The sequence below is a fragment of the Macrotis lagotis genome, chromosome 8 (genome assembly GCF_037893015.1).
Source record: "Macrotis lagotis isolate mMagLag1 chromosome 8, bilby.v1.9.chrom.fasta, whole genome shotgun sequence".
In the NCBI taxonomy this organism is placed as follows: Eukaryota; Metazoa; Chordata; class Mammalia; order Peramelemorphia; family Peramelidae; genus Macrotis; species Macrotis lagotis.
The window spans coordinates 3,592,222-3,710,212 of record NC_133665.1 but is presented as its reverse complement, the minus strand read 5'-3'; the positions used below and the strand labels follow the sequence as shown (position 1 = coordinate 3,710,212).

At 40.3% G+C, this 117,991-nt stretch overlaps 2 protein-coding genes across 3 annotated transcripts; one reads left to right on the top strand and one right to left on the bottom strand.

Annotated features, from left to right (window-relative positions):
- Positions 1 to 7,579: 7,579 nt before the first annotated feature.
- UBALD1 (UBA like domain containing 1) lies at positions 7,580 to 24,844 on the top strand. Its single transcript, XM_074196280.1, has 3 exons — positions 7,580 to 7,978; positions 20,243 to 20,305; positions 24,068 to 24,844. The coding sequence occupies exons 1-3, from the start codon at positions 7,859 to 7,861 to the stop codon at positions 24,407 to 24,409; spliced, it is 525 nt and encodes a 174-aa protein (XP_074052381.1). The 5' UTR covers positions 7,580 to 7,858; the 3' UTR covers positions 24,410 to 24,844.
- A 16,577-nt stretch (positions 24,845 to 41,421) lies between these two features.
- On the bottom strand, positions 41,422 to 112,934 carry C8H16orf96 (chromosome 8 C16orf96 homolog). 2 transcript variants are annotated; one of them, XM_074196278.1, is made up of 16 exons: positions 112,106 to 112,934; positions 96,161 to 96,265; positions 93,999 to 94,079; positions 93,645 to 93,731; positions 91,460 to 91,655; positions 91,274 to 91,347; positions 90,387 to 90,485; positions 69,808 to 69,882; positions 61,956 to 62,120; positions 57,850 to 57,968; positions 56,567 to 56,629; positions 55,093 to 55,185; positions 51,591 to 51,777; positions 51,174 to 51,273; positions 48,810 to 48,890; positions 41,423 to 46,601 (listed from the first exon to the last, which is right to left on the bottom strand). In XM_074196278.1, exons 1-16 carry the CDS (start codon positions 112,538 to 112,540, stop codon positions 46,360 to 46,362), a joined length of 2,202 nt encoding a protein of 733 aa, XP_074052379.1. In that variant the 5' UTR covers positions 112,541 to 112,934; the 3' UTR covers positions 41,423 to 46,359. The 2 variants fall into 2 exon arrangements, with proteins under 2 accessions (XP_074052380.1, XP_074052379.1); XM_074196279.1 differs by lacking the exon at positions 93,645 to 93,731 and having other exon boundaries at positions 41,422 to 46,601.
- Positions 112,935 to 117,991: the final 5,057 nt, after the last annotated feature.

Below are 117,991 nucleotides of genomic sequence, written 5' to 3'. Positions count from 1 at the left end.
TTAGGAAGGAAGATACTGACATTAAAGAGGAGCTGGGGAGGCTTCCAGGAGAAGGTGACATTTTAGTGGAGACTTCCAAGAAAGCCAGGGCTGAGGAGGGAGAGCCTTCCAAGCTTGCAAAGAATGGCCACAGTCAAAAGATGGAATGTCTTATTGGTGGGGATTCAGTCTTGCTGAATGGAAGACTACATGGTGGGGATCTTGGTGGGGAGTAAGACTGGAAGGCAGGAGAGGGCTAGGTATTGAAAGGGTTTTGAATGCCAAGCAGAGTAGCTTGCTCCTGGCGACAATAGGAAGCTGTTGGAGTGTGTTTATAGATAAGTTGTCATGCATAGGATATATTTCAAAATAGCCAGACCCAATTGTAATAAAAAAAAAAAATAGCTAGCACTTAACACAGCACTTAAAAGTTTGCAAAGCCCTTACTTCGTAATTCATTAGTAGCAGCTTGCCTCAAGGGATAAAGATAACCAGTGATTAGAGTATAATAACAGACAGAAGCAGAATGTTGGAACTGAAAGAAATGTCAAGCATCTATCTAGTCATTTTACAAAGGAGGAGATATAGATGCCCCAGAAATTAATTTGCCAAACTCATGCAACTAAATAATGGACAAGAAAAAACCACCATTCATCAAAATTTACTTTTTTTATTTTAAAAATTTATTTAAGGCAATGGGGTTGAGTGACTTGCTCAAGGTCACACAGCTAGGCAATCATTAAGTGTCTGAGGTAGGTCACATTTAAACTCAGATCCTCCTGACTCCAAGGTCATTGCTCTATTCATTGCACCACCTAGCTGTCCCAAAAATTTACTTTTAAAGAGTCTTTATTACAATTAAAAGACTTCCAATAGCTGTATACAGATTAGCATTCTAACTTCAAGAATTTTATAGTCTAATTATGGAGGAAATAACTTGTATAAAATAATAATAATAATGTAATGTGAAAAAGGAAAGAATGTTATGGAATATGGTTAAGCTAAGAGCATCACAGAAGAAGTGGTTGGCACACAAGTAGGCACTTAAATGCTGACTAAGAGAAGGTAAGATCTTGCACTAAGTCTTGAAAGAAATGCAGGATTTTGGTAAAGAAAATCTTAGAAGAGAGAGGCAACTAGATGGCACAGTGGAGAGAGCACTGGCCCTGGAATCAGGAAGACCAGAGTTCAAATATGACCTCAGACACTTAATGATTGCCTAAAAAAATTTTTTTACGTTTTTGCAAGGCAAACGGGGTTAAGTGGCTTGCCCAAGGCCACACAGCTAGGTACGTTGCCTTAAATTTAAAAAAAGGGAAAATCTTAGAAGGCAGAGAAGAGAACTGAGCTACATAGAAATGGGGGGGAAAACCCCCATCATTCCCAATGAAAGTTAGATTTCCTAGGAAAAGGCTAAAAAAGATTAGCTAGATTATTTAGTATCCACTGAATCAGCAAGGTTAGCAGGGTATCCTACCAGTATCAAAGACACAATTTTAGCTATTTCAGATCTTCAGAGAGGTAGGAAAAATCAGAGTCACATAAGATACATACCAAAATAAGAGACAGTTTCCCTTGTTTTTATGTGACCTTTAGAAAACCTCTGGCTTCTTTGTGTCCCAACCCATTGTTTTATAGGATTATAAGGGGTGAGGACAAAGTTGAACAATATACACAACCAAAATGTATAGAGTACATTGAATGAATAAAAATTCTGGTCTCTAGGAAAATAAAAAGGTGTGTTACTGTTGTTGGTTTAGTATTATTCATAATAATATAAATAACATAAACCAATGCCTGAATTTCCTTGAGCAGTCTGGGCTTGTAACAGGGCAGGTGGTAGGATGGAAGAGAGAGAGAAGGGAGCTGTCGGCGCCTAGAAACAACTGATGGCCCCCACAATCTACTACCATCATGAACAAAAATCAGCCACAGAGAAGAGCAGACTCAGTCACTGAAAACTGGGGCCCCCTCTGTCAGGCCCCAGCCTAGCTGACTGAGGAATCCAAAGTCCAGTCTCCAGGGCAAATCATTACTTGCTGAAAACAATTTTGTTTTCCTTTCCTGTCATATCCCCTCCCTTAGGGCCCCCATGTTTTGCTGTCAAGTAGGTCCAGTGGGAAAACAAGCCAGCTCAGAGCTCTAGAGTAGGACCCGGGCTTGTGAACTTTGTTTCAATAAATACCACCCAGAATGAGTATTGACTCACAGCCTGGGAGAGTTTCCTCTTTTCATTGCTGGCACCCACTTGCCTGGCACCTTGTGTTGCCCCTTCAAGAAAGAAAAACAAATTATGAAGGAGGGTTCTGCCTCCTTTGAAAAGAAAAGTGTCTTGTTGGCCTGCTTGCCTCTCTGGCCCTCATTCCCACCCTGTGGTAGCCTGGTGATCGCCTTTCTCCCACCCTTTCCCCACCAGCTTTGCCAGGAGGATTGGCTGCCCTTCAATTCCTTACACCAGATCCTTGCCTGGCAAAGGCTTCTCTCTAGCTCGCCAGGGCTCACTGAATTCATTCTTTGTTCTCACAGACTCTGCTAAGGCTTCGTTTCCAGGTCTCCTGCATATAAAGCTATGGTCCAGTATCTTAGGGAAATCTGGTCCGAATCCCAGTGCCATCACCATACCACAAAGAAGCTAAGCATTCCTTGGTGGTGCAATCCCAAGAAATGATGAGAGATACAATAAAGAACCAAGTTCAAAATCGTGTATAGACAGGATTATTCTCGTTCTACCTGGCAGTTCCATAAGATGGATAGCTTCTGCTCTTTTGAAGTCTAAGGCCTTTGCTCCCTGTCCCTGCTTTTGGAGCTTCTAGAATCAAGCATTCATATCAGCTTGTCATCTGTTGCTGCTTAGCAACAAGATTATATGCCTCTTACTCCATTCCAGTCAGCCCACAGTGACTGGCAGATTTCTCCCAGAATCCAGAATGCAGAAGGTGTGCCAAAACAATGTCTCCCATTGTCCCCAGAGGCTTTTCAAAGTCTAGCCAACCTGCCTCTTCCATGTCTCCTGTCTGGCCAATCAGTTACCTGTCAGGAATAAGCTTGTGGGAGCTGTGACGTGAGAGTTCCCAGGTGAGGTTGCCTTTGTAGCACCTGAAAAAATAATAATAATCAAAATAATTCTAATCTAATTTAACAAACTAACATGTTACAAATTTTTACATCACTATTTCCCTTCAAAGCCAACTCTCCCCAACCAAAGAGTAAAGAAAAAGAACTAAAAAATCTTGAGATTGCATATTAAAATATAATATTCCATATCCATAGTTCTTCTACCTCTTAGCTGAGAAGAGGGAGATGCTCAGCAAGCATGTATTAAGTGCCTAATTATAGGCACTCTAGGAGCTTATACTGCTACATATAAAGTGATCAATCAACAAACGTTTTATCATTTGTCAGCAGTAGGCTAAACACTGATGATTAGAAGACAGGAACAAAACAGGAGCTGCCCTCAAGGAGCTAATGTTCTAGTCAAGAGCATAAATGATAAATAACATCTACATTTTAGGTGGAAATAGGACCCGTTATCAACCAAGGGGATCAGGAAAGGTTTTTTTTTTGAAAGAGGTTTCACCATAAACTTAGCCTTGATGAACTTAGAGATTCTAAAAAGTAGAAAGGAGCTCAAAGTACATTCTAAGCATGGGGGTAGGAGGATGGCTCATGCACAGCCACAGAGACAGACGATGCAATCTCAAGTTTGGGGAATAGCAGGTAAACCAGTTTGGCTAGAATTTGGAGCATATGAGTATTGTTTCTACAGCCAGACGATCTAGGTTCAAATCCTTGTTTTGATGCTTATTCTTCTGCATGAACTTGAGCAAGGCAGCCTGGTTTTTTTCCTCTATAACCAGAGGGCATCAGAAGCAATAGCCACTAAGGTTTCTTCAGGTCTAGAGTGATTTTCCCAGCTATGATTCAATAATGAATAATGTGAAATAAATAGGCTGGAGTCAGTTTTTTTATGCCAAGTTGAGAAAGTTCTGTTTATCTTAGAAGTAAATAAGGTTCATGAGTCAAAAAATCATAAACAATCACTAATCCTTATATAAGGATCCCTGTAAATGGCATATTGCCTTGGTTTTAAAATATAACCTGATCATGTTTTATTGTATCTTTATGTTGTAAATTATTTCCCAATAATATTTTAATCTGGTGGCAGCCTGTTTGACATCTCTGTCACATAGTACATAGTGCTTTAAATCACAAAACCATTTCATAAGTCTGTTATATAATTTTTTTCTCTCAACAGTTGGATTTTACAGATAAAGAAGTTGAGGCTCAGAAAGGAAAAGTGAAAAAAGTGATAGATGCATTTGGGAATCTGATGCCTGAGATCAACCTCCAATGTCTAGTGTTTGACATGAGTAGTGTTTTCTGGCAGTTTTGAAGCCTTTTGAGCAGCCCTTCATGGATGCACATTTGTTTACCTCTAAATTTCAGGGATCCAAGTCTCTATTGCTGTGAGCACACTGACTCTTTCTAGCGACACTAATCACAATTCTTTTCTTTACAGTTTAGAGCCTGGGTTCCTATGAGTAAAAAATACATTATCTTTCTTCCCCACAATCATTTCCACTTAGCAATGCTGGCCCAGGTCTCAAAACCTTTCTACCTGTGGGTGACCTGCCATAGTGAAGCTTGTACATCACTGGCATAGTTTTTGAGAAACCAAGATCACCTCGTTGCATCAGGGTAAGACTAGTGTAGCACTCACCACAGATACAAAGTCTCTGTGTGATCCTGGACAAGTCACTTCACCATTGTTTGCCTTAGTTTTCTCATCTATAAAATAACCTGGAGAAGGAAATGGCAAACCACTCCAGAATCTTTGCCAAGAAAACCCTGAATAGAGTTACCCCCAAATGGGGTCCTAAGAGTTGGGCACAATTGAAACACCTGAACAGTAACAACCACCACTATTACCATCACACACACACACAGATATATATATATATATATATATATATATATATATATATATACACATACACAAACATGTAACATTTACACACACACACACACACACACACACACACATACACACTTAGCTTTTAGTGGACTCACCTTAAAGGAGCATAAATCTGATGCTGAAGGAGACCTCACAAGATATCTAAGTCCATTTCCCTCATTTTATACTTAAGGAAACTGGAGCCCATGTAGAGTTAAGTGATTTTCCCCCAAGGTCATAGGATAGATTTGAACCTAGAGCCAAAGCTCTTATCATAGCATTTATTGTTGAAACACATAGGCTTAGAATGTAAGAACCACCCTCCCCTCACTTCTCTTGGGTTAATCATCTAATTCAGGAGTCTATGAAGTCTGTACCATGAGGCAGGTTTATTTATAGGAGAGCATAATTGTCCTTTGATGGCAAGATTACCTATGGATGTGTCCCAAACATCTAATTTCTCTAAAGAAATCACTAATGATTATTTTATCTAAAGATTTCTCTATTTATCTTTATCCAATATGATGAACACTTGGGATAACCAAGAATTAATCATGTCCTGAAGGGTTATCTTGTAAAATGGTCTTCTAGGTATGAAATTTAAACTCTGCCCCCTGGATTCCTTCAAGGGGTAATTCAAATGTCACTTCTTAATACAGACCTTTTCTGGTTTCTCTCCCCAAGCTGTAAGCATTCCAGAAATCTCTCCCCCTCTTGAAATTAGTTCGAATTGTTTGGTACCTATATTGTTTTGACTTGCTTAAACCCATTTTATATTCCCTCCCTCTCTCCCCTTCTCCTTCTAGAATGCAGTTCCCTAAGGCAATAACTGTCTCATTTTGGTCTCCATATTCTCAGACCTTAGAATCTGGCATACCTAGTAGGTGCTTAGTAAATGATTATTGAAATGAATTGGATTTCCTGCCTCTTCACCTTTGCCCTCTTTGCTTTTCTCAGACTGAAAGACCTTCCTGCCCCACCGCACCCCCTTTTCAGAATTTTTCATACAGAAATTCTGGATTATTCCATTCTGTGGTAATTATAGCAGCTATATTGCCTTATTACCATTTCACTTGTGTCTCCCTAACTAAATTGTACCTTATATTGTCCTACTTTCCATCCCAGAGGACAGAGTAAAGTGATCAATATATAGATCAGAGAGCTGGATGGGAAACTCTAATACCTATGCTCTGACCCTTTAAATTTGCTGACACGTGCTGTGAATGGCTTCTACAATGGGGATGGGGGATGGTCGGTTAGAGGTGATATACCTATCTATAGAAATGCACACACACAATTACACAGATACACACATTTACATACATGCATGCATACATTACATTGTATAGCATGTTACAGTTTAGAAAACATTTTAACCTACATTCTCCTGAAATAGATATAAGGATTATATCTATTTCAGAGATGAGGAAATAGGGAAAAAAAAAGTTTTCTTTAGGGACTGGCCCAAGGTCAAAGAGTAAGAAGCAACCTAAATCTTCTGACCTTTGAGACTAATAATATTCTTTGTACGATATAATCTTTTTTTCTATCGCTCCACTTTTCAGTTCAGTCCAAATCACATAAGAACACTGCTCCTGTTGGTTCCAAGACCCTGGGTTTCTGGGTTTGTGACTCCCCCACCCACCTTAAATTGTCACCTCTGGAAAGGGAAACGTTTGGGTGCTTCCTGCCTTAGCTGGGAGAACCAGGGGTAGGTAGGCAGATCTAATTTTCCTGGCAACCTCTGGATGCAGGGAATCATTCCTCACTGCACTGCCCCAGTTTCAAATGAGGACAAAGCAGGGTTTGCTTAGTGGCCGGGTAATGGGGCTGGAGCATCCGCTACATCTGTCGCCTGGCTCCAGCTCTCCCACCTCTTCTCTTTGTTATTGTGCTGGAGCAACGCTGCCCCTGGAATCTCTCCCTTCTACATAAACAGGAAATCGCATGTGCTCGATTGTAAACACTGTGCGCTTTTCTCAGCGTTTCTGCCATGCTGGCTGGAGTCCCAGAACCAGGGCCACGTGACTACAACCCCCACGGCCCCCAGCCCAGTTCCCACCTCTGCCATAAATTCATTGGGGGCACCAGATTTGTTTACCTTATATGGTAAGGTACTAACACCCCGTTGCTTTTCATTGGAGGAGTCCGTGTTCACTCATTTGACATCATTTTTAACAGAACTATGCAAATAAACAAAGGGTTTCTGGGACCTGTAGTCAAGGAAAATTGCTCCTGAAATTGTTACCCATGGGGCTTGCAGCCGGGCTTTAGTCCCTGCAATGGTGGGGGGGGGGGAGAAAGGGAAGTGGACTTTGGAGTCCCTGAGACCATGACACCCCCACACACATAAAAGATTTTGCTTCAGAAAACGGGGGCCATGGAAAGGGAGAAGAACCTGGGGGTGGGGGGCCCGAAGACAAATAATGAAGGATTTAGAAATTGGTGGGTTTTTCTGGGGCCCGTGTTCATCATGCAAATTCTCGCGGGCAATTCTGTCACCCAAGCCCAACCCCCCCCCCCCATCTCATCATTCCAGAGGAGGCGAGGAAGAAGAAGAGTCCTTGGGCCCAAAGCCCCGGTCCAGCCACGTCGGAGGCGCAGCGCTCCTTTGTCTAGCGAGGTGTCGGAGCCAGAGCGTAGCCAGGGGGGCGCCCCAACAGCCGAGGAGCCCTGTGCTCACTCGGGCGGGTGGGGGTCCGACCCAGAAGACTACAGTTCCCAGCATTCCTGCTCAGGCCCCTCCCCGTTTCTGTCCATCAGAGAGGCAAGGCTCGGTGAGTCAGTGCCCTACAGTAAATATTTGTATTAGCCAGAGCCGGCTCTGTAATGGTGGATCTGTAGAGGGGAGCCGGAGAGCCCAGCCTGCGCCCAGAGACCCCTCCCGTCGTCTGGCCGGGGAGCGAGCCGAGCCCTCTCGGCACCATGTCGGTGAACATGGACGAGCTGAAGCACCAGGTCATGATCAATCAGTTTGTGCTGACTGCGGGCTGCGCCGCCGACCAGGCGAAGCAGCTCCTTCAGGCGGCACATTGGCAATTCGAGGTGAGTCCTCGCGGGCGCGCGCGCGCGGGGGCGCGAGTGTGTGTGTGTGTGTGTGTGTGTGTGTGTGTGTGTGTGTGTGTGTGTGTGTGTCTGCGTGTCTGCGCCCTTCTGGGGAGCGTGTGCTTGCACAAGCCGAGACCGGCTCGAGTGTGTAGACTGTGTGTGTGTGTGTGTGTGTGTGTGTGTGTGTGTGTGTGTGTGTGTGCGCGCGCGCGCGCTGCCATGTTTTGCGCCCCGCAAACTCAGCCACGTTTCCCCGGGCTGCTGCACACTCGCCTCCAAACGCCGCACGCGTTCTGCAGCGATCGGGTGGCGCGGCGCACGAGTGCGGCGGGAGTGCGGGGCCCGGCGGCGTTGCCGCGGGGAGCGCCGGCCGCGGCGTCTGCGCGCCTCTTGTCTGGGACTCGCCCCCGCCCCCTCCCCGGGTGCCCCGGCTCCTCGCACCTCCTGCCGGTGGCCCAGGGCCGAGGGGGAGGCGGCGGCCCGAGGAGCCCTCCCCGACGGCGCCCGCCGGGCCCGGCTGCGGGGGAGGGCCGCAGCTCGGGCCTCCGTTTCCTTCCCTGTAAGAGGCTGGAGGGGGCGGGGAGGACCCCGAGCGACCCCGCGGCGGTGAGACCCGGGAGAGCCTCGGGGCCCCGAGGAGGAGGGAGGACTTGGGACCGGGAACCTCTTCCTCCCCGCCCCCTCCCCCGCCCTTCCTTGACTTCCTCGGGGAAATGGTGTCTAGGCCGGCCCGCGCGGCCCCGGGCTCCGCCATGTCCGGCGGGGAGGGGAGGGGAGGCCGCTGGCTTCTCCCTTTCCCGGGTGAGTCAGGGCGGCCCTGCCCCGGGGCCCCGCGGCGCGCACGGGGCGAGCCCGGGCCGGCTGCGCGGCGGGGGCAGGCGGGCTCTGCGGCGCGGGGGCGCGGGGGGCGCGGGGGGCCAGGTCGCCGCCGCCCCCCGCCTTCCCACCAGTCCCGCTCCTTTTGTTCACCTAAAGCTAACGGGCCCCTGCCCCGCCGGCGCAGCTGTCAGGCCCGCCCGGGGGACCGGCCGGCGGAAACCCGGCTCTGCCGCCGAGGGCGCCGGCCCGGGGCCGGGTGCGGAAGCGGAGCCGCCGGGGAGGGAGGAAGGAGGCGGAGCGAGCCGCGGCCGGGGCCGGGCCGGGGGCCCCCCGGGCCCGGGAGCGCAGGAGAAGGGGAGGAGCTGGGGCGGGGGAGGGAGCCCCCGGACCGGATCGAGATTCCCCGGCTTTCTTCTGCTTCCAAAGCCGCGGGGGTGGGGAGGGGAGGGGAGGGGAGGGCGGCCGCATCCCCCGGCCCGGGACCCCCTGCCCCCGGGGGGCAGCTGGACCAGGAGGGGCGCAGGCCGGCCGCGGAGCCCCGGGGCGCGGGAGCCTCCTCGGAGTCTCAGGCAGCGGCTCCGCAGGACTGCCCCCTGCTGTCTGCGGCACCTCCGTGCGGACCGGAGGCGGCCAGCTGCGGGGAGCCACGCCGACTGCCTCCCCAGACACACGCGTGGACCCGGGGGTGGGGTGTGTAGACAGACACGGACCCGGGGGTGGGGTGTGTAGACAGACACAAGGACCCGGGGGTGGGGTATGTAGACAGGGACCCGGGGGGCGGGGTGTGTAGACAGGGACCCGGGGGGACGGGGTGTGTAGATAGACACAGGGACCCGGGGGGGCGGGGTGTGTAGATAGACACAGGGACCCGGGGGACGGGGTGTGTAGACAAGACACAGGGACCCGGGGGTGGGGTGTGTAGACGGGGTGTGTAGACAAGACACAGGGACCCGGGGGACGGGGTGTGTAGACAGACACAGGGACCCGGGGGTTGGGGTGTGTAGACAGACACAGGGACCCGGGGGACGGGGTGTGTAGACAAGACACAGGGACCCGGGGGACGGGGTGTGTAGACAGACACAGGGACCCGGGGGTTGGGGTGTGTAGACAGACACAGGGACCCGGGGGGACGGGGTGTGTAGACAAGACACAGGGACTCGGGGGGACGGGGTGTGTAGACAAGACACAGGGACCCGGGGGGTGGGGTGTGTAGACAGACACAGGGACCCGGGGGGTGGGGTGTGTAGACAGACACGGACCCGGGGGTGGGGTGTGTAGACAGACACAGGGACCCGGGGGACGGGGTGTGTAGACAGGGACTCGGGGGGACGGGGTGTGTAGACAGACACAGGGACCCGGGGGACGGGGTGTGTAGACAAAACACAGGGACCCCGGGGGGACGGGGTGTGTAGACAAGACACAGGGACCCGGGGGGACGGGGTGTGTAGACAGACACAGGGACTCAGGGGCTAGTGTGTTGTGTTTCCATATGCAGCACAGTTCCAGGAGGCACCAGGATTAGTGTGTGCTGTGTGACTGTGTACACCTCTAGTTGAATTCAGTATATATGCCACCCTGGTCTACTTGGAGTACATCTCCTGGACCATTTTGCCCTATCTGTGGTCCTAACTAACCTCTTCAAAACCTGAGCCCCAGAGCTAACAGTCTTGATGGGTCTCTGGTTAATGCTACCTTTGTCTTTCTGGCCAAAGAGAAACCTGGCCCTTTCCCAAGTGGTACTTCCCAAGCCAATTGTTATTGGCTCTCCTAGCAAGACTGGGCTCTGGATCTGTTAAGGGGATTATTATTTAATGTAGGCTGATGGGGACTGGGTTAGACTTTACCTGACTTTTGGGTTGGGCTTGGGCCTTTGACTCATCAACTCCAAGACCCTGTTGGCTTGAGGACTCAAGATGACCGCCGAAGATTTTTATTTAAAATGAATCTTGGGGGACACCTAGGTGTTGAAGTGGATAGAGCACCAGCTCTGGAATCAGGAGGACCTGAGTTCTAATGCGACTTCAGACACTTAATTACCTGGCCTCGGGCAAGCTACTTAACCCCATTGCCTTACAAAAGCTAAAATCAAAAAAAATTAATCTTGACCCCAATATTTGGCTTAGAAACATTCCACGGGAGCACAGTACTCCACACATACACATAGTGGATGGATGCTTTCTATAAATTGTATATTTTCCCTGCTCTCTACAATCTACAGATCACATTCTGAAAGCGAGGTGGAGAAAGAAAGCTAGATTGCTAGATTCCTGAACCATCTCCAAAATTAGCTAGGAGCCTTTGTAGAGCCTCTTGTCTCTGTAAAATGGGGATAAAGATATTTAAAAAAAAATGTATGAGGCATAAATAAATGGCAGTATTAATCTCCATACTTTGAAGCTTCAGTGCTGCTCTACCTGAAGCCCTTTAGCTTTAGGGCCCCTAGAACTAAAACCTGGGCTTCCCGCTGTGGCCTAGAAAACCTGGGAAACTTTGATCTCCTTCAGTGTACCTGAATGGGCCGGTGGCGTGCTGGATGCAGCCTCCGTTGGCAGACAACATGAGAACAGAGGTAACACTTACAACGTCTTCGGGAGCTGCCTGTCAGAGGGGTAAAATACTAGCTAACCTTTTAATCCTGAGTGGCAGGAGAACTGGCCAATCACAAATAAAGGAACCACCCCCAGCCCCAACCTCGCCCAATGTATTTCCATGTGCAAATGCCATACTTTTCTCCCAGGAGCTCTGTTTGGGGCTGAATACAGAAGGCTCATTAATCCTTTCAGCCCAGAGAGACTGAGTTTCTCAACCTCGTTCACCCTAGTTAAGGGACATGCTGCAGAGATGGATAAGGGAAGGAAGAAAGATCTCAGCCTTCTCGGCTAACCATCTGTTTCAACCCTACCCTCCACCCACTTATATACATGTACAGTGAATTGAATTTCCTGAGTCACTGAGGAGAGTGACCCCAAAATCCTTTCTGTTCCAACCCCTATTGTTAAGAATCTGACTCGCCTAAGTCTCCTTTCCTGTCTTAATGAGCAAAATCTGGTGGCCAGAATAGACTATTTGTTTGCTAAAGGGAGTGTTCTCCAGACCCTGCTTCAGATTGTTCTGAGCTTGGAGATGTGGAGGTAAGGAAAGTGCAGGAACAGCTATAGATAGCATAGTGAATTTGAATGAGATCTTAGATTCAGTTGTCTATCTTGCTACTTCATAAATATGTGACTTGTGATAAGTTGTTTAATTAACCTCCTCTGTGCCTTAGTTTCCTTATCTGAAAATTGGAGCTAATGACACCTGTGCTACTTACCTCACAGGCCTGTTATGCAGATTGAATGAGATAATAAATGTGCAAAGTATTCTACAAGCCATAAAGTGCTATTAAAAATGTCAGTTTTGATTATTGAGATTGGACTGAATGTAGCCTTGCCCACACCTCTCATAAGCAACCCTGGGCATTTGTTTTTTGAACTATATTCTTGATCTTGGCTTTTGCCCAGCCATACCAAACTTCAGTTAATTAAAAGTCTTGCTAATTGCATTCAGATGCATCAGAATTTTTCTGTTACTACATGGAGTGAAGTGGAAGGAAAGCATTGCTCTTGGACTTTGAAATTCCAACATTGTGTGGGAATTATCTTAGTACCTGTATAACTATGGGCATTCATCTGATCTGTCTGAGCCTTAGTTTCTTCATTTGAAAAATGGGGATGATAACACTTGTGCTGCCTAACTCTCAAAGGTAGTTGTGAGGACCAGAAAAACCATGTGAAAGTGTTTTGTAATCTGTAAAGTATTCAACAAAGTATAAGTGATTTTATTTCATAAAAACAGAAAGAGATAATAGAAGACTGGAATCCTGATGTCTTTCTTCCATGATCCTCAACATACCCCTCATTTACCAAAGCAATCTGGTCTCCACAAAATAACACAATGGTCAATGGTATTGGTTCTAGGAGTTTGTCCATTCCCTCTTTACTAGGTATGTGTCTGTCCCCCTCACTCTCTCACTCCTTTATTTAATAAACTCCAGTAGGTTTCTATTATATCCAGGAGCAAATATAAAATGCTTTGTTTGATATTCAAAGCTCTTTATTAACCTGATCCCCTTTTACCTTACTCTCCAATACACTCTTTAATTCAGAGATACTGGCCTCCTAGATGTTCCATGAACATCACTCCATCTCTCCACTCCAAGCATTTTCTCTGTCTCTCTTGCCTAGAATGTTCTTTCTGCTTCACTTTTCTGACTCCCTTAAAGATCCAGTTAAAACCTCACCTTCTACAAGAAGCCTTCTCTAACCCCTCTTTAATTCCAGTGCCTTTGCCCTTGTAGTCATTTTTCCTGTACATAGCTTGGTTTGTATATATTTATTTGTGTGTTGTCTCCCCCCCCCCCCCATTAGAATGTAAGCTCCATAAGGGCAGAGACTGTTTTTTGCCTCTTTTTATATTGGCACAGTATCTGGCACATAGTAGATGCTTAATAAATATTTATTAATTGATTGAAGGAAGAATAGCCCCAAATGGATTCTGTGAAGATTTACAGCTTCACTATTGACTGACTTTCTTGCCATCATATTCATAGACCATTAGACCTAAGGGAAAGCAGTTTACAGAGGAGAAAGCAGAGGCCCATAGAGGGAGTGGTGATTTCCTGGGCCACACAGCTAGTTCTAGGGGCACATCTGGGATTAGAACCCAGGCCTCCTGGTAGTCTGCTCCTATTCTCTTTCCACTATATCAGCTAGCTTGTCTTGCTGGATCTTTCCAAAGTCCTGCTCCACAGGGTTCATCGAGCAAAGTTCCAAGGAGAGGCAGGGCTCAGTCTTTGGGTCACACTCAGCATTCCCTATCCACCTGCTTGGGAAATGTCACTCACAGCCAATGAAGTCAGTGAGCCTGGGAGAATTCTTCTGGTTGCTCCACCGAGATGGGGCAATTCCTGTCTAAGGAGTCAGGAAGGGCAGGTGTTGAATTGAAATGACCTGGAAAGAAGACTAGATTTGTAGTCTGAGAACCTGGGTTCAGATCTTAGTGCTGCCATTCTGTGTTTGGGCTCTATTTATGATGTTGGCTTTGTTGAACCAAATCAAACTAGAACTTTAATAACAAAAGTATTTTTGCTAAACAGGCTCGTAGCATTTTACCATCTACATCTTTGGTGATGTGGAAAGAAAACACTGATCTTCAGTCTTTGAAACTTCATCACTTTCTAGACCTGTTTCCTCAATTTTAAAATGTCACCTTTGAACTAGATTATTTCTAAGATTTCTTCTGGTTCTAATCACTTATCCTAAGATCCCAAGACTAGGTCTTTCAGTAGTAGCAGTAATAATAATAATAATAAGAATAAATAGTTTATTTAGTACTTATTGGGAGATAGACGGTATTTTTATCCTCATTTTTATAGATGAAGAAACTGAGGCTGAATAGAGGTTAAGCAACTTGCCCACAGCTACTAAGTGTCTGAGGCTAGATTTGAGGTTAGGTCTTCCTGACTACAGGCCCAATGCCCTGTTCACTATGGCACCAACTCTCGGACTAAGTTCATCAGTGCTAGTGCAGATCACCTCTTTCCTGCCACCTCATTGATGTGGTATGAGAAAGAACTTTGCAAAAATTATTATGTAGATGCAGCTATTAACTGCCTGTGTGACCATAGACAACAACTTCTTTTGCTTCTTTGGGACTTAGTTTCCACATCTTTAAAATGAGGGAAGCAGCTGGGTAGTGCAGTGGATAGAGTCCACTGGGCCTAGAGACCTGGCCTCAGACACTCACAAGCTGTGTGATCCTGGGCACCTCAGTTTTGTCAAATGTAAAATGATCTGGGGTAGGAAATGGCAAACCACTGTAGTATCTTTGCTAAGAAAACCCCAAATAGGGTCACAAATAGATGGGCACAACTAAAAAAACTACTAAATGACAACAAAATGAGGGAGTTAGATGATCCTTAAGGTTCTTCTCAGCCACCAACACACATTTTAAGCATACGCTTATGCTTTTCACGTTGCAATTTCCCTTGAGGTTTTAGCTAATCTGACACATTTATCCCAGGGGCTCATGTGCTAATGGAACAGGTGTAAAGAGCTATAAATCACAGGTTTTACATTAATGTTATTTATTTACTGTTTGTTTTGGAAAAGAATTTTATGGATGAATTTCCTTTTTACATATTATTCATTTCTTGTTACCCCTAGATACACACACACACACACACACACACACACACACATTTTCTCTCTCTCATTCTCTCTTCCCTTGTAACAAAGCAAAATCAGTTAAGCAAAACCAGGTGACCCAGTGACCACATTTGAGAATATTTGCAATATTCTATGACCATAGGTACTTCTCTACTGAAAGGAAGAGATATTTCATTATCTGTTTTCTGAGACCTAGATAAGTTAGTCATTACAATTACCCAGGATGGGTCATTACAGCTTCCTTCTTTTCATTTACTTTATTGTCATCATGATTCTTCTGGTTTTGCTTACTTTGCATATCAATTTATATATCTTTCCATGTTTCTCTGAATCCCTTTTATTGTTACATTACAATAATACCCCCATTACATCAACATATCACAGTTTATTTGGCCATTCTGCAAAAAATGGAGATACCTGTCTTTTCTGGTTTTAGTGCATCCCTAAGACAGCAAAACATGTATTTTATTTTTTCCCCCTTAAATTTAAAGATGGTTTTCAGCATTCATTTTCATATTTTTCGCTCTCCTCTTTCCTCCTCCCTACTCATGACAGCAAGTAATCTGATACAGTTTATTCATAACACATGTATTTTTTATCTGGGGCCTTTTGAAGATAGTGACTGCCTTTGTCATCTAACTCATTAGTAACTCAAAGGGCAGGAATTTCAAGCAAGGTGTAGAAGCTAAGGGTAGGTCTATAGAGAGAATTCTGTTGAGGGCAGTTCTATTGGCACCCCTTCTTTCACTCCTACTCTGCCTTATAAAGAGAGTCAGCCCTGGGTGGGACAGTGGATCAGCAAGGGAGGCTTAGGGTGTGATGGTGTGATCCTGGGAGTTTCCTCCCAGGGATTCCCACGGATGTCAGGAGGCAGGACTGCATTGTCCTGCTATGCTGCATCCAGTTCTGCTCTCAGATTTCCCATTTAGAGCTGGGAAGTGAAACCTGAGAATTAGAATTGAGCACTTTTGCAGGTGCAACCCTCAGTGGGTCACAGATCAGATATGTGTTTTGGGGATGGGGGAGGATGGGCCTGAAGAGGATGTATTCTTATGATGTTTATTGACAGTGCACAGGTTTGGGTGAGGTTCCAAGTCTGAAGAATGAGGGTTTTGAATCTCACCACTGTTCTCATTCTCTAAAGACCCTATTTCAAGAACCCCACACACCCTGAACCCAGTCCTCTCCCCAAATGCAGAGTGAGGAGACTCAGTGGGAGAAAAGAAGCTGTTTGGGTGAGGTTTTAGGGCAAAGAAGGAATAGAAGGGAGAACTTAGAAAGTCCTGGAGACCAGTGATTTCCCCTACTGTAGTTCAGGGACACTGCAGGGCATCTCCAATTATCTCTGGGAAGCATTGTGAAATCTTCAGAATAATTAATTTTAATTCACTTTAATTAAAAAAGACGTACCATTTAGCATTATGTTGTGGAGGTGGCATGTGGGGGAGGGCGGAGCATGGCAAAAAGACTTTGGGTATTGCCACTCCCTTGTACAAGGAAGCATTACCCAAAAGAAACCGAGGAGATGGAAGGAACCCCCAGGGGGTGATTGGAAGGAGGAGCTGGGACCTGTTGGCTCCTGTTCTTAGGGGTTTTGCTGAGCTTGGGGATTTGGTGAAGCCAGGAGCCAGACCCTTCACACAGTTTCCCACTCCATATTGCAATCCTTTCGCAATAGCCGACAGACTTTCCTTATTTTCATCAGTTTCTTGGGTCTATAATCTGGCCCTAGCAACCTTCTGCAAAAGCCCAAGAAAATGGTTCAAAGCCAGAAAATAACAAATGTCAAAGAAACCCCAGGAGACCCTCTTTCTTAGTTCTGGCCTTTAGCCATTCCAGCTGGCTCCTTAATTACTCTCCCACCCCCATCCCTGCCCCTTCCTTTAGATCTTAGCTTTCAGAGGAGAGAGAGAGAGAGAGAGATTTTTAAGCATTCCCTGAAATTTTCCAAGGGTCTCCAAACAGAATACTGGGAGTCAGACAGGCTAATTGAAGAGAATTGAAGAGAAGTATGACTTCCGATCCAGAAGCAGGAAGAAGGGGGGTGAGCCTCTTCACCTTCATTCATCTCTCCCCAGCAGAATCTTTTAAATCACAATGGACTGTCTAGCCTAGAAGTGCCCTCTTGGCTCCTCTCACCTCTGGGACTCTGTCCCACTCACCTGGCAGCTCAATGACACAGCCTGGGTCTCTGAGAACAAATTTCAGAATCCCTTCACTTTGAGGTGAACAGGTTCTGATATTCCTCCCCCTCTCCCCCTCCCTTCCTCTCAGACTCATCAGTGCAAGCCCCCTTTGGATGTCTCCTATGAAGACAGTGCAGTTTCAGATGGTGTCCAGAGAAAATTATAAATTAGGCAGCTAAGTATAGTGGATAGGGCAGTGGACTTGGAATCAGAGAGATCTTATCCAAGTTTTATTAACTCTGTGATCTGTTCAGCCTCAGTTTTCTGATCTGTAAAATGGGGTTAATGACAGAACCTCCCTCACAGGGTACTTAAGAGGGTTGACTATTATAATAAATGTAAACAGCCTTAAAATGCTAGCTATTCCCTGACAAAAATGATAAGGTAAAGTTTACTACTTATTCAGTAAGTTTCACTCTTTGGGTATCTTTGTGATCCCATTTGGGGTTTTCTTGGCAAAGATACTGGACTGGTTTGCTATTTCCTTCTCCGGCTCATTTGACAAATGAAGCCCAGAGTCACATAGCTCATAAGTGTCTGAGGCAAGATTTGAACTCAGGGCTGATTCCAGACTGGGCCACGTTCTTTTTCAGGTCCTTTCTATGAAGTTTCCCTTAACCACAGGCAAGGAGAGATTGCCTGCTAGGTCAAATCTGAGACCAGCTAGGGAAATTCTCTTCTTCCCTGTCCCCACCTACTTCCTTTTGTCTTGAACATATCTTCTTCACCATCCTGAATCACACAATCTGATTTTCCACCATGAAAATTTCATTCCTTCAAGTGAAAGCCTCTTGGTGAGTTTTATTTGTTGGGAGTCAGGAGACTGAGGCTGTTCAGCCAAATGCTGAAATGAGGTCATATTCATATGGATCATTAGAACTGAAAGGACATTAGTGATCACATTTAGACTCATTTAACCTAACTTATCCACTCATCTCCACCCTGGGGGTTGGAAGATAGTTCTTATGTATATTCACTAAAGAAGATTTCCCTGATGACTCCCACCCACACTGATTGCCAACTTGTTTTACCACTGATGGACCACACAAAAATTCAGCCTTTATATTTTCTCAAGAGTGCTTTTTTTGGGGGGGCGGCTAGGTGGCTTAGTGGATAAAGCACTGGCCCTGGAGTCAGGAGTACCTGGATTCAAATCCAGCCTCAGACACTTAATAATTACCTAGCTGTGTGGCCTTGGGCAAGCCACTTAACCCCGTTTGCCTTGCAAAAACCTTAAAAAAAAAGTGCTTTTTTTCCCTTCTTCCATATAACATACTCAACTCCAGTTTATAAAAACAAGGGCTTGATCTCCTTAGAAGCTTAAAGTTTAGAGCACCTTGGATTGGGGCCATCAGCCCAAAGAGATGAGTAGATATTTCTGCCACACACTCTTTAAGGTAACTTTATAGTAAGCTTTTTTTTGCTGAGATTTAGTTTCTGAGAAATTGTGCCAGTCATTGTACATTGGAGGTCTTAATAAATGCTTATTAGCATTATCCCAGATCTATCCCCTATTACTTCCATCCTAGGTCTGCCTTCTTATATCACATAAAAGGTTAACACTGTAACAAATACTTAACAGTTTCTCAGAAATCTTTCTTATCAGTAGTGCTTAGTACAAAGAAAGGCAAAATATATATTGCATATGAGATAAACTGTAGATAACCAATGGGGGTGGGTGAGCACTGGCATTAACAGGAACTGAAAAAGACAGAGATGAGTGAAAAAATTCCAGGCAGGTGATGTTTGTCCTTCCTTCTCAAAGAAGGCCATTATTACATCAGGGAGGATCGGAGTGAGGGGATGCTGTGCTGTCACCAGACTCACTTTCTTCTCCAGAATCATTTGTATCTGGTGGCTAGATATGGAGATGCTCTGAATGAGAGACAATCTGGGTTAAGTGACTTGCCCAAGGTCACATAGCTAGTAAGTGTCAGTTGTCTGGGGCTAGATTCGAACTCCCATCTTCCTGACTCCAAGGCCAGGGCTCTATCCATTTCATCACCTAGTTTCTCTATTCCAGGATGGTGGATAGTGGATGAATTGTCTTATGTTCAATATGCTAAAAAATATTTTACTAGAGCTAGCTAACAATGAAATAAACTGTCTCATGAGTTTTTTACTGGATGGATTCTAACTCAGACTGAGGATTGTTTTGGGTTAGACATGTTGAAAAGAAAGTACAACAAGCTAAGAGCAGTAGGAATAGGAGTATGAGTAGGAGTAGCATTTCTATACACTTTTAAGATTTGCAGACTTCACAGATATTTCATTTGAGCCTCACAATATCCCTTGAGGTAGATGCTATTACAGATGAGGAAACTGAGGCATGATGAAGGTAAATGACTTACCCAGGATCATATTGATAGCAAATGTCTGAGACCATATTTGAATTCAAGTTTTCTTGATTGGTGCTTTATCCACAGAACTACTCAGCTGCCTCATAATAATGTTAGAAGTTAGATGCTATTGCAAATCCCATTTTACTGAAGCAGACAATGGTTGTGACTTGCCCAGGCTAACATAGCTAGTTGATGTCTGAGGCTGAATTTGAACTTGGGTCTTTCTGACTTCAAGTCCAGCACTGAAAGTGATGTGAAGAATTTCCTGAATGAAAAAAAACAATACTGCCTTGTTTTCAATACTTCTCAGTAGTGTAGTAGATAAGAGTACTAGATCTGAGTCAGAAAGATCTGAGTTCATATACAACCTTAGACACTTATTAGCTATGCAACCCTGGACAAATCTCTTAATCCCTATTTGCCTCAATTCTTCACCTGTAAAATGGGACCACATTGGAGAAGGAAACACTACACTACTTCAGGATCTTTGCCCAGCACATTAATTGGTCCTTTCCTAAACATTTGAGGGTAGGCGCCACCTTACACCTTGAGCACTTAGCCCAAAGTTGGCTTATCAATGGTATGGCATAAAAGTTTTGTTGACTGCAGGCTGGAGAGGGGAGATGAGCTGAATGAGTGGCGGCTAGGTGGAGAAAGAGATTGTGTTCCTTGGACATCGGAGTTTAATGTTTCTCTTCCTTTCCACAGATAGCCCTCAGTGCTTTTTTCCAAGAGACCAATATCCCTTACAGTCACCACCATCATCAGATGGTAAGTCTTTTTCCATTTTTTTTACACCTTCATCAAGTTCTTCGGGAGGGATGAGCCTCTCAAATGTTCTTCTGTTTCCAAAGTTGTTTTTCTTCTTTTATAAGTCAAATTCCAGTTAGTGATGATAGTGCTAGTGACAGAGTGAGAGAGTTGGGGAGAAATCCATTTGCTTCTGAGCCCAAGAGGAGTGAGGGTTGATCCTTGTTAATGGAGCATCTTTAATAGACCAAAGCTTTAGAACTTAAAGAGATCTTAGAGGTCATCTGATCCAGCCCCCTTATTTTAAAGAGCAGAAAACTAAGACTCAGAAATTAAATCACTTGCCTAAAGATACATAGTAAATTCAGAATTCAAATCCTTGACTCCAATTCCAGAATCTGTTCCTCAATATTTTCCCAAAAGCACACTCTCCTAGAATATCTATCTCTTATGATTATTACTTGTGTGACCTTCAGCATGGAATTGAACTAGATGGTCTCTAGGATAACTTCAAGTCCTTGATCTATAATCCTAAAATAGGGGTTCTCAGTAGCACCTGTAGGAAAGGCTGTGCATGCAGGAAAAGATGATTTCAGGGGTGCCAAAAGGCTACCTCTGAAATAGCTCCTCTCTAGGCCTACTCCTACTCCCATGCCTGGCAACCCCACCATTAGTCGATTGACTGGAGAAGTGAAGTCATCCATAGACTGTTAGAACTGGGAGGACCTTAGATGTCTGTCATATGTGTAGGTCAATCTCATTATTTTGGTTGAGGATAATGTGTGTAAGTGACTTGTCCAAGCTCAAATAGCTAGTTACAGGCAGGATTAGATTGTCTCTTAAATTCGAATCCCATATTCTTTCTTTGTCATGGTAGCCCTGGGTCAGGGTCTAGAGGGTCAAGAGATGTAGCTGAAGACCAGCTCTGCCAACTTCTTTGCCGCAGCTATCTCTGAGCTCCCAATCTCATTCTGGCAAAACTAAGCAGCCTGGAGGGTCCTGGAGAGAACCTAGGAGAGTCTGTAGTTTTGAGCCTTCTAGCAGATATGCTCTAGAACAGGTAGGTGCTTACTCCTGAGTCCAATCCATGAACTTGGATGGGAAAAAAAATTATATCCTTATTTTTACCAACAATTTTTCACTGAAGTCTCCCATTTTCTTCTATTTATCCTTATGCATTGAAAGACATTATTCCGAAGGGTTCTATAGGTTTCACCAGACTGCCAAAGGGAAGTACATGACACAAAAAGTTAAGAAACTTGATATAAGGGCTGATGGGGAAAGAACTTGCAGGCTTCTGGCCACAGACAGGGGCTGAAGTTTGACCAGAGACTTTAATCCCAGTAAGTATTCTCACAGTGACCTAGGGAGAGGGACTATGATTCAGTGTTGCCAGAGTATAGAGATAAACAAATTTTCTTTCTGCCTAGAGCAAAGATGGTTTATAAATATATATATATATATATATATATATTTATTTTATTAAATATTTTCCAATCACATCTTTAATCATTTTTAATAAACTTTAAAAAATTTTGAATTTCAAATTCTTTCCCTCTTTCCCACCCTGACCCTTCCTTGAAATTTGTTATCAATTAAAAATGTGAAGTCAGACAGAGTGTATTTCCATATTAGTCATATTGCAAGAGAAAACAGACAAAAAAAACCAAGAAAAATATTTTTTAAAAAAAGTATGCTTCTCTCTACATTCAGAGTTCATCAGTTTAGTGCAAAAGTTTTTAACCTGGAGTCTAGGGATCATAGATAGAATTCAAGGGCTCTCTGAACTTAGGAAAAAAAATACATCTTTATTTTTATTAACCTCTAATGAAATTAAAAACCCCTGGACTTGTGGCAGTTAGGTAGTTCAGTGGATAGAGCACTGGCCCTGGAGTTAGGAGGACCAGAGTTCAAATCCAGCCTGGGGTATTTCTTTCTCTTTTTGGGGGAGGGGTATGTGTAAGGCAGTTGGGGTTAAGTGACTTGCCCACAGTCACTCAGGTAATGAGTGTCAAGTATCTGAGACTGGATTTGATTTCAGGTCCTCTTGATTTGAGGGCTGGTGCTCTGTCCACTGAACCACTTGGTTGCCCTTCTCAGACACTGTACTAGCAGGTGGTCAAACAGCTGGGCCCCAAGGAGCTGCAGAGTTGAGAATGGGTGGTCAGGGTGCTACTGATGGAAGGGAACCATTCATGATCATGGATTCCAGAGAGATGCTCCAGTCTAGCTCTTCATTTAGATCAGGCAGCAAACTCACAGAGCAGGTAACTGAGGTCAGATGGAGTGAGATTATTTCTCCAGAGAGTCTTAGTTGAGTTATTGTCAGAGCCAAGTCTAGAACTCCAACCCTAGGTTTTTCTTCCCAGAAAGGAATACCGAGAGTAAGGGATGAGGTGGAAAGGCTTTGTTTCCAGACAGGGCTAGGCCCAGGGAATCCCTGACCTCCTGCTTCCTTCTTGACCATCATGATCTGACCATCAGAGCAGGTAGTAGCTAAGAGCAGGCAGTAGCTAAGAGCAGAGCAAGCCTGATTAGTTGGATGAGAGGCATGGGGGAATATCCAGGGTCTTGCACCTGGAGAGGGGGAGGGGATGAGTCATAGGATGGAGCCACATGCTCTTGGAGAGGTCTGCATTCTTTACATGGTCCAGCTTCCCAGTGTAACATGGTGAGAAAAATCTCCAGGGCCTTCACCCTACAAAGTGGCCTTGCTCCTCCTTCTGTAGTCTTCTAGATCTCACTTCCCAATTCCATTTCTTCTCCTCTGCTCATTCATTATCCAGGCTTCTCCTTCCCCCAGACCACATCTTTGTTAAAGCCTTCCTCTATTTTTACAATGTCCAGGCTCAGCTGCTATGTCTCCTGACCAGAGTACAACATCTGGAGAAGGAAAGGACCAAGGGGGAAGAAAGAAGCTCTTTTGATTCTTTCCCACAACCTATTGATGTTCAATGGACTTGACTTCCTTGTGCTTGTTTGGCTTCTTAATCCCCTAGGCTGATAGTCTCCAGACCTGCATCCCAGTGACTTACAAGGGTGCATAGGGTAGAGGTGGGGAAGTACTGGACACTGGTTTGGTGAGAGTGGAGTAAGTCACACTGAAGCTGTTAGGTGAGAGCCGAGATTTGAGAATTAGAGCCTGTGACTGACGTACATCAGTAGAGGGGAATTGGTCAGGCCTTTGACGTCTGAAATAATAAGCATTCTAGGTCTGAAAAAGTAGGAAGGTAGGAGATGGCCTGTTGGGTTCAGGTAACAGTCAGTCCAGTCTGGCTGGAATGTAAAGAGTGTGAAGAGGAATGATGTGAGATAAGGATAAGGAGGTGGGTAGAAAACTGGTCCTGAAAGGCTTTAACTGCCACACCTCAGTATCAGGAAGGAGCTTAAAGATCCAGTCACATATACATATATATGTATGTATGTATCAAATAGCACACAGGAAGCTGACTGGCCCTGTGACTTTAGGTCAGTCACGTCCATCTCTGGGCTTGTCTCCTATTTTATTAAGTGACAGGGTTGGGCTAGAGGATTTTCTAAGGTCTCTTCCAGTTTGATGGTCCTCCAATTCTATTCTAAGACTCTGCAAATTCTTCTTCTAGTAGGTGAGCAGAGACTGACCCCTGGTATCGGCCCCCCTGAGGCTTAGTGGAGGAAGCAAGGTGTATCTTGGCCCCTTGGACCTCTAGAGTGGAGGTCATTTTGCCATAAGCCTCAGACTTACTTCTGGGGCTAGGGGTGGACTTGACCTAACCTCACCCTCTTTCTCTTTTCTCTCCACAGATGTGCACTCCCGCCAACACCCCTGCCACGCCCCCCAACTTCCCTGACGCCCTCACCATGCTCTCCCGCCTCAAGGCCTCCGAGAGCTTCCACAGCAGCAGCCCCATGGCTTCCTCGGCCACCTCGCCCCCACCCCTTCCGCATCCCCCCCACTTTGGGAGCTTCCCCACCCCCAGCTGGCCCACTGCCTCACCTCCGGGCCCACAACCGCAGCCCCAGCAGCCGCAGCAATATTCATGGACTCCTGCCCCTTCTTCCCAGCCCTCGGACTGGCCTCCCCCGGCCTCTCAACAGGCCACCTCAGAACAGAAGGCCAACTCGACCATGGAGGCGGAAAGATAAGGGAGGCCTCCCCCCTCCCCTCCCCAAGGCCTAGATCACCCCGGGCTGGGGCTGGGGAGAGGACATCTCCTATGGGCCCCCTCATCCTTCTCCTTTGCACCCCATGTTGATTTCTTTCACCCTTCCCCTGGAGACCTGGAGGGGGAGAGACAGGACTTGGTAGCCAGGCAGGGACTGTGTCTTTCACACACACACACACACACACACACACACACACACACACACACACCCTAGAATACACATAATTTACACAGATTTGGGCCCCCTTTAGAGACCAAGGGACTGCCCAAAAACTAAACAGCTATCTCGGACCTGCCCGCCCTTCCTTCCCCTCCTAAGAGATAGATACTCTAGAGAATCACTAGAAAGTCAGCTTCTGATTTCAGGTACACATACCTTTATATACTTACACACACACACACACACACACACACATACACACATGCACACATGCTGGCATCCATACACAGGAACACAGAGGGCCCTGTCTTTGTGTATATGTGTGTATGTGTGTGTGTGTGTATGTATAAAAATGTATTTATATGTATGTCTACTCAAAACTCAATGTAGGTTTTCAAGGCAGCTGGATTTTGCATGTGAATAACTGATTCCCAAAGGCTCCCCTCCCCTTGCCTTCCATCCCACTTCCCTGCCCCATCTTCTCTTCTCCTGTCCAGCACTGCCTCACCTGCAGAGAAGAGGACTGTGGGAAACTCCAGGACTCTCATCTTCCACACCCAGGCCCCTGTCCATCCCTCCTCTTCCCTGGGATCACCTGCATGCCTCCCCAGAGCCCAGGGGGATGGGGTTCCCATCTCTTTTCCCCCATTTTAACAAACAAGAAGAAATTCCAAACCCACCTGTCTCTGTGGTTTTGCATTGTTTTCTGATAACCCTGGCATGTCACTATGTGTGAGCGGGTCAGAAAGAAGGGAGGAAAGCCAGGAGACTGGCAGAGGGAAAGGGCCCGAATTGGGATTCAGAGGGCCGGGCCTGGGTTCAGATCATGTCTCTGGAGAACCTCATTTGTTCAGGGAAGGGATAGTACTAAATAAACTCTGAGGTCCATTCCAGCTCTCGGCTACAATTTGAGTATCCAAACAGATGAAATGTGAAGCCTTCAGAGGTCTGTTAGGCTAGTCCAAAGCATCTGGAGTATGTCTTTGTATGTTTTTTAAACTACAATTTTCCCTTCATCCTAGAATCAATGAAAAGATGCCCTCCCCTTGGCCTTCACTCTCCAACAATATTGATTTTCAGTTTGATGCATTGAAATTGTGATTGGAGGTAACTCCTTGTTCCTTGAGACGCCCTCTCCCTGGGCAAGGAATGAGGCCAGAAAATGGTCAACTCTACCTCAGTTTACTTCTCCCCACTGACTTCTAGCCTCAATCTAAATGCAAAAGTTTGGGTTATTAATCCCTGGGGCCAGGGCCTGATTTTTTTTTTAATGCTGTTTTAACCTAAAGATAAAGACTAGCTGACTGAGCTTTGATGTTTAAGAGTAAGAGGAGCCAGAACCGAAACAGTAGCCCACTATACTGAAGTAGTCTTATCCTTGTGGAAGCTAACACATTGACAAGGGGACCTGGGGAAAGGAGCTGGTGAAGTGCAGGTCATAGGGTGGGAGGAGTATGGCTCTAAGCGTTATCCTAGGAGAAGGAAGCCAGACATTCTGCAGATTAATAACAGCAGCTAGCATTTATATTTGCAAAGTGCTTTATATTAAGCATTCCATTTTTACATGTAGATCTTGGGTCTTGAGAGAAAAGTATATGGGAACAAAACTGCTTAGGGTCATATTCCCCAACCTGGACAGGGTGGACAGGATCTCTTTGAGGACCAACCCCACCAGATCATCACCTGAAGCAACCAGTTATGTAATGCCTGGGGATGAAGGCAGCAAAGCTCTGGAAGACTTGTCTTAAGAAGCATTAAGTCAGGGTCTAAATTGGTTAAAGAAATGTCCTCACAGGCCCTCAACACCTAGCCATGCTAAACTTGCCAAAGGTTTGGCATTCCAAGACCCTCCATATTTCAGAATCTGGATGACATGGGAATATAATATTACCTGATCCAACAAGTCCAGTTGACCCAGAGAAAAAGAAGATCTGGCCATCTGATTCCTTGTCAACTCCCTCAGAGGTTGAGCACTAGATCCTATAATATTAGAAAGTCAAGTGTGTCTGATAACTAGCCTTGCTCTTCCATTCAAATGTTCAAAGGGCTAGGTCTGATTGGATCAGAACTTGGTCTCCTTTTTTTTCTAGAATGTACTTCCAGCTCTTGTTCCTGGATTCATTCAGCCTAATCCTAAATCATTAGATTTTTTTCGTTTTTTAAATGTATTTTTTCCCCATCAACTGAAATTTTTTTTTTAATTTATAATTTTGAGTTCCAAATTCCATTAGGTTTTTAAACTGAGGTATTTGGAGTTTACCAGAGCTATGGAGTTTTCAATCTCTTAAGAATCCAATTCCCGGGGTGGCTAGGTGGCGCAGTGGATAAAGCACGGGCCCTGGAGTCAGGAGTACCTGGGTGTTCAAATCCGGTCTCAGACACTTGATAATTACCTAGCTGTGTGGCCTTGGGCAAGCCACTAAACCTTATTTGCCTTGCAAAAAACCTTTAAAAAAATCCTTTTCCTCTTTTCTGAGTGTGGGATATATAAATGGAAAAGACAGCCACCACAAAATAATTGGCAATACATGTTTCGCAATTATGAAAAACAAGATTGAACCCATAGCAGAGAGCGGAGAAAATTTCATTCTTGCAGAGGTGAAAGGTGCACAGATGTGAAACATTGTATGTAATGTATTGATTGGTTTTGATGAATTTTTCTTCTCTTTAAAGAAAATTGTTATAAAGAATGACCTTCTGGGAGAGGAAAGAGGGGAGATAACTGGTGAAATCTAAGAGGTATAAAAACCAAAGATATCAAAATTCTACTTCTAAAAAATAAATATAAATCTACATGTTACTTTCAACATTTTTTCTGTTTATAGCTTTTGTTTTTACACTACCTTTTGCCTTTACATACACCTTCCCCTCCCCAGAGAGGCATCCATTGTAATGGAATTAAAAAAAGGGGGGGGGGGACAGTTCAGCAAAGCTAATCAACTTATCAACAATGTCATTCTATCCAATGTTGAATTGCAGTCAACGGTTCTTTTCTGGCTTCCCCAAATTTACTGTTCTGGGCTCCACAACACCTAGTATGTATGGTCTTGGTAGTTATTTTGGGCTTCTGAAGTCCAGTACTCACACAAAAATAATTTTCTCCCTTTTACTCGAATGGATTCTGTAGGAATCTCAGTCTGTCTTTACCTAACAAGTTAGTGTGTTCCTGCTGGAGTTGTCTATGGTCCTGATACCAGGAATTCCTAACTTGACCTTGCCCCATTTCTTTCTGTCCCTAGGATTATTTGAAGTAGATCACTAGTTATTACCCATTGTTAAGGTGTCAGTAGAGTTTATTAGCAAGAACCACGGACTTTCTTTTTAAGGCAAATGGGGTTAAGTAGCTTGCCCAAGGCCACACAGCTTGGTAATTATTAAGTGTCTGAGACCGGATTTGAACCCAGGTACTCCTGACTCCAAGGCTGGTGCTTTATCCACTATACCACCTAGCTGCCCCAAAACCATGGACTTTCAAGTCAGGAGATCTTGGGTACTTGGCCCAACACTATCATTTATTATAAAAATTATAATAGCTGTCATTTAGGATAAGACTTTAAGGATTGCAAAGTGCTTTACAAGTATTATCTTTACAATAACCCTGGGAGGTAGGTGCTATTAGTATCACCATTTTATAGATTATAGATTAAGAGCCCAGATCAATCAGAGATCATGATTATCCAGTCACAGAATGTCTGAGGCCATATTTAAACTCAAGTAAGGAATCTTCCTGATTCTGGTCCAACTGCTCTCCATGGTCCACCTGAGTAAGTCGCTTGAGCAGTCTAAACTTAATCGCTCCTCTACAAAATGGTCATCCATTTTGCCAATTGCTATGATGATTAGATGAAGCCACATTTATATGAAAGTGCTTTTTAAATGTAAAGCATTCTATGGAGAGAAAAGATTTCTATAAATGTGGCCTTGAATGATACTTAGCTTCTATACCTCCTACCCTAGGCTATTAGACTTCCTCCCTACCCCTCAAGTTCCCACCTGGCATCCCACCTAGTACCCTGATTTCCCCATCCAAATAATTTCATCAGGTCTAGAGACCATTGGGCTGGCTGGTGTAGGGTCTCAGATGCCATCATAGTCAACAACCTTTCCCATTCATCTCACTGCAAAGGTCCCCAGGGAAAGAATCCCCAGTTATGGACCTTCCACTAAATTCCTTTTTATGGAAGACTTCTAAAAAGTTAGCAGAAATGAGATGGCACAGGGATACTATGTTACAGGAAGAGCAGGATTGAGGTAACTGGCTCCATTCACTTACCTGCCTCTCTCATGGTTGACATACAGATCCTTTGCCTAAGGAGCAATTGCTAACAGTCAATTCCCTTTCTGAGAAAGAATAAATTCAAAGTACCCAGTTCTTCTTACCATGCTGTGGTTTTTAACCTCCATTCTACTCCCAGCATTAAAAAATTTTTTTTAATTAAGGCATTGGAGTTAAATGACTTGTCCAAGGTCACATAGCTAGGCAATTAGTGTAAGGTCACATTTGAATTAAGGTCCTCCTGACTCCAGGGCTGTTGCTGTATCCACTACACCACCTAGTTGCCCCCCCCCCCCACATCTTTCTTTAATCACTTGCTCTTTTGATTCCCATGACAACCAAACCCTAATTCAAGGTAAATTACCTGTGTCAAAGATCATGTCCGCTTGTCCTGAGCCAGACTGAAGAGAAGGCTTTGGAAATCCCAGCACTTCAATCACCCTCACTTGACTGGAAAGGTTAGGATACAGTTCTATTCATTTATTTATTTGCTTGCTTGCTTGCTTATTTATTTATTTATGTTTTTGTAAGGCAAATGGGGTTAAGTGGCTTGCCCAAGGCCACACAGCTAGGTAATTATTAAGTGTCTGAGACCGGATTTGAACCCGGGTCCTCCTGACTCCCCACAGTTCTACTTAATCTGGGACTTTGTCTAACTCTTGGCAGGGGTAAATTGTATGTAATAGGGAGAAGATGAACAGAGGTTAGGATGAGAAAAATGAACATTTTCCCAATGACAGCTGAGTCTTCTCTATACAGTGTTCTTGTCCCATTTGAAGTGAGTCCTAGGAACTCTGAAGTATCTGCTGTTCCATTTATCAAATCACCATTTATTCACTAATTCTTTCATTCCACAACTATTAAGCTCCTACTAGATGCAAAATGCTATTATAGATGCCTGAAGGAAATAATTGAGATAATTAAGATTTTTGATCTAACCAGTAAGGCTACAGCTACATATATATATATGTTCAGTTGATAAGTCATCCATGGGGGATTTTTTGACAAAGCTGTTGAAGTGATTTGTCATTTTCTTCTCCAGTGGATTAAGTCAATCAGAAGTTAAATGACTAGCCAAGGAGCACACAGTGTCTGAGACTGGATTTGAACCTAGGTCTTTCTGATTCCAAGCTCAGTGATCTATCTACTGAACCATCTAGCTACCTTCTATATGAAAATATTCAAGACTATAATAAATATAGTACAAAATTCCTAAAGAATTGACAAGGTGTGGGAAATGGGGAAACTGAGACATTATTTTCCCATGATGATAAGGTCTATGTGTATGAGGATTCAAGTGTCTAGCCCTCCACAACTCCAAGACTGGCTTTATCCACTGTAGTAGGCTACCTCTCATTAGCTTTCTAAGTCAATAAATTGCTTCACAGGTGCTTCTTTGCATTGATCCAAGGAGTTTTTTCTTAGTATAACTATGGAAACACAGACCAGTTCAATTCTTTACCCCCTTCTCAAAATGCCAGGTACTACACTAGGTAATAGCAACAGACATTTTAAAATTACTATCTTTGGGTCGGCTAGGTGGCGTAGTGGATAAAGCACCAGCCCTGGAGTCAGGAGTACCCGGGTTCAAATCCGGTCTCAGACACTTAATAATTACCTAGCTGCGTGGCCTTGGGCAAGCCACTTAACCCCACTGCCTTGCAAAAACCTAAAAAAAATAAATAAATAAAATAAATAAAATTACTATCTTTCCCTCAAGGAACTTCCATTCTATGCATTCTACTGGGGAGATACAACCTCTTTCACAGATAAGAAAATGTAAGAGTATGTGTGTGTGTGTGTGTGTGTGTGTGTGTGTGTGTGTGTGTGTGTGTTAATATGTGTAATAAAAATAGTATCTTGGTCAAAACTGGAGAAATAGGAAGTGCCTCCTGAAAGAGCCATGACCCTAGGACTCAGTTTTTTTTTTAGGTTTTTGTAAGGCAGATGGGGTTAAGTGGCTTGCCCAAGGCCACGCAGCTAGGTAATTATTAAGTGTCTGAGACCGGATTTGAACCCGGGTACTCCTGACTCCAGGGCTTGTGCTTTATCCACTATGCCACCTAGCCACCCTAGGACTCAGTCTTAAAGGGATGTGGGGATTCTGTGAGGTGGAGGTGAGTAGAGAGAACCTTCAATGGATGGAAATCTCAAAAGACTGGAGATGGTTTGGGAGAGAAGAAAGGCATTCCTGACACCTGGAATATCATGAGCATGGACACAAAGACAGGAAAATAAAAGTTATAAACAAGGGTTGTGGCGAATGGTCCAGTATGGCCCATGGAGAAAGGAATATTTGCTAAAAGTGGAAAATTAGGTCATGGAGGACCTTGAATGTCAGATTAAGGGGTATGAATTTTTATTTGATCAGTAATAGAATTAAGAGACAGCTAGGAGGAACAATAGATAGAGTGTTGGTCCTGGAGTCAGGAACACTCCTATTCCTTTGTTCAGATCTGACCTCAGACACTTAATAACTCTATTATCCCGAGCAAGTCACAAAATATCAGTTTTCTCATCTGTAAAAAATGAAATGAAGAAGGAAACAACAACCATTGCAATATCTTTTTTCTTTTCCATTATCTTTTTTTAAAAAATTCGTTTAAAATAGTATTTCCCCAATTATATATAAAGACAATTTTTAGCATTCATTTTTCCAGCATTTTGAGTTACATATTGTTCTCCTTCCCTCCCCACCTTCCTTCTTCCTAAAATAGTAATTTGATTTAGGTTATATATGTGCAGTCACATAAAATGTTTCCATATTAATTACAGTTGTGAAAGAAGAAACAACCAAAATAACATGACCATGAAGCAAATAATGAAAAGTGAAAACTATGCTTTGATCTGCATTCAGACCCCATCAATTCTTTCTCTGAAGGTAGACAGCATTTTCCATCATGCCTCTTGTAATTGTCTTGAATCAATGTATTGCTGAGAAGATCAAAGTCATTCATAGTTGATCATCACATAATGTGGCTTTTATTACCACTCCAATATCTTTGTCAAGAAAACCCTAAAGGTTATGGAGAGTTAGACACAACTGAAATGACTGAACAAGAGCCACCAGCAATAGATAACCATTGAAGAGTTTGGAGTAGAGAAGTGACACCTTTAATCTCTCTTTGGTGGTGAGAACAGTGGGATTTTAGGGAGGGGACCCCCTTCGGGGATCACATTAAGCAGTTGACGTCATCAAAATGAGGGTCTGCAATCTGCCAGGGCTCTTGTTTGGCTGCTCTAACTTGAGAGCTCAGTCCCTTACCAGTCATGAGGCATCAGAAGAGGCTTTTAGTAAGGGGAATTTCAACAACACAATAAATATGGTTTCTGGAGAACAAAGACATTCCAGCATGAGTTTCTTCATCACTCAATGGTAAGCACGTTAAGGACAGTTTATTCTCATGAAATATAACCTCCTCTGCTTGTGACTCAAACAAAATCAGCATTGCTAATTCTATCAAGTCAAAAAGTATGGTGGTGATTTTTTTGTTGTTTATTTTAAGTATCTGAATGAGAATGGTAGCTGTGGGAGCAAAGAAGACACAGAAGTAGCTGACCTAGGATCAAAATTGGATAAGGAGGCAAAAGAAGAGGAGTGAGCCTTGGAGAAGGAACCTAGGGGACTGGAAGACCCCCAGGAGCAAAAAAGCAAGTTTAGTAGGAAGAGTGTGGGAGGGGTAGAAGGATATCTTCTATCATAGGTTGTGTTTAAATAGTAGAATTTCAGAATTCAAGATTTTAAAGAGATTCACTTCCCTCTAAAGGATATAGCCATAGGATGTCCTAGAGGCTGGTGCTGTCATGGGAAGACCAGTGAATTTTGATGTCAGAAGCCCTGGGGTTCAAATTCTGTCTCAGATACTTACTAGCTGTGTAATCCGGAGAGGACACATGGGAGGTGATTGGGTTTGGAGTCAGAAAGACCTGGATTTAAATCAGATACTGATAGTTATATGACCGGGAAAAGTTACTCAATTTCTTTGAGCCTCAGTTTCCTCATATGAAAAATGGGGAAAATGATATTTCACAGGTTGCGTAAGGATTAAATAAAATAATACTTACAAAGTGCTCTGCACACCTGAAAGAACTTTATTATTTCCAGGAATGGTGTTGTCTCAAGTGGACCAGACTTAGGTGTGTTTGAAGTAGAGTGGGAATAGAAGCAGGAAGAATTCCTAGAGGTTTAGAAATCATGAGGTCAAGATGTTAGGAGAATTTCCTAAGGGCAAACTTCAAAATGGAAGATGCTGTCAAATGGGGTAGAGAAAGTCAGAGATTTAGCTGAAAGGCAAGGAAGAGTTCCAATCCAACCTTATTTTATAAATGAGGAAACTGAGTCTCAAACAGATTAAGGAATTTACCCAAAAGTCACACAAGTGGCAAAGCCAGGATTTGGACCCAGATCACTAAAATCCACTGCTCTTTCCAAGGTATCAATGGATACTAAAATGACACATCAATAGGGTAAGAGAGTAACTTGAAATGTGGTAGCCAACAATAACAAAGCAAAGGAAAAAATACCTCTTGTTTGGAAAGATCACTGAATTTGAAGACAGGGAACTTGGGTTTCAGTCCACTATTTAATAGCTCTGGGACTCAGCAGGTCACTTATAGCTTCTAGGAGCCTCAGAATTCTCTATAACGGGGGACAAAAATCCCCACTCTTCCTGCCTTATAGGGCTGTGTTGAGGTTCAAATTAAATGATGTAGATGAAAGCACTTTGTGAAACCTGTGATATCATGATTTGCTATTTGGATCATCGTTCATGGTGTGCTTATTCCATCTCTGAGGTCAGACTCTGTAATTCTCTACTTTTTTTCTTTTTAAGATTTTATTTTGAGTTTTACAATTTTCTCCCAATCTTTCTCCCCGCCCCCCAGAAGGCAGTCTGTTAGTCTTTACATTGTTTCCATGGTATACATTGATCTAAGTTGAATGTGATGAGAGAAATCATATCCTTAAAGAAGAAAAATAAAGTATAAGAGATAGCAGACTGTGATTCTCTACTTTTAAGAATTTTTCTCTCTCTTCCTCTCCCCCTTCTCTTTTTGTTTCTCTCTCTCCCTCTCTTTTTTCCCCTTTCTGTTGTCTTCTTTCTCTTTCTACAAACACAAAACATACTCATATATTTTGTAAATATAGTTGCATAGACATAATACACATACATGTGATTCTCTGTACACACAGATATAAATATGTTTATATATACACTTATATGTATACACATGTCCCAGTACATATTCTCTTCAGAATTTTTCGATCTGGTTGCCTGTTATGAACCATGCCACAAAACATAACTTATGAAGTGCCAGTTGGGTTGCCATACACTTGTCTTTGTAGCAAAGGATTCCTCTTGCCTTGGAGGTCAGGCATTGGAATGACCTGCAAAGCATCTTAAGCCTTCTCAGTTTGCTGTTGCAAAGTCTGGAATGAGTCTTGCCCTTTAAGTTCATTGTAATTCTTGGGCTCTAAGGTGCAGTGGTTTTGGGTGGGGAAGAAATAAGGAACAAACTTTTGTAAATTCCTGTTATGTGCTAGAGTATACTGTTGTTCAGTCATGTGCAACTCTTCATAACCCCATTTTGGGTTTTCTTGGCAAAGAGACTGGTGTGGTTTGCCATGTCCTTTTCCATTTTTCAGATAAGGAACCTGAGACAAACAGTGTTAAGTGACTGGTCCAGGGTCACACAGCTAGTAAGTGTTTGAGGTCAAATTTGAACTCAGGTCTTTCTGACTCCAGTCAGGGCACTCTATCCATAGTCTCACCTAGCTGTCTCTGAACTTACCCTCAGAAGAAGTTAAAGAGGGACAAGAACCTGAGATACAGAGACATATGCTAGGTTCTTTATTATCTCATTTTAATTTCACAACAATCCTGGGAGATAGGTGTGATAATTATCTCCATTTTAAGTTGAAGAAACAAAGGCAGAGAGATTGAGTGACTTATTTAGGGTAACATAGCATATGTCTGAAGCTAGATTTGAACTCATCTCCCCGACTCTAAGCCCAGTACTCCATCCATTGATCTACCTCGTTCTCAATGAACCTGCCCTCAGAAGAAGTTAAAGTATAAAGAGACCTTAGAAATCTTCTAGGCTAACCTTTTCACTTTACAGTCAAAGAAACTGAGACCTAGAGACATTAAGTAATTTGCCCAAGGTAGTTAATGGCAAAGTCAGGATTAGAACTTGTTCAACCAGTTCAGTAATTTTTTCAGTACTTCATAAGGGTCTTCTGGACCCCATCTTCATCCTCCCCATTCCTTGATGTTGCAGAAGGATAATAATTACAGCTAGCATTTTACAGTATTTTAAGGTTTGAAAAATGTTTTCCATATATTGTCATGATCTTGTAATAATCCTAGGGTATAGATGTTATTATCAACCCTCTTTTGCAGGTGAGAAAACTTTGACAAAAAAAGTTTTAGCAACTTGTCCAGAGTCACACAGCTAATAAGAAGTATTTGAGCCAGAATTTGCACTCTAGCCTTCCTGACCTCACTATTCCACCAAGTATTTATTTTATACTTCCTCTGCATCCTGGTTCATCAAAGCACTGTTATAAGGGAGTTGGGAAAGCCTATGGGCAAGCCCTGTCTCTGACTCACACTAACCATATGCTTCAGGGGCATTTCTTAACTTTTCAAAATCCTCTGGAAGCTCTCTTGGACAATAGGTTACAGATGAGTTTCCACACTGTGTTACTTAAACAAACAAAATTTGATCTGAACTTTTTAAAAAATGTGTTTGTAGTATGCTGGGCACTATGCTTCATGCAGTCAATATGAATTTATCAAATAATCAGCCTATTATACAGGTACTGGTGCTAAGGACTGAGGTTATATAAAGAAGCAAAAGACAATCTTTGCCCTCACAAGCATCAGAGGCTCTGAGAAAAACTGGGAGAATTGGTGAACCTATTTAAACTAGATCAAACAAAACCAAAGTAGAACTCAATGATGGGGACTGGAAGGTCCCTCCAGCTGTGCTCCAGAACCTAAACAGGCAATTAAAACCTTTGTATTTTATAAATCCTCTTCGTGTTTGGGAAAGAAGAGCTAGGAAGGGCAGAATCAAATAAACAGAATTATCTGAGAGGAACCTTAAAATATTCAAGAATTTCATGTAACGGTAATTAAGACTGACTTTTTAATAAATATCAGAAATACACATGTCCAAATAAAAATAGCTAACATTTTTATGGCTCTGTGTTAAGTACTTTATAATCTCATTGGATCCTCACAACAACCCTAGGAGGTGGGTAGTTGATTACTATTCCGACTTTAAAAACCGGGAAGGCAAACACAGGTTAAGTGACTTGCCCTAGATCAGAACAGCTAGAACAGCTAACTTTGAACATGTCTTCCTGATCCCAGAGCTGATGCATTATCCATGAGCTATCCACCTGCCAAATTAATATTGTCCATTGGAGTAGTCACCTTAGAATTTCTGTATTTCTTCCAAGGATACTGTCATTGCTCAAAAAAAATTTTTAGGGGGAAACTTGTGGCAACAGAGAAAATGAATCTTTTATAGTAGTTTTTTCATTTTGATCCCAGAGTGTTTTTTTTTCCATCTTGATCACTCACCTTATTCACCAGACTTGACTCCAAATGAACTTTGACTAGTTTCTCAAGTCAAATTCACTCCTATAAGATGAAGAATTGCCACCACTGAGGGTACTCAAAATAATAAACCAGAGTCTATAAAGACAATTCCCAAAGACAAAGTTTAGAAATGAGTTGAACAGTAACGCTTCCTAACATCAAAGAAAAATATTAATATATTGTACTCTGTATTTTAGACACAAGTCTGCCAGTAACTATTTTTATTAATTTATTATTATTTTAGATCCAAGCATCTCTAGCTCAAAGAGAGAGGTTTAGATTAGCAAATTCCCCTCGTATACTTGGACATGTCTCTAACACAAGAGATTTGGAAGTAACATAAGAATCATGAGCAAGGATAATGTCATAATATGATTAAAAATGTAGGTTAAGGATAACATACTTCTTTAGCTCATAGAATAAGCATAATTTAATCTTTGAGGAATTCCCCAGACATTCTCCTAAAATCAATACATTCCCTCCACTCTACTCCTTTAAAAGCTCTCCCATTCTAGTCACAGGTGACCTATAGAAATCAAAAAGACCTCCCTCTGATCAATACCCTAATCCTTTTAGGAAAGAGGGAAAGAAGTGATCGCTTTTGGGTAGACTATAACTTTCATCTTTTTAGGGGTGGAGGGAAGACTACAGACTAAACCAGGATTAAATAATGTGACCTCAGGTCATAGAGGTGGTAGTTTAAACTCAGGAAGGGTTTAAACTCAGGTTTTCTTATTCCAGAGTCAATAATGTTCTTCCCACAGCACCAAATCACATCCCCAGGGTATGCTGAGGTCAATCCCCCCCTCACTCCCCTCCTCTCCTTCCATGTCTCTCCTCCTTTCTTTCTTTCCTCTCTTCTCTCCTCTGCTCTATATTCCTTTTTTTTTGCAAGGCAAATAGGGTTAAGTGGCTGCCCAAGGCCACAATCTAGGTAATTATTAAGTGTCTGAGATCAGATTTGAACCCAGGTACTCCTGACTCCAGGACCGGTGCATCATCCACTGAGCCACCTCGCCGCCCCTGCTCTATATTCCTCCTCCTCCTCCTCCTCCTCCTTCTTTCTCTCTCTGGCTCTCCCAAACACACACACACACACACACACACACACACACACAGAGAGAGAGAGAGAGAGAGAGAGAGAGAGAGAGAGAGAGAGAGAGAGAGAGAGAGAGAGACAGAACCATCCTAGTTGTCCTCCTTTTGGAACCAGGCCTTTCCCACCTATGCAGTCCCAAAAGTATCTCCATGCCTTTCTATGTCCTTTTTATGTGGTACCTTCCCTCTTTAGTGTTTAAGCTTCTTGAAGGCAAGTATTGTCTCACCTCCTTTTATTTGAATGCCCAGAACTTGAACATAGTAATGATGATGTTGATGATGGTGATGATAATTAGCATTAACAATGTGCTTTAAGGTTTGCAAAGTGTTTTATAAATATTGTCTAATTTTATTCTCATAACCACCCTAGGAGGTAGGTGCCATTATTATATCCCCATTTTACAATTGAAGAAACTAAGGTAGCTAGAGTTTAAATGACTTGCCCAGAGGCACACAGCTAGAAAGTATCAGAGACCAGATTTGAAAACAGAGCTTCCTGTCTTCATGTCTTAATGATATTCACTGAAACTCCTAGTTCCTATTTTATGTTATTGTTGTTCAGTTGTAATTCTTCATGACCCAAAGTGGTTTCTTGGCAGAGATACTGGAATGGTTTGCCATTTCCTTCCCCAGTTCATTTTACAGATGAGAAATTGAGACAGACAGTGTTAAGGTGATTTACCCAGGGTCATACAGCTAGTAAGTGTCTGAAGTCAAATTTGAACCAGGTATTTCTGATTTCAGGCCCAGGTGCACCATCCATTGTGCCACCTGGCTTCCCCTCCTTCTTTATAGTACTTTACAAATATTGGGTTTCATTTTTTGTAAGCACTTAATATTTATGTAATATCTCATTTTATTTTTAAGTGGATTTAATAAATGCTTATTCATTAATTCATTCAAGTCCCAATCAAAATCTCATCTAATATAGGAAGTTATTCCCAATCCTTCTTAAAGTGTCTTCTCTCTTTTATTTCCTTTTTATCTTGCATATAGCTTGTTTGTACTTACTGGTTTGTCTTCCTCATTTGATTGTGAGTTCTTTGAGGTCAGAGATTGTCTTTTGCCAATTTTTGTATCCTCAGTGGATAAGGTACTAGGTCCAGAATCAGGAAGTTCTGAATTCATATCCAGCCTAAGGTATTTTGGGGGATTTTTTGCAAGGCAATGGGGTTAAGTGACTTACCCAAGGTCACACAGCTAGGTAATTATTAAGTGTCTGGGGTCATATTTGAATTCAAGACCTCCTGACTCCAGGGCTTGTACTCTATCCACTGCACTATCTAGCTGCCCCAGTCTAAAGATATTTAACTAGTTGTAGTACCCTTCTTAACTTCTTTTAAGTTTATTCAAATATCTATAATAATAATAGCACTTCTCAGAGCTGTTGTGAAGATCAAATAATACACTTGTAAGGGATTTAACACAAATGTCCCTTTTTATTTGAGTAGATAATAAAAAAATTATTCCTTCATTCATATTCCCTACAATGGGATATCCAGAACTAAGCATAACAATCCTGATTTGGCCTGAACAGGGAAGCATGGCTATTACTTCTCTTGACCTAGACATTATACTTTTTTTTTTTTAGTTTTTTGCAAGGCAAATGGGGTTAAGTGGCTTGCCCAAGGTCACACAGCTAGGTAATTATTAAGTGTCTGAGACCAGATTTGATCCCAGGTACTCCTGACTCCAGGGCCGGTGCTTTATCCACTATGCCACCTAGCTTCCCTCATTATACTTTTCTTAATGCAGTCCAAGATGGTATTGGTGGTCTTGACTGTCATGTGATTCTGTTGACATGTATTGAGTTTGGAACAGCTATTTAGTCTCTATTTATTAAAAAGATTCAGCTGTTCAATTCCATGGAAGAACAAAGAAAAATAGATTGACACAATGGGATGTGGGGAGCCGGTACAAGAGAGATTTAACTGGATATGAGGAATAATTTCCCAAATGTGAGGGGCACTAGACATTAGAATAGTCCTAGTAGGAGGTTATGCTTTCTCTTCTTTTGGAGGTCATTAAAAATAGACTAGCAGTTAGGTGGCGCAGTGGATAAAGCACTGACCCTGGAGTCTGGAGGTCCTGAGTTCAGATGTGACCCCAGACACATTACCTAGCTGTGTGACCTTTTAACAATTCACTTAAGCCCATTGCCTTAAAAAAAAAACCCAGTAACAAAAACAATTTCCCCATTGCCTTAAGGACACTTTTTTTTTAAGGTTTTGTGGGGTTTTTTTGCAAGGCAATGGGGTTAAGCGGCTTGCCCAAGGCCACACAGCTAGGTAATTATAAAGTGTCTGAGGCCTGATTCCAACTCAGGTACTCCCGACTCCAGGGGCTGGTGCTCTATCCATTGTGCCACCTAGCTGCCTCTTCCCATTGCCTTAAAATAATAGACTAAGAGAATCTAGGTCTTCTTGCTTGGATGCAGGAGAACAGACTCAAAGGACCAATGGTTCTCTGAGTGTGGTCTTTGTGACTCTTGCCAAAATGTGTGTGTTCCTTTGGAACCCTAAATGACTTTTCAACTACAGGAAATGCCACTATCTTGGTAGTTAGCTGTGGGGGGACTACACCTAAAAATTCAAGTTGTTCAGGGCTGCTACAATCCTAAAAATACTTGAATCTGTCTGGAGGGAAAATGTACTTTAGGGAGTAATCCTGATTTATCCAGAGTCAAAACTGTAGGATATTTATTGGATTTATTTAATTATCTTTCTACTTCCTGGTGGCAAGGAGGTAGAGAAATTGTATTCAGGCTGATGAAAAAGTATGTGGGTCAGTCAATTTGGGAACCTTATTTTCCCTAGCTGTTTTTAATTACACTAGTTGAAATTGTTTGATTATTTTCAGTTCTTTTATTATTGTGTAATTTTTTTTGGGAGGGGGAAACCTTAGGACATCCTAAGTCAAAATGATTTTGTGCTAGTGGGTGGGGTGTGCAATTGTTACCAATTCAGTTAGCACAATTTTCCCATCTATTGTTAAGGAAAGGACTTGTAAACGTTTGAGGGAATGAGCTCTGTGGGCTTCTGTAGGCTCTCCCTCTGAGCAATAAAGCTTTATATCAGATTGTGCCTTTCTCCCTTCCTGCATGTGAGTCCCAAAGAGAAGTGACCTTGTGGTTTTCAGGGAGTCTCCAGGCTCATTCCAAGAAGAAGCCCTCTACTAGATCTACAACTACCAGCACGGCCCCTGCTCCCTGAAGCTGGGTTCCTTCACCCACAGAGCGGCATGGTGAGGAACATAGGGGAGAATGCCCTTAACTCTCTCCAAGAGATGTTTCTCCTAATTTCTTCAACACACTATGACCCATTAAGCCAGTTCTAGGAGAAAGTCAAGACAATGCTGAGCTAATTGCAATCAGCTTGTCTGTGTGTTAAATCATCATTAGATTATAAGCTCCTTAAAAGGTCTATCTTTTGCCTCTTTGTAGCCCTGGTGCTTAGCATAGTGCCTGCCACATTATTTGTTGTCCAGTCCTTTTTTCCAGTCGTGTTCCTTTTGGAGTTTTCTTGGCAAAGATGCTAAAATGATTTGCCATATCCTCCTCCAGCTCATTTTTTACAGCTGAGGAAACTGAGGCAAACAGGGCTAAGTGATTTGGCCAGGGTCACTTAGAAGCCAGATTTCAGTTCATGAGGAGTCATCTTCCTGAGTCTAGGTCCAACTGCACAACCTAGTTGCTTGCCTTTTGATTAGAAAACAGCCCTGGGGCGGCTAGGTGGCGCAGTGGATAGAGCACCAGCCCTGGAGTCAGGAGTACCTGAGTTCACATCCGGCCTCAGACACTTAATAATTACCTAGCTGTGTGGCCTTGGGCAAGCCACTTAAACCCCATTGCCTTGCAAAAATCTAAAAAAAAAAAACACAAAAAAAAACAGCCCAAGTTTACTCAAAAAGCTGCACATGCAGCAGGGAGGCCCACTTGGACTAAGGACTTGGGCTCTTCAGTGTCACCTTTGGGGCTCTGGAATCCATTGCCTCTTCTCCTAGCTCTGCTGAAGCAGTTTTCTCAGGGCCTGGACTCAAGGGCCATGGAGTTTCCAGTGGAATGATAGAGGAAGAGAGATGGTGAATTATGATATGCAGGTCTCATTCAAGTGCCCAACCCTGACACATTGGGAAATTATTTTCTATTTCTTTGAAGATATTTTCAGTATAAGTTTCTGGAGAAAGGGAAGGGTTTTATTTTTTTTAGGGTTTTGTTTTTTTTTTTTTTAGTTTTTACAAGGTAATGGGGTTAAGTGACTTGCCCATGGTCATACAGTTAGGTAATTATTAAGTGTCTGAGGAAGAATTTGAACTCAGATCCTACTGACTCCAGGACTGGTGTTCTATCCACTGTACCACCTAGCTGCCCCAACTGTTTTACTTTTGCCTTTGGGTCCCCATACACTGTCTGGCATATCACAGGGACTCAAAGCTTACAGAATTATATTGTGTTCATGCTGTATTTCCTACTAGTAGAATGTAGGGTTTTTGAGGGCAAGGACTGTTTTTTCATTTTTCATATCCTTAGGGCCTAAAACAGTGCCCAGTACATATCAAGTACTTAATAAATGTTCTCTGGGGACAACTAGGTGGTGCAGTAGATGGACCACTGGCTCTGGAGTCAGGAGGACCTGAGTTCAAAGCCAGCCTGAAACACTTGACTCTTAATAGCTGTGTGACTGGGCAAGTCACTTGACCTGATTACTTTGCTAAAAAACAAAAACAAAATGCTAACTGAAATATTGACCTATATACATGCTGCATTCCCCATATTGTATAAGGTCTTTGGGGACATGGACTATTCTGTGTTTATTTCTCCAGTATCTATCATATAGCCATGCACATAAGTTCTTACTATTTGATTTGAGTTAAACTTTCAGACTCCATAAATGGGGTGATGTTGCCAGTGCTCTTTCTGAGCTAATTGCAATCAGCTTGTCTGTGTGTAAGATTATCATTAAATTATAAGCTTTGTTTTTTCCCCAGTAGGCAATGGGAGTTCAGGAGAGGTACTGTTTTATGTAGATAGTGCTGATTTTTTTTTTTTTTTTAGGTTTTTGCAAGGCAGATGGGGTTAAGTGGCTTGCCCAAGGCCACACAGCTAGGTAATTATTAAGTGTCTGAGACTGAATTTGAACCCAGGTACTCCCAACTCCAGGGCTGGTGCTTTATCCACTACACCACCTAGCCACCCCCAAATTATAAGCTTTTTAAGGAAAAAATCTATCTTTTGTCTCTTTGTAGCCCTGGTGCTTAGCATAGTGCTTGCCACATTATTTATTGTCTGGTCCTTTTTTCCAATTCATGTTCCTTGGGGAGTTTTCTTGACAAAGATGCTTCTGGCACCAAACCATTGCCAACCAACCCAATAGGTAACATTGATATTTCTGTCCTGGCTATGCCACTCCCCTCCTGCCATTGTGAAGTTCCTCTCTGGGTTTCCATTTTGGCCAACCTTTTGTTCCTTTCCCAATTGTGCTTCTGACTTTCTGGACTTCAATACCAAGCCTCAGGTGTGGTGTCACCCTAGCACCTTCCTAGTGCCCTCTCTCCTTGGAACTTCAGACTCCCTCGTTTTTTCACCCTGGACTATCCCTCCTCTATGCTGGTCTCCTTCTTGCACTGGTGAATTACTTCCAGGGCCTCCATTTTGGGAAGGACCCAGATCAGTCAAAGTAATGCCATTCCTGGTTCTAGTCCAGATCATATAGGCATTTTAAGGCCTACTTTCAGCTAGGAGACTCAGTCCTATAAGGCTTGTATTCTGAGATGGTAAATAATTCCAATTGTTGTCTTTCAAAGACCATGATACCAAGTAAATGAGGATATGACACGTACATTATAGCTTCATCTAAATGATTTCCTTGAGATCAAGGATGGATCTTTAATTCCTCAGTGCTTAGTGCAGTACCTAGGAAATGTGTTTGATGTTGATTGACTGGAGCCAGAAGAGCTGATGACTTAATGGTACATGAACTTTTCTGGCCTTGAGCTGAGTCAGGTTGGATCTGAGCTGCTTTCCAAGAGTGGGTAGCAAGGGAGCAGCTTGTCCAGATCCCAACCTTGGCATCCATGTGGATGTGAACACCTGGTATCTAAGCTCATGTCTTGCTCAGGAAACCTGAGGCTGGTTTGGACAGCTGTTTTTATGTTTACCTTTTCCTGATTGTAACAAAATTGGTATTTAAAATGAATGTATCTGGGTGCAAATGAAACCTTATGAACAGATTTGGAAGTCCTGTTCTTATCACATCAGAGCTGAAGGGCAGTAGGAGAGGAGTCCCCAGGAACTTCATTTTTGAATGGTCCCCAACAAGGGGCTTGGCCCAGGTCTGGCCATTTTACCAGTAGATATGTAATAGGAAAATTTTGAATAGTGCAGAGATAAGGTGAAATACAAAATAGTTAGCAGTCCTGCAACTTGTCTTATGTTTGATGAGGTTTAAATATCAACTTCCTAACAGATCATAATCATAGTTATTAAATCTTGCTTTATTTTTTCAAATATGTGCATACTATTATCCTGTGCCTAAAATTCTGTTTGTATGTAGAAATAAATTACATATACTATTCCTGATTCATATTGTACATTGGGCATCATTTTACTTCTTTTGGGGAAACCCTAGATGTGAACTATAATCTAGAGTTGTACATAAATTTGTCCTTGAGCACCAGGGCTGAGGTTTAATAAAATGAAGTATGTGAGAACTAGGAGTCTTGCCACTCCTCTCACTAGAGACCAGGTACCCAAGATTGAACCATGTGTTTAGGCAGGAAAAAGGAGTGAAGAATCCTAACCTCTGTGAAATCCAACCATGGTTCCTCTATGTGAGTCTCAATGGGGACAATCCTCTTACAAGATGACCATAAATTTTAATCTGAAAGGACTGAAGTAGTCATCTAGAACTTCATCATTTCCATGGAGAGATGAAGTGACCTGTTCAAAGTTAATTCCAGTAGTATTTGGCAGGGTTGGTTCTGTATCTCCACAGTCAGATATTCTACTGTACCCTACTATATCCCATTCTTTTTCTTCAAGATGACTTGCCCTCTGTCTTTTCCACTGGCTTAGGGTCATGGAGGGACTTGAGAGAGAGCAGTACTTCCTTAAGGTAGACTGGAAGAAAGCATTCCATTTGATACTGTACCCTCTAACCAGTGTCCTAACTTGACCCACCAATGCCCATAATGAGACTGCCTTTTCTTCTGCCCAGGGTGATGGGGGGGTGTTGGGAGGGGATTGACCTCAAGTCATGATGACAGAGGAATTTTGATACTGGCCAGTCCAGGCAAGCAGTAATGCAAAAATAAGCACAGTGACAGTGGCAGACTCTAAAGGGAGGGTAGAAGCCAACCTCAGCTAGGCTCCCTTTTTTTCCTCCTCTGGCTCTCTGGGGAAGAAGGGGGAAATTCTTCCTTACATGAGAGTGGAAGGCAAAGCTCCACCCTCAGTGTGTGGTCCCAAGATACTTTCTCTTCATCCAGAGTGAAAAAAAAAATAGATGCATTTTATTCTGAGTCTAAGTTTCCAAAAATATTCATCTGTGGTAGGAGCAAGGGGAGGAGGGACCAGGAATCCAGGAGTCATTGGCTTCCAAGTCAATTTAGACAGGAAACTAAACTTGGTAAGAAGGAATAGGTTCTTGGCTAGAAGAAAGGAAAGGCTGTTCAGGGCAGGGTCAGTTTGAGCCCTAATCCCCTAAGGGCACTAAGAGAACCGAGCCTTGGAAGGTGGTTGGCAGCAGCTTGTTGGTTGGTAGGCCACAAAGAGATTAAATCAAAAGAGAAAATATGTATAAAATGCTTTGAAACCCTAAAGAGCTAGAACAGGGTAAAAAAGGACTAGATTAGGAAGCAGAGGACCTGAGCTTAAATTCTACCCCTGATGATTACTACCTATGTAACTTTGGGTAAGTCAATGAAACGTCCTGGCTTCAGTTTCCTCATCTATAAAATAAGGGACTTGGACTAGAAGACCTTTTGTGTTCCCTTCTAGCTCTGCATCCAAGAGCCTATGGTTATTATTGTTTGCCAACTCTTACCATAAAATTAGGGCTACAATGGGACTAGCTCTTTGGAGGGTCATTCACCACTCCTTTCTCCACCCTGGAGAGAAAAGTATGGGGGTGGGGGAGTAGAAGGGTCAGTATATGAGACATTTCTCTACCTATGGAAAGGTGACCAATGGGGAAGTGCAAGGTTGATTTTCCACAACAGCAATCTGAGAATTTCAGATGGACCCATTCTTCATACCCCTTACATAATCCACTATTTTTTTTTAGGTTTTTGCAAGGTAATGGGGTTAAGTGACTTGCCCAAGGTCACACAGATAGGTAATCATTAAGTGTCTTAGGCCAGATTTGTACTCAGGTACTCCTGATTCCAGGGCCTGTGCTCTATCCACTGCACCACCTAACCACCCCCATCATCCACTTTATTTTAAAGCAACTGATATTTCTCAGTATTTTGCTAGAATACTGACAGACAGAAGGGCAAGAGATGTTGGCCCCAGAGGGATCATTTTTTAATAAGCTGGAGGGATCTTAATAGCTATCCAATCCATCCTCCATACTTTACAGATGAGTAAATTAAGGCCCAAAGAGTGATATGCCTAAGGTCACAGGGTATTAAGTAGCCTGGTTGAGATTTGAACCCAAGTTCTCTGATTTTGAATCCATCCAGCTCTGTTGGGCCACAAAGTCAATTATCATTGAGTTATCTTAGGGGATGGTCTTTGACTGTCATTCTACTGAATGGGAGAGGAAGGGCGACATAGTGGAAGGGGCTCACATGTTGTTTCTTTTTTCTGATGCAATGGGACTGAAGTTGTTGCCAGACAGAGAAGCCGAGCCTGGCTTGATGATAAATGGGTCAACACCGGTAGCCTCTCTGGTAGTCCTGTCAATGGCGCTGGATATATTTGCAGTTGAAGAAGTTGGTAAGTGCTGGAGAGTACTTGAAGTTGGGATAGGCTGCAAGGGGAACCGCTGCAGGTCTTGGGCTGTCATGCTGGTTCTGGGGCGCAAGGCTGTAACAGAAGAGATTTCCCCACCCCTGGAATTTTGCCTTTCTCTAAAGCATTTCCAGATACATTTGCTTGACTGATCATCACAACATCCCTGTGAGACCAGTGGAACATGCAATTATCTCCTTCCAATCAAGGAAGAACTGAAGAGTCAGAGAGAAAGGTTGGCTTGTCCAAGGGAACTTGATTAGCTGGGGTTGGAAAGATGGTGGGACACCACAGACTAGATCCCTAAAACCTTCAGTGATTTTCTCCATCTCCTGATCTTTGGGGTTGAAGTTCTTTCTGCTATCCCAAGCACCTTCTCCTGGGTCTCTGGGAAGTAATGTTTAGGCTCACACAGTCAAGACTGGGAAAGTAAGGATCACCTTGTAACTTGTGCAACAGTAAAATTAGCCCTGTTTTTTGAGGCAATCAGGGTTAACTGGCTTTGCCCAGGGTCACATAGCCAGTAAAGTGTCTGAGGATCAATTTGAACTCGATCCTCCAGATTCCAGGGCCAGAGCTCTAAACCACTGCTCCACCTAGCTGCCCCAATGTTTGTCCTTCATTCACAAAGAGTATCACCACGGAAGATGATACCACGAAAAGCACATGAATTGGATTTTAAGTGAGGGCGTGCTGTGAAGGGGGTGCTTTCTCCTCCAGAATCACTTAAGTCCTGGGGCCAGATATGAATCTGGACAAATGGAGATGGTCCTGGATGACACAGGTGACCTTGCCCAAGACCACACAGCTAGTAAGTGGCAAGCGTAAACCAGTAATCCAGGCTGGATTCAAACTCCCATCCTCCTGACTCCAAGGCCAATGCTCTATCCACTGCCCCACCTAGCTGCCCTAGGTTTTCAAGGAGGACCTTGTCCAAACTGACATCACAGGTGAATGGTATCAAGGACAGGAGAGTGATTGATTCTGGACTTTTTGCTCTTAAATGAACTATATATTATTATTATTCCCAATTTTCTTATAGTTCATTTAAACCAGGACTTCTGAATTCCATATGATAGGGAATCAGGGAGAGGACCTGTGTAGGGAGTATACAATGCAGGTCAGAATCTTCTCTGGCAACACGGTCTTAGGGAGTTGTCTAGAACAGAGGCATTCTTCCAGACGAGATCAAGTGGCCAATCCAGATTAAAATGTAATTGAGAAATATTTAACAAAATAAATAAAAATACAGTAGAATGGAGATGTTAATATGTGGTTTTCTAAGTCAATAGGTCTTGTGCAAGAATCCTTATGTGTAGTGCTGTGGCTTCAGTTTCTATTTGAGTTTGACACCATTGACCTAGATTATTGAAAGATTAAGCAGTTTGCTCAGGGCTACAAAGTCAGTTTGTATGTCCCAGGTGAGACATGAAACTCACTCTTCTTGACTTTTAGGTCAACTCTCAACTGTATATACACTGCCTCTTGGTGGTGGTGGTGTTCAATGTTTCAATTGTGTCTGTTTCAGACCCCGTTGGAGTTTTCTTGACACAGATCCTGGGGGTAGTTTGCCATTTCCTTTTCTAGTTCATTTTACAGATGTGGGAACTGAGGCAAACAGGGCTAAGTGATTTGCCCAGGGTCACATAGCTATTAAGTATCTGAGGTCAGAGTAGAACTCAGGAAGATGAGTCTTCCTGATTCCAGATTGGACACTCTTATTTACTAGTGTAGTAAATAAACTGCCCTGCCACCTCTCATTACACATAAAAAAAAAATTTAGTATCACTTTCCACTGTGGAATATGCTTTTCAAGCACTTTAGCCCCTGACCCTAAGCTGCTTGTGCTCCTCTTCCAGACTCCTCTCTTAGGAGAAGATGAAGAGGAGAATCATAGCAGCTCTGGGTTTCTAATGAGACAGGTGAGATTGTTTAGAATGTCTGGAATGAGAATGGAAAGAGCTCTTTTTTAAGGGGAGGGTGAGGCAGGGTACCAGGGAGGTCTACTTATCACTTTCTTCAGCACCCCAAGACTGTCCTAGAATCATGCCCCAAGAAGAAGACCAACTCAAGGAGATATTCTCTGCTTCTTCGAGCGTGTGATAGAAGTTAATTCCTCCCCCTCCTTTTTTAGTAGGAAGAGAATAGAAGGAGCTAGAAACTCAAAGGAAGCTCTCTGGACTAGAGGTGTAGTGAGGTATTGATTTGGAACTAGGAATAACTAATGAATACAGAGACTCAGGGATTGGGACTTCAGCAGAGAAGGATTAGATGAAGACTCACCAGGGTAGAGGGCATTAGAGATTTTGGGACACATTCGATCATATCCACTGTGAAATCTGGGGGGCCTTGTGGTCTTTAATCCTAAGGAGAAAGAATGAAGGAATGAGTGAAACAAAGAGATTTTTCTCAAATTTCTTCCTGTCCCTGGAGCCCCCCAGATCCCCTCTCCCACCTTGGAGCCCTCAGATCCTCTCCACCACCCAATATTTGTCAAAGCCTGTATTGCCCTAGACTTTAGTCTGTTTGCTCTCCTATCAGAGCTCTGAGATAGTGAGGTACAACTGCACCTCCTATTCCTCTCGACATGTGCTTGTCTCAAAGGGGTCTCCTTCACAAATCATGTTTCTTCCCTCTCTCCATCTTTGCTCACTCCATTTTACCCTTATGCATTATCCTCCCCACTTCTCTCAGCTTATCTAAATTCAATCATTTTCTTCCTCTTCTGCCTCAGTCTATGGGGTGTGTCCTCTTTTCCAGAGTTCTTTGGCACTTATTGTATCTATCACTGATTTGAATGACTACAGAAACATGTGTTTAAAGAGAAGGGGTTGGAGAGGTTATCTAGTCTCTCATTTTCCAGAGGGGTAACTTGATACTATCAGGTTAAATAACTTTTCCAAGACCACATGGGTATATCTATTTCCTTCCTCTGTCTCCAAATCCTGTGCACTACCATGATGCTTCCCTCATATATTGCTTCCTCACTCTGCCACTAAACTGTTCTATGCATGTTTGCCTTTTCTCCCCAACTAAACCATAAGCTTCTGGAGGACAAGAGTCATAGTTTATACTTCTTTTTTAGCCTCCATTTTACCTAATACCATCTGAGAACAAACTGGGGGCTTCAATGACTGAAAGAATTAATTAATGATTTGCAGTTCTGGTTTGAATTGGGGATGTTGGTGATCACCTATTCCTCAACTGAGAGGGAGTTAGCTATAAGTAACCCCTAAATAGGGCAAATCTCAGCTGCCACTATAAGTTATATAATTTGAAAATCTAAACTCCAAGGAAGTTCCTCCAACAATATATACAGAGCATCCCCCAAATTATTAGTGTAGTTTTATGCTTTAATAGCTTAAAAACTTATGAAAATTTTAGTAGTTTAAAATGCATTAAGATTTTTGGGATGTCCTGTACCCTAGAAGGAATATTCAAATGTCCTCAACTCTACACTCATAGGATCATAGATTTTAATGTTGGAAAGGATCATAGAGGACATCTAGTCCATCACCCTCATTTTAGATAAGGAATTTTTGGAAATGAGTGATGAGAAGTTAAATGGCATGCTCAAATGGAAGCATAGGACTCCAGCTTCAAATCCTACAATCCTAAGTAGCCAAGGCTGCATTTCGAGCTTGGGGTCTCCAAATCCAAACCCAATACTCTATTTAGTTTTAGTTTTTTTTTTTTGCAAGGCAAATGGTGTTAAGTGGCTTGCCCAAGGCCACACAGCTAGGTAATTATTAAGTGTCTGAGACCAGATTTGAACCCAGGTACTCCTGACTCCAAGGCCGGTGCTTTATCCCCTGTGCCACCTAGCCACGCCTCACCCAATACTCTATTGACCGAATCATCCAGACTACCAGTCAACCTTGTTGAGCTCTTCTTGTGGCTTGGGTCCTTGTCTGGTCAAGAGAAGATGTCTAATTCTGAAAAGTGTTGGCACCCCAGTACTATACTCAAGGTGGTTTTATCCCCCAACAAATGATATCTGATATTTACATAATAGGGTAAGGTCTTCAAAGCACTTTACGTCTTATTTGACTATCACAGTCACTCCATTTTACAAGTGAGAAAATAACAACTGAGAGAAATTAAGAAATTTGCTTACAGTCATACAGATATGGGACTTTGAACCTAAATCTCTCTTGACATTGAGCCCAGGGCTCTCTCTACTATGGCATGCCATGTCTTTATTTTAAATATTTTTATTATTATATTCTGTATTTATATCTTTATTTCTTTTTTGTTTTTGTTTTTTTTTAATTTTCATTTACTATATGCCTTCCTTGTCTCCTGCCCAGCCAGTCATCTCTTCTAACAAATAATAAAAAGAAAAAAAATCAATTCAGCACAATGAATCCATACTTTGAATCTGATAGTCTATGCAATGTTTATTCTCACAGTCCTCCATCTTTACTCTGTGGGGCCTAATTTGGTCATTCAATGTTGCTTCCTTGATAATGCTACTGATCAGGGAGCTCTAGATGGAGGGGTCTATTCCAGGTTACTTCTTTATTCCAGATACCAGAGCTAAACAAGCTGTTTATGACTGGGAGTCCTGGAAATACATGAGTGAAGTTCTCAGGGGGTAATATGTCTGAACCATAAGTCCCCATTCAAACCCGTCACAAGTCATACCTGCCTGGTCCTTCTCAGTAGTGACAGGAGGTAGAGAACCATGAGGGGTCATTCTGCCTTTGTACATGACCCCATCCACTCCCAGAATGTTCACTTCAGCCTGGGGAGACAGAGACAGCCCAACCCCAGTCCCCGGGTTATAACAATCCCTTTAGGGAAAGAAAGGATGGCGATGATTTTCTTTTGCTTTCAAAGGCTGCTCAGCTTTCCCTTTCCCAGAGATTTAAGACTCCCAATTCCAAGTCCTCCCCTACTGCCCAAGGTCTCAGTTCCTTCATAAGCTCTGGAGGGAAGTTTTTTTACCTCCCTAAGGGCTGGGAAGAGCCTCAGCACAGGAGGAGTCCCCTCACCCCCAACCCAAGCTCCCATATAGAAACCCCTCCTCTGGAGCTTGAACCAGAAGCAGGCTGCACTCACATTCTCCCCTGGAAACACAGCCGGATTCCCATATGGGTAAACTGTGGTCAGGTTGGGTAACTTCACCACCCGCCTCAGGTTTGAACAGTTATCACCAAAGAGATGACCATGCGGGGGCATGTCGGCTTGCTCAGGGAGTTGAGTCATTTCCTGCACTGGTTGCAACTGCTGCATTCGTCGCTGCTTGCTGGGAAAAGATGGCTGACATAAAGAGGGGCCACCTTCCTTCCCAAGTCAGACGGAGCCTCAGAAGGCCACACTGGGTCCTAGTACATCGGCCCACCTGGCACGGGAGGGCTGGTAGAACCTTGGAGATCAGACTGATGGTTCAGAATATGAAAGAAAACTAGTGGGCTGGGCTTTCGAAAGTCATTAGAAGAGAAGGGATCTGACTAAAGCTGGGGAAGGTTTGCTCTTCTTTCCACTGTAGCCTTTTGGTGGTGATAGTGATGGAGAGTGAGGGCAGTGTTGGAGTCCTTTCATCCTTCTGATTTGAGCTCTATGTGCTTTTTCTTCTCCACCATGGTTTATTAGAAAAAGCACTGCACTTGTGAATTAGAAAGGTCTAGTTCTGACTCTTATTAGCAGTGTGACTATAGCCAAGACACTGGACCCAGAGCAGAGATGAAGATTAATTTTTTTGGAGATAAACAATTTGAGAATTTATTTTGCTTAACTATATGTTTTGGAACAAGGGTTTTTTTCTTTCTTTCTCAATGGTGGAGGGAGGCAGAAGGGAAAAAATGTAGATTATCATTGACTGAAAGAAATAATATTTAATTTTAAAAAAAGAGTTGGGAGAAAGAGCACTTTACAAGAAATGAGGTTGTCAGAGATGACTTCCCAGAGAGAGAAGATAGATTTTCAATGACTGAAAGAAATAAAATTTAATTTAAAAAAATAGAAGGGTAGGAGCACTACACAGAAATGAGGACATCAGGGACGTCTTCCCAAAGACAACAGCCAATTGTGTTATGCTCTCAAGGTTGGGCTGGAATTCAACAAGCAGATATTCTAAGCCTCTGGAACAGAATAAACAAAAGCAGAGAGGAGGAAAAGCATTGAATATATGTATATATACATATATATAAATGTAAATATATATATATATATATAACATATCATTGTTGCTGTTCTTTTATTTGTTTTATAAGGAGACAATCAGGATTAAGGGGCTTGCTCAGGGTCACACTGCTATTAAGTGACTGCATTGGAATTTGAATTCAGGTCTTCCTGATTCTAGTACCAATGTTCCATCCACCTAGCTGCCCACAGTACAAAACATATTTATGAAATAAGTCAGGAGGTCTCCATTTTCCCAGGACAGAGTGTATGAGGAGCAGTAAAATGAAATGAGTCTGGAAAGGTAAATGCTGTCAGATTGTGGAGAGCCCAGAATATTAGACAAAGGAGATTAAAATTTGCTCTGTAGGCAGTAGGAAGCCAGTGAAATTTTTTGAGCAGAGAAGGAAAATGAAAGAGTACTAGGGAGGAAGGAGTAGTAGGATTTGGAATTAGAGATACTTGGCAAATAACTTAACATCTCTAAGGCCTCATTTCCTCATCTGTTAAATGAAAGTTTTGGACTAGGTAGCTTCCAAGTTCCTGATCACAATTCCTTTTTTTTTTTTTTATGCAAGGCAAATGGGGCTAAGTGGCTTGCCCAAGGCCACACAGCTAGGTAATTATTAAGTGTAAGTCTACAATTCTAATGAGAGTTTGAGCAAGGATGGAGGCAGTAGAAATAAAGAGAAGGGGACATTTATAAGTGATGGGATGGAGGTGGCAACAACAGAATTTGTAAAGGACTGAACATGAGAAATGCCGGATAAGGAAGCATCAGAGAGAATTCCAAAGCTCAGGAACATGAGACTGATGAATGGTGGTACAACTAGAAGAAATAGTGAAGTCATAAAGGGGAGAAAGTTTAGGTGGAAAAATAATCATAAACTTGGTTTGGATCATGTGGAATCCAAAAGGAACTGTGGAGGCAATTGGTATAGTATGGAACTCAGAAAAGGACTGCTAATAGAGGTTTTGAACACTGTGTAAATAAATGAGATTCCCAAGGAGAAACTGTTGAAAGGGAAGAAAGTCAAGGACAGAATCTTGGGAAATGCTCACCTTAAAGGTCAGGTTAAGAGAATGAGGAACCAGCAAATGACAGGGCAAAACACATTGGAACCAAAGCACAGGAACCTGGATTTAAATCATAACTTTGCCATTTATAAACTGTGTATACTTAGGCAAGTCAGTGAACTTCTTAGGGCCTCAGTTTTCTCATTTGCAAAATGAAGTTTTTAAAGAAGATGATCCTAATGTCTTTTCTAGTTCTCAACTTATGATTCTGAGGAGACAGAAGTGTGTTTAGAAGGGTCAGAGGAGCTCAGCAATGAGGTAATACAGAACAAGACACGTTTTCAGACTTAGTCAATGTGTAAATTTGTTTTGCTTAGCTATATATATTTTTGTTACCAAGGAGGATTTCTATTTGGGGGGGAAATGATAAGAGGAAAATTTTGAGGAGAACAGTGATTGTAATACAAAAAAGGAAGGAAGAGTGTTAATCATTTCTTTTAGAAATACACAGAAAAGAGCAGGATAGCAAGTAGGATAACATTGATATTACAGTATTAAATGTAATACTTTAAAAAGCCACACTGAACATTATATTCATGGTTGCATATATCTCTCATTTTTATTGTTCTTCATATATGGAAATGTTAATGCTTGTTAAAGTTATAACAATTAAAAAGAAGGTAGGAGGAAGAAAAGGAAAGAGTGTTTCTGAATCTAAGGACGAGATATTATCCTGTAGGAGGGAGGTGATTGACAATGTTGAATGCTGTAAAGAGGTCAAGGAAGATGAAGATTGTAAACAGAAATTTTGTGATTGGGTGACTAATGTTGACTTTCTAGAGGGTAGCTTCATTAGAGTAGTAGAGGTGGAAACCAGATTGCGTGGGGTTTGGCATGTTCAAACATGTCGAATTGTGTTTCCTTCTGAGACTGAAAGCAAAATGTTATTGTTATCAAACTATGTCCCAACAGGGTCAGATTGTCTCCACCCAACTGGTGAAAAATTCCAATAATGTCAGGCCACTAGATGGACTTTGAGTCCTTAGTGATTTGGACCTCTTGCAATATTGCTGGGTGGAGATGGAGATGAATTTGGAGGCTGAAGTCAGTGCTAAGTCCCTACTGTTCATTCATTCACTCACACCAGTTCCCCACAATAGAAAAGCATAGTTTTTGCATAATTTGTGGACCACAATCCTTCTAGGGATAAGTCAATCGTGAATCCCAGTGTGGTTGACCAGGACTGCATAGGAAAGATGTTTCTCATAAATTCTGTAGAATGGAATTAGTTATACAGGATTCTTCCAGGGGTGACCCATCAGAAGGGAAGACTAAGGACTGAGAGACCCAAAAAACTCCTTTTCATATCCCAGAAGTTCAGGGAAATTTGGGGTATGGGTTCCCAGACCCCACTACCACTCACCTTAATTTCAACTGTTGTAGATATTCAAAGTTATTTGGGCTTGTTGGCCAGGCATGGGAGTATATGTCTTCTTTCTGGATACTAATCATCTGTCTGTTAAAGAGGAGTACAGAGAAATAAATAGGAAGAAAATACCATTACCTATAATATTATGAGAGAGAAACGGGGAGGGGGAGAAAAGCAATTGGGAGCTCAGCTTCTTAACAAAGATTTCATAGCTTAGAAAGGAGGAGATAATAAACTCAATTAAATTTGATTAAAGTTTTACACTTCTTTCCAACTTGGCATGTCCATATGAAAAGTACCTCAAAATAACTGAAAAAGTCCTATCAATAGCTTTCTCAAAGTAATATTCAATCTGTGCTATAAGTGGGGGCAGTTAGATGGTACAGTGGATAGAACACTGGACTTGCAGTCAGAAAGAGTCATCTTCTTGAGTTCAAATCTGGCTTTGGACATTTGCTAGCTGTGTGATCCTGGACAAGTCACTCAATCCTATTTGCCTCAGTTTCCTCCTCTGTAAAATAAGCTGGAGAAGGAAATGGCAAATTACTCCAGAATCTCAGCCAAGAAAATCCTAAATGGGGGCATGACTTGATGACAACAAAAATGCTATGAGGAGGGGCAGCTAGGTGGAGCAGTGGATAGAGCACTGGCCGGGAGTCAGGAGACTTGAGTTCAAATTTGACCTCAGACACTTAATAATTACCTAGCTGTCTGACCTTGGGCAAGTCACTTAAATAAAAAAATTTTTTAAAACACATTAAAAAATGCTATGAAGAAAGGGAGCCTCTGTTTTTTCTATCTTTTATACTAACCCCATAGCACCTAAAAATCATTCAGTGGACATGACTTTGAATGGTCCTAGAAGGAACAAGACCAGAGTTGAAAGGTCTAGGTCTGATCATGACTGGGTGACCTTGAGGTCAGGCACTTGACTTCCTCAGTTCCTTAGCTGATTATCTCTGTTGGTCCTAACTCAGGGCAAAGGAATGAGAATCAGGTTCTTTGGAAATAAAAAGCAAGGTGATATTATTAATATGCCTTGACAGAAAAGATGTCAGAGCAGAGGCAAAAAAATATGTGAAATGGTGCCCTCTGGTGGAAAGGGAATTTCGTGAAAGAGTCGTGATTCCCAAGCTAACTGGGCCAAAGAACATATTTGAGTTTGAAATCTATTGACAAAACAAATAAATAGTGTTTCTGGAGGTTTGAAGGGTAGGAAATAACCCCGGGATTAAGGGGGAGACGGGATGGTCAATATTGGTACAAAATAGAGGTTTATTTTCATAGGTCAAAAAAGGTGACATTTTATGCATATTTAATTTTCTATTTGATATTTTTGGATTGGAAAATATTGCTAGTAAAGGCTCTTTCTCACAGAACCTCTATTCATATGATATGAAACAGCAGGGCTTTATGGAACACAGTTGGAAATACTGAGTTGTAGCAAACCTTGGACAGAGGTACTTACGGGCTTGTCATAATTTGCACAGGTCGGTCACAAGAGATGCATTTCATTCGCTCAAAGAGTTGCCTGAAATAGACCCCCCCCCCCAAGGCCAACAAATTATTACCAACAAGAAAGGTGCCCCAGAGAGTATGATTGGAAGGAGGGGTTGGTGGTATTCTACTGGGTCCCCTAAGAGATAGACATTGTAGGTGTGGGAGGAACATCCAGACCCAAAGAACCAGCAAGGAGTCTCTGATTTGGATCTGAAGACCAATAGATATGTATGGGATGCCCTTCATATTACCTTTTGGCTCCTGAGTTGTAAGGGAGTGGAGCAAGTACTGAAACCTAACCTTCCCTTTCTCAAAACTTAAAACTCCTTACTTCACTACACTTGAGTATATGAACTAGTTAATCTGACAAAATATGTAGGTAGTCAAAGTTAACTTATGTGAGTAGGGTAAGTATGTTCATTTCTACCTAAACCTTTCCACCCCATAAGCAAGGCATTGTATCACATGCTGAAGATAGAATGAAAGACAAAAAGAGATAGTTCCTGTCTCCAGAAGCTCACAATCTAATGAGATAAACAATACACAAATAATATCTAAGCAAGCTACATACCAGATACATTGGAAAAGAGGGAAGGCAATGGGATTGAGGATGGAAAAATACTTGTTGAAGGTGAATTTTAGTTGGAATTTAAAGGAAAAGGAAGAGATGAAGAGGTATGTCCAGGTATGGGGGACAGACACTGAACAATTTCAAAGCAGCAAGAAGGAATGTCTTCTTTGAGGAACATCAAGGATATAGCATAAGTGGATTTTAACAAAGATCTTCTGGAGACAAGGTGTCATAATCCTAAGGAAGACACTAATGGCTGGCTGGAGACAGAGGTAAAATATGAAGTCAAAGGGACTATGTTTTTGGCTAAGTATAATCTTCCTACTCTGCTTCCCTCTCTTCAGTGATCCAAACTTTGCTTTGTTCTTCATCAGTTCTTCTCTTATTTACCTCTGGCCCTCTCTAAATCTTCAAACCTACTCTGGGGAAGAATTCAAGGTCAGGAGGTTGTGGGACTCTTTCTCAAAGTAACCTAAGACATAACCACTCCTTGGTGAAAGGACAGTTTGGGGAAGGGAAGATTTCATTCATGGTTGAAGAGTACTAGAGTACTAGTAGAATAGAGTACTAGAGTACTAGAGTGCTAGAGTACTCTGGAAGTTCACCTTTTTTCAAATATTCTCTCTTTTTATTTTCTTTAGCATTTTATTTTTCCCCTGTTATTTGTAATGGAAACTCACTTCTTAAGGCCAGCAGCTCTATCTACATCAAAGTGAGGGCCATCACTCAGATGCTTTTTAACAATTTTCCAGATATTCTCCATGTCTATCTTCACAGGATCTAGATCCATGTGACCTAGCTGTGAGAAGATAAAGGAAGGAAAAGAGATTTAGCTTTGGATGTTTATACTTGATGGCAGTTATTTTAATGATAATTTTTAATTTAATAATTCATTAATTTATTAATTATTTTAATCACATCTACTAGACTGTAACTTCTTTGAGGATAGGAACTCCTTTACAGAAAATCTTTCGTCACATACTTCATTCATTTTGCATTCATTTATTCACTCAACAAACATCTACTATATACAAGAGGACCTGAAGATGAATATTAATAGTGGATTGTATAATAAAGATTTACAATTTCTACTGTGTATATGAAAATGCCATTTTATTAGGAGTTTGTTAGGTTTAGATTAAAAAAATGAATAATAGTTGGCATTTATATAGGACTTTAATACCATACATTATTTCATTTGATCCTCATAGTACCTACTCTAAAGGGGCTTGTAGTAGGGGGCATTCAATCTTTATACAAAAAGGAACATAATACAAGAGGTACCAAGTACTTTAAGAATGCCTAGCATCACAAGATTTAGGGCAGGAAGATACTTGAGAGATCCATCCTCTTCATTTTGCACATAAACAAAGACTCAGAGAAATGAAATGTTTGACCCATGGTCCTCACAACTAGGAAGTACCTGAGATCAAGAGTGAACTCAAGTCATCCTGACTCAGGGGAAGTCATAAAGGATAAAATGGATTTTGGTTGAGGAATAATAAGGAGGATTTTTAAAAAGATGGCAGAGCTTGGAAGGGCATTCCAGGAATAGGGAAAGCCAGAGCAAAGACAAAAAGTCAGGAAAGTGGAGGCAGTGAATAATTTAATTGAGTTGGACAGGAAGTGGAACAAGATAAAGGAGTGAGGGTAGTTTGGTGCTAGAGTGGGGAGAGCCTTCGATGCCCAAGACAGGAGTGTGTTTCCCCTTCACTTGGTGCCATGCTCAGCCCATAACAATGCTCTAAAACATTAGAATTAATTTGAATTCTATCCTTGTTTACGATTCTTGGATCTGGACTTATTTCTTAACTGCAGTCTGGTGTAGTTAGAGCTAAAAAGCTTCCCACTAAATTCTCCAGCCTCCCCCCACCCCCTTCATTTGAGTAACTAAGTAACAGCAGCCTTGTGCCCTTGCCAGACATAACAGATGGGGCTTGCCTCAGACATGCCACATCTAAGCAGGTACAGAAGGCAGAAAAACAAGGACATTGCTAAACAAATACTTGCAAACTTAAGAAGAATACTTCCCCTCTACTCCTCCATTCCAGCCCAGTAAAGTAAACCCTTTTATTAGTTGTCTTATTGAATGATAAAATTGCCTTGGAGGGACACCAAGCAGCTTTGGGAGCAAGGGGGGCCCTCAGGTGTCCCCAACCAACCCTCTGCCAAGTTTCCTCTTATAAAGCTTTTCAGGGATTTCTTCTCCAGTCAGAACTGTGATATCCTATTTTTGTATGTGGCCTGAATTCATGATTCAATCCATCAAATTAAGCATCTCCTGTGGGTTAGGAACAGGGGACACAAAGGCAAAAGTGAAAGTCTTTCTTCAATGTATTTTGCCATTTTGAGGATTAAATCACTCACATACACAGAGTAAAGTGGATAGAACCTGGAATCTGAAAGACCTGAGTTAAAAATCCAGCCTCAAAACACTTATTAGTTGTCTTGATGTTGTTATTTAGTAGTTTCAGTCTTTGACTCTGTGTCAACCCATTTGGGGTTTTTTTGCAAAGATGCTGGAGTGCTTCACTATTTCCTTCTCCAGCTCATTCTACATATAAGGAAACTGAGTAAAACAGGGTGAAGTGACTTGCCCAGGGTCACATAGCTAAAAAGTGTCTGAGGCTGGATTTGAGATCAGGAAGATGAGTTTTCCAACTCCTGGCTAGGTCACTCTATCTACTTCTTCACTTAGTTATTCTTCATTCGTTGTGATTCTGAGCAAGTCACTTAACCTATTTTTTGTCTCAATTTCCTCATTTCTAGAATGAGGATAATAATCAGCACCCATCACCCAAAGTGGTTGTGAGGATCAAATGAGTTAATAATTGTCAAGGGCTTAGCATAATGTCTGGCATATAATAAAATGATATAAATGTCAACTATTACTATTACCCACATATAATAACAATTCTTATTTTTAATTTCATATTACATTTTGGTCTGATTTTCATTTATTCTTCCTCTACTCCCCACATTCTATAAAGGAGAAAAAGTCATAAACCAAATCATGTTAAGATATTAGGTACTAACTCTAGTGCCCTTCCTCAGAATTATCCATCTCCATTTTAAAAAAGACTGAGAATAAAAAAGCAAAGTTAAATTCAAAAGGATTGTTGGTAGTCATATATCATGCAGTTGGGCAAGGTACTCATTTGGTGTATGTCCAGAGGAAGTCATTTTAATTCAACAAACAGTTATCAAATGCCCTTTATTTGCAAGGAATTTAACACTCCTACTGGGGTAGCAAAAGAAAGTCCATTCAAAGCTACCTGAAGAGGAAAAGTATTTGCTGTGCAAGTTGCAAAAGAAAGAATATTCTCAAAATGAAAATCTGAATCAGGGAAGTCTTCCCAAAAGAGATGGAACGATAGCCAAGCATTGAAAAAAGGTCAGGAGCCTGAGCAGTGATGGTGCAGTATTGAGAGGACACTGCAGATATGGTGGACAGCCTGAAGCTGTGAGAAGAGTAAATGGTGCCATTTGGTAGGAACCTAGAATAAAGGGGCCTAAATAATATGAAACAAGAATGGAAAGGTTAAAGGAGAGCTAGGCTAGGGTTAGGGTTAGGCACCAGGATGAGAGATTTGTTTTTTTCTCTTCAGGATAATAAGTAGTCATTGGAGATTTTTGAGAAGGGGAGGAGGAAAAACTTCTCCAGCATTCTCTACTCAGTTCTGCTCATTTGCTGCCATCTTCTGCTCCATGACCACAATACATCATTAGCTGAACTACTGGAAGCTTCATTTTTCTGGGCATCATTTTGCTCATCTGTTGGAAGATCAGGTCATACTGGATGTCTTCTAAGGCCTTCTCCAGCTATAAAATCCTATGAGGTATTGGGGCAGGGGTAAGGGGATTGGGTGGGTAGGTGGGTGAGCTGGGTGGGGGGGAGTTTTACCTAACAGAACTTTAGAAACAGAAGGAGCCTCAGTTTACAGAAAAGTAGCAAAGATGACATTCCTTGCCCAAGGGTCACATAGGTAGTAAGTGTCTGAGGGGAATCCCCTTCTAATGCTCCTGATCAGTCAATAAGCATTGATTAAACTCTTACCATGTGCCAGGCACTGAGCTAAGTGCTGGGGATACAAAAAAACAGCCCCTGTTCTCCAGGAGCTCATCCTCTCCTAAGGAAGACAACATGAAAACCACTCTGTACAAATAAGATACATGCAGAATAAATCGGAGATAATTTCAACACTAGTGGGACTGATGTTCTTTTCACCGTGACTACTGTTAGGACCGGGTCTCTGATCTGGGTTCTTCCACTTTTATGCTGTGATGACTCTCATCCTAATCAGAGGTGTGTTGGTAAATATTTAACAACCAGCTAGGTGCTAAGGGCTAGGGAGGGTGTTTCATATAACACACTTTTAAATTTCATCTAAATTATTCATATTTTCCCTATTACTTTAAGTCTAAAAATCAATAAAATAAGTAAAACTGTGATTTAACAATTTCCAAGTGTAAAAATGCACACCTATAAAAATTGAACAAGCAGCCATTCCAGCCTTTTGGGCTAACTCCAACATATCCTCAAACCCTAATCTAATTTCTCCTGTGGCCTCTGACTCTTCTATTAGCTTCCTGTAATTCCCGATCTAAGGGTGTGATGAGTGGAGAGAATGTAGTTTTCCTGGTATCCAGAAGTTCAGCTGCCTGGGAAAGGGACAATATTAACTTCTCCTGGGGCTGAGCCTAGGGGTCCTGGAAGACTTATACAGGGTTTATTTGTCACTGCCTTCCACTCCCCTCCTCCCTGCCCCTCAACGAGGTCTCTCACCTTGGAATCCACATCAGAGAAAAGCTTCTCCAGCATCTTCTGCCAGTTCTGTTCATGGATAGTCATCTTATGCATTATGTCATGTATCATGTCATTTAACTTCACTGTTGAAACCTCCAGGTCAGTCTGGTTTGCTTTGAAGATCAGGGCACTCTTGTCTGCTTTCTGGTGAGACAGAAATGTCAGAGCTTGTGCAGGAGGTGCAGAGAGGAGAGACAGAAGAGAGGGAAAGACAATGGTCAGCTTTGCCCCATCTAAGGCTAAAGGGATTGAACCAATTAACTATCTTTTTTTGGGAGGGATGTCTGTTTGGTGTTTTTTTTTAAGAAAGCTTTTATTTATTTTTGAGTTTTACAATTTTTCCCTCATTCTTGCTTCCCTCTCCCCACCCCCCACAGACGGGATTCTGTTAGTCTTTACATTGGTTCCATGTTATACATTGATCTCAGCTGAATGTGATGACAGAGAAATCATATCCTTAAGGAAGAAAATTAAAATACGAGATAGTAAAATTACTTAATAGTGTAACTATTTTTTCTAATTTGATGGTAATAGTCTTTGGTCTTTGTTCAAGGGCAAGTCCATCAAGGTTGATAATCACCCCCATGTTGCTGTTAGGGTATACAATGTTTTTCTGGTTCTGCTCAACTTGATCAGCATCAGTTCATGCAAATCCTTTCAGGCTTCCCTGAATTCCCATCCCTCCTGGTTTCTAATAGAATAATAGCGTTCCATGACATACATATTCCACAGTTTGTTAAGCCATTCCCCAAATGAAGGACATTCACTTAATTTCCAATTTTTTGCTACCACAAACAGGGCTGCTATAAATAGTTTTGTGCAAGTGATGTTTTTACCCTTTTCCATAATCTCTTCAGGCTATAGACCCAGTAGTGGTCCAATTAACTATCTTAAATACACTCTTTCTATACCTAACCCTTCCCTGGTGAACACTAATACCATCACAGACACAAACACACATCCACACTTCTCTCTCCAGCATAACCACTGCTGAGTCCACCCTCCTAGTCACAAACTGGCAAAAGGAATGAAGAAACCCAAGAGTTAGGAGCAAATGCCTTTGGAGCCACCAAAGTCTTACTCAAAACAATCAAGCAACAACAAACACCCAAACCAGATTGCCTATACAAATTCAGAGAGATCTAGGTCATTTCTTAAAACCAGTAGACTAATGACCTATTTGATGAACATCAAATCACCTCAAATCAATTTGCCAAAAAATATCTTACATAATAATAAATTTATTTAGTTTCTAATATAATAATCATTTATCAAGTTTGTAGAATGTTAAGTGTTGTCAAGCCATATATGGCTGTATAAGATGGTTCTGAGTTTTGGGTTTTTTTTAGGTTTTTGCAAGGAAAACAGGGTTAAGTGGCTTGCCCAAGGCCACACAGCTAGGTAATTAAGTGTCTGAGACCGGATTTGAACCCAGGTACTCCTGACTCCAGGGTTGGTGCTTTATGTACTAGTCACCTAGCTGCTCCTGGTTCTGAGTTTCTTAATTAAAAATTTTTGCTTGATTATTTGTGTTTTTTTAAACATTTTGCCTAGTTTTAATCACTTTAAGGATTCTTGCACTTAAAAGCTACCCAGGACATTATTAGCATGCTGAAAACTTACACTAAAGCCATACCTAGACCTTATCTTTCTTGAACCTGCCCTGATAAGTTTCTCTCCCAGCTTACTAGACCTTGACTGTATTTGTTGACTGTGATCCTGTTTAACCTGTTCTGACCCCCCCCCCCACTCTGATCCAGTACCAGCCAGGATTATGCTGATTTTGTTTATGTTCTAGTTTTATCAATTTATATCACTTAGAACTGATCCTACAAACTTGATAAATGATGGTTATATTAGAAACTCTGAGCAGAATTTTTTACTTTGATGTTTTTAATGTTTAACATTTTGTAAGGTTAAAAAATACATTAGGTGGTTAAAATTCAGGTGAAATGTAAGAGAATCAATGACCAGTCAGAAATGCTTTATAGACCCTTTACCTCAAAATCAGATACTTAATCAAGGCCAATAAAAATGTAAAATCTGTAATAATGATGCAAAAAATATACTCCAGGGTTCAGTGAATTTTCAAGTGAAATGCTTTTAAGCAATCATTTTAAGTAAATAGGATATAAGGTTCTGCTTCTTTCTCACAACTGCAGACTCATAAGGCAAGTAAAAGGAGAGTCTGCTGCCCTTAGTTAAGGAAAGATTGAACTGTAGTGAAGTGAATTCAGACCTCTAGGTTTACTTCTATTTCCCAAATCTTTAGAATCCGAGGATGGGGAAACAGGACATTTCCCTGACCTGAAGAGGGGTGGGGGAGACAAAAAGAATTCTGTTACAGGACTGTCTTTACTCATTTGAGTAAACCCCCTCCAAATTACTTCCAACATAAACTTGTTAAAAAAGCAGATTAATTCCCAAAATGCTAACCCTGTTAAAACAGGATTTCCATGAAAGAATGTATAGAATTAGTTTGCATTAGCTACTAAGGACCTTTAAATTTACTAGAGCAAAAATAAAAAATCAAAAAAACCAAAATCAAAACAAAATAACCAAAACCACTTCCTCCAACCTCTCTATATTTGGGGGGGAAAAAAGAAGACAACCCACCCTCTTTCTCCTGAGTAGAATATTTCCAATAAAACCATTTCAGGGTTAATATTTCTAGTGAAGTCCTCTCAGGGTTAAGAAATATTAAAGAGGGGGCAGAGCCAAGATGGCGACAAGAAAGGATCATGTCTTAGGCGCTCTCTCATAAAACTCTTAAGCTAAGGACTCTAACTAAATATTCGAGAGACAGAATTCACAGAGGGACTTGGTGAGGCAGTTCTCTACCCCAAGGTAACCTGGAAAAGAGCAGAAAGGCTCTGCTCCCCGGGGTTGGAGGGGCAGCTCGCCAGAGGGGTGGCCCGCCAGAGCCAAAGAACTTCAGCCTCCCAGAGGCAGCCCCAGGGTGCTGGGAGCCACAGCTCACAGCAGCGGGGGAGTCTCCTGAGTTACACCCCAGGGAGCACCGAGCACAAAGCAGGGGAACAGCAGGGGACCTCTGACAGAGGGAGCACGTGTAGCCCAGCCCTCAGGGCACACAGCCAGCAACGTGATCTTTTGGCAGCCCAGATCCAGGAACAGAAGCAGGCAGAGCCGGTAAGCAGGAGCCCCCAGGGCATGAGCCCATTGAACCTAGGGAGGGGAGTGAAGAGGGACTGCAGAGCTCTGTCCTCTGCCCCTGGAACAGGACTCTGGGGCTCTGACCACATTCAGATCCTGATTGCAGTCTAGGCCTCCCCACAGAACAGCAGCCCCACCCCCTCAGCCCCGTGGCTGGGGGGGGGGGGCATATGGTCATTCACAGACCAGGAGGGAGGACAGAGCCTCACACACTGAGATCCTTGTGGGAGTGTCCCAAAAGCTCAGGAAGCACCCCAAAACCAGGCCCAGGCTGGGAAAATGAGCAAGCAGAGAAAAAAAGGGGAACACCATTGAGAAATATTTTGCAAATGAGCCCAAGAAGGATCAAAATACTCAGTCTGAAGATGAGGAAGCACAAGCTCCTGCATCTAAAGACTCCAAGAAAAACAGAAATTGGACTCAGGCTATGACAGAGCTCAAAAAAGACTTTGAAAATCAAATGAGGGAGTTGGAAGAAAAACTGGGAAAAGAAAGGAGAGAGATGCAGAAAAAACATGAAAATGAAGTCAGCAGCTTAGTCAAGGAAATCCAAAAAAATGCTGAAGAAAATAGCATGCTACAAACCAGCTTAGGTCAAATGGATAAAACAGTTCAAAAAGTTATTGAGGAGAAGAATGCTTTAAAAAGCAAAATTGGCCAGATGGAAAAAGAGATGAGAAAACTCTCTGAGGAGAACAAATCCTTCAGACAAAGAATAGAATTCAGGGAGATTGATGAATTTACAAGAAATCAGGACTTATTACTTCAAAACCAGAAAAATGAAAAATTAGAAGAAAATGTGAAATATCTCATTGAAAAAACAACTGATATGGAAAACAGACTTAGGAAAGATAATTTAAAAATTATTGGAATACCTGAAAGTCATGATCAGGAAAAGAGCCTTGACATCATTTTCAAAGAATTACTACAGGAAAATTGCCCTGATATTCTAGAAGCAGAGGGCAAAATAGAAATGGAGAGAATCCACCGATCCCCCAGAGAAAGAGATCCCAAAAAACCAACCCCTAAGAATATGATAGCCAAGTTCCAGAACTCCCAAGTCAAAGAGAAAATATTACAAGCCGCCAGAAGGACACAGTTCAAATATCGTGGAACTGCAGTCAGGATCACACAGGACTTAGCAGCAACTACTTTGGAAGCTCATAGGGCTTGGAATATAATATACCAGAAGGCAAAAGAGCTTAGAATGCAGCCAAGAATGAACTACCCAGCAAGGCTGAATGTCCTCTTCCAGGGAAAAAGATGGACCTTCAATGTACTGGGGAATTTCAAATATTCCTGTTGGAATGGCCAGAGCTGAACAGAAGGTTTGATCTTCAAATACAGGACTCAGCTGAAGCATGGAGATTGGAGGAGAAGGGGAAAATATGAGGGACTTAATGATGATGAACTGCATGTATTCCTGCATAGAAAAATGACACTGATAATACTCATATGAACCTTCTCAGTTAATAGAGCAGGTAGAGGGAGCTTTTATAGTTGAAGCGCAGGAGAAAGCTGAATTTGAAGATAAAATATGGTGTAAAAATGGAGTCAATAGAAAAAAAAGGGAAATATAATGGGAGAAAGAAAAAGGAGAGGGGGAATAGGCCAAGATATTTCATATAATAAGATTTTTCTTTATTACAATGAGCTATTGCAATGATATGGAAGCGGGGGAGGCAAGGGGGAATGAGGGAATCTTCATTCTCATCAGAGGTGGCTAGGAGAGGAAACAGCATATATACTCAATGGGGTATAGACATCTGGAGTAAGAAGGAGAGAAGGGGGACAGGGGGAAGGGGGGGATGTGAGTGATGGATGAAAGGATGGACCATGGGGGGAGAGTGGTCAGATATAACACATTTTCTTTTTTACTTCTTGCAAGGGGCTGGGATTGGATGGCCTGTCTGGGACCATAGGGCCAGGTGGATGCTGGGCCTAAGGGGTGGTAAGGGGGCTTGGGGCCTCTTGGCCCCAGGGCCAGGGATCTGTCTGCTGTGCCACTCAGCTACCCTACAGCAGAGTGAGAGTGAAAGGAGAGAGAAAACATAGTACATGGTAGTGGAGAAATACGAAAGGAGGGAGTTGCGATCAGCAATGGCAATGGTGGAAAAATATGGAAGTAACCTTTGCGATGGACTTACCATAAAGAATGTGATCCACCCGCGACAGAGTTGTTGGTGTTGGAACAAAGACTGAAACACATTTTTTATTATTATTATTTGGGGGGGTGCAGGGCAAATGGGGCTGGGTGCCCTGCTGGAGACGCATAGCAGGGTGATCATCGGTTGTCTGAGGCCGGATTTGGACCCGGGTGCTCCTGGCTCAAGGGCCAATGCTCTGTCTGCCACCCAGGCACCCCGACTATTATTACTATTTTATTTTATTTTGGGTCTTTTTTTTCTTTTTTTTGTTTTTTTTCAGGGCAGTGGGGTTTGGGTGGCTTGCATGTCACACGACTGGGTGATTGTTGGGTCTATGGGGCTGGATTTGGGCTCGGGTGCTCATGGCTCCAAGGCTGGTGCTCCGTCCATTGCGCCACCTGGACATACCTACAATTATTACTATTATTTTTTTTTAATTTTAATTTTTTTGCTCTCCCCTTTACTTTATCACTCAAGCAAGTCTATATTTATGGGGGGGAGGGGTATTTCATTTACTCTTAAACAAGAACATTTTATTAATGCAAAAAACCATTATTTGTACAAAATGAGAATAAATACTAAAAAAAAAGAGCAATATTAAGGAGAGGGCAGCTGGGTGGTGAAGTGGATAGAGCACTGGCCCTGGAGTCAGGAGTACCTGAGTTCAAATCTGGCCTCAGACACTTAATACCTAGCTGTATGGCCTTGGGCAAGCCACTTAACACCATTGCCTTGCAAAAACTAAAAAAAAAGAAATATTAAAGAAAGAACAAACTATTATTCTTAAACTATTTCTAAAAGAAACCCCTTGTATTCTAAACAGGTGGTTCACACTCCTAACTTTTTTTTTCACTTCTTAAAGATTTTATTTTGAGTTTTATAATTTTTCTCCTAATCTTACTTCCCTCCCCCCCACCCTCCCATAGAAGGCAGTCTTTACATTGTTTCCATGTTATACATTGATCCAAATTGAGTGTGAAGAGAGAGAAATCATATTTTTAAGGAAGAAACATCAAGTCTAAGAGATAACAAGGCCAGACAATAAGATATCAGGTTTTTTTCCTAAATTAAAGGGAATAGTCCTTGGTTTTTGTTCAAACTCCACAGTTGTTTCTGTGGCTACAGTTAGTATTCTCCATTGCAGAGAGCCCCAAATTGTCCCTGATTGTTGCATTGATGGAATGAGCGAATCCATCAAGGTTGATCATTACCCTCATGTTGCTGTTGGGGTGTACAGTGTTTTTCTGGTTCTGCTCATCTCACTCAGCATCAGTTCACAAAAATCCCTCCAGGCTTCCCTGAATTCCCATCCCTCCTGATTTCTAATAGAACAACAGTGTTCCATGACATACATATACTATAGTTTGCTAAGCCATTCCCCAATTGAAGGACATTTACTTAATTTCCAATTCTTTGCCACCACAAACAGGGCTGCTATGAATATTTTTGAACAAGTGATGTTTTTACTCTTTTTCATCATCTCTTCAGGGTATAGACTCAGTAGTGGTATTGCTGGATCAAAGGGTATGCATATTTTTGTTGCCCTTTGGGCAACAAAGTGTGGATGAGTTCACAGCTCCACCAACAATGTAACAGCATCCCAGATTTCCCACAACCCTTCCAACAATGATCACTATCCTTTCTGGTCATATTGGCCAGTCTGAGAGATGTGACATGGTACCTCAGAGAAGCTTTAATTTGCATTTCTCTAATATGTAATGATTTAGAGCAATTTTTCATATGGCTATGGATTGCTTTGATTTCCTCATCTGTAAATTGCCTTTGCATATCCTTTGACCATTTGTCAATTGGGGAATGGCTTATTTTAAAAAAAATATGACTCAGTTCTCTGTATATTTTAGAAATGTCACTCTCCTAACTTTTTCTAAGACTACTTTTACTGACAGCTAGATGGATAGTAGACTTTTTCCCATGAGAAAAACCTTGCATTCCAAAGAAGCTCATAAGATTCCTCTTGTTTAATGATAGACTGTTCATAGACCTTGTATTCCAAGACAAGTTACATTACTTCAATAAGAGAGTTATAATCCTGAAAGTTATTCTCACTATTCTCACTGGATGGTGATATAATATTTTATGAAAACCTTTTATTCTTTTCTTTGTTGCCAGAATAGATTTTCACAAGTAGAATGTAACTCTGAAAACTAACCAATGAGTCAACAGAGAGGAACCATAGCGAGGAGGAGGGGATCGAGTTAGGCTATATAATCTTGTTTGACTGTCAATTCCGAGTAGCTCCTTGATCTTCACTACCTTTGTGAGAGTTAGAGTGTGCCCTTTTCTGGAGAAAAGCTAAAATAAACTTATTTTTTGCTCAGAGTAGTCTCTATATTTTTAAGTGGATTTTTATCCCACACACTCCTATCTCCTGAATTTTATTAGCATTCTATTTAAGTCTCAGATAGTATGATTACCTCTCTTTCCAGATACAGCCTTCAAGGGTGGGAGAGGCTGAGTTTGATGGGGAGAGAGTATCATCATTTTCTCACCTCTTTCATTTCTTCTTCCAACCAAGTTTTATCTACCATTCTCATTTCCAGTTCATTCACCAGTATTTTGAGGTCCTAATATCAAAAGAAAGAGCAAGTTATTCTTTTTTGAGAGACTTTAGAGGGTCTGCTTATCAAGGTGGATTCAGAGGGCTCATGGTCTCCAGATCCCAAAAGTAATAGCTAAAAAGGTAACAAATAAGGAAGAAGGGATACTTCCTTCAATGATTTTGGACAGGAAAAAACTTTCATAGAAACTAATCTCATAATGGCAAGTGGGCCTGGTTACTGTCAAGGGAGTAGGGGGTTCTGGAGATCATTCAGAACCATTCCAAGATTTCATCTCATTAGACTCTATGATTCCAGTGCCTGAATGTATGATGCCTCAGTCAAACTTTGACCTTGCTTTAAAAAGCCAAGGCCTCCAGGGCCATTTCCAGACGTTCTGTTCCATATCTGGTCACTGGACCCAGATGGCTTCAAAGAAGAAAATGAAACTGGTGTCTGCATAGCACCCCCTCACTTAAATCCAACTCACTTGCATGTCATGGAGTTACTTTCCTATGTTATGACCTTCTTTAAGAACAAAGGACAAATAACAAAATGGGAGATCCCATGGAATAGACAATTTGGCTCCTTGACAAAGGATAAGGTGATAAAATGACTTGTAGTTGATTATGTTGGCCCTTTAAATGACATGGGAAGGATTCTGTCAAAAATGATTGGTGACTGAGCTAGTAAGAATTGCCTGCTTCTTAGGCTAAATGAGAATTAAGGAGAAAGGCTACTCCTTCTTTTGAGAAAGCCTTAGGGGAGGACCTCTGCTAGCTCTCCATATAGCTTCTAGTAAAGTTGGTATTAACTACATAGTTGAGTCCTGAAAAAAATTGGCAGACATGATTGCTGAACCACTGTTAATGATATTGAAAAGATTATAGAAAGTGGGAAAGGTGCCACAAGACTGAAGGAAGTGAAAATGATGTACTGATTTCCAAAAAAGGGACCAGAGGCTAAAAGCTATAGATTAGCTAACTAGATTTCAATTCCTGGGAAGATTTCAGAGCTTTAAGTGCTTTAAATATCTTGAAAGGACAGTGGTGAACACAGAAAGCAAGAAAGAACATCAGGAACAGGTCACGAAATAATAACTTCATTTTCTTTTTTGACAGGATTATTAAACTTTTAGATAAGGGGAATATTTTGGGTATAGATTATCTAGATTTTCAGCAAAGCATTTAATAAAGTATTATTTTTCAGTAGAAAAGATGTTTAAATGATATTATAATTAAAATAGATCCACAACTGGTAGATGAGATGACTGAATTCAGAAAACTTGTTAATGGCAAGAAGACTCCCCTGGATTAGCCCAGGGATCTATGCTTGATCTTTTTATATTATTATTATTATTATTATTATTATTAGGTTTTTGCAAGGCAATAGGGGTTAAGTGACTTGCCCAAAGTCACACAGCTAGGTAATTATTAAGTGTCTGATGTCAGATTTGAACTCAGGTCCTCCTGACTCCAGGTCTGGTGCTCTATCCCCTGTGCCACCTAGCTGCCCCTTGGTCTTTTATTATTAACATTTTTTATGAGTGATTTAGGGAGTTTGGTGATACAGGGGATAGATTGCTGGACCTGAAGTCAGGAAGATTCATCTTTCTGAGTTCAAATCTGGCCTCAGATACTTAAAAGCTATGTAACCTTGGGCAAATCATTTAACCCTATTTGCCTGAGTTTCCTCATCTGTAAGATGAATTGGAGAAGGAAATGGCAAATCAGATCAATATCGCTGCTAAGAAAACCCCAAATGGGGGGGGGGGCGGCTAGGTGGCAAAGTGGATAGAGCACCGGCCCTGAAGTCAGGAGTAGCTGAGTTCAAATCGGCCTCAGACACTTAATACCTAGCTGTGTGGCCTTGGGCAAGACACTTAACCCTATTGCCTTGCAAAAATCTAAAAAAACCAAACAAACCCAAATTGGGGTTTACAACGACTGAACAGCTACTGAATCAATGGGCTACAAAGCTAGTATAGATACTGCTGATGCTGATTACAATATCTATGTGTCACTCAATAGGATATAGATATCTAGAAGAAAAAGGGGGACAGGGGAGGGGAGGGGGGATGTGGATGATAGAGGAGAGGGTAGATCATAGGAGAGAATAGTCAGATATAACACATAACCTGGACAGGGTAGCCTGTCCAGGACCACAGGGTCCGGTGGTTCCTGGGTCTTTGGGGTAGGATGTAGGTTTGGGGCCTCTTGATCTCAGGGCCAGTTCTCTGTCTGCTTGCACCACTTGGCTGCCCCTCAGTACATTTTTGAAGAGGGGGAGAGTGAAAGGAGAGAGAGAAAATATAATAGATGGTAGTGGGGAGGAATCAATGTAGTAACAGCAACAAGCAACTGTGGAAAAATATGGAAGTAACTTCTATGATGGACTTATGATAAAGAATGTGATCCACCTGAGACAGAGACATTTTTCTCTTTCTCTTTCTTTTACTTTATTTCTCATGAAGTTTTATATTTTGTGGGGGAGGGGGTATTATGTTTATTCTTTTTTTTTGTTTTTGTTTTTGTATTTTTTGATTTTGCAAGGCAAATAGGGTTATGTGGCTTGCCCAAGGCTGCACAGCTAGGTCATTATTAAGTGTCTGAGACTGGATTTGAACCCAGGTACTTCTGACTCCAAAGCCAGTGCTTTATCCACTACGCCACCTAGCTGCCACCTGGCTGCCCCCTATTATGTTTATTCTTAAACAAGAATATTTTAGTAATATGTAAATAAAGAAAAATTTAAAAAACAACAAAAAACAATATCTATGTGTCACTGAAAAGGCTAACACCTATGGCACACCAGAGATAATAACTAGATAGTATAGTGGATAGAGTATGACCCTAGAGTCAGGCAAACCTGAGTATAAATCTGGTGTCAGATACTTACTACCTGTGTGACTCTGCCCAAGTCACTTAACCTTTACCTGCCTTGGTGAAGTTCCTGGAACATACATAGTAGGCCTTTATTAATGCTTGTTTTCTTCCCCTTCCCTCTAGGCTATATGGACAGATCAAGCTATGAACCTATCAAAGAAACAACTTAATTTAGAAAGCCAACCATGACCTATGGCTTCCATGTTTTGGGTTCCTAATTGGCCTAAAGCCTTGGCTCAACCAGTCATGATTATTGTACTCTAGAGGGTGACTTGCTTGGATATATTGACATTATCCCTAAGCTACCTATATATTGTACAAGAAAGTTCTATAGGTTAATGCAGCTCTGTTCTCAGTTGGTGATTTTGTACTGCCATTTGTGTTTGTACAGAACCCTTAATTCTGTACTGCTTTTATAGTTGACATCTATTTGATCCTCTCAGCAACCTTACAAAATTGAGTCTTATTATCCTTGTTTTATAGATGGGAAAATATACCTAGAGATGTTAAATAATTTAACTAAGTAACTAAGAAAACAAGTTGATAAGTGTTAGAATCAGATTCTACTTCTTATCATTAAAAAAATTAGAAGAAAATAGAATTGGGGTTGAAATTGTGGAAAGGGGGGGTTGGAACCAAGATGGTGACAAGAGAAGATCCTCTCTTAGGTGCTCTCTCCATAATATTTAAAAAATCATAAAATTATGACTCTAACTAAATTTGCAAGAGACAGTACCCACAGTGGGATCCAGTGGGGCAATTATCCAAAAAAAAAAGGTAATCTGGAAAATAGTGGAAAGGCTCTGCTCCACAGGGTTAGAGCGGCAGCCCTCCAGAGTGAAGGAACTTCAGCCTCCCAGAGGCAGCCCCAGGGCACCAAGGAGAGGCTCAAGGAAGTGGGGGCAGTTTCCTGACCTATACCCCAGGGAGCACCGGGCACAACTTAGAAGATCAGCAGGGGACCTCTGCCAGAGTGAGAGTGTGAAGCCCAGCCTTCAGGGCTTAGTGAAAGGTGTGGGGGCAGCAGGCCAGATCCAGGAATCAGAAGCAGGTGGAGCCAGTAAGCAGGAGCCCCCAGGCAACTGAGCCTTGAGTGTTCAGCCTACCAAAGGTACGGGAGTGGAGAAAGACTTCTGAGGTCTGTTTTCTGTACCTGGAACAGGACTCTGGGGCTTTGATCACTTTCAGATCCTGATGACAGTCTAGGATCCCCATAGAACAGCAGGCCCCCCTGCCACCTCAGCCCCATGGCAGAGGGGTATGCTTGTGGTCATTCACAGACCAGGAGGGAAGACAGAGAATCACACAATGAGATACTTGTGGGGGGTGTTCCAATAATACTCAAAAGCTCAGGAAGCACCCCAAAATCAGGCACAGGCTGAGGAAATGAGTAAACAGAGAAAAAAAAGGAGGAATACCATTGAGAAATACATTGTCTATGATCCCAAGCAGGATCAAAATGCTCAATCTGAAGATGAGGAAGTACAAGCTCCTGCATCTAAAGACTGCAAAAAAAACCAGAAATTGGGCTCAGGGTATGACAGAGCTCAAAAAAGATTTTGAAAATCAAGGGAGATAGAAGAAAAATTGGGGAAATAAATGAGAGAGATGCAAGAAAAACATGAAAAAGAAGTCAGCAGCTTAGTCAAGGAGATCCCCCCCAAAAAATGCTGAAGTAAATAACATGTTAAAAACCAGCATAAGTCAAATGGATAAAATAGTTCAAAAAGTTATTGAGGAGGAGAATGCTTTAAAAAGCAGAATTGGCCAGATGGAAAAAAAGATAAGAAAGCTCTCTGAGGAAAACAAATCCTTCAGATCTAGAATGGAGCTAAAGGAAGCTGTTGACTTTATGAGAAGTCAAGACACAATACTTCAACACCAAAAGAATGAAAAATTAGAAGAAAATGTGAAACATCTCATTGAAAAAAACAACAGATCTGGAAACAGATTCAGAAAAGATCATTTAAAAATTATTGGAATAGTTGAAAGTTATGATCAGGAAAAGAACCTTGACATCATTTTCAAAGAATTACTACAGGAAAATTGCCCTCATATCCTAGAAGCAGAGGGCAAAATAGAAATGGAGAGAATCTACTGATCTCCCCTGGAAAGAGATGCAAAAAAAACAACCCCCAGGAATATTATAGCCAAGTTCCAGAACCCCCAAGTCAAAGAGAAAATATTACAAGCAGCCAGAAGGACACAATTCAAATATCATGGAGCAGTCAAGATCACACAGGATCACTTAGCAGCAACTACATTAAGGGCTCTTAGGGCTTGGAATATAATATTCCTCTGGAAGGCAAAAGAGCTCAGAATGCATCCAAGAATCAACTACCCAGCAAAACTGAACATCCTCTTACAGGGGAAAAGATGGACTTTCAATGAACCAGGGAAATTTCAATTGTTCCTTTTGAAAACAACCAGAGCTGAACAGAAAGTTTGATCTTCGAATACAGGACCCAGGTGAAGCATAGAGTAGAGGAGAGGGGTAAAATATGAGAAACTTAATGATGAACTGCATGTATTCCTGCATAGAAAAATGATACTAATAATACTTATATGAAACTTCTCATTTAAGAGATCAGGTAGGAGGAGTTTTTATAGATGAAGCACAGGAGAGAGCTGAATCTGAAGATATAATATATTGTAAAAATGGAGTCAATAGCTAAAAGGGAAAGGCAATGGGAGTAAATGAAAGGAGAAGTGGAATAGGCTAAGATATTTCATATAATAAGATTTTTTAAATTATTGCAATGAGCTATTGCAATGATATGGAATGGGGGAAGGCAGGAGGGAATGAGGGAACTTTTGCTTTCATCAGAGGTGGCTTGGAGAGGAAACAGCATATATACTCAATGGGGTATAGACATCTAGAGTAAAAAAGAGAGAAGGGGGACAGGGGAAGGGGGGATATGAGTGATGGAGGAGAGGGTGGACTGCAGGGGAGAGTGGTCAGATATAACACATTTTCTTTTTTACTTCTTACAAGGGGCTGGGATTGGATGGCCTGTTTGGTACCACAGGGCCAGGTGGTTGCTAGGCCTAAGGGGTGGTATGTGGGCTCAGGTCTCTTGGCCCCAGGGCTGGGGATCAGTCTGCTGCACCACTCAGCTACCCTACAGCACATTTAAGAAGAGGGACAGAGTGAAAGGAGAGAGAAAATATAGTATATGGTAGTGGGGAGGTATGAATGTAGGGAGCTCCGATCAGCAATGGTAATGGTGGAAAAATATGAGAGTAACTTTTGTGAAAGACTTATCATAAAGAATGTGATCCACCCATGACAGAGCTGATGATGTTGGAACCCAGGCTGAAGCACATTTTAAAATTTTTTTTATTTTTATTTTTTCTCTTTCCTTTACTTTATTGCTCATGAGGGTCTATATTTTTTGGGGGGAGGTGGTTTATATTCACTCTGGTTTTTTTTTTAGGTTTTTTTTTTGCGAGGCAAACGGGGTTAAGTGGCTTGCCCAAGGCCAAACAGTTAGGTAATTATTAAGTGTCTGAGACTGGATTTGAACTCAGGTACTCCTGACTCCAGGGCCGGTGCTTTATCCACTAAGCCACCTAGCCGCCCCTTATATTCACTCTTAAACAAGAATATTTTATTGATGTATAAAAAAAAATCATTTGTAAAAAATGAAAAATAAATATTAAAAATAATCTATTACTAATAAAAATGGTAGAAAGGAAGGAAATTATTATGTATTCAAGAGAAAGAAATTAAAGTTTCATAATAAATGAAATTAACAATATAGGAGGTAAAGCCAAGACAGCAGAAAAAAAAAAGCAAGGGACTTGACTGAGTTTACCCAAATTCCCTTCCAAACAACTTCAAATAAACCTCAAAACAAAGTTCAGAGTAGCAAAATCTAAAAAAGGATGAGGTAAAGCAATTTTCTAACCCAAGTCAACTTAGGTCAGCAGGAAAGGTCTGTCACACTGGTGGAATGTAGTCCAGGACAGAATGTATCACTAGAGGGTGGGTCTTAGAACCAGGAGCAGGCCTTGGGGGCAACTGAATCCAGACCCAGCAGCAGCTTCCAGAGCTCTCAGTCCACAGATGGCAAGGAAGTCAGACAAATAAATGTTCAGGAGGAGATTACAGGGGCTCCTTTATTGGTACTGGGTATATGACTCTGTGGCATTGCCACAGACATGGCAATCCTCGGTTGCAATCCTGGATCAATAGCCCTGAGGTAGAGGGGATCACTAGCACATCAGAGCTTGCAGCCTTAGGGTAACAGGGACCTTGGACCCATCCAGAGCAGAAAACAGTGCTTATGGTTTCTCAATGACCATAGAGAGTTTAAGACACACCTCTCCTTCAGTGATAGGTGGTGGTGTCCATGACTGGGGAGGACCAGTGTTAGGATTTGCACTGTATGAGCCTAATAGAGGTAGCAAAGACATATGTGACAGAAAGTATACAATCTGAGGTGAGGCACATTCTTCTTCTCTCCCTAGAATATACCACCTTGGAAGTATTAAAACTTACAGATACCCAGAAGTACCTCTGAAAACAGCTATATAGAAATCATCTCAGGAGCAGAGCATAAGCCTAAAATAAAGTTAAAAATCAAGAAATAGACTAGAAAAAAATGAGCAAACAATAATTTAAAAAAAAGATCCTGACCTTAGAAAGTTACTATGGTGATAGGAAAGATCAAAACACAAATTCAGATGACAACAAAGTCAAAAATGCTGTATCCAAAAGCCTTAAAGAAAAATGTGAATTGGTCTCAGACCCAAAAATAAGTCATGGAAGAACTCAAAACATTTTAAAAATAAAATAAGAGAAGTAATGAGGAGAACAGATGAGAGTGATGCAGGAAAATCATGAAAAAAGAGTCAACAGTTTGGTAAAGGAAGCTTAAACTATACTGAAGAAAATACTACCTTAAAAACAAAATTGTCCAAATGGTTAAAAAAAAAGGCAAAAAAGGCAAAAAAAAACTGCTGAGAACCCCTTTAAAAGCAGAATTAATTGGTCAAATGGCAAAAGAGGCACAAAAATTCACCAAAGAAAAGAATTCCTAAGAAAAAAGAAAGGACAAAAAAGAAATCCTTAAAATGTTGTTTTGTCTTTCATTCTCTAAGAGGACTATGACATCAAGGAGATGATGCCATGAGAAGTAAGTGAACTGGATGTGAGTGAAGGGGTGCTGAGCTAAGTCACCAGCCTCACTTTCTTTCTCCTCCAGAGTCAACTGGGTCCAGGGGCCAGCTATGAAACAGGACAACTGGAGTTGGCTCTGGATGTGAGGCAATCATGGTTAAATGATTTGCCCAAGGTCATACAGCTAGTTAGTGTCAATTGTCTGAGGTCAGATATGAATTCCTATCTTCCTGACTCCAATGCCAGTGCTCTATTCACTGCACCACCAAGCTGCCCCAAAATGCAAAGTTTTTAATCAAAGTTTGCTCACAGATATAAATATCACTAAAGTGCAACTCTCTGAAATTGAACAAAGGCATAAAGAACATACTAATTTGAAGAAACAGTTAAAAGATTTAAAAAAACCTTTTAATTCAGATATCACTTAGAGTAGAGGAACAAAGAGAAAGCATAAATAATCTTGAAAAGACAATAAATGATACTCAGGAGTATTTCTGGCAAAACAAAAGAATTCTAGCTAGCTATTAAGTGTAGAAAAGCAAAGCCTTGCAGAGTTTTGTTAGCTACATATGAAATCATTTTAAAATTTTCTACCTATATATAAATTGAGACGTCCTAGATTTCAGTGTCTTAACTTGGTTCTCATTATATTGGGAAACATAATAGTCCTACATCTAAACATGATCAAGAATGATAATAACTCAGAAGATGCCCGGTATTTAACAGAATGAACTTGACAAAGTTCCCAGAAATTTTTATCTTGGAGAAACAATAACAGGAACAAGAACATCTTTGGTCAAAGAAGTCTTTGGAATACCCTTACCATTAGAAAAAAAATTCTAATTCTGACTTTTTTTCATAATCACAACAGTTACAATACTCATTTAAACTAAAGAAACCATAAGATAAAGATATGTTTAAAATTTAAGAATCCTAAGTTACTGAATTTCTTCCTACATTAATTTACTGTTACTGTATGTTCTCTTAAGTCAGGAATTATGCTTATTATAACTTTTGTAATTCCCAAAGCCCCACATATATTATACTTGGTACATCATAGTCTCTCAATACATATTAAGTAAATGGACATTACTTTAGGCTTTCACAAATGTATATTAAAACTTAAGAATTAAATTAAATAAAAGAGTTTTAGCTGAGGCCTCAGAAAGTACAGCATGAAAAGATACCAACAGGTTCAGAATGCTCAGTTTATACAGAGATAATGAAGTCCTGGAAAAAATTAACTATTGATATTCAGATATATGACTGATTTGTATCAAGAAAATAATTCATGTGTGGCCTTGGGTAAGCCACTTAACCCCATTGCCTTGCAAAAACTAAAATAATAATAATAATGATAATAATAATAATAGTAATAATAATTCAGTAAAGATTAGAATTGGACAAGAGGAAACTAATAATTACAGGGGACATTAAGAAATAATAAAGAAAAATCTAAAGAATAAAAAAAATTAGAATATGTGAAATATCTTATTGTAAAACAGCTGCATCTACAAAACAGATGCAGGAGAAATTATTTAAGAATCATTGTACTGGGGCAGCTAGGTGGTGCAGTGGATAGAACACCAGCCCTGGAGTCAGGGGTGCCTGAGTTCAAATCTGACCTCAGACACTTGATGATTTTTAAAAAATGGATCTAGACATAAGCCTTTGAGAAATTATCGAGTACTCAACACATTCAATTTTGATCAATGCATAGCATGGGAAAAAATGTAATGATTATCAGATTGCCTACTGTGGGGGAGGGGGGAGGGAAGGGGGGGTGGGGGAAAATTGGAAAATTCAGTCTTACAAAAAATGATAGGTAGAGGGGCAGCTAGGTGGCGCAGTGGATAGAGCACTGGCCTTGGAGTCAGGAGTACCTGGGCTCAAAATCTGACCTCAGATACTTAATAATAATTACCTAGCTGTGTGGCCTTGGGCAAGCCACTTAAGCCCATTTGCCTTGCAAACTCCCCCTGCCCCCCAAAAAAGAGAAAAAAATGATAGGTAGAAATTACTATTGTATATAATTAGAAAACAAATAAAACATTTATATAATAATAAAAAAGAAATCATCAAGGAAAACTACCCTGATATTAAAGAACCAAAGGGTAAAATAGAAATTGAAAGAATCCATTGACCACTTCCTGAAAGAGATCCCAAAATTAAAACTCCCCAGAATATTATAACCAGATTCCAGAGCTCCTGGATCAAGAAAAAATACTGCAAGCAGCCAGAAAAAAAAAATATAATGAAACCATAGTTAGAATAACACAAGATTTAATTTTTTTCCAATTAAATGCAAAGTTAGTTTTCAACATTTATCTTTTTGCAAGTTTTTAAGTTCCACATTTTCTACCATCTGCCTTCCTCATGGCAGTGACCAATCTAATAAAGGGTGTACATGTATGATTGTATAAAACAAGATTTAGCAGTTTCTACATTAAAGTACTGGAGGCCTTGGAATATGATATTCCAGAGAGCAAAGGAAATAGGATTGAAACCAAGAATCATCTACCCAGCAACACTGAGTATAATCTTTTAGGGGGGGAAAATGAATATTCAATGAAGTAAAAGACTTTCAAGTATTCCTAATGAAAGAGCCAAAGCTGAATAGAAAATTTGACTTTCAAATACAAGACTCAAGAAAAGTATAAAAAGGTAAACAAGCAAAAAATTTTAAGGGACTTAATAAGTCTCTATGTATGTAGGAAGTATGTAGGAAAATTATACTTATAACTCCTAAAAACTTTCTCATTAATAGGGTAGTTATCAAAACCTTACAAAAATAGAAAGAAGGCACAGGTATGAGTTGTAAATTATGGGATGATTATCTAAAAAAAATAAAATTAAGGGGTGAGAAAGAGAAAGGAGCTGAAAGAAGCAGAAAGTGAGAGGTAGAATGGGGGTGAATTATCTGATTAAAGAGGCCAAAAGAACCTTTACAGTAGAGGAGAAGATGGGGTAGTTGTAGGGCAGCACATAAACCTACCTTTCATCAGAATTGGCTCAAAGAGAGAATAACATGCACCCTTAGTTAGGCATAGAAACCTGTCTTAACCCACAGGAAAGTAGGAGGGGAAAGGGAGGATAGATTGGAGGGGGTAGTAGTCAGAAGCAAAACATTTTTAAGGATAGACAGATAAACAGAAAAATAAGATGGAGGAAAATACTTAGTAAACATAACTACTATTAAAAATTTTTACAGCAAGTTTCTCTGATAAAGGACTCATTTCTCAAATATATAGAGAACTGGGTGAAATTTATTAAAAAATAAGAGCCATTCCTTAATTGATAAATGGTTAAAGAATATGAAGTCAGTTTTCAGATGAGATTATCAAAACTCTATAAAGTCCTATGAAAAAATGCTCTAAATAACTATTGATTAGAGAAATGCAAATTAAAACAATTCTGAGGAATCACTGCATACCTATCAGATTGACAAATATGACAGAAAAGAAAAATGATTTATGTTGGAAAGGATGTAGGAAAACTAGGATATCAATGCACTTTTGGTAGAATTATGAACTGATCCAACTATTCTCTAGAACAATTTGGAACTATACCCTAAGGACTATAAAACCATGGAATGGTTGACCCAGGAATATCATTATTAGGTCTATATCACAAAGACATTAAAACAATAAAAAGGAAAAATCTTTTTGTATAAAAATATTTTATAGCATCTCTTTTTGTAGAGGCAAAGATTAGTAATTGAGAGGCTGACCATCAACTGGGGAATTATTGAACAAATTTTGGTATTTAATTGTGAAGGGATACTACTGTACTATAATAAATGATGAGCAGGATACTTTCAGAAAAAATTGGAAAGACATGAACTGATGCAAAGTGAAATGAGTCAGGAAAATACTATACACAATACCAGTTTAGTAGCAATGATCAATTATGAATGTCTTGGCTACTCTCAGAAATACAATGATCCATGATAATACCAAAGAACTTATAGTAAAAAATACTATTCATCTCCAGAGAAAGCCCTGATAGAATATGAATACAGATTGAAGCACACTTTCTTTTTACTTCTTTTTTTTAAAATTTTTACAAGGCAATGGGGTTGAGTGGCTTGCCTAAGGCTATACAGCTAGGTAATTATGAAGTGTCTGAGGTCAGATTTGAACTCAGGTACTCCTCACTCCAGGGCTGGTGCTCTATCGACTGCGCCACCTAGCCTCCCCCTTTACTTCATTTTTCTGGGGATTTTTTTTTTCACCTAATGACTAATATGGAAATATGTTTTGCATGACTGTACATATTTAACCCATTTCAAATTGCTTGTTTTCTCAATGGAGGAAAGGGAAAGAAGGGGGAGAACTTGGAACTTAAAATTTTAAATATTATTAAATATCAAAAATGGTTTTACATATAATTGGGGAAAATAACATATTAAATACTAAAAATTTATTAAAGACTTTTTTACATGACAATTATATCTCTAATAAAAAGGAAAAATAGATTGGGAAGAAGTGCTAGAAACATTTCTGACAAAAATCTGAAATACAAAGCCTAAAAGTATTTCATAAATAAATAACTGAAATTGATCCAATACATTAAGGTTTTTCAAAGCATGAATTATTTTGTTGATCGTCTAGACTTAAAAAAGTAATGGAGAAAATGTTGCATACAACCTTTCATCCCCCACTTGGAGAACCAGTTGTTAAATGTTTGCTAGCACTCTCAGATTTCACTCTTTCGAAGTTCAGCACCCTCTCCACTTTATCATAATGCTTCTCTCAATGAAAAGAATTTATATATAAAAGATCCATTCCAATAATAAACAGGTTAAAGAATATTAACAGGTAATACTCAAAAGAAACAAAAATTGTCAACAGCTTCCTGAAAAACTTTCAGACTGTAATAAACTGAACACAAATAAAACTAGGAGATATCAACTTTTGCCAAAGATAATTTGACATGATAAAATAAAATACTGACTGAATTGTAGAATATTGGGCACACTAATATAATAATATATTTGAGCTTTGAATTGGTGTCTTTTTCCCCCATGGAAAACAGCATAAAACATACAATAAGAGCTGCTCACATACCCTTTGACTCAGTGATTCCACTACTAGAATTATGTCTTAAAATGTTTATTCTTAGGAGAAAAAACTTGACTGTACAAAATTGTTCCTGTATATTACTTGTTTGTACATATTTGTTTATCTTTTGCCTCATTTTGTATCCCCATCCTTAAACACAGTGCCTGATGGATGATAGACATTTAATATTTTTTGACTGACTGACTATTCACAACCACTGGGACAAGGCTTAATAAATGCTTGTTAACCAACATTCTAAATAGAACCTTCTAATCCTTTTACTCTACAAACTTCTTCATTTTGGCTATTTATCCTACTTCCAGGCACCCTAGTCCTGCCTCTTACTTTTCTTTTTTTCTTTAATTTACAAAAATATTTATTATTTATTTTTAACATTCTTTTCCTTTTTAAATTTTGAATTCCAAATTCTATCCTGTTCTCCCAGACTCTCCCAATCAAACAATATATTAATTATACATTTGAAATCATGCAAAATATATTTCCATATTAGTACTATCATTAAAAGTAAGAAAAAAAATAAAGTGAGAAGACAATACTTCAATTTGCACTCAGTTCATCAATTTTTTTCTGGAAGTGCATAGCATTTTTCATCATTAGTCCTTTGGAATTTTTTTACATGATTGTATTGATCAGAGTAAGTCTTTCACAGTTAATCATCATTACAATATTGCTATAACTGTGAATAATGATCTTCTGGTTTTGCTCACTTTATATTTTATATTGGTCTTCCCATATTTTTTAAAAATGTTCTCTATCACAGGCAGCCAGGTGGCACAGTGGATACAGCACCGGCCCTGGAGTCAGGAGAACCTGAATTCAAATCTGTTCTCAGACACTCTAGCTGTGTGACCCCGGGCAAGTCAGTTAACCCATTGCCTTATAAAAACAAAAATAAAACAAAACAAAAAACAATAAAATGTTCTTTATCCCTGTCACTTCCTATAAATACAATAGTCCTGTTTCACAACCATTCTCCAATTAACAGGCATCTCCTCAATTTCTAATTCTTTGCCACTACAAAAAGAGGTGCTACAAATATAGGTATATTTGTATATAGGTCCTTTCCCCTTTTTTAGATCTCTTTGGGGGTACAGATCTAGTAATGCTATTGCTGGATCAAAGGGTACTTGCAGTTTTATAGCCCTTTGGGAATAATAGTTAAATGCTGTTCTCCAGAATGGTTCTCCATTAATAGTTTATTAGTGTACCTATTTTTCCTCTTGCCCTCCAGTAATTCTCATTTCAATGTGTATGAGCTGGTACTCAGAATTGTTATTTGCATTTCTCCAATCAATAGTAACTTAAAGAATTTTTTCGTATGACTATAGATAGTTTTGGTTTCTTCCCCTAAAAACTGCCTGTTTGTATCCCTAGACAATTTATTAATTTGGGAAATGGCTCTTATTTTTCTCAATATGACTCAGTTCCTCATATATTTGAGAAGAGATCTTTATTAGAGAAATTCACAAACTTCTATATTATTTCATTGTCTAAGGTATCTTTTAATCCAAATGTTGTTCTCTGATTATCTTTTAATTAGGTCCATTTTTACTTTTGCTTTGTCTGAGATCATGACTGCTACCCCTGACTTTTTTACTCCAGCTGATGTACAATAGATTCTGCTCCAATTCTTTAATTCTTTCTGTATCTGTTTCATGCATCTCTTGAAAACAAACATTGCTGGATTCCAGTTCCTAATACATTCTGTGATCTGCAATCAATTTATGGTTGCACTCATCCTATTCACATTTATGGTTATGATTATTGTGTATTTCCCTCTATCCCATTAACTTTTTTTTTAGGTTTTTTTTTTTTGCAAGGCAAACAGGGTTAAGTGGCTTGCCCAAGGCCACACAGCTAGGTAATTATTAAGTGTCTGAGACCAGATTTGAACCCAGGTACTCCTGACTCCAGGGCTGGTGCTTTTATACACTACATCACCTAGGTGCCCCTATCCCATTAACTTCTGTATATCCTTTTTATCTAATCATCCCTCTTCAAGTCTGTTTTGCAACCACAACTTCCCTTAATCTATCCTCTTTTTGATTATTCTCCCCTCTCATTCTCTTTTCCCTCATATTTCCCTCTTGAGTAAAATAGATTTCTATATGCAACTGAGTGTGTATGCTATACATATATACATATAACCCCCCACAAATATACACACCCACACACACACACACACACACATATATATATATATATATTTGTAACATATATGTATATATTCTTCCCTTTTTGAACCAATTTGGATAAATCAGATTCAAGCATTGCCCCCCCTCCATTTCTCCATCTATTATAAAAGCTCTTCCTTTTGTTTGAGATAATTTTCTTCATTATAAATAAAATTAAAAAACTATACTTCAATTTGCACTCAGAGTTTATCAGTTCTTTTTCTGGAGGCAGATAGCATATTTCATCATGAGTCCTTTGCAATTTTCTTACTGATTGTACTGATCAGAACTGCTAAGTTTTTCACAGTTAGCCATCATTATATTACTGTTACTCCCTTCCCCATTCTCCCAGTGCATACTTCTTTTTCATCTCTTCACTTTCTTTTTTTAGCCCATCCCAACATAATTGACCCACACTCATGTCCTCCATGTAGACTGCTTTAACTGTCCTAATAATGAAAAAATTCTTGGGAATTATATGGTTCATCTTCCCATATGGGAATGTAAACAGTTTAACTTGATTCTATCTCTTAAATTTTCTCTTTCATGTTTACCTTTTTATGTTTTTCTTGAGTCTATGATTATATATCAAATTTTCTATTCAGCTTTGTTCTTTTTATCATTGTAGCCACTGATTTGTTTCTTGGGTTCAGTTCTGCCCTGCAAGGAATCGTGACTCAGACTCAGGAATACAGGTTTTGGAAAGAAAATAGGAATTTATTAAAGTTACAGCATATTAAGAAAGGGATAGAAAAGTTAGAGTTTTGAGAGAAGACTACATGGATTGCTAGCTGGCCAGCATTCAGCATGGAAGGTCAAAGAGAGTGAGTTCCTTTTCTCCTTCCCCTTAAGTTTTCTCCTGGAGTCCCTGGGAGGGGTTGGTGACCTGGGAGTGATCCAAGTCCCTCACTGGAGATTTTGCCTTTTGGGGAGGGGTCCCTTAAAAGGAATGTAATCTAAATTGAAGGTCAGGCCCTCAGATGTGGCCTAAATTAGATAAGGGTAGGAAGATTCCCTTTACTATGCAAACAAAAGATTTACAAAGTTTGCCTCCAATTGATCTCATCACCCCCTATACCCACTTTTCTCTCATCATCAGGAATGATTGAAAGTCTTCTGTTTCACTAAATATCCATTTCCCCCAAAGGACTATACTTAGTTTTATTGGGTAGGATATTCTTGGTTGCAATCCTAGCTCCTTTTGCCTTCTGAAATATCAAATTCCAAGCAAGTGTCAAGTTTAACATGGAGTGTAATTTTGACTGTGGTTCCACAATATGTGAATTGTTTCAGGCTGCTTGCAATATTTTTTCCAAGACCTGGAAGTTCTGGAATTTGGCAATAATATACCTGAGAGTTTTCATTTTGAAATCTCTTTCAGAAGGTGATTGATGGATTCTTCCCATTTGTATTTTACTCTATTGAGCTAAGATATCAGGAAGTTATTCTTGGTAATTTCTGGAAAGATAATGTTTAGGCTTTCTTTTTTCAGATAGTCCAATAATTCTTAAATTATCAGACTATTTTCCAGGTCAATTGTTTTCCAATAAAAGATTACACATTTTCTTTTACTTTTCCATTCTTTTTATTTTGTTTTATTGTTTCTTGAAGTGAGTCATTAGCTTTCACCTGATTCTAAATTTTTGGTAATTTTTTTCTATTTTTTAAATAATTATTTTCTTTAGTGAATTTGAACCTCTTTTTCCATTTGGCCATTTTTGCTTTTTAAGGAGTTTTACTTAATGAATTTTTGTATATCTTTTGCCTTTAGATTAATTCTGTTTTTAAGATTTTTTCTTTGGGGGGGGGGTTGCAAGGCAAATGGGGTTAAGTGGCTTGCTTAAGGCCACAAGCTAGGTAATTATTAAGTGTCTAAGGTCGGATTTGAACTCAGGTACTCCTGACTCCAGGGCCAGTGCTCTATCCACTGTGCCACCTAGCAGCCCCTGAGGTTTTATTTTCTTCAGTATGTTTTAATGCTTCTTTTGTTTTGTTAAATCGTTTTTTCAGTCATGTCCAAAGATCTGTGACCCATTTCAGCTTTTCCTGGTAGAAATACTTGACTGCTTTACCATTTCCTTCTCTAGTTCATTTTACAAATGAAGAAACTGAGCCAGAGTTAAGTGATTTACCCAACATCACAGTTTGTATGTGTCTCAAGCCAGATTTGAACTTAGGAAATTGAGTTTTCCTAACTCTAGGCCTGGTACTCTAGAACTACACCACCTAGCTGCACTGTGCCTCTTTTGCCAAACTGTTTTCTTTTTATAATTTTCTTGCATCACTCTTATTTTTTTCATTTTTTCTCTATCACTTTTAACTCTTTAATTCTTCTAGAAATTCTCTAATGAGAATTGTGTCTAATTTGTAGTTTTCTTTAATGCTTTGGTTGAAGCTGTTTTTATATTGTCTTCTTGTGACTTGGTCTTCCATGCTACCATAGTAGCTTTTTATGGTCAAGCTCTTTTTGTTATTTTTTTTTAGGTTTTTGCAAGGCAAATGGGGTTAAGTAGCTTGCCCAAGGCCACACAGCTAGGTAATTATTAAGTGTCTGAGACCAGATTTGAACCCAGGTACTCCTGACTCCAGGGCCTGTGCTTTATTCATTGTGCCACCTAGCCACCCCTTTTTTGTTATTTTTTTGACAATTTTTCTAGCCTGTCTTTGAACTTCACATCATTGGTCTTTGCTCACTTAAGGGTCAGGAGGTTCTTTTTCAACCTTCAGACTTTTTTGTACTGAACTACAAATTTTCTGCGCCTCTAAGATGATGTAATCTGGGGAGGGATGTGATCTGTTTTCCTGGTCTCCAGTCTGGTCTCTGCCCTTTCCAGTAAGGAACTCTGCTCCTCTGCAGTTCCAAGTACTAGTGTTCTTCTTGGCCCTGGAGATATGATCAGATCCCCTGCTCTCACACAGCTGCAAGCACAAAGCTCCTCCTCCTCTCTGCCTTGGAGCTGCAATCAGGACCCCTGCTCCCTTGTGAACAACCACACATACTCCTCTCTGTCCTAGAACTGATGATTGTGTGCATTTTGGTAATGTCAGACAATACAGTTTGGGAAATTATATTCTATTCTTTCCCGTTCTCTGGCCTCTGAGGAGTAGCAAAAGTTGTGAATACTTTTCCCAAACTCTGTTAAAATCCTGCTAGTCCTTTTTAAATGGTCTTCCTTGATTCTCCAAGTTGATAATAATCCTCGGATCACTTGGCTTGGAACTCTTATACTTTTCTGATATATTATTTGGTGTCATAATTACATCAGAGCATGTCAACTCCCTATTAGAATGTAATTTCTACAAGAGCTAGACTTATACCTTGATCTTTATATATTCTTCAGTAGCTATTAAGGAAGGAAAACTAATGTCCTGGAGATTTGTAAATGATTGAGACAAGAATTGGAGCAAGGTGGTATCTTTGCAAAGAATGAAATTCAAAGGATTAGAACAATGGTGACACATAGTAAAAGCTGGAAATGGTAGTAAAGAGAAAGGAGTATGTTGAGCCTTTTATTCTAGCCCTGAAAAGAGTCATTGAGAGTGGAGGAGTTGACATCAGTGGAAATAGTTATCAAGGATGCTATAATCTGAGAGGGAAAGGCTGGTTTTAGGTGTTCAGTATCAGCAACTATTCCAATAAGATTTGGCCCAGATAACAGAGCTTCAGTGATAATTTCCACAATAAACTGTTTAGGATATTAAAAAAAACTAGAAAACAATTGGGAAATTCAAGAACAAATGAACAAATTATGATATACAAATGTAACAAAGCAATATAGTGTATAAGAAACTTTTAAAGGTGAACATTTTTATGAACAGATGTAGAGTGAACAGAATAGAACTAGGAGAATTAATTAGTATAATAATAGCAATACTCTGTTGACAAAATTTAGAAGACTTATGAACTTTGGTCAATGAAATGATTAATTATGACTCTGGGTAACCAAGATCAGTCCATACTATTCGTGTTCTGACTATATATATATATATATATATATATATATATATATATATATATATATATACCTATACCTATACCTATACCTATACTTATACCTGTACATACATATAAATAAAAAATTGTCTTTTTTTTCCTACCCCCAAGACTGCCATTATTTATCTCAACCTGATTTCACATGAAAATGTTAGTGGTGGGGTTAAAGAGGAATTCATCATAAAATCTGCCCAATTGCATATCTCCATAGATTATTGTAGATTTTCTATTTCTTAAAGTAAATCCATTAGATCAAGGTTTCTTAGGGAAAAATCATAGGACTCTAATTTTAGTACTGGAAGGCAGCTCAGAGATCATCTAGCCTAATATCTTCATTTTATAGAGGAGGAATATGAAGCCCAGAGAAATTTAAACCCAACTAAATCTAAAGCCAATGATCTTTCCACTGTACCAAGCTTATCTGGGTAGGTTACTTCTATGAAGGTTGTTTCTTTATGCTTTAAAACAAGGTAGGTGGTCCCCCAGATGGTCTGGTCCCCCTTTCCAGCCCACTACTCCCACCCCAAATAGTGCTTATTCATATCCTGGCTTTTGGACCTTTTGGGGATAAGTCCAAGGCTCTGCCTAGACAGGTCAGGAGAACAAATAAGTATAGTAGCATTTTAGACAAGCCCAACTAAATAGGAGGTCCTTTGCGATCTGCTCAAAGCTAGTCTCATTTAGTATTGTTCAGTTGTTTCAATTGAGTCCCCACACTGTGACTCCACTGGGGTTTTCTTGTCAGATACTAGAGTGGATTGCCACTTCTCCAGTTCATTTTACTGAAGAAGAATCTGAGACAAACAGGGTTAAGTGGCTTCCCCAGGGTTAATAAGGTGTCTAAGGATCTGAACACAGCAAGATGAGTCTTCTGACTGTACATTTTGTGCTCTATTCATTGAGCCACCTAGGAAATTGTTTAATTTGAAGGCTGCATGTTTTAAATGGTTTAATTGTATTTAACAGTTTCATATAGCAATTTCATGAAGCAGTATCAGATATTCTTCTTGTGTTTAATCTGAAGTTAGTTTTTCCTTTGTTCAAAATGAGAAAGTGAGGAAGTAGGAAAGGGATATATTCCCCTAAATGAAATGTGACAGAACTTAAGGTAGAATACAATGTTCTATGTTCTTATTTCAATATCCTCCTCTTAAGTCATCTAGAGAAATGGAGTTCCTCAAAATCAGAAATTCTTGGGAAGTCTTTTAGAACCAAATGGGGACTTGTTCTCTCTCTTCCCACCCATCTTCTCCCAAGACCCTATTTCACCTTTATGTCCTCCACTTTATTCTGCAGAATGCTGGTGATCTTTTCTAACAGGTTACAATGTCCTTGCACTTTTTCCAAATGCTCTTCATAAATCTTATTCTGAGAAAAAAAGAGAGAAGATGGGGTACAACTCAGTGGCATTATGTCCAGGGTAATATAGATTGGAAGAAGCACTGATACAGGATTAAGAGGTCTGATGTCATCAGCATCTTTTTTCTTTTCCTCCTCCTCCTCCTTCTCTTTCCTCCTTCTCCTTCTTTATCTCAATTTCTGTTCTATGACTTATTGGTCCTGTGACTTTGGGTATGACATTTATCATCTCTGTGCTTTCCCTCCATATGTAAAATGAAGGTGTTGAAATGTTTGCTAAGGTCCCTTTTTCTTGTCTTCTGAAGTTTTACTTATGAAGAACCTGAACTAAATTGGTATTTAATATCAAATACAGACTGGACAAATCCAATGATAAGTTTGCCCTTCTTTGTCCCCCCCCCCACCTAAATCTTGCCCCCCTGCCCTATACTGTCTTCCTTTTTATCTTCTGAAAAGGGTGACCACACATGAAGCAAACAATCTTGCTTCCCTCTAATTAGGCTTCTGTCTGTAGAAAATGTGCTTAACTCCTTACCTTTACACACAAATACTCAAATGTTCAATCAAAACTGGCTTTGAAGAAATTAATTCAAAAGCAATATTCATCATACTATGGGACCACACCAGACACTATCTATATAAAGCAAGTTACTTTTGAGTGATTGCCCCAACTTCTCTCTCCAACAGGAATTTCACATTAATTCTCAAAAAGTATTTCCCATATGTAAAGCTTTCCCTGTCCCCCAAGCCCCCTAGCATATTATCAGAGTGTATTCTTATTTCTGGAGACGACTTACCTTATCCTGTAGAATGTTGATCTCAGTCTCCAGTTGGGGTGTGAGCCCAATAGAACTTAGAAACTGAAGATTTGCTAAAAGTAGAAATTAGGGACAGCTCTTTAGAGCAGGACATAGAGGAAGATAGGGAGGGAAGGAAATCTTGAAGGGAGATCTTTTGAAGTCCAACTTGGTGCTGGCACTCACCGGTTTGGTTAGACTGCTCCTGTACCTTATTTTCCAACTTGGCAAATTGTTTCTTTAGACTATTAAAGTCTGTTGTTAAATTGATCAAGCTTCCCACAGACTGCTTTGCTGTTAGTCTTTTTCCCTCTGCACTCAAAGGATGACCTGCCAACAACTGCTTAATGGTCATAGTTGAGGATGAATTTCCTTCAGGCACCTGATAAAGAGTTTTGACAGAGGGGTAAAAGAAGCTTGTAGTAGCTGAGGTGCCCTCACCAGCTGTGGTGTATGGGCTAGTAAAGCTCTCTGACACAACAAGGGGATTTGATTCTGGCAAAGTTGGAGCTGGAACTTGGGGATGGAGGGTAATGGGGCAGTCTTCCCTAGTGAGGAGTGCTATTGCAACAAGGGTGGCTGGATCAACTGTGGAACCCAAGGTAGTGAGAGTGTCTGCATTGATATTAATGCCTAGGGCATCAAGGGTGGCTTTATTGGGGGTGATGTCCAGAGCAGCAAGGAAAGCTGAAGGATTCCAAGTGAAGACTGGGGGAATAACTGTTGGGCCTGCATTGAATGATGGGCCAGTAGCTGATGATGGGCCGGTAGCAGACAAAAGGCTGGTGAAAGATGATGGGCCAGTGGCAGACCACGGACTGCTGGCTGGCCATGGGCCAGTGGCTGGCTTTGGGCTGGTGGTCAATGGGCCAGTGGTAGATGGGCCAGTAGCAGATGATGGGTCAGTGGCTGATGGGCCAGTGGCAAATGGGCCAAGGGTTGAGACAGCAGTCTGGAAGCCAAAACCTGGGATAGGAATGATGCCCATGACAGCAAAGGTGTGTGGATTAGTGGTGATGCCCATGGCAGTGAGGATGCCTGGATCAATGGCAATACCCATGGAAGTAAGAGTTCCTGGACCAGTGGTGATACCCATGGCAATCAGGGCCTCAGTAAGTGAGGATGGTTTAGTATCTTTTTCTGAGGACACAATAGCTGACCTTGGGGTAGTCTTGACAGGTAGGATTCTGGTCTCTAGAGTTTCAGGAATAATAGGAGTTTTAGAAGTTTTAAGATTTGGGGGAGTTTTAGGAGTTTCTTCAGGGTTAACTTTAGAGGTAATTTTAGGGGACCTTTAGAAGTAACTTCAGGGGTAACTTTAGAGGTAACTTCAGGGATAACTTTAGGGATAACTTCAGGGGTAATTTCAGAGGTAACTTCATGGGTAACTCCAGGTGTAACTTCAAGGTTAACTTCAGAGCTTTCAGTCTTAGGCTTCTCAGGAGTCTCTTTGGTGTCAGCCTAGAATAGTGATATCACAGGGTAGACCAAAGTGGCCCCAGGAAGAAAGGAAATGAGGAGCATAATCTGTAATGAGGGAAGCTGAGCTAGGTAGAAACTAGGTTGGGGCTTCATGACAGAAAAGGGACAAGGACAGACAATTTCTTCATCTGTGACTGTCCTTGTCCTCTGCTTTTCCTGACTCCAGTATCACTTTCTATTCCTCTTTGTTATTGGTCCCCAAGGGATCCTTCTCAGCTTTAATGTTGTAATTTCTCATATCCCTTTGTTCAGTTCTGGACCTTTGTCTTTTTTTCCTATGCCAGTCTTTGCTTGATCTACATACAATTTCATACCAGGATGCCAGTTATTCCTCTTCCCAGTCTTTAATATCCTTTGTTCTCCCCTCCCTAACACATACCCCTACCTCAAGTTCCAGTCATTCATTTGAGAATACATGGCACCCTGCAATGATATCAACTTGGTTTGGGGTGAAAGGAGAGGGAGCACTAAGCTCATACTCATCTTCCTTTGTATGATTGGGGAAGAAGGGTGTTATAATGTGTTATAGTGATAAGTGGGAATCTTCTCTGAAGTATTTTCAGGAGGTTGAAGAAGACATTGTCATTCCTGAAACTGAATCTATTCAGAAATTCAGTGATCCTCTTCATCTCACATTCTCTATACCCCACTTCCTCAGATTTTTCTTTTCCTCCTTGCCTCAAGTAAAAAAGAATAAGGCCCAATGGTTCTGGAAAAACCTCTTTCTTCTTTCTATTCCAGTCCTTGCCTAATTTATATATAATTTCATATATGATACCTGTCATATATGGTGCAAACATGATGCCATTTACTCTTCCTCCCAGCCCTTAACACCCTGCTGTGCTCCCCTCCCTCACACATACCCCTGTCCCAAATCCCAATCACTCACTTGAGAATACAAGACATCGTGTAAAGTGGTCCACTGCATGATATCATTTCCATCAGGTAAGGAGCCAAGCTTTTTCTTGACATCTTCCTGTATAGAGTTATGAGGAGGGGGTGCTATAACATGGAGCAGTCATGGTGGGGTCTTCTCTGAAGTATATTCAGGGGTTCATAGCAGACACAGTCATACCTGAACTTGAATCTATCCAGACCTTCTCTCCCTTATCCCCCTACACCCTACCTCCTCAGGTCTTTAGGTAGTTTTCTTTTCTGTCTTGCCAGAAGTAGAAAAGAATAAGGCCATTGGTTCTGGAGGGTTTCCAGAAAGGAGATAGGTGTCCCAGAAATTGGATCTTACCATGTCAAGCTGAAGATTTTTCACCTGTTCTTGTTGATCTTTCATTTCTTGGGACTGTTTATTTACTTCATCGAGGCTGATCTGTTTAAACAAGGTTAAAGAGTAGGTTCTGGGTGATTCATTTCTAGTCTTTTTTGTTTTTATTCTTTTATTTATTTTTTTTCAATTACATGCAAAGACAGTTTTCAATATTCATCTTTTTTGCAGACCTCTGAGTTATGTATTTCTCCCACCTTTTTTTCCCTCCCCCTTCACATGACAACAAGTAATCTAATCTAATAATAATAATAATATAATGTACAATCATATTTAACACATTTCCATATTAGTTATGATGTGAAAGAATTAAATTTAAGGGAGAAAACATGAGAAAAAAGAAAAAATATAAAAGAAGTTTTAAAAATTGAACATGCTTTGCTCTGCATTCAGAACCCATAGTTTTTTTCCTTCTCATCTGGATGTGGATGGCATTTTCTATATCTCTTTGATAGGAATTTTGAGTTTGTTTTCATCCAGTTCCACCTGCTTCCTGACTTAGAATAGAAATGTTTTCATTCTAATCATTATATTCTAGTGGTTAATAATTTGAAATGGAATACCAGCCCTGCCTTATCCAAGATTGCCTATCCTCAGACATTACCCCATTTGGTTCTACCCATTGAGAAGGCAAGAAATACAAAACCCATAACAAATATGAAGTCATGCAAAACAGATGTCCATATAAGCCATTTTTCATCATGTGGTGGGTCATTGTATTGATACACAAAATTATGTTGATGTTAACAAAATCTTTCATAACTGATTATCTTTACAGTAATGTTGTAACTATGTAAATTGTACACCTGATTCTATTTACTTCACTTTGCACCATTCATACAAGTTTTCCTAGGCTTTTCTGAAACCATTTCCTTCACTATTTCCTATGACATAATAGTATTCAAAAATATTCACTGTTCATCCATTCCCCAATTGATGGGAATTCCCTTAGTTTCCAATTCTTTACCACCATAAAAAGAACTGTTATAAACATTTTTGTGCACATGAGGCCTCTTCTTCCTTCCTTCTTTGGGTTATAAATCTAGTGGTTAGTATTGCTGGACAAAGGGTATGCACATTTTAATAGCTTTTGGAGGGATAGTTCCAAACTGTTTTCCAGAATTGTTGGACTAGTTCACAACTCCAACAGTGAATTTGTTTATTTCTTTTCCCATAACCCCTCCATCATTTGTCATTTTTCTTTTCTATATCTTAGCCAATCTGGAAGGTGTGAGATAGAACTTCAGAACTGTTTTAATTTGCATTTCTCTAATTATTAGTGAATTAGAGCATTTTTTCATATTCTAGCTTTCATGGCCATCAAAATATTGCTAACTTTTATTTCTTCCTCTGAAATATGCATGTTTGTATCCTTTGTCTATCAGCTGAGGAATGATTAGTCTAAGGTTGAATATTTTCTTCCATTGATCTATTTCTCTCTATTTCCCCATTACCAGAGAGCTTTAAAGATAATCACGTCACAATCACTTATTCTGTAATTTTTCCATATAAATTTCATTTTAATTTTTGTCCAAATCCTTAGTTTCTTCATTGAACTAGTCTGTAATATTTTATATTTACTTACTTTACTTTATTAAATAATAGACAGTAAGCTCCTTGAGTATAGAGAATATTTGACTTTGTATTTATCTACAATGCTGACGTATATGTGACAGTGCCTGTCATATAGTTGGCACCTTAATAAATAATCATAGAATTGAATTGGCAGTTTATTAATGATGCATTACACAAATAGATTAATTTGGGGAATATTATTGTCATTTTTATTCAATCAATTTGACTCATGGCAGAAAAATGTATAACTTATAAATTTGCAAATGGATGAATATTGAAAAACTACCATAGCATATAATTGGAAAAAAATAAAATGTCACAAAAAAAAACCACTTACAGTCCTGTGATCCATCCTGACAAGACTCTTGCTTTCTGGCAAAGGCTAGGACAAGACTTCAGGCCTCTTTTCTTCCCCTCTAAATATTCTATTAGCATTTAAGGACAGAGAGGTTCCTAGACAGGAGAAGCTCCTCTCACATCTGAAATCTTACTATAAAAGGTAGTAGATATCTTATACTTGGGACAGAAGACACCAGGGAGATTTTTTTTACCTTGTCAACCTTTTTCATCAGTTGTTCTAGTTCATTCTTGAAGTAATTTGTGTCTGACTGAAGGCTATAAACAGAGGTGAGCAGTTCCTGGAGTGTTTTCATGGCCTGGAGATGAAGGTGATAAAAAAATGGAGATATGAGAGATAAGGAGGAAGAGGATGTTTATTGAGGAAAGAATGAGTGACCTAGGTGACCTAAATGCTCCAAAGTCACTGATGTTCTGAAGGCAAGGTCTGAAGTGGGTAACACCTATGGTCACTGATAACTGAGCAGATTCTTAGCTCGGTCACTTAGTAACTCATGAGTAAGTTATTCAACCTCTCTTAGGCTCTGCTTCTTTATCTGTGTGTAGATGATGCTTTGCATACATAGATGATATGTGTACACACAGGTCTGAGGAAATGTGACTTGCAGGGGTGAAACATGCAGGGAGAGAAGTGACATCTCTAGAATCTCTTTCACCCACCCTTGCCCAATAGAAAATGATTCCTGATAGGAGGGGAAACAGAAGTTTGGGGTCAGAGGCTAACCTTTATATTATTCTCAGTAAATATCATATTTATCTGTCTCCCTAATTACATATTGTTCTTCTAGGGAGGAAAATTTTTAGGCTCAAGTGGAGCTCCTAATTTACATGTCTTAGTGAGGAAAGAATCACCTGATCTATATAACCAAGGTTTAATTCCCTTCTCATCAAATACCAGTTCCACAAAGAACACATATAGAAAACATCAAATAAAATAATTTATCCAAGCTGAGAGCAAACAAAAATTAGATATACAAATTAAGAATTGTACTAGACAACAAAATGAATGAGTTCTTCATTTGGGAGTAAAATATCTCTGCTCAACCAAGAGAGAGAAAAAGTCCCAGATCCCATCCAAGGGGAGACAACCCAAAGATTCTAGTATAATAAGCTGGGGATAGACACACGATTCTGGTGTCAGCTTCTCTATATGTCAGTTTTTTCCCAGAGTCATCCTCTCTTCAGAGAATTAAAAGAGTGCCTGAAGGAACATATCTTCTCTTTCAAATCTGGATGCCAGAAGTCCAAGATTTCTCCTCTCAAATTCTTGCCAACTCTGTCCATCACTCAGGTGCAGAAAGCATAAAGTGATGGATCTCTATCAATAAAAGCAGTCTTATGCAAATAGGCTTTGAATCATGAGTTACTTGTAAAATGGGGATAACATTAACACTTACCTCACAGGGTGGCTGTGAGGACCAAATATGAAAAGGTACATTTACTCAGGGATCCCCAACCAGTAGACCAGATGATTTCAAAGCCTTATCTGTTTGCCTACCACATCTCCTCATCCCTGATTTTAGAATGACTAGTGGGGAGAGGTCAAAAGCAAGTAACAAGATATCCTCCCCAAATTCTCTCAAGTCCATTCAGCATTAATCCCCTTTCTAACTTCAAAGGATCATAAGATGAGGCAGTTAGATGGTGCATAAGATGAAGTGCTAGACTTGGGGTCAGGAATGCTTGAGTTCAAATTCCTACTCAAATATTTACTATGTGACCCTGGACAAGTCTGTTTGCCTCAGTTTCCTCATCATAAAATGAAGATAATTTCAAGATTGTGGTGAGAATCAAATGAAAAGTGAAAACCATAAAGTGATATATAAATGCTAGTTATTATTATTATTATTATTATTATTTGGGGAAAATGAAAACCAGTTATTCTTTACGAAAAAAAGTCAGGGACTCCTGTAGTAAAAGTCAATTATATAAAACAAGAAGTAAAGAACTCTCCAAATAGTCTATTTCCTGAACAATCAAAAATGTATCAATAGCAAAGAGTAGCCCTCTGTCTCTTCTAGGACATGGGATTGCTTTGACCACCAGGTTCCCATGGAAGCTTCATGGTAGTCCATGAAAGATAGGGAGCTGATGTAACACAGGGTTGTCACATCTGGGGCAGATACAATCAATCCAAGTCCACACTTGCACTTCTCTTTCTGAAGAGTGTCTTTGACTTCAACAATGCTGAAAGACAGGTGCAAGGAAAGAGGGGCACTGTTAATACCTGAGAGCTGGCCTTCGGCTCTCTCTTCCTGCCCAGCAGAATCCCCTTCCCAGCATCAACAATGGAGTCTTTGCAAAAAGGATCCAAAGAACTGGGAAGACCTGAGGGAACAGGTACTGTGATTGTTAGTTCTCATACCATGACACTCCAGGGTTAACTCAAATTATTTGAAAGGGTATCAACAAGGAAATTCTGAAGACATTAAAGGAAAAAATTTCTCCAGTACTCAGCACAGTATCTGGTACAGTAAATACTTAATAAATGCTGTTGGACTAAAAATTATTTGTTGACTGACAACTTCTATGTGGTGTTTCCTTTCACAAAAGGGATATTATCTAAGAGACTGATGAAGATGCATAAGGAACTTAAAAACCAACTCCATTTTTAAAGAGAAGTACAGAAGATAAAAGAAAGTGTAGGTAATAGAGGATGAATATAAAAGCATGGCATAGGGGTGGCGAGGTGGCGCAGCGAATACAGCAACGGCCTTGGAGTCAGGAGTACCTGGGTTCAAATCCGACCTCAGACACTTAATAATTACCTAGCCGTGTGGCCTTGGGCAAGCTACTTAACCCCATTGCCTTGAAAAAAAAACCTAAAAGCATGGCATGGTCTGTAAGAAAAGTGCCAGAACCCTGGCCCAACCATTCCCACCTTCCCTCCATCAATTAAAAATGGTCTCAAAAAAAAAAGTGCCAGAGGTAGTCTAAATTTGAGGAGAAAAACTAAGGACAAGAAAAGAGAGGTTTGGGGGTTTTTTTTAAAGTGAAAGTGGGGGTGGAGCCAAGATGGCGACAGGAGAGGATTTTCTCTTAGGTGCTCTCTCTCTGATATTTCCAAACTTATAAAATAAGGACTCTAACTGAATTTTTGAGAGACAGAACCCACAGAGGGATCCAGTGAGACAATTTTCCAGCCCAAGGTAACATGGAACATAGTGGCAAGGCTCTGCTCCACAGGGTTAGAGGGGTGACCTGCAAGAGTGAAGGAATTTCAGCCTCCCGGAGGCCGCCCTAGGGCTCTGGGAGCCACGGCTCATGGCAGCAGGGGCAGTTTCCTGATTTACATCCTGGGGAGCACCGGGCACAACTTGGGAAATCAGCAAGGGACCTCTGCCAGAGCCAGGAATCCCAGCCCTCAGGGAACTCAGCAAACAGCATGGCAGTGGCAGCCCAGATCCAGGAACTGGAAGTAGGCAGAGCCTGTAAGCAGGAGCCCCTAGGGCTAGGTAAGGGAGTGGAGAGAGACTGCCCAACTCTGTCCTCTGCCCCTGGAACAGGACTCTGGGGCTCTGACCACATTCAGATCCTGATTGCAGTCTAGGCCCCCCCATAGAACAGCAGCCCACCCCAGCCCCGTGGCAGAGCGGGGAGCTTATGGTCATTCACAGACCAGGAGGGAGGACAGAGCCTCACACACTGAGACCCTTGTGGGAGTGTCCCAAAAGCTCAGGAAGCACCCTAAAAACAGGCCCAGGCTGGGAAAATGAGCAAGCAGAGAAAAAAGAGGAACACCATTTAGAAATACATTATCTATGATCCCAAGAAGGATCAATATACTCAGTCTGAAGATGAGGAAACACAACCTCCTGCATCTAAAGACTCCAAGAAAAACAGAAATTGGGCTCAGGCTATGACAGAGCTCAAAAAAGACTTTGAAAATCAAATGAGGGAGTTAGAAGAAAAACTTGGAAAAGAAATGAGAGAGATGCAGGAAAAACATGAAAATGAAGTCAGCAGCCTAGTCAAGGAAATCCAAAAAAATGCTGAAGAAAATAGCATGCTACAAACCAGCTTAGGTCAAATATATAAAACAGTTCAAAAAGTTATTGAGGAAAAGAATGCTTGAAAAAGCAAAGTTGGCCAGAGGGAAAAAGAGATAAGAAAGCTCTCTGAGGAAAACAAATCCTTCAGACAAAGAATAGAACTCAGGGAGACTGATGAATTTACAAGAAATCAGGACTCATAACTTCAAAACCAAAAAATGAAAAATTAGAAGAAAATGTGAAACATCTCATTGAAAAAACAACTGATGTGGAAAACAGATTTAGGAAAGATAATTTAAAAATTATTGGAATACCTGAAAGACATGATCAGGAAAAGAACCTTGACATCATTTTCAAAGAATTACTACAGGAAAATTGCCCTGATATCCTAGAAGCAGAGGGCAAAATAGAAATGGAGAGAATCCACTGATCCCCTTGAGAAAGAGATCCCCAAAAAACAACCCCCAGGAATATGATAGCCAAGTTCCAGAACTCCAAAGTCAAGGAGAAAATATTACAAGCAGCCAGAAGGACACAATTCAAATATCATGGAGCTGAAGTCAGGATCACACAGGACTTAGCAGCAACTACATTAAAAGGTCATAGGGCTTGGAATGTAATATACCGGAAGGCAAAAGATCTTGGAATGCAACCGAGAATCAACTACCCAGCAAAACTGAATGTCCTCTTCCAGGGAAAAAGATGGACTTTCAATGAACCAGGGGAATTTCAAATGTTCCTGTTGGAATGGCCAGAGCTGAACAGAAGGTTTGATCTTCAAATACAGGACTCCGGTGAAGCACAGAGATTGGAGGAGAAGGGGAAAATATGAGGGACTTGATGATGAAATGCATGTATTCCTGCATAGAAAAATGATACTGATAATACTCATATGAACCTTCTCAGTTAATAGAGCAGGTAGAAGGGGCTTTTATAGTTGAAGCACAGGAGAAAGCTGAATTTGAAGATTATATATATATATATATATATATATATATATATACTCAATATATATCCTCAATGGGGTATAGGCATCAGGAGTAAGAAGGAGGGGGGGGGAAAGGGGGAAGGGGGGGATGTGAGTGATAGGGGAGAGTGCTCAGATATAACACATTTTCTTTTTTACTTCTTGCAAGGGGCTGGTATTGGATGGCCTGTCTGGGACCATAGGGCCAGGTGGATGCTGGGCCTAAGGGGTGGTAGGGGGGCTCAGGGCCTCTTGGCCCCAGGACCAGGGATCTGTCTGCTGCGCCACTCAGCTACCCTACAGCAGAGTCAGAGTGAAAGGAGAGAGAAAATATAATATATGCTAGTGGAGAAATATGAAAGGAGGGAGTTGCAATCAGCAATGGCAATAGTGGAAAAATATGGATGTAACTTTTGCAATGGACTTATCCTAAAGAAGGGCCAATGCTCTGTCTGCCGCCCAGCCACCCCTACTATTATTAGTATTTTATTTTATTTTGGGTCTTTTTTCCCTTTTTTTGTTTTTTGCAGGGCAGTGGGGTTGGGGTAGCTTGCATGTCACACAGCTGGGTGATTGTTGGGTGTACGGGGCAAGATGTGGGCTCTGGTGCTCCTGGCTCCAGGGCTGGTGCTCCATCCATTGTGCCACCTGGCCATACCTACAATTATTACTATTATTTTTTTAATTTTAATTTTTTTCTCTCCCCTTTACTTTATCGCTCAAGTGAGTCTATATTTTTTGGGGGGAGGGGGTATTTTGTTTACTCTTAAAACAAGAATATTTTATTAATGTATAAAAACATTATTTGTACAAAATGAGAATAAATCAATATTAAATATTTAAAAAAAACAATAAACATCAAACCTGTCTAAGAAATTTAAAAATAAGAATTTGTGTTAGAGATTTATCACCAGAAGACTCATCATTTATTAATGAATTTTTTCCACTTTCAGTTAAAAAGGGGGGGGGTTGTTTGACATGAGGTGTCATTGTGTGGAGAAAGTACCCAAAGTGAAGAAATGAGTCTACTTTGAAGCAATGAATTTAATAATTTAATAATAATTTAATAATAATTTTAAAATAATAGCTGTCTGTTTACCTTCAATGAACATTCAGGCTATTTTTTTGCAATCTCAAAATAATTTTTCTGTTACCAATTTTTATAAGCATCCTCTGATTCTTCAAAACTATGGAATAGATACATTTCTCAAGATCTCCTTGGTCTGGTTTGGAAGCCTGTGGAGGGACTCCCAATTTTCAGCTTTCCTATTTCACTTGTTATATATCCACAAGGTGATCACTTCTATTTGTCTAGTGATCTGTGCTTTAAAGGGAAAAATACACATTACTGATGTCTGGGTTTAATACATAGCTCTGTGTGTGTCCTATTCTTATGAACCAACAGTCTGTGGGTTCCTTAAAATATATGTTTTCCTAAAAAATCTCCTTAAAAACTTACTATTAAATCTTATTCCTGGGTTAGAGAAATGAGGAAAAGGCAATAGCTAAGGTGAATTATATTTGTTTGTAGACTATTATGTCATGACATGACATGATATATGTATAATATGAAATGACCTGAATGAAGACTGCTCAGAATTCTTCATCTAAGAGTCCAAGAACAGTAAAGGCCTCCAGGACCATGGACTCTGTTCCAGCCCAAGTCCCACAGTCATCATCTGGGAAATCAATCTTTATGGCTCTATGACCTTGCACTGAGGTGCCTGTCTTTTCCGTTGTAGCAGCTATTAGAGACCTGACAAAGAAAGTTCTTATCGATCAATTAATAAACATTCATCAAGTGCTTAAAAAAAACCCAGCATAAAGGGACAGCTAGGTGGTGCAGTAGATAGAGAACCAGCCCTGGAGTCAGGTGTACCTGAGTTCAAATCCAGCCTTAGACACTTAATAATTACCTAGCTGTGTGGCTTAACCCCATTGTCTTGCAAAAACTAAAAACACACACACACACAAAAACCCCCAGCATAGGTCAAATGGATAAAACAGTTAAAAATGTTACTGAGGAGAAGAAGGCTTTAAAAAGCAGAATTGGCCAGATGGAAAGAGAGATAAGAAAGCTCTCTGAGGAAAATAAAGTCTTTAGATGTAGAATGGAACTTAGGGAGGCTGCTGATTTTATAAGAAATCAAGATGCAGTACTTTAAAACCAAAAGAATGAAAAATTAGAAGAAAATGTGAAACATCTCATTGGAAAAAACAACTGATCTGGAAAACAGGTTCAGGAAAGATAATTTAAAAATTATTGGAGTACCTGAAAGTCATGATCAGGAAAAGAGCCTTGACATCATTTTCAAAGAATTACTACAGGAAAATTGCCCTGATATCCTAGAAGCAGAGGGCAAAAATAGAAATGGAGAGAATTCACCAATCTCCCTGAGAAAGAGATACAGAAAAAAAAACCAACCCCCAGGAATATTATAGCCAAGTTCCAGAACTCCCAAGTCAAAGAGAAAATATTACAAGCAGCCAGAAGAACACAATTCAAATATCGTGGAGCTGCAGTCAGGATCACACAGGACTTAGCAGCAACTACATTGAAAGCTCGTGGGGCTTGGAATACAACATACCGGAAGGCAAAAGAGCTTAGAATGCAGCCAAGAATGAACTACCCATCAAAACTGAATATCTTCTTCCAGGGAAAAAGATGGACTTTCAATGAACCAGGGGAATTTCAATTGTTCCTGTTGGAATGGCCAGATATGAACAGAAAGTTTGTTCTTCAAATACAGGACTCAGGTGAAGCATAGAGTGTGGAGGAGAAGGAACTTAATGATAATGATAATGAACTACATGTATTCCTGCATAGAAAAACGATACTGATAATACTCATATGAATCTTCTCATTTAATAGAGCAGGTAAAAGGAGCTTTTATAGATGAAGCACAGGAGAGAGCTGAATTTGAAGATATAAACTGGTATAAAAATGGAGTCAATGGCTAAAAGGGAAATGTAATAGGAGAAAGAAAAAGGAGAGGAGGAATAGGCCAAGACATTTCATACAATAAGATTTTTCTTTATTACAATGAGCTATTGCAATGGCGGAATGAGGTAACCTTCACTCTTATCAGAGGTGGCTAAGAGAGGAAAGAGCATATATACTTAATGGGGTATAGACATCGAGAATATGAAGGAAAGAAGGGGGACAGGGGGAAGAGGGGAGATATGAGTGATGGAGAAGAAGATGAACCATGGGGGAGAGTGGTCAGGTACAACACATTTTCTTTTTCACTTCTTACAAGAAGCTGGGATTGGATGGCCTGTCTGGGACCATAAGGCCAGGTGGATGCTGGGCCTAAGGGGTGGTATGTGGATTCGGGGCCTCTTGGCCCCAGGGCCAGGGATCTGTCTGCTCTACCACTCAGGTACTCTACAGCACATTTAAGAAGAGGGACAGAGTGAAAGGAGAGAGAAAATATAATATATGTGAGTGGGTAGTATGAATGGAAGGAGTTGCGATCAGCAATGGAAATGGAAAAATATGTTAGTAGTAGCTTTTGTGATGGACTTATCATAAAGAATGTGATACACCCATGACAGAGCCGGAGGTGTTGGAACACAGACTGAAGCACATTTTTTAATATTGTTATTATTACTTTTTTTGGGTGGGTTGCAGGGCAAATGGGGCTGAGTGGCTTGCCTGGGGCTGCACAGCTGGGTGATTGTTGGGTGTCTGAAGCCGGATTTGTGAACCCAGGTGCTCCTGGCTCCAGGGTCAGTGCTCTGTGCACTGTGCCACTTGGCTGCCCCTATTATTATTATTATTATTATTATTATTTTATTTTGGGTCGTTTTTTTTGTTTTTTGCAGGGTAATGGGGTTGGGGTGGCTTGCCCAGGGTCACACAGCTGGGTGATTGTTAAGTGTCTGAGGCCGGATTTGTGAACCCAGGTGCTCCTGGCTCCAGGGCCGGTGCTCTGTCCACTGTGCCACCTGGCTTCACCTATTATTATTATTTTAATTTTTTTCTCCTTTTACTTTATCACTCATGTGGGTCTATTTTTTGGGGGGTATTATGTTTACTCTTAAACAAGACTATTTTAGTAATGTATAGAAAACATCACTTGTACAAAAATAAGAATAAACTAATAAATAAAATAAACAAATAAATAAAAATAAAGTGAGAGTGAGAAAAGAGGAGGATTACAGAAGCAACAGGACTGCTAGAATTAGATAGAATGATAATAAATGATAGCACAGAGAAATGCAAATCAAAGCTTCTCTGAGGTACCATCTCACACCTCTCAGACTGGCCAATATGACCAGAAAAGATAATTATCATTGATGGAAGGGTTGTAGGAAAACTGGGACACTATTACACTGTTGGTGGAGCTGTGAACTCATCCAGCTTTACTGGAGAGAAATTTGGAACTATGCCCAAAGGGCAACAAAAATAAGGATACCCTTTGATCCAGCAATATCACTGGGTCTATACCCTGAAGAGATGATGAAAAAGGGTAAAAACATCACTTGTCCAAAAATATTCATAGCAGCCCTGTTTGTGGTGGCAAAGAATTGGAAATCAAGTAAATGTCCTTCACTTGTGGAATGGCTTAGCAAATTGTGGTATATGTATGTCATGGAACATTATTGTTCTATTAGAAACTAGGAGGGATGGGAATTCAGGGAAGCCTGGAGGGATTTGAATGAACTGGTGCTGAGTGAGATGAGCAGAACCAGAAAAACACTGTACACCCTAACAGCAACATTGGGGGTGATGTTCAACCCTGATGGACTTGCTCGTTCCATCAGTGCAACAATCAGGGACAATTTGGGGCTGTTTGCAATGGAGAATACCATCCTGTATCCAGAGAAACAACTATGGAGTTTGAACAAAGTTCAAGGACTATTCCCTTTAATTTAGAAAAAAAAACCTGATATCTTATTGTCTGATCTTGTTATCTCTTATACTTTTTGTTTCTTTCTCAAGGATATGATTTCTCTCTCATCACACTCAATTTGGATCAATGTACAACATGGAAACAAAGGAAAGACTAACAGATTGCTTTCTGTGGGGGGGGAAGGGAAGTAAGATTGGGGGGAAATTGTAAAACTCAAATAAAATCTTTAATAAAAGAAAAAAATGATAGCACAGAGAAGCCAAAGTTGTTTATTTCTTATCTTTATTTCACTTCTGTTTTCTTTGCTAAAGAAAGCAATCTTTGGAGTGGAGAGAACAAAAATGAATAAAACAGTACTGATGTCTGAGTAAGGAGAGAGCCAGAAAGTCATCTAGTTTAAATGCATTACATCCTTAGGCAGCACCCCATAGGCAGATGGGCTACTAGCAGAGCTACTATCAATAGTCTCTGAAAAACCATGCAGAATAGGTGATATACCACAGGAAAGGAACAGGGTCAATGATCTGATTTTCTAAAAGGGCGGGGGGAGAATAAATTCTACAAACTAAAGGTCAGTGAGTTTCTTTTGACAAAATTCAAAAGCATTACAAAAGAGATGTATCTTGTACACCTAGAAAAAGAAGTAGTTATCACAAAAGGTCATTAAACTTCATCCAGAATAGAACATGGGGACAGCTAGGTGGTACAGTAGATATAGAGCACTAGGAAGATCTGAGTTCAAATCCGACCTCAGACATTTAATAATTACTTAGTTGTGTGACCTTGGGCAAGTCACTTAACCCCATTGCCTTGGAAAAAGACAAAGAATGGGACATGACAAACTAATTTTTCTATTATTTTGATAGTGGATGAGGGTAATATATTCTAGATTTTAACAAAATATATGATATAACAAATATGGAAATATGTTAAACACAATTGTACATGTACAACCTACATAAGATTGTTCACTATCATGGAGGGGAGGATGGTGGGAAAAGCTTACAAAAGGATCACATGTAATTGGAAAAAATAAATCAAAATTTTAAAAAACAAAGCATTTGATAATCTTTTTTGCTTTTGTGGAAAAGAAAGAGATATGCTAGATGATGTTACTTTTAGGCAAATTCAGAATGAAAATTATTAATAGGTCATTGATATACTCAAAGAAGAGAACAAGAAAGCATTATAAGTAGAAAGCAAGAAAGCTCCTGTTTCCCTCTGAGGAATTAATCACCTTCCACATATATGCTACATAAATCTCTGAGTACTGAAAGGCTTTAATGGTTGAATGGTCTGTATCAAAGGGTAACCATTAATGGTTCCTTGTCAACTTAGTGGGAGGTCTTTACTATAGTGTCCCAGGAATCTGTTTGACTTTATGTTGTTTAACCTTTTAAAATAATGAAATGGAAAAAAAGGTATATTTGTGAAATCTATAGATGAGTTGAAGCTGAAAGGGATAACTAATTAAACTGGAAGAGCAGAATCCAAATCCAAAATGGTTTGATATATTAGAACATTTGGCTAAATAAAATCACTTGAGATTTAATGGGGATAAATTAAGGTCTCAGATTTGGATTCTAAACATCAGCTTCACCAGTATAGCCTGGGGAAGGAACATTGAAAAAGTAGTATGTCTGAAAGATATTGGGGGTAGCTTTAGTAGATTGCAATGTCAATAATGTGATATGGCAGCCAAGAAAAGCTTTTATGATCTTAGGATGCACTAAAAAAAGGCAGAGCATGTGGAAGCTAATAATTCTACTATATTTTGCTCTGGACAAACTGTACCTGACATACTATATTCAGTTATGGGTGACACAACTATATTTAAAAGTTGAGTGTTCAGAGGGGCGGCTAGGTGGCGTAGTGGATAAAGCACTGACCTTGGAGTCGGGAGAACCTGGGTTCAAATCAATAATTACCTAGCTGTGTGGCCTTGGGCAAGCCACTTAACCCCATTTGCCTTGGAAAAAAAAAACCTTAAAAAAAAAGAGTGTTTCAGAGAAAGCCACTCAAGATCGTGAAAGGTTTTAAGTTTATGCTACATGAAGGAACACAGGATGTTTAACCTAGAAAAGAGAAAGCTTAGGGGGCACACAATGGATATATTCATTTTAATTAAAGGTCTGGAAGGATTAGACTTTTTCATTTTAAAAAAACATTTTTTTCCTTTGCTATCATTTGTTTTTTCCTTTTCCCACCCCCAAAGAGATGGGATTAGATTTTTTCTGCTTGGTCCCAGAAGGTAGAACTAGGAGCAATGGATAGAAATTGGAAAGAGACAAATTTAGGCTTAATATCTGTCAAAGCATCCCAACAATAGAGCTGTCCAAACTTTGAGTGTATGGGTTGTTGCTTCAGGAGATAGTGAATTCTCCCTCACTGGTAATCTCAAAGCAGAGGCTGAATGAATGACCACTTGTATATGTTGTTGAAGGGATTTTTTTTCAGGTCTCATTTGGACTGAATGACTGCTAAACTGCCTTCCAATTCTAAAAGTTCTGTGATTCTGTGAAAATATGTTCATTTACATAGCTAATAGTGTTCTCATTGTTGAAGAGGCATATAAATCTAAACAATTTGAAATCTAGCAACCTGGACAACACACTTCAAACTGAACCTTAGCAACGTCAACCAAGATATTTACAGGGGCAATATTCGTTATAAATGAAGCATTCCTCTTCTTGACTAATAATCCTCTTGAGATCTATGCAGCCATGTCCCAGCTTGTCCACTTGACTTTTTTCCTGAGTTATTCTGTTCTTCTGTTTGAGTTCTCATTGAGTAAATGATCTACCCATGTCTCAACTAATCAACTATGGCAGGTTAAGGTCCTTTTTAGGAAGGAGGAAGGAAAAAAAGGCAGCCCAGGAGCTTAATTGATAGGTTCAGATTACTCACAGGTATATTTAAATGCTAGCCAGTTGATTCTTGCACATTTTAAGATGCAGGACAAATGTTCTTTCTGGAGTCACAGCAACGTTTAGGTCTTCTCAATGACTTTCAAAATCCATCATAAAAATCTTCCCTCTTATTGAGCCACAATGTCTTCTATTTCCCAAAACAAACCTTTTAGTCTAGTAGGCTCAATTCTTCATTCGTCTCAAATGTTTCTCTATCCTCAGTGTTAGCAATTTTTTATTCTGCTTCAGTAAGATCCATGGTATTACATTTAAGAGAAAGTTTTTAGGATACTCTCACTTCCTAGAGTATTTAATTCTTATATCAATTTTTTTTTATTTTTAGGTTTTTGCAAGGCAATGGGGTTAGGTGGCTTGCCCAAGTTCACACAGCTAGGTAATTAAGTGTCTGAGGTCGGATTTGAACTAAGATGCTCTATCTACTGCGCCACCTAGCTGCCCCAATGCCACCTAGCCACCCCCCAATTATTTTTTAACAAAATAATGTGTCTTCAATCACATAAGTTCCTTTTGAGTAAAAACCAATTGTTACACATTTTTATATTCTCCAAAATACCTAGTATAGTAATAAAAGCACGTATTTAGGTACTAGAATTAATGTCTTCTCTCTAGAAGTAAATAGAAATGGTTGCCCTGATGGTCTTTGATAACATACAGAAAAGCTATTGAGTATATCCCAATTGACAACAATCCCTAAATTAATCAGTTACTAATACTACTACAAACTATTTCTTCATCATAATTATCTACAACAATTATGTATCCTTGAGAATTCAACAAATAAATAGCAATTGTTTCTGTTCTGGCCAAAAACTTTTGAGGATCTTTCATGTTTCTCTCATGAAGTCAAACTAGGTGACCTTTTGTCTCAATACTTACCTAATTACTGAGTGGGTGTTGCCTAAAACAAACTGAGATTTGGGAAACATCTTAGCTTAAAAAGTCAAGGTTTCCCCTCTGTATCCAGGTCTATCTCTAGTCTTTATCTGAACCCAGATGGCCCTGGAAGAGAGACTTTGCACAGCTCTGCCTCACTTAACTCCAATTCACTTGCAAGTCAAGACATAATATCTTGGTCTTCTTTGTTTACATATTCCCTCTCCCATATTCCATGGGAACTGGGATACAGGTTGAGCAGTAGACAAAAGCCACCATTATTTACTGGAGTATTTATGAATTTCTTAATCATTTATCATGTTAAAAAGCAAAACAAAACTGAGCAATCATTTTTATGTGTCATTGACAAATGAATATTGTTTCCCTAATTGCAGTTTCCATATAAATCCTGTGGCATTTATTATGCAATTTGGCAAAGCATGATGAGTTTTAGGAACATGTTGAATTATGACAAAATTGATATAAAGCATGGCATAGCTTCTAGGAATCAGAACACACAAGGAGTATTGTGTACAATTCTTTGTTAGTTCATTTTAAAAGGTATTGAGAAGTTTGGGAGTATCCAAAGATAGGTAACTAGGATAGATGTTAAAAGGTTTTGAGTCCATGTCATGTTGCTTTTTGTCCTTTGTTCTAGAGCACTATGACATCAGGAAGATGATGTCAGGACTTGCACGTAAATTGGATTTAAGTGAGGCAGGGCTGTGCAAAATCACTAGCTTCATTCTTTTCTCCAGTCATCTAGATCTAGTGGCAAGATAAAGATCAAGATGACCAGAAATGGACCTGAATGACCTTGTTAAACTAAGATCTTTCCCAAGTCTCAGTTTGTCTGAGACGATGCCCATTCAATGATTACCAGTAGGTAAGAAATGAGGCAAAGAATGGTCTCTTCCACCTAATCAAAAAAAAATAAAGCAATCCGGGAGGGGAAGACCCTCAGAGCTTATGGCCAAAACAGAAACCTTTGCTAATTTATATTCACTCTGAACCATTAGAGTAGAAACAGTGGCCAAGACAGGCTTGGGCTGGGACCTATTGTTGATCAATCCATGTGTGAGAGTGATTTGGATTTAAAGGATTCTTAAAAAAGAACTCTAGCCACAAACCCCAAGATTTGTGGGTGCTCTTCCCAAAGGAATACAAATTTTGATTGACACATGAGGATTAGGTAAAAGAACATATGTCTAGTCTGAAGAAGACTGAGGGAGTGAGATGAGCAAGAATGTATTATCTTCAAATATTTGAAATTGTTATGTAATAGAGGGATTAGCAATGTTCTATTTGTCCCCAGAGAGAAAGAACCAGGAAAAATAGACGTGTAGACTTGATATCAAGAAAAGCTTCCTAACAAAGTTGTTCAAAAATGGAATGGACTGCCTTGATAAATAGTGGGTTTCTTCCTCCTCAGAGATCTTCAAGCAGAAAATGGATCACTATTTGTCAAGTACGTTATGGTAGAGATTCTTTTTGGGTATGGTTTGGTTATTGAGGTTCCTTCTAACCCTGAAATTCTGCAGTTCTGCAACTATGATTTCATTTGTCTCAGTTTTGTTACAATGGATAAAGTATTGGACCAATTCAGAATCTGATGACCCAGGTTCAAATTCAAGGGAAAATCATTTAGCTTCCTTAGGTCTCAGGTTCCTCATCAGTAAAATGAGGATAGGGTGAAAGAGATGAGCTTTGAGAGTCTTTGAGAGCCTTTCCAACTCAAGCCCTATCTCTTAACTCTTTTTGATAACTGTAGATAATAATGTACATAACAGATAGCAGTTGTGTCTTCATGACTGTCCATATTATATTTATATCATACAACTTTGACAATTGATCATATTCAATTTGTCTACAATCTTTTGGGGGGGTTGGGGGGGAGGGCTTGGCCATTTTTGTTTTTGTTTAAACCTGTAATTTCATTATATTTGGGAAACTTCTAATGTGAAAACTACCTCTTCTGATAAAACTAAGCAATTGGGATGTGATTTAGATTCTATAAGAATTCCTTGGGGAGCACTAAGGGGCTAAGTGATCTTCCCATGGTCATAGAGTCAGTATGGTATTTGTCTGGATTTTTCCTTTGTACTTCTCACACAAGGTTGGGTTCATAGTTACTTGTATACTATTTTATCCTTCCTAATAGATTGTAAATTCTATGATAGTAGGGACTATGATTTATTTCTAAATGTTCAAGTAATCATAAGTAGCACTTAGTATTTTCAGGTTTACTAACATTTTTAAATGTAATTTCATTAAAGCCTCACAACTTCCCCTTTTACAGTTAAGGCAACTGAGGCTGACAGAGGTTGATTTGTTCTGGATCACACAGTTAGTAAATACCTTGGGTCACATTGGAACTCAGGTCTTCTTAATTCCAATTCCACTTTATCAACTGTCCCCCCAGTAGATGATTGATACATAAGTATTGAACTGATTATAAGTGGGGAGGGGAAGAAAGGAAAGGGAAGAAAAACTTTCGGTGCAGAGATGTTCTTCTTACCTTTGTCATTCCTTCTTCATTTCCTTCTACCTTTTTTTTGAGCTTCAACATCTGCCACATCTCTTGGGCTGGCTTTTTGAAGGGCTCACTGCTTTCCAGCAGCTGTTCAGTGGAGGGCAGAGCCTCCAGATAGGACATCTGGCTTTCGACTACAGACAGCCTCCTGTCAAAGGTGTTGATGATCCTATCGGATGTATCAGACAGCATATGGTATAACATTTGCATTTCGCTCTTCTCTCCAGCTGTACCTTGGAAGTGGCTCACTGAAAGGTAGTCTTTCTCAGACCCTGGAAGAACCTTCTCCTGTTCTTCTATGTTGAGGTGTTCTATGATGCTTTGCAGAAAGATGTGCAGAGCATTGAAATTCACCACCCCTTTTTCTGGGGTGCCTATTGCGAGGTTCAGGAGTTCCTTGAATTTAACGGTAAAGCTCATTCTGTTCCTGAAGGCAGCTCCTTGCTCTAAAAGTTCTAGGCAGCCTCAGTAGGACCCTATTCTAGTCATCCTACAAAGCCAGATAACCTACCCTCAGAGGCTTCTGGGGTTAGTGAGCCAAAGCTATTGCCCAGGGGAGGTTTCTGCATGTTGCTAGGATACCAAGGAACATTGGGAAGTCTATGAGACTGAAAGCCCAGGAACCTTTTATAGGCTGCTTGCCAATTAGGAGCCTTGGATTGGGAGTTAGAAAGCCTTGATCCTCTTGGCTAGGCTGTCAAACTCCCTGAGAGACCTCGAGAAACTAATTTAATTCCAAAAGGCCTCAAATTCTACATCAATAAAATACTGAGGTGGTTATTTGGGGTATCCTTAGTACCCTCTTAACCCTAACTTTTTGTGATTCTAAGCACACAATAAAGGTGATAGTGACACAGAGAATGGAACAGAGATCTCTAGAATGGTTACAAGAAAGTACATTTTAGAACAAAGAAAGTGTGGATTTATGGGAAAGTAGACAAAAGGGAAAAATAACTCAAGTAAGATTTTTAAGGAATCATATCAATTCAATTACTGATTTCTATCCTGGGAGAATTAAGAGATTCAGAAGGAAACAAAAATATGACCTTTCATAATATATGCACAATATATATATATATATGTATATATATATATATATGTATATATATATATATATACATATACACACTCAATATGTATATAATTACTAAAACAACTTTCTCATAACTATTGGGAGGGTGTTCTGTTCAAGAGCTGAAGTGATTTTTAAAAAGTCATCTTCCCATTCCCTAGCTTCCTTCTTTTTTTTAGCTCCTCTCCTTGAACTACTGTCCATTGAAATTATTGACATAACACATTTTCTATTTTAAAAGCAGCAGTGGACTCACAGTACATGTTATTATATCCATAATAAATACTTTAAAAATGCTTGTTGACTCTGTTGCTGTTGAAGCTAACTCACTTTGAAAATGCCCAAGCATATGCATCATTCCTCTTTGCTGGGAGCTCCCCAACTTGGGGCATAAGAAGGGTACACAGAGGTTTCAAGGTATTTCAGTAGATATTTGGAATTGGAGTCAGGAAGATGAATTCAAATCCAGACTCAGACTCCTGCTAGTTGTGTGATCCTGACCAAGTCACTTAGCCTCAGTATGTCTCACTTTTCTAATAAGCAAAATAAGGATAATAATAGCACCTCTTTCCTCCCTAGGGTTGTTAAAAATATGAAATGAGATATTTCTAAAGGTCTTTGTAAATTTTAAAGTGTATGAATGTTATTTGTTATGATGACAGTCTATTTCCTCTAGTGTAAGAGAACTAAACACATTATTATTATTATTATTATTATTATTATTATTATTATTATTTTGGAGGCAATTGGGATTAAGTGACTTGTTCAGGATCACTGGATTTGGATTTGAATTCAGGTCCTCTGAATTCCAAGGCCTTTGCTTTATCCATTGCACCACCTAGTTACTTCTTAAACATATTTGGTTTGAGGACCAGATTTTCTTGACATAGAGCAGTCTCCTAAATTTTTGGGACACGTGTCCCAATAAGTAAAAAAAAAAAAGTTGAGCATAGTATTCCAATGTGCATGTAAACTTACTTATAAAGTTTAGACTTGCTTCCTTATACTATATATAGGATGCAAATTGTATGTACATTGTAAATGTACACAATGTCATTAACATTATAAATATATTGTAAACTTTTACCTGCCAAGGGGAAGGTGGAGGGAAGGGAGAGTGGTAGAAAAATGTGTTAATTTACGAATTAGCAAATGGATAAATGCTGAAAAACTACCATAGTATGTAATTGGAAAAATAAAATAAAATATCAATTTAACAAAGCATTATAAATGTATATACAATACTGTACAAAATAAAATTAACAAAAAATTTTAAAAGAATAAGAAATTCAAATAATATTTAATCATAGAGTTAATAGGAAGCCACTGCCATTTATTGAGTAAAACAGTAACACATTGGTATGCTGGCAAATGTTTAACAGCCAGTTTTCTTAATATGTCCTTTTCAAATTTAATCTGTATTATTACCATTTTCTTGATGACTTTAGGTCTGGACAATCAACAAAAAAATAAATCAAGCTCTGATTTATATTTCCAATTTCTGACATGCATAATGAGAATTTAATTATTGGCTCCAGGACATTTACCTCTGGCTCAGATTTAGACTTTAGTAATCTTTGGCCACTGGGTGATGATAGATTGGAGTGGGGAGAGCCTTGAAGTAAGGGGACCAATCAGGAAACAATTGCAATAGTACAGATTAAAAGTAGTAAGGGCCTGAACCAAGGAGATGACTGCATGAGCAGAAAAAAAGAGACAAATGGAAGAGGTGTTGTAGAGATAGGTTTAACAACTGATAGGTTCTACCAGGTAAAGAAGAAGTGAAGAGATGTGGAGGTTGATACCAAAGTAGGGAACCAAAGTAGCATCCATAGCAATAATGGAGAAGTTTAGAAGAAAGATTTATTGGAGGTGGAGGGGAAGTTAATGTAATGAGATCAGTGATAAAGTTCATAATCTTTGCCCATATATGCCTGTTTATCCTGTGAATCCTTTTATCCCACCCAAAATGAAAAGGGAGGAGAGGGCTCTTTCTTACAGGTCATTCCAAGAGGTGCCTGCCAAAGTACTAGGTAACCAGGGAGACAGGAGGTAAAGGACACACATTTTTCTTATCTTTTTTTTTTTTTTTTAACAAATTTTCCCCTAATCTTGCTTCCCTCCCCCTGACCCTGGACAGAAAGCAGTTTGTTATTCTTTACATTGTTTCCATGGTATGCATTGATCTAAGTTGAATGTGATGAGAGAGAAATCCTATCCTTAAGGAAGAAATCTAAAGTACAAGATATAGCAGAATTACATAACAAAATAACATTTTTTTAAAAAATTAAAGGTAATAGTCTTTGGTCTTTGTTCAAACTCCACAATTTTTTCTCAGGATACAGATGGCATTCTCCATCACAGATATCCCCAAATTGTGCCTGATTATTGCCCTGTTGGTATGAGCAAGTCCATTAAGGTTGATCATCACTCCCATGTTGCTGTTAGGGTATACAATGTTCTTCTGGTTCTGTTCATCTTGCTCAGCATCATTTCATGGAAATCCTTCCAGGCTTCCCTGAATTCCCATCCCTCCTGGTCTTTAATAGAACAATAGTGTTCCATAATGTACATATACCACAGTTTATTAAGCCATTCCCCAATTGATGGACATTCACTCAATTTTCTTTGTTAGAAAATGGTAAAAATGAAATGAAATGAAAGAAGGAAGAAAAAAGGGAAGAAAGAAATAGAGAAAGATCATCCTTAACCTTTTAAATTTACCATATTAAGAAAAGGAAATAGACTTAGAAATTCAGTTTCATAGATAATCTTTTTTGTTCTTTGCATAATGAAAAGTTTGTTCAGTGTTAAGTTCATACAAAAATGAAAACATATTTATACTGACTATATCTGAATGTGAATTTGGTGATAGGAACTCCCTTGAAGTTGAACTACAAGAGAGTTTTTCTCCCTGGGCAAGCTTTTGTAAAATCAGAGGTCAGGATAAGTAATGCCAAAAGAAAATCACATCTGTAAGAAGTTTCTAGACTAGAAATATGTCATTACATCTGGAATACAGAGATGTATGTCTCTTGTAGACATGAGAAACTTTAGTGGTGGCAGGATTAAGCTAAATTAATTATTCTGAATCTCAAATAACAGAGATACAGCTCTATACTATTTAAATACAACTACAGAATTTATTGATAAAAAAATCCCAGACATTTAAGAAGCATAATAAGCTACAAGTATAAAGGAGATTTGCCACATGTCTAAACCATCTACAATGGCATCACCCATGAGGAACCTAATTCTAGAAGACTAGATGACTGGCACATGTGTGTATTGATCTATCAGATGGTAGGGAGCCTTTTTCCATTGACCAGAACTGCTGACATCTTTTTGTAAATTATTTTTTAAAATTGTAATGCTGATATCTTTAAAACAAGTTGACTCAGCAATAATGGAGGCTTTTCTTACCTTTGTGGGAGGGAGGACTCTTTTTCTCAAAGCAGATGCAGTAAGGCCAAGGTTCTTTCCACCCTTCTACAGTTCCCTTAGGTCATGTGACCTCAAGAGATGGACTTGAGATTTTAGGCATTTCTTTCAGTCTTTTCAAGTTTTAGTGAAAGGATTGGAGTATCTGCCTGTGACTCCAAAAATCCAAACCAATGTTGCAGCAAATCCAGCATTGACTTCTTAAGGAGCAAGATCCAGGGCAGCTAGGTGGCACAGTGGATAGAGCACCAGACCTGGAGTCAGGAGTACCTGAGTTCAAATCTGGTCTCAGACACTTAATAATTACCTAGCTGTGTGGCCTTGGGCAAGCCACTTAACCCCATTTGCCTTGCAAAAACCTAAAAAAGATGTTCAAAGATCCAGGGACACTAGCTCAGTTATACTTGAACTTGGTGGGAATAATGCTATATAGGAATTGGGTTAGCTCTTAACTCCAAAGACTGAGATATTGGGGAAATGTTTATATGTTTGTTCTTTTTGAAGTAAATATCTCTTTGTGAAAGTTAATCTGATGTTAAATGTTAGCATTTAACAAGTTGCTTGGAATTAGAAAGACCTGAGTTCTAATTCCACGTCACACTTACTAACTGTGTTAGCCTGGACAAAACACATAACTTCGGGCTACCTCAGTTTCCCTAACTATTAATAGGGATAATAGTACTTAACTCAAAGGGTTGTTGTGAGGATCAAATGAGTTAATAATTGTAAATAGCTGAATACAGTATCTGGCACACAGCAGGTATCATATTTCCCCCATGTAAAAGACATATCCTTTTTTGAAAAATTTGGGGTCTAAAAATTGGGAGCACCTTATACAGTGGTTGTAGATTTTTTTCTTGAATTTCCCATTTTTTCCAGCTTGTTGTCTTTATGCTCATTGTTTCACATTTGTTACTGGTATATTAGGTGACGTTTTGTCACATTCTGACCAAAAATGACTCAGAAAAGATTTTTGTCCAGTGCTAAATTCAAGTTCAAAGTGAACCAGTTTGCAAGTGAATGGAAATTGTGCTATGGGAAGAAGAATCTCTCCTGAAAACACACCAGCAGAAGGCCATGAAAGGTAAGTCAGCCAAATGGCCTGATTTAGAGAGGGAATTGAAGAGATGGATTGAAGAGCAAAGGGCCATTGGAATTTCTGTGTCCACAAAGATGGTTCAACAGGAGGCAAGAAGAATTTCTGATGAAAAAGAAGTGACTGATTTCAAAGGAATGGAATGGACTGAGCATATGTTCTGTGTACCAGACTTGCCCAGGGAGTGCTTTGTGATCAACCCCAGACCAGAGCACAGGTAGGAGATGGTCAGAGCCTCCCCTAAGACAGTGATTCATCACCA

Excerpts from the sequence above, each read along its gene's own strand:
- UBALD1 (XM_074196280.1), top strand. The coding sequence starts at position 7,859 with ATGTCGGTGAACATGGACGAGCTGAAGCACCAGGTCATGATCAATCAG. Across the intron at positions 7,979-20,242 it reads CGGCACATTGGCAATTCGAG|ATAGCCCTCAGTGCTTTTTT; the intron begins GTGAGTCCTCGC and ends TCCTTTCCACAG. Across the intron at positions 20,306-24,067 it reads GTCACCACCATCATCAGATG|ATGTGCACTCCCGCCAACAC; the intron begins GTAAGTCTTTTT and ends TTCTCTCCACAG.
- C8H16orf96 (XM_074196278.1), bottom strand. The coding sequence starts at position 112,540 with ATGAGCTTTACCGTTAAATTCAAGGAACTCCTGAACCTCGCAATAGGC. Across the intron at positions 51,778-55,092 it reads CTACAACAGTTGAAATTAAG|CAAGCAGCGACGAATGCAGC; the intron begins GTGAGTGGTAGT and ends ATCTTTTCCCAG. Across the intron at positions 48,891-51,173 it reads TACTGAGAAGGACCAGGCAG|GATTAAAGACCACAAGGCCC; the intron begins GTATGACTTGTG and ends CTTTCTCCTTAG.